The 144,124-nt window shown below is 45.5% G+C and overlaps 2 protein-coding genes across 3 annotated transcripts; one reads left to right on the top strand and one right to left on the bottom strand.

The window, feature by feature from the left end:
- Positions 1-23,831: 23,831 nt before the first annotated feature.
- TIMM21 (translocase of inner mitochondrial membrane 21) lies at positions 23,832-29,741 on the bottom strand. Its single transcript, XM_046025406.1, has 6 exons — positions 29,185-29,741; positions 26,616-26,678; positions 26,418-26,515; positions 24,521-24,594; positions 24,331-24,436; positions 23,832-24,249 (listed from the first exon to the last, which is right to left on the bottom strand). The coding sequence occupies exons 1-6, from the start codon at positions 29,480-29,482 to the stop codon at positions 24,157-24,159; spliced, it is 732 nt and encodes a 243-aa protein (XP_045881362.1). The 5' UTR covers positions 29,483-29,741; the 3' UTR covers positions 23,832-24,156.
- Positions 29,742-30,044: 303 nt separating this feature from the next.
- Positions 30,045-74,926, top strand: FBXO15 (F-box protein 15). 2 transcript variants are annotated; one of them, XM_046025404.1, is made up of 10 exons: positions 30,045-30,547; positions 37,405-37,512; positions 40,041-40,145; positions 42,633-42,875; positions 43,431-43,640; positions 47,007-47,133; positions 48,617-48,699; positions 49,478-49,620; positions 68,682-68,806; positions 74,579-74,926. In XM_046025404.1, exons 1-10 carry the CDS (start codon positions 30,420-30,422, stop codon positions 74,843-74,845), a joined length of 1,539 nt encoding a protein of 512 aa, XP_045881360.1. In that variant the 5' UTR covers positions 30,045-30,419; the 3' UTR covers positions 74,846-74,926. The 2 variants fall into 2 exon arrangements, with proteins under 2 accessions (XP_045881360.1, XP_045881359.1); XM_046025403.1 differs by having other exon boundaries at positions 43,416-43,640.
- The last annotated feature ends 69,198 nt before the right edge of the window (positions 74,927-144,124 follow it).

The following is a 144,124-nucleotide window of genomic DNA, read 5'->3' as shown; positions in this document are numbered from 1 at the left end:
GATAGTAGTTTTTCTCTGACTACTTTTGCTTAGCATAATACCCTCTAGTTCCATCCACATCATTGAAAATGGCAAGATTTCATTCTTTCTGATGGCTGAGTAAAATTCCATTGTGTATACAGACCACGTCTTCTTTATCCATTCATCAATTAGTGGACATCTGGGCTCTTTCCGTAGTTTTAAGCCACATTTTTTAAGAGTTTCTAGTCCTTGCAGTTGAACATAATCCTCAATGATAAAATATCCCCATGATAAATATTGTATTTGTTTCCCAGGTCTACCATAATAAATCACCACAAACTTGGTGGCTTAAGACAATAGATATTTGTTCTCTCACAGTTCTGGAGGCAAGAAGTCTGAGGCCGAGGCATTGGCAGGCCATACTTCTTCCGCTGAAGGCTCGGGCGGAGAATCCTTCCTTGCCTCACCCAGCTCCTGGTCGTGCTAGGCTTTCCTTGGTGTTCCTTGGTCTGTGGCTCCTTAACTCTGATCCCTGGCTCCATGTTTACGTGGCCATCTCTCTCACGGGGTCAGAAGTCCTCTTTCCTTCCTGCAAGGACACCAGTCACATTTGGTTTAGTGCCCACCCTAATCCAGTATGACCTCGTCTTCGTTCATTATATCTGCAAAAACCTTATTTCCAAATCAGATCACATGCTGAGGTTCTGGGTGGACACGAATTTTTGGAGGACACTCACTGCAAATACCACATCAAACTTTTTGACGGTTGCCTACGAGGCAGGATAGAAGACCGTAGACCCTACATACCCTCTATTTCCAACATTCAGTGGAAACATAATTAGAGAAGAAAATTGGCAAACTGCATTCATCTCACCAAAGTCCACTTCACCCACCCTGGGACTGGGTGACCATGTTGTTAGAGCTCCTGCAGACCCGTACTCAGCTCTAGCTGTGAGCGCGAATCACACAGGGATGGGCTCAGGAAGCAGTGAGAATCTCTCCCGAAACCGGGGCCACAGGGATCAGGAGGATGGATGATCTGAATGGGGCTGTGGGAGTGCAGCTTGGAGGGAGAGGGGAAGAGCTGCTCTTTTTCCATCTGTAAATGAGGAGAGTGGTGGCTCTGGGACTCATGGCAGACGTCTTCCAGGCTGGAGAAGATCAGACGTGGGATCAGTTTGGGAGGTCAAGGGGAGAGACTAGAAAACACTGGGTCTCTATTGATCCTGGACTCTTGGACTCCAACCCACCTGCCCCCCGATCTACCCCTGGGCTTTTCTGTTGTGTGAGCCAAGAATTTCCCTTTAGTAAGCCAGTTTGATTCAGACTTTAAGTTACTTACAATAAAAAGTGTCCCAGCAGACATGGTGCCCAAGCAAAGTTGGGGGGATGTTATGGTCCCCAAACTGGGACTCTGGTCTATGACAGACTAGATTTCCCACTCTGAGGACGATGACCTCCCTAACACAAATGTAATCATGCATTTCCTCTGCTCTCAAGTCCTCCATTTCCCAGAGGACAAAATCCAGACCTTACCCTGGGAGGTGAGGGCATCCACCAGCTGTCTTCAGTGCAAGCCCTGCCAGGCGGGCTCCCCCCTCCTCTCTAGATCCCACCTCACTGAGTTCCTCCCTATTCTCTGAACCTCTGGGACGGTCCATGGAAGAAGGGAGTGTCCCTGGAATAGGGCTTTCATTCTAGTCACACAGGACATTGTCACTTCCTGTGTTCTGTTCCTAATCTGCTCCCCTGAGGCTTCCTGCCCTGTTGGATTGTGAGGTGTTTCCAGAAAAATGATATTCTTTTTTTTTAAAAGATTTTATTTATTTATTTAACAGAGAGATGAAAAATGATATTCTTGAGAAAGGTCTCCCTCTTCCTCTCTTCTATTCTTCGCGTGTGTAGTCTACTCTCTGTGTGTGGTTTGTGCCCCACGTTCGTCTGAGTTGGGGGGGGGGTCACAGACTTTGCTCTGTTTGTCCCATTGGAAATGGCTTCCAGGTCACACACCCGCTGACAATCTCCCTCCCTGGGCAGGAGCCCCACAGCTCAGACCCGTATCCCTTCCCATACAGGAAATGCAGATACTACAAAAGCCCCAGAAAGATCCACTTAAGGAATTATTTCTTAATGTTGAAGAACACTATTATTTCTTCTTACTTTTTAAAAAAATCTTCTAAAAATAATTGATTTTAGGTCGGTAGCTTTCAACTGTGGGAGGAGGCAGTGGGTGTAGGAAGAGATTCTCAGTCATCTGATGGCAGAAGAGAGGCGACTCCTCGTCTGGTGTTAAGGGGGCGGGCTGGAGGGGGGTCAGCAGGGCTGAAGGACCAGGCTTTGGAGGAGGTAGCCGTTGGCTGGTGGGGTCAAGTAGAGAGGATAGAACTGTGAACAGCCTCGCCTTTGGGGGAGAAATCGAAGCTAAGACTACCAATGTGGCCTTGTGGGAACAGCAAAAGGCTGGCAAACCCCTGATGGGAACAGAAGACACCCACGGTGAACTGTTCAGACAAAGGTCTCTTGTGCAGCTGGTGAGCCAAAGGAAGGAGCCTCATGTGTACTTACGTGGGACCATGACCAGTAGTGGTCAAGAGAAACAAGTAAGGGGCAAAACAGTGGGTACAGCCAAGACAGAGATGTGTGCTTGCATTTACAGAGAGCAGCTCCCCGAGGCTGGAGAGGAAATGTGGGACGGGCTGTTGGGCGGCAGAGTGGTGAGCCGAAGAGGCCTTTCCTGATTCCGAACAGCCTCCTCCAGCAACCTTGAACGACAGTGCCCTCTGCCTTTCTCTGTGCCCTCCCTCAGCCCCAAGCCCAATGTGGGGGTCCTTGCTCTCAACCCCCCATCTATCCTTTTAGATTCTACCCAGACAGCAGGAGATTCAAAGATGCTGAAAAATTAGAAGCTTTTTAAATGCCACTATCTGCTTTATTCATTTTCATTGCATACGTATTTGGCATAAAATGCCATGCTCGTTGTGGATACGTAATATTCACTTAATGAACAGCTGTTGCCTTTTCTTTTCCTATCGCCATGTGTTAAGATTTTTTTCTTTTTTTTGAAGAGCTAAAGAAAATAAAGACTTCAGTTTATTTCATCTGCCTGTTAAAAGCTAAATCAACAGTTGTTTACACACTTAGAAATCTGTGGTGGCCACAGCCTGCTCCATTCTGTGGCCCCCGGGCCCTTGTGTTAGCCCCCGGCCACCCCCAAGCCACAAAGCATGTCTGTGAGGGTGAGAAAAAAAACCTGCCAATCAAAAAAAGTTCAATTTGGAATACTACATTTTCTCAACGGTAACAATTGAAAACATGAAATCATTCTATGCCAGTGATAGAAATCAAATTGTTGAACCTAATTAAAAGTTGAAAAAATTTATCAACATAATTAGGAACTCAAAATCAGTAGGATAGAATAATTAACCTGATGTATTTTTGTCTGTTTTTTTCTTTTCCAACATTTCATGAAAGGTGTACATCACAGTGGACAAGAAAGTAGTCGATAGTCAATTCAATCTGATACGTGCTTTTCCTGACTCTTTGTTTATTATCCCCCAATGCATATTCAATAGCATTTTTTCATTTCTTCTCTAATGGTTTTCATTTTTTGATCCTGAGTTGTATCTTCTGATACCTGGCAAGTATCTTATCTTAGGAATTGTGACAATATAAAAATAGGCAACATGCTTCTAAATTTTAGCAATGCTCAATTATCATCTTGATGAAATTTCCATGACAATAAATAAACAATTACCATACTTAGCACATTATTATGTATCTAATTTGTATATAATCCTTGCCTTGTGGGTTGTCCTAGCAGACAGGGATGTGACTGTGTAGTAATGTGGGTCACCGGAAAATAAGAGAAAACTGAAGTTGGCATCTAAGTGATGCCATTCTGGTAAATACTATAGGAGGTATGATGTACATCTATCACTCCATCTATATCAACAGGAAGTGATTTTTAATCTTAAAATGTACCCTAACCAGTGTATCAGCTAGAATAGAAGCAGCTCTTGTTTATAAATATATATATATAATGTGCCTGGGTGGCTCAGTGGGTTAAGCCTCTGCCTTTGGCTCAGTTCATGGTCTCAGGGTCCTGGGATCTGGTCCTGTATCAGGCTCTCTGCTTAGTGGGGAGCCTGCGTCCCCCCGCCACCCGCCTGCCTCTCTGCCTACTTGTGATCTCTCTCTCTCTGTCCAATAAATAAATAAAATCTTAAAAAAAATCTTTTGATGATCAATGTAGTTCTCTTCTGTAAAACGAAGCAGAATGTATACACACATATATATAGAACTATATACATATATATAACATTAGAATAAGATTATTTCCGTCATCAGAAAGCCATCAGAACACATTAGTTTGTGTTACAGCAAGACATTTTACTGCCTTCTTCCACACAATAGTTAGAAATATAAAATATGCCCATTTTGGATTAACAAAATTGTAATAGAGATGTAAGAAATTTCAAATAATGAAGGTGTCCACAATGGGCATGGTGGCCGCTGGTGTGGTGGGCTTGTGGAGCTCACAGTGGGACTCCTGTATCCCCCAGGCAGCCACCCCAAGCTATGGGCACTGAGTTCCCCCAACCAGGACCTGTGCACGGTCTGCACCTGCATCTCCCATCTCAAATGCCCTCTTTGCACCCACCCCACATGGCCCCACTATCCATTTGTCCTCAGCTTATGTAACCGCACATTTAGGCTGATCTCTAACTGCCTCGATGCAAGCAGTGTTTATACAGTGGTGATGGCCGTTTTCCGGAATCTCTCCCCCCCCCCCCAGAATGTGCACTTTCCTCCTGGACAGACATGGATTTCTTCTCATCTCTCTATTCCCAGGGCTATGCCCAAAGCATGGCAACTCAATGCAGAATGATTGAAAGAAGGAGATTTTGTCTTCATCCTCACTAGAAAAGTCTTCACTTTCTTATTGATGATGATGCTTATTATTGGCATTTTCACCATTTGTTTTGCATATTGGTGTTTTGCCTCTTAGCCTTCTCTGATTCTGAGGTGTTTTCCACAGATTTGTTAGAATAAAAACTATAGATTTTTTTTTGAAGTCACTTGTACAAGATGAATCAAATAATGAGACATTTTTACTATGTGCCCTGTGGATTTACTTAAAAAAAAAAAAAGTAAAGCCATTCATAGTGTATGAGAAAGAGTATGGGATATGGGGAGCCAGAGTTTTCCCTACCAGCTGACACTTGGAGCCTCCTCCGTAAGATAGAGCCATCCATAATGTTGCGTCATGGGTCACTGTGGGGATAAAGATGCTCTAAATTACTGTGGAAATGCTAGTTGTTGGTATTTGTGTCGCTCCTACCCATCACGATGATGAGTTAAATAACACTGAATGATTACTTAGTAATTGTTGCCACATTAAACATTCAGTGATCTTGGAAGAAGTGTTGTTTCCCTCAGTTTCACATGATTGATGATTCACTCTTTGTGGCATGTGTGTGTGTTTGTTTTGTGTGTGTGTGTGTGTGTGTGTGTGAGTTTGTTTTGTGTGTGTGTGAGAGAGAGAGAGAGAGAGAAAGGAAATTCTTTCCTTTGTGTGTGTAAGCTAAAATTCTTGCTGGGGTGACTTGCTGGCGGGAACTTTCCTAGCAGGCGGGATCTAACAGGGAATGCACTTTTTAAAACAAAGACTTAAAAGTTTGGAGAATGACTTTTATATTTTTATTTTTGTAAGTACAAAGAAGGTGGTCAGAGTGTTGGAGTTGTGGTGCGGTGCATGAGAAGACAGCATGGTGGGAAGGAGAGGAACGTGTGCGGGTGTAGTGATTTGAGTGTAGCTGGGTCTGGGACAGGACAATGTGGAAAGTGGACGTGAGGGGAGGAGATAGAGACTCTTAGGAGTAGGAGATAATGTCAACATTCGATGTTGAGAGGCAATTGGAACCACAGCATATTTCTGAGCAGAGTAATGACATACTCAGAAGGACAATATGCAAGATATATAATATATATATTATAATATATATATTATATATACATACACACTGGCTTGTGCTGTAAGTTCTATGGTCCTTTTTTTTAAGATTTTATTTATTTGTTTGACAGAGAGAGGTGGGGGAACACATGCAGGGGGAGTAGAAGTGGGAGAAGCAGGCTCCCCACTGAGCAGAGAGCCTGACACGGGGCTCCATCCCAGGATCCCGGGATCATGACCCGAGCTGAAGGCAGACGCCCAACGACTGAGCCAGCCAGGTGCCCCAGGAACAGGTATCTTATTAAGGATTTTGATATGTATAACCAGATTTTCTTTCTTGAAGTGTGTCAGTTGTGATTCTCTCTTGCAGAGAACTAGTGAATCTGTTTTGTCATATACCTCTGACAGCCTTGAGTGAATCCTTTAAAAAAAATCAAAATAATCCTAGAAAGGCAGAAGAGAAGAAATATAGGAATGAAAAACAGAGAAGACCAAAAAAAAAAAAAAAGGTCGGAGTGGATATATTAATATGAAAAAGTAAATTTCAGGGATGCCTGGATGGCTTGGTTGGTGAAGCGTCGTCCTTTGGCTTAGGTCATGATCCTGGGGTCCTGGGATCGAGTCCCACATGGGGCTCCCTGCTTGTCGGGGAGAATGCTTCTCCCTCTCCCTCTGCCTGCCGCTCCCCCTGCTTGTGGCCTCTCCTTCTCTCTCCCTGACAAATAAATAAATAAATAAAATCTTTAAAAAAGAAAAAGAAAAAGTAAATTTCAAAGCAAAATGCATTCCTAGAAATAAATAAGGGTACCCCATAGTGATAAAAGGGTCAGCTTGACAGGAAGATACACGAGTCAAAAATACATATGCTCCGTAACAGAGCTTCAAAGTCCATGAGGGGAGAATTGACAGCGTTCACAGAAGAAGTAGGCAAGTCCGTAGTCTAATCTGAGGTTTTAACACTTCTCCGTCTAACAGTGGATGGAGCCATGAGACACACATCCAGCGAAGACGTGCACAGGAGATCTGAGCTCTCAGCACGGGCCTTGTCGTTTACGCCAGCTGTCGGAGCTGCAAGGACCTCCCACAATGGCTGTCCTGGGACTTTCCGCAAGGTCCTTCCTCCCTCTGTGCCTCGGTTTTCTTGATTGCAAAGAGAGGATGATAACGGCACCTACGTCACTTATTTTTGATGTATTCCAGGAGAATGAGATAGTCTACCGGAAGAAAGTTAACCCACGCCTGGCATATATGAAGTGTTTGAGAGATGCCAGTTATTTTGTTTTATTTTTAGACAGATTTTACCTATCTGTCAACCTATGCATTTATCAGAGAGAGAGCACAGCAGAGGAAAGGGGAGCAGCAGGCAGAGGGAGCTGGAGAAGCAGGGAGCTCAGCAGGGAGCCCGATGCGGGGCTCGATCCCAGCACCCTGGGATCAGGACCTGAGCCGAAGACAGCTGCTTAACCACCTGAGCCAGTCAAGCATCCAGATAGATGCCAGTAATTACTGACCCCATTGGGTTCCTGGCCAAAATTAGGGGATTTGTTTTGTTACCATTACCTGGAAATCAATCTGCTGTGGAAACTGTCCCGGTCAGTGGGTCACTCGAGTTTCCCCTAAACTGTTCCTGCGCCTTCCACTTCAGCTTCCCTCCCCAAGCGAAGCCCACAGGCGTTGAAAGCTTTCAAAGAGGCCCTCAGTGCTCCACACACACCTCAAAACTTCCAACTTGCCTACATTTAATGTGTCACATAGGAAGGCGCACATTTTTACCTTTCCCACATTACCCTGTTCTCACGGGCCTGAAACGTCCCCTATGCAACAGTGCTCCAGACCCTTCTAGAATGTTCTGAGGCACTTAGCAGAAGCACCAGCTCCATCTGGGATGACGTAGCTAATGGACAGGGTCAGACCTGCATTCTCCACCTTCTTGCACTCTTAGGCCTTTAAAAATTAGTGTTACACCTCTGTCTGGTTATTAATAATATCCCATCGTATAGAAATCATCTCTAAGTGTAGTCCAGGGTCTTGCTTTTTCCAAGGAGCTAAGCTGGGACGTTTGGTAAACAGAAGAGTCCTCCTGTGTTGCACACCACCCTCCCTAACTGGCAACTTGTATTTCTTCAGAGAAGAACAGCCAATAAAAGAAGTCAATAACATAAAGCAAATCGTCCCTTTCAAGTCCGCCAGCTGTCACACCTTGAGAAGAGCGATTTCCTCTTCTTCTAAGAATCAAGTTCTCATTTATTTATGGGCATGTGTTAAAGTGTAATGAGGCAAGCTGAAAAAGATCTTCTAAAATACTCCTCGTGAAATACAACACATTATTTTTACCAAGGACATTAAAGACATTTCTTCTCATTAAAACATGTGAGCAGTAAGACGGGCTACACTGGTTTTGTAGAAACCAAAGGAAAGAGTCTTGCTCCATACATTTCTGTGAAACAGATAATACCTTATGAGTCGGTCTCATGGAGTTGGGGGTGGGGGTTCAAGCTGTTTTCAAAAATCCTTAAGCCTCCTTTGGTGAAGGGACTATGGAAATTAGAAAGGGTCAATTCTACGAAAAGCTCCCCACACGCTGGCTTGTGCTGCAAGTTCTATTGGCTGTGTCCCATACGTGGTTTCAGATTTTAATTCTACAAACACAAATACAACGGGCTTCCTGAATGGAACTGTCGACACACCGACTACAGGAGGGGGGTTCACGAGCAGTATGGGGCTTATTACAGGGAGGGAGGTTTTTATGAATATAGTTCTGGAGAGAGTTTTAAAAATTAGAATAGATGGTCTTTGAAGAAATAAAATAGAAATCAATAATTTTTACATTTAAAATGTTTAATTAAACTAAACTAATTTAATTTCAATTTTAATTGATTAAAATGGAATGAAATTTAAAATAATTTAATTTAAAATTATGACCTGAGGGGCACCTGGGTGGCTCAGTCAGTGAAGTGTCCAACTCTTGGTTTTGGATTGGGTCATAACCTCACGGTCATGAGATCAAGCCCCACATTGGGCTTCATGCTTGGTGTGGAGTCTGCTTGAGATTCTCTCTCTCCCTTTGCCCCTATTCCCCTATAAATCAAATAAAATTACGACTTGAGAGGAATATTTTCTCCAGCTTCATCATAAAAGGTGGCCCAGTAAGGACAGTAGGATCATCATTTCTGCTCACCCAATGTCATGTGCACACCCACTGCCCAGATTATAACCTCTAATATTATTTAATATTATTCCCCCACAACCACTGTTCCTGGAAATATGTTTTCATGTATGGGGTCTCTGTGGAATCCAGACAAATGTAGCACAAAGGGCTTTTTGCTAACCTAGCCACAACAATGTGAACATCGAAAAGAAAATGACAGCCTTAAATTTCAATCAAATACAATTTGAAGTCTTGTGGATTTATAATGATGCTCAGAAAGGAAAAGTCAACATGAAATGCACCAAAAACTCCTGTGAATGTAACAGGGCAGGCTTGGTTTCTAGTGGTCTTAAAAAGCGGGGGAATGTTTGTGTGTGTCTGCATGAATGTGTGTGGTTTTTCCTCTGGTCCGTGTGTATTTGTCGCATACGGGCGTTTTCTTGTTTTGGAGCATGGCCTCGGTGAATGAATCAGAGAAGTTCTAAACAAAGCTTACTACGGATGCTGAGATGCCTTGACATTTCAATGAGGATTGCGAGATTGTGATTGGGTCAGAGGGACCTGAAGAAAGGAAGGGGCAGGTTTCAGTGGGACGGCTGCCGGCGATCCCCAGCAGGACAGCGGTGAGCGGGCAGGTGGTGGTATTTTAGACGGACTAGTCTTCCTCCCTGTCCTGTCCTGCAGGCGAGGGCTTCACCATGTCTCCACATGCATCCCTGCTTGGTGGCCCTGTGGAACGATGATATCAGCGTGCCCAGTGCAGTTACACATCTTTGGGGCACAGAGGGGAGATTTATCTAAAATTTAGAGGAGTAACTGGTGGCCTTAAACAGGAATGCCAGTTCTGATTCTTTATCTCAAGAGCATAGAGACGCTCGCTCCCCACGGGGACTGTCTCCCTCTGCTGGGTTTCGCGCTCCCACTCTGCCTTCTGAAGTTTCAGTCTTTATTACTCGGCACCGTCTGCTCCCAGAAGCCGAAGTGCATTTGTGTACACATGAGTGTGTTCCTCAAGTGAGGAGAGCAGACAGCAGGCTGTAAATATTTCATACTTTCCAGGATCATTTTCCTTCAGAATATTAAGAATTCACACCAGCATTTGATAACGGGTTATCTGAAGGACGGTCTGCTTCCTCAAACACTTGTCTTGGAGAAGGATAGGAAGAAGCTTGACTAAAGGCAGAGCTGTGACTGCAGGGTGCTACAGCCTCGAGCCGTTCTCGTAGAATTGCCACCTCTTCACAGAACTTGCAACCGGTGACTCTTCTTCTTTCATATATTTTGAAACACTCTCCAATTTACAGAAAAGTAGCACGTAAGTACAGTTGCAGAGAACTCTTCTTCTTCTTTTTATTTTTTTAACATTTTCTAAGAATACGCAGCTGTCCAGATGTCACCTTATTTCCAAATTGTTTATGTATACTCTCCTACTTTTTTTTTAAAGATTTTATTTTATTTATTTGACAGATAGAGATCACAAGTAGGGAGAGAGGCAGGCAGAGAGAGAAAGAGGAGGAAGCAGGCTCCCTGCCAAGCAGAGAGCCCGATGCAGGGCTCGATCCCAGGACCTTGGAATCATGACCTGAGCGAAAGGCAGAGGCTTTAACCCACTGAGCCACCCAGGCACCCCGTGTATACTCTCCTACTTTTATGGGCTGAATTGTGTCCCCTCAGAATTCATGTATTGAAGTCTCAAGCCCCAGAACCTCAGAAGGTGACCTTATTTGAAGAGAGGGTCCTTGGAAAGGTAATGACGTTAAAATGAGGTCACGTGGGTGGGCCTTAATCCAATGTCCTGACCTCGTCCTGCACCCTGAGTGGGAGTGTGAGATCGGGACCCTGTCCCCTACTCCTCGTGCTCCTGGATGGGACCTCCTGTCCTCTCACTCGTGCGGGCAATCCCAGGCTGGGAAAACAGGACTTAAATCACAATCAAATGTGAGAGTCATGAGAGAAGAGAATGATGGCAAGAAGAAATGTTACATGCCGAGTGCTGTGTGTGCGGACGTTTCATAGCAGAAAAAAAATCATTCCTCCCATTCAGGCGGTAAGTTTTGAGATGTACTTGAACCCTATGACAAGGCTTTAAAGTGGACATACTAAAAACAGCTTTAGTACTTCTCCAAGTCGTGCTCATTATAATCTCAAACAAGGACTTTGAAAGGCATATTAAAAACGCTTCCGAGCTAAGGGCTTATTTCCTTTCTGCTATGTAAATTATTTTGACCAAAAGACAGAATCTAATTAAGCTAAAGCCTTTATGCACATTAAACTAGTCAATCTTCCTTCTCATTCTGCAAATATGCTCAAATCCGAAGGCTGGTCTCCCATGAATTGTAACGCGCTGTTGGTTTCTCTGAATACAACTTCATAATGTTGCAATTTCCATAAAGAGAAATTTATAAAACCTGGGGTGTTTCTAAAGTCCACGGCAGGTAAGCAGGAACATCACACGTGGGATTTCTCTCCGGCGATCATGTCACGGGGTCTTCATGGTAACATCTGTAAAAGGCCTTAAGGTGGACAAAGGCCCCAATTGTTTTTTTTTTTTTTTAACTGAAGATTCCACTGCGGTTTAGCCCTGAGCAGATGGGGGAGGCTGGCCGTCATCTGCTGTTGAATCGCTTAGGATGTTTCCCAGCAAGGCTCCCTCCGTGGGCCCCGACCTCCTATGGCGCAGTGACTGCGGGTCGTATCAGGTCTTCAGAACGGAAAAGAGGCCGCTCTATTCAAGTCGAGTTTTTTTGGTAACCTGTGAGTTACACAGTTCAGTGTACACTGTCACTTTGGGGACACTTGGCTCTGAGTGGGTTTTCCAGCGCCTGGAGCACAGGGAGGCTCAGCGGCCGGAGAGGGTTCTGGTGCCTCTCCTGTCCCGAGCCCGCTATTCCCCTCCCGGCACCCCGGGAGCCCCATGGCAGCTGCGTTCATGGAAACATGATTCGCTGGCACCAGGTATGGAGCAATAATTCACCTCCGCGGCAGGGAAACGTCCTGAAACCAAGTCACTTGCACGCGGGGTTTTATTTAATTAGCGCAGATGCGGTGTGAGCAGACGGGAGCGGAACCCCGGGCAGTCGGGCAGTGTGGCCGTGGAGGGAGCAGGACCCGCAGGGCAGGATCCTGGAGAAGGAGCTGCGGAGCTGTGACCCTGGGCCGCCTCTCTCAGTGATGTGCGACCCGCGATGGGGTGTCTGTGCAGTCTGGGCGGAAGCCCTTGTCCCCAGTAAGGAGACAGCCCATTAGAGAGACGAAACCAACCTCGAAACCCAGAGAACAAAGAGCTTGCTAAGGCAGTGAGAGCCGGTGGCCGATGCGCCCTTGACCTGTTGTTTCTAATCCAAGCATATTATGGAGGGAATCCATTAAAAATGACAGATTCTTGGGCCCTGTAGTGGATTAAATGGTGGCCCTTCAAAAAAGATGTCTGTGTTCAAATATCTGGACCACGTGATTGTGCCTTTATTTGGGAAGACTCTTCTGCAGGTACAATTATCGATCTTGCGATGGGCCCCTCCTGGCTCTGAATCCCGAGACGGTGTACGTCTGAGACAGGAGAAGGGGGCAGACGCACAGAGAGGGCACCATGTGACCGGGGAGGCAGACACTGGACAGACATAGCTGGAAATCATGGATGCGGACCACCGCCAGCAGCAGAAGGAGACAAGGTAGGGGTTCCCGTCTGGGGGCTGTGGGGGGTGCTGTGGCCCTGGTCTGGCCTGGGTCTCACATTGCTGGGCTGCATTTCTGTAGCCGCAAGCCAGGTTGTGGTCATTTGTGACAGCAGCCGCTGGAGACCCTACGGCTGCACCCAGGCCCCCTGGAAGCCATTCCATTTCGGAAAGCTCTAAAACTACGGATGATCCGATGATTTTGAGAAATAGTGTTGGGGTGATTGGTCTGGCTCAGAGGTTTTTGACACGTTTTACACCGAATCCCCAGAGCGCCTGAAATCAGGGATGTCCCGGGCTTACCCCAGACGCTGTACCACATGGCCTGCTATCCGGGCCGGTACAGGTGTGCGTGTCCTTGAGGTGCAGCTGCAGGTTCCTGCGGGAAATTTGACCCCAACTCCGCAGAAGACCTCAGCTTCCCGACCTGGGAAACAGCCCAGTCCTGGGTCTTCCAGCTCAGGCCACTCTGCTCACCCGCTCTTTCCTGCCCTCTCTCCCTCTGCTTACCCCTTTAAACTGAGGTATCATTTACAGACAGAATGTGCGGTTGGTAAGAATTCTTGAGTCTTACCATTGCATATATCTGTGCAATCATTACCCCAGAATGTTCTGAAGCCCGCTCCGGTGGGTCCTCCCAGCCCGCAGAAGCCAGCAGTGCTAGGATCTCTCTCAGAGCGGTGAATTGTGTTTGTTCCCCTCCTGCAAAGTGACTTCTTTGCCCTGCCTGTTTTAAATGGTTCTCATTACTTGTTTCCATCGTTTTAAGCCCAACAGACCCGCGTGTAGTTTTTTTCTTTTTTTTTTTTTAAAGATTTTATTTATCTTTAGAGAGAGAAAGAGTGGGAGGAGGAGGGAGAGGGGGAATCTCAAGCAGACTCTGTCCTGAGTACGAAACCCAAGTCGGGGCTCCATCCCATGACCCGAGGTCATGACCTGAGTTGAAATCAAGAGCCCCGCTCGACCCATTGAGGTGGCCCCCACATGTAGTTTTCTTGGTCTTTTCTCTCTCACTGAGCCGCTTGGATTTACAGACTGTTGCTTTTCACTAAATTCGGAATTGATTTTCGCTACTGTGTCTTCAAGTATTTTTATTCCTTCCCCTGCTCAGTCTCTCCTCTCCTTCTGGGTCTCTAATTTTCCATCTTTAAAGAATCGTCTCTATGCGGACGAGTCCTAGAGCTGTGTCTCCATCCTGATCCGTCTTCTGAGGTCTGAATTTGTGGCTGAATGCTGGACGTCTGTGTATCAGCAGCATTTCAGATTCTGAAGCTGAATGTATAGTTTTACTCCCCAAACATTTTATCCCTTGTGTTACAACATTTATATCCATTTTGACACCACCCACCTCCTCAAATGTAAGGTTAGACATTTCAAGGTAGCGCTTTCCAGACTGTGTTCCTTGTGACTCTTCCTTGAGGCATAAACACGTATGTATTCTGTTCTTGTGGGCTGCTGTGTGTGCATCTGTTGGGGGAGGTTCTATCCTTGAATAAATCTGTCAGTCTTCATTCTAACTTTCCTTTAGGTGCTGACCATTGTAAATGGCCACATAAACGTCCTTAGAAGTCCTGCAGTTAAAAGTCTTTTTAACTTTGTTTTAAAGTTAAAATGTCATTCAGCGTTTTTCAAAATCTGACCAACTATTTTTTAAAAATAAAGTAGAAAATCTAGGGACGCCTGTGTGGCTCAGTTGGGTAAGCCGCTGCCTTTGGCTCAGGTCATGATCCCAGCGTCCTGGGATCGAGTCCCACATCGGGCTCCTTGCTTGGCAGGGAGCCTGCTTCTCCCTCTGTCTTTGCCTCCACTCTGTCTGCCTGTGCTCCACTCTCTCTCTGACAAATAAATAAGCAAAATCTTTAAAAAAAAGTAGAAAATCTAATAAAATCCATAGAGTGAATTTTGAGAAATGTCACCATAAGACCATCTTTGGCTAATCTCTCTGCTATGGATGTTCCAGTCCTCATAAATTCTACTTCCTAGTATCTCCCAGATCTGTTTCTGCCTCAGTATCCCCATTTCTATCACCTCTCATGACTGTCACATAGTCTCTGAGCAAGGGTCTCCTCCCTTTTAATGTCTTGCTTCTTTAATCCAGTCTTCACTTGGCTGCCAGAATCATCTTAATACAAGTCTCTTTCTTAAAAACTTTCAATGGCTTCCTTTCCTTGGAGAAGGAAATCCAGTGTCCTCAGCCAAGGAGCAAATGCTTTTCCCCATCAGCAGCCTTCCCACCTTTTGTCCAAGCCGCATCCCCAGGCTGTTGGGCTGAGTGGGGGTTTGGAGGGAAAGCAAGTGGGGTGCCAGGTTTCTGGGTAGGTGTGAGCTGGGTGGGACAGCGGCAGTGGGGGTTGTGCCTGGGAGAGCAGCCTTGATGACACAAAGCGGAGGAACGAAAGGACATATATCCTGAGACTAAAACCAGCACCAAATGCAGAGAAAACAGGAGGATGAGGGCCGCAACAGGACAGGGTAGGAAGGAGGGAGGGCCTGGGCGGAGAAGTGGCCCCCGGAAGAGCTGAGACAAGGCGCCGACTGAGACGAGCTGGGCTTTGCTGAGAGCTCCTTATGCAGAAGGCAGACATTCCTGCCCCTGCCCTCAACTGCTTCCCTTCACCCATGGCGTAGAGCCCTGTCACTTCATTTCTTCCCCCGGCTTCAGCCGATGGAAACAACGAGAAGACTTCCCCAGCCCCACCCCTGAAGTGTTTGATGGTACAGCCGCGTGGCTTCTCTTAGGAAAAGTAGACTGAGTCCCTGGTCCTACTTAGCTGAATAGGAAATAAACATTAAGGAACTGGTCTGGGAATTAGATGGGGTCCTGTGTTAGCGTTAGAGGATGGATGGGATGCTCGGGATCTGGGCTTGTTTCTAATCCTGTATGTCCTGCCACTGGAAAGATGCATTCTCAACTCTCTGGTACCAGTGAGACCCACAAAACTGATCTTGCCTGATTTAAATTAACAAGAAGGAACATAAATGTTTGTCAAGAGGGTCTGTGGCTAGACATGTCTTTATTATAGTCTGTCAAAGAGAGAATCGGGAGAAGACGAAGAGGCGAAGGAGTGGGAGGAGGTGGGAGACGAGAGAAGAGAGGAGTCGGGGCTGGTGATGGAGAGAAGGGGACACGACAGAGGAGAAAACGAGGGCCCGGGGGCTTGATGGATTTTAAACGAGAGCCATCGCATTCCCCTATTTCCTTGAGGCCCGAGTCACCCAGATAATGAGGTATTTGGCTCCTGTGTAAAGATTCTTCAGAGCTCCGAACGCACCGGAATCCCCACTCTCTTGTGACACGCAAGTCTGCAGGTGCGCTCCGTCTAGGAGGAATCCCACAGCCCACCGGAGAAGCGCCCTCAGGGTTGCAACCACGAGATCCAAATCAAGAACACTTCAAAGACGGATGCAATCAAGCCAAGCACTGCACTTGCTCCTGGGGTCAGATGCCCCCACTGCTATTCCCGGGGCCTGAGCCTGGAGAGCCGGAGCCTCGGGGAGGCACAGTTAACCAGAGACTTCTGCACAGGTCCTTAGCAAACGCGCTGGCATTTCTCAATTAAATAAATTAACAATAGAGCAAGTCAGTATTAATAACACAAATAATGAGGCAATTGCATTTGGTAAGGACAGAAATGAACATTTTTACAATGCTTGAAATGAAAAATCATGAGCCCATCACGACCTGTATATTAGGTGGAACTACTGAAGTGACATACATTATTTTTACGTATTTATGTCCGTTTTGTGCGTCTGTAGGCTAAACACAAATTCCTGCCCATGACTGTGACATTGAGCTTAATTACTTGTCGTTTTTATCTCAACTCTTGCTAAGGAAAATTAAGAGCACTTACTGGCAACCCGTCAGAACAGCAGCCTGCCACTTCCAGGAAAAGCGGCTGATTTTCGTCATCTGTGCCAAAGACCAGGGGTCCTGTTTGGTTCATCAAGAAATCAATATATTCCTTCAGAGTCTCCTCTACAGACAGAAAGCCGTACAATTCCTCAGCATGTACTTGTTGCTAGCGTTTACTTATCTCCAAAACAATACTGGCAATTGTGGTTAAATAAATGAACATTCCCACTGCTGCCTTCTTGTGTGGCGGGAACAGTAAGTGAACAGGAACAATGAGTTCTCATAAATGAGACCCCTCTTGGGACTAGAGCGTCATTATTGACAAAACTCATTAGGATCCTTCTCTTCCCTCACGCTGCCGCCCCTCCCACGACGCGATGTCACGGATCCTGCCAAGTCACCGTCCCTGTGCAGCCAGCGCAGGCTGGAGATCCAGGGCAAGGAATGAAGTCTGGGTTCTCTATTTGATGAATCTGACCTTTTCGGATTTACTTTTTTTACCTTTTTTTTTTTAAAAAGGATTTTATTTATTTATTTGAGCGAGAGAGAGTGCGTAAGTGGGAGGGAGGGGAGAGGGAGAGACTCCCAAGCAGACTCCCAGCTGAGTGTGGAGTCCGACGGGGGCTCGATCCCACCCCCCTGAGATGACAACCTGAGCTGAGACCAAGAGTCGGACGCTGAACCAGCTGCGCCACCCAGGCGCCCCAACTTTTTTTACTTTTTAATCCCTCAGATCTCAAAGTAATCAGTGGAACTGATTCATGTTAAACATTATTTCATTTATTTGCATTTCTGTTAATTGTTTTTTTTTTAAGATTTTATTTATTTATTTGACAGAGAGAGATCACAAGTAGGTAGAGAGGCAGGCAGAGAGAGTGAGAGGGAAGCAGGCTCCCTGCCGAGCAGAGAGCCCGATGTGGGACTCGATCCCAGGACCCCGAGATCATGACCTGAGCCGAAGGCAGCGGCTTAAACCACTGAGCCACCCAGGCGCCCCTCTGTTAATTGTTTTTGATAAAAGCTCTTCACAGATTCTGGGAATAAAGGGAGAGGACAGGAAAAGGAGGAGAAGGAGAGGCATTTTATAATTTATCAGAGCTCTTAATATTATGAATATAAGCCAGAGAAGTGCTGACTAATATTTTTCTAGGTTGGGGGGATCTGGAAATGGGATGTTGGTGGAAAAGGAGACACAGTGCTTCAGAAAGGCATCGGGGTATCTGGGAAATTTGGGGAGAACCTTCCCTACAAGCTACACATAAATGACGGCTCATAGCATCAGTGCCTCACAGTGAAAAGTGGGGTCCGCAGGTGGGGTCTGCAGGTGGGGTCAGGATGCCACTCTGGACAGTCGATGGATACTTGCAGAATATTCACCACATCTGACAAATACAAATGGTTTTTCAGAGCTGCTTCTGCAGGAGTTTTCAAGTGAACAGTCACAGCATTTGCACGGCAGACCAAGAAATGTTTTACCATGAAAATATTCTTTCCTAAAAGAATGCAGCTCTCTCGGGTCAAATCAGTAGATATGAATGCAGCTACTTGCTGTGATTCTAGTAACTATATGATCAGAAAGTTTCTTTCTTTCTGCATGTTTGTTCTGTAGTGTTGTGAAGGAAGGTGTCTTGCTGGTCGTTCCACGTCCAGTTTTCTGCCATACGTAGATACGCACCCTGAAGGGCGACGTGTTTTCCTCCTGCCAACCCAGCTCCTGGGCATATCGACCTTCGAGAGGCATCAGGTTGACATTATTGTGGTTGTTACTGTGTTTTATTGATGCCGGGGTGTTGGGGGCTGCACCCACAGATTTTTCGGTTTTCTCTTGCTTAGAATGGGCTTACCAGGAATTCTGCAACTTTTCAGTTGTCTTCTGAATAACGTGTTGCTTTAGAACATGTTCCTTCGTTCGTTCGTTCTTCCTTCCAAGACTTTTATCAGAGAGAGAGAGAGAGAGAGAGCACGCATGAACAGGGGTGGGGCAGAGGGAGAAGCAGGCTCCCCCCTGAGCAGGGAGCCTGATCCAGGCCTTGATCCTGGGACTTCCGGATCATAACCTGAGCTGAAAGCCAATGCTTAGCCCACTGAGCCACCCAGGTGCCCCCGAAATATGGGTATTTCCACAGCTGGGATTTAACAGTTTTTGAGAACCTCCCATTTCCAAATAGCCCAAGAACCGGAGGCCCAAAAACGGCAGCGATGCCTTCTCTGACTGCAGTCGAAAGGCAAGATGAGAGACACGTTGGTAGCTGCAAAATGGTTGAAACACCATCCAGGGAGGGCACGGGTCACATGGAGCACTGGGCGTGGTGCATAAACAATGAATCTTGGAACACTGAAAAAATAAAATAAAATTAAGATGCTAAAAAAAAAGACCCCTACGGAAACCGCCAGCAGTCTGGCCGCTGTCTGCGTGGAGAGCTGAGGAAGCTGATGGGCAGCGGTAAGGCCGCACGAGTCATGCTTGAACACCCGGGGTGCGAATCCCCAGTGTCAAGGTCACACAAGCAGATGGCTCTGGCTGACGCTTTCGTTTGCCTCCAGAATGGTGGGTTCCAAAGATACGTCCATGTTCTAATCCCCAGAGCCTGGGAGCGTCCTGTAAGACAAAGTTGTGATTAAGTTAGGGGTCTTGAGGCAGTGGGTTATTCGGTTCAGTCTTGAACAGGCGGCGCTGAGGACTGTCCCGGGCCGGGTTCCCTCCGGAGGGAGCACCGCCAGCCCCGGGCCTCATGCGTCTGCTCTGGAGGTTTTGTCGTGATGTCTAGCACGCGGGGACCCCATGCTGCCTGGCTACAAGGAGAGCACATGGGGCAGGAAGGGAAGCTTATTTCCTTAAGCAGTTCTCCCTCAACCTGTCACCAGTTCCGTTTTCGGGCATTTGTCTCTCTGTCGCCTGTGTATGGGGCGAGGGCTGGGAGGTGAACCATCATGGGAACTCCTGGAGGTTGGAGGTAGCAGCCTCTCCGCCTTGCTCCACACATGTGGGCCCAGGAGGTGTGGGAAGAGTGAGTGCCTGAGCGAGGAGTGCTGTCTCCGGCTCCCGGGACTAATGAGGCCCCACACCCCCCCAGTTCCAGGGGAGCCCCGGGTCCCCTGGCTGTGAGGCCCGCATGAAAGACCGCGGGCAGGAGGTGCTTTCCCCTCAACGAGCTCATGGCCTGAGGCTGTGGGGGTGGGGGAGCCTTTTCTGCTCTGTAAAGGCATTGCTGTAAAATATGCCTTGTGGCCCCCGTTTTTGTGTGGAATCGTATGGAATTCTGTAGATGGCCTCTGCAAATGCCCCCGAGGGAAGGACACAGCTCACCCAGTAAGGGTGTAGCTTCCGTGACTGCTTCGGTAAGGAAGGAGTGTGCTCATGAGCCACGTGAAGATTGTGGGTCTCGAGAGTATTTACTAGTAAACACACGTCTTAAAACCACCGGTCAGTGCAGCTCGAAGGTCAGGGTGTGAAGAAAGGAGCCTGTGGAGGGGGCGTTGGCACAGGACGGTTCCAACAGGCGGAGCGCAGAGACCACAGCCACTGGGGCAAGGAGCCGTGTGGGGAGTCGGGGGGACTCTGGCAGAGGGTTTAGAGGAGGGCAGGAACGAGGGGCGTGGCCTGATCTAGGAGGTGATCTGACATCCCAGCTGACAGCCGCGAGGAGCACCTACCACGGCAAGGGGGCTGGCGATGGGGGTAGGAAATGGATTAGAAACTAAGGAGAAAGGGGAGCCTGGGCAGCTCCGTCAGTTGAGCATCTGAATCTTGATTTCGGCTCAGGTCGTGATGTCTGGGTCCTGGGACTGAGCCCCGTTTCAGGCTCCCTGCTCACTGTGGAACCTGCTTGAGATTCTCCCCCTTTCCCACTGTGCTTCCCTGTGCTCACACGCGCGTGCACGCTCTCTCTCAAATAAATAAAAATAAGGAGGAAGAACAGATAAGTAGCCAAACTTGTAACATCAGATACAATTAAGGATCCAGAGAGGACAACAGTGAAAGAAACAACTGTAAGAGTATCATAGTGGGGAAGAACAGAAGAGTGGGCTTCCGTGTATCTGCTAGTGCCCGGAGTCTGGGGAGACTCCGGGATGCAGAGTAATGCATCCTGGGAAGTCGAATTGAAGGCTACGACGAGGCTGAAGGAACTACTTAGGCCTGGAACCCAAGCCTGGTAGGGGAAGGGGGCTCATGTTTCCAGCCTGAAATGTTTGACTGGCATGTATCAAAGTCACCCATACGTGGGGGGTGGGCCCAAGCTTCGCGGCCCCCATATCGTAGGCAGTTTTCAGAGTCTCCTGTAAGAAAGGGAATACCCAGCATAGTGCTGGGCTCTGGGGTCTGTGGCAGTGTGCGACCCTGCACTTGATTAAGCTTCGTTGTCCTCAGTGTGAATTTGCCCGTGTGGGGTGGCAGGTGAACGGTCCCATCTCCCAGTGCCCGACTTGAGCTCCTGTCCATGAGCAACCCTGCCAGGCTCTCCTGTCCTGAGGCACCGTCTGCCAGACACGGGCTGATCTTCCCTTGCACGTCCTTCTGGGGTTCTCCACACAGAGATGCGTCTCCAAGCGGTAGGCTATTGACTTTTGAGTGTTTCTGGACTTCATAGAAATGATGTCAGCATGCACGTTATCATTTTGCAACTTGCCTTGTTTTGCTCAGAACGTGAGAGTCGTGCGTGGTGGGGTATGAAGCTGCTTTGGCTCCCTTTCCTCCTCACCGTCTGCATACGGGGTGTCCCCGCCTTGCATGGCGTCCTGACCTGTGCTCACGAGGCACGGCCGGCTCCTCTCCCTCCACTTCTTCACTGATGTCCAAATGTTTACTGATCTGGTAGCTGGAAACCCGTGACTCTCGTGGGATGTTCTTGATTTGAAGGAGGCTGAAGGTACTCCCCAAAGTTCATTGGTTTCCCGTGTCCCCTCTGCACTGCTAACAGTTTTGGGACGGCGCCCACTTTCGTACTGAGGTTGCTGCTGCTTGCTCACCGGTCGTCTGGGGGTTCTTTGTAAGCAATACTTTCTTTGCTTTATGTGCTCTTGAGTGTTCTCATTAGTGGCTTACTTTTTTTTTTCCTTCTGATTATGCTCTTTTTATTTTTTTTAAGATTTTGTTTATTTATTTTAGAGATACAGTGCAAGTTGGGGGAGGCAGAGGGAGACGGACAAGCAGACTCTGCTAAGTGCAGAACCTGACGTGGGGCTTGATCTGGGGACCCTGAGATCATGACCTGAGCCAAAATCAGGAGTCGGATGCTCAACCGACTGACTCACCCGGTGCTCCTCTGGTTAAGTTCTGAATCTTCAGATCAATCTTTTCATTCATGGTTTCTAATCTCATCTTACAAAGTCCTTCCAACGAATGTCACAGATAATGTAAATTGTAGGGTGTGAATCTGCGTGGAAGGGAGGCTTGTGATGTGGCAGGCATCCCACCCGGGTACTGGATGTCCCCGCGGAAGCCCATCCTTTCTGGCGTGTCACCAGCTTCCACATGGTGTCGGTGTCCAGGGCCGTGGCTGCACGAAGGCCTCCATGCCCTGCTCACTGCCCCTTCTCCAGGAGCTGTCCTGTGGGCAGGCAAGCCCCCCCCCCCAAAATCTGCAGGAGAAACAAGCCTGCTCTCCCGCAGCCTCACACTATCAGGAGTGGCTGACTCGTCCCCTCCGTCCCTCTGTCCCTGTGACTGCAGGTCACATGTCTGTGCCAACTGCCATTTGACATATGTTCTGGGGCTGGTCTCACCCTGGCCACTACTCCCTGGTCAATCTCCTCTCTTGTCCTTCGGAGGCTATCCCACACCTCATTCCCCTTGCCAAGTCCCAAGCCCACTCAGCTTTTCTCAGCCGATGACGTTCTCAGGCTAACAGCCGGGGAGGCCTCCAAACTCATCATCTGCACAGACCTCTGCTTCCCTCCAGTTGGCTGAATCCAGTCCCCTGGGACTCTGCTCTAGCCTTTCCCTTTTCTCCCTGCATTTCAGTGTCTCATCCTTTGCCCCCTTCTTTTGTGCATGTCCCCAAATTTCTTACATCTTTGACTACCCAAGAAAAAGAAAAGACAAAACAAGTTCAAAATTCGAAGTGGAAACACATGAATCCTTTCCTCCGTTTCTGTTAACGTGATAGAGGATGGGGGGATTGCAAAGTGGTGTGCCCTCCCCACCCTGCCTCGGCACTCACCGCATCAACCCCAGCTGCTTCCTCCCTGCAGCTCTCCGAGCTCCTTCTCTAGGCCAGATAGTGTTCAGAGCTCCAGACCCGACCCTCCTGTTGCTTCTAGACCAGCCACCTGGCTGGCTCAGCTGCCCCTTATGCGGATGCACCACTTCCCATTTTTGCTCTCTTCCCGAATTCTTACTGTGGTCACTCCAGGCGGACCTGAGAGCTATTCTACACCCGTTTGGCTGCAGAATCCTGTCCTCCTAGCCCCCAACCATGTCTCCACGGTAGAACCTTCTCCAGCCTCATTGTCTAACTGTCCTAATACCCTCTGTGCTGGCCTCCTCCCTGGCTCTCGTTCTTCACGCGGCTACCAGTTCTTTCTAGAGACCCGGGGGCTTCCACTCCTGCTCGTTTCTGATGTTCTCCATCGCTACCGGAGAAAAGCCTCAACCCTGCCGTCACCTGACGTGCCAGCCCCCTGCACCCCATTCCCCACAGAGAAGGGCATTTCTAGATCTGCTCCGGGTGCACGGACGCTTTCCAGTCATGTGACTACACTCTTGTGAGGGTCACTTCTCTCCAGCTCGCCCGTAAATGCTTGCGGTAAAGCAGAGCTGCCATCTCCCAGAAAGGCATTCTAACATCGCTGCCACCAGGCTCGGTGGTCTCCACGCCCCTCTGGCCGTTGGGAGAGGTGCCCATTCTAAAGGGTGTGGGGACACTCCACGATGCCACCTGTGCTCGGATGCTTGCATCTGTTCTCCCTGTCGTCCTAACTAGCCGGGACAGAGAGGTCTTATGCACACCTGAGGGCCCAGACCCTCCCCCCCACCCCCCGACCAGCAGGTATGGGCTCCTCCCACTGCACGCAAAGTCCCCACTCACTGAGGAGGAAGGACGAGATACCCATGGTGACCACAGCCTTGCCACAGGCATTGTGGAGTTTGCTTATATGCCCTTGCCCGTGAACTTCCTGCAGTCCTCCAATGTTCTCACGTGTTCAAGTCGGATTCCGAAGTCTATGGAAGCAAGCTGCTTCTGACTTTTTGTTAGTTTTGACTCTATTTCACAGATTTTATAGTTATACCACATAAAAGTAGAGTACTCTCAACTCTTTTATTTACACAGCGTAAAGTTTTTAATAAGTTTTCTTATCTTGAAAGAGGATATTAAGTAGAGCAGAAATACTGTCCAGGATCGAGTCAGAGACAGCAGAGACTACGTTCTATTTCGCGATTTTGCCCTCTACCAGAACCTCCAGGCAGCTTGTCTAAATGGGACGACGACCCACCTCCTTGCGCTTCTCTGTGATACACTCTGCCGTGTCTTATCCCGCAGACGCGGGGGCAGTGCGCGAGAGCAGAGCTGGGGTCCGCCCCCCGCCCCCTCCAACCAGAAGCCGTGCTTGCCGGGGTCCTGCAACCGCCTCAGGATCGATTGTCTTCGATGATGATAGTTCTGGGGAAGGGCTCAAGTTCAACAAATATGTACCGAAATTCATACTCGCCACTTTCTGGGTTCTGAAAAACAAACACATTTCCAGGTGTGACTTTTGTCGCCAGGGCTCACGCCCCGCCCCCTCCGAGCCCTCGGCCGCACACCTCCTTCACTTCCAGATGCACCGTTCCTTGCTTCCCAGGCTCCGAGCCCTGGATGTAGAACTTCACCCGCATGTGTTTCAGCCCGTCCTTTACGTATTCAATGAAACTGTCGAGAACCGAAGAGCACAGCTTGGATTCCCGTCTTTTAGAAACGACCCCAAGCTGCCGGGACGCACGGGGAGCGCAGTACCTGACGTGCTGCCTCCGCCCGCGGCGGGTCACCTCCCCGTAGCCCTTCACCGGCTCCCCGAAGACACTGATGACCTGTGGGACACACACAGCACGGGGCGCGCTAAGGCCTCCGCCTTTCAGGCTTCCCAGGGAAATATTTTCTGAGAAACCAAGTGATTTTTTAAGGAAACAAATCATTAAGCCTGGACCCTCTCCCGATAACAAGTCCAACAATGGAGAAACTGCCCCAAGTATGTTTTTCCCGTAGACACTGAAGTCGGTGAGACTGTGGTGTGACCCACGGCTTCGCGGCAGGCGTTCCTACTTCCCACAGAAACCGGGCACAATGGGGTGGGCAAGTGTTTAAACACACATCAGAACATTTTTTGTGAAATGATTCTCATGGGGTCTAATGCTCAAAGCTGCAAGAAGAAGACAATTCTCTGAGTCACTAAAGATGGTCAAAGAAAACGAGTGCAGGTTTCCCCAGCTCTCCGAAAGTTTGCTTTACTGCTTCTCTTCAAAGAACCTACACCAGTCCATGTATTTGCTAACTGAACAAAACCCAAAGGCTTCTTGCTTTCCGGAACTGGTGGCTGTGCCTCACTTCACGCCCCTGGCTCAGGAGCACTTCCACGGGAGCGCACCTCCTTCAGATGCCGGGGGAGCCTCCAATGACCAGACAACAAGCCAGATCTAGAAGCGTGAAACCATGATTCCTAACGGGAAAACTGACAGTGATGTGGAAATGTAGCTCTTCTTGAATTTAAAGGGCAAATACTTTGGAGCCTTTCCAAAAACGTAACTGGAACCTTCCTTAGTCCCTGCTCAGTTGCCCCTTACTCAGAGGTGTGTCTCTCTGCCTCCTCCTCCGTGGTTCCCAGACACCCAGAGTCTGATGATAAGAATCAACAGACAAAAAGAGCGAGAGGCCAGAGTCCGTCGCCAGGGGTCTCCTCCCGGACAGGACTAGAAAACGGGTGGAGTGAGTCGGGCCGGGGCAGGCACCTACCGCTTCATACGTCTCCCGTCCCAGGGTGATGCGACCTGTTTGTGAGAAACCTCGGTTTGTGAGAAGGTGCCGAGGGTTTTTGGTGCTATCTGCGGTTTTCCTCCAAGGTATACAGACTAAGATTTCAATGAGTCACATTTGTCCCTGCTGAAGCTTTCCAGCCAGAGAGCAGGAGCTCTGGCGAACGATGGCTGTGCTGGCTTTGTCTGTGGGAGAAAAGCCGCACGGGAAGTCCTCCTTCTGGCACAACCCCTAAGAGCATGTGGGCGACTTTTCCGGACGCCGGCCTGCCCCTGGGGAATGCTCTGGGCCCGCTGCGCTGAGGAGCATAAGCTTTGGAGTCACACAGACTTGGGCTCGGGTCCTGGCTGTCCCGCTTACAGCGCAGCAATCTCGGTCGAGTTAGCTCATCTCAGGAGCGTCAGCCTCCCCTTCTGCCAGTGGGACAGTTGTAGTATTTAACACCAACGGCTTCCGTGAGAGCCAAGAATGACGAGGCACTGAGTGTGGTGCCTGGTGCATAATGTGCCTTCAGTGAGTGTCAGTAATTACTGCTATGATCACAGGGTCATGAATTAGGTTTTTCACAGTCCTAGGAACTTACCATAGGAGTTTAATATTCTGGCAAGGTCTAAGGGTTTAATATCTATGACAAGTGACCGTCTGTAGTATCAGGATGAAAACACTGCTACACAGACTTCTGGGTGGTCCTAAAGCACTTCCAGTACAGAACACAGAGCTAATACCATAATGACAATCCAACCGTGTGACTCGTGTGACTTTATCACCATATGAACACCACTAGTCCCAGAAGCAGTGTGTGTGTGTTCTGCTCCCCGCCCCCACCCCGGCCCTGGGATTTTTCCTGATCTTGAGTGCGTGTGACTCCACCTGGAAGACTAACCTCAGGGTGTGATCTGCACTTTTCTAAGGCTTTCCCGTAGACCTTATTAGGACTCCATGGAGAAAAAAGTTCTTTGAAAACTGCGTAAAACAAGCCACCTGCAAATCACAGAAAAAGAAGATCAAGCAAAGCAAGAATGAGACAAATGTGAAGTCACAAAGGGTTTAGGGGGTAGTTATTGTACTTGCTGTGATCAACCTGTGATACTGATCCCACAGAGCACCACTATCAAGTAGGTGAAGTCTCTTCCGGCTTCTTTCACTGTGGAGACAGAGCACGGCAGAGTCAGACGTGGGCCCAACAGGAGCAGTGCGTGCGGCTTCAGCATTTCTAGTGGGGGCATGTGCATCAGGGACCCATGGCGGGGTCTGCATGTGCTCTAGGACGGCTGCTCCCAAGCCTCCCTGTGAATCAGAACCACCTGGAGAAAGTTTTCAAAAGAACCTCAGCAGAGTTCTGGGCCAGGGAATCGTATTTTATTTGATATTATCATTTTAATACTCTTTACTTTTGAAGATGAAGAACAACAAGCGATCCAGGCCCCAGCGGGAAAACATGCTACAGACTGGGCAGCGCTGGACACATTCTACTGCTCCCAGATCAAGTGTTTGCTTTATTAGCTGCGGTCCACGGGCTGGAAACAGGACTCGACTCTGACAGTCACTTCCCACGCCGCCCACACAGCACTAATAGAACGAACTTAGAGCACGAAGAGTCTGCAGAGACACAGCGTCTCTACTGAGAAGGAGCAGCAGCAATGGTGTGGGAACAGGGCACAGACAACAGCCTACGTGTACGGTCTCGCTTAGGGTTCGTGAGCTCTCCTACTTGTTATCACCTTGTTTTAAGGGACCCGGACCTTCTGGATTTGGACTGTCCCATACAGTAACCATACACCACGCATGGCTATTTGAGTTTAATTTTACAATTAAGTTAACTTAAAATTAAATAAACACTCAGCTCCTCAATCACACCAGCAACACTTCAAGTGCCGAACAGCTGCATGTGGCCAGTGGCTACCATACGGAGACCACATACAGGTAGAACATTTCCATCCCTGCGCTAAGTTTTATTTGGACAATGCTGCTGTGGACATTCTGCAAAACAACACATCTGTCCTTTCTATTCATGCCATATTAGTCAGCGCCCAGAGTAACAAGGAGCATGTGTGTCAGGAAGCTTGATGGACACATGCACTCTAAGTGTGTGTGTGTGTGTGTGTGTGTGTGTGTGTGTGAATGAGCCCAGAACACAGATCCAGGGCTCACCAACCACATAAATACAACTTTTAGGAGTACACTGCATGGGGCATGCTAAGACACCCCACTTCAAATGAAAGAAACTACTGCATCCCATACGACGATGTGTGGTAGGTCCCTCTGGACTCTGTGGGCAACATACCCCACATTTGGGAACACTGCTCCCACTCGTTCACTGAGTCATCAGGAAGGCTGTCGCCTTTGAATGGGGGTACAGATGGGGACAGGACTCTGCAGCAGGACCCATCTGCAGTGTAAGCAGTAGTGTTGCGGGCACCAGATGACTTGACACATGCTGGTGGACAGTTTGTGCCTCTGCCCTCTGCATATAGGCTGTTCGTTCGTGCTGAACTTTCAATCATCCCTCCCAACCCTGTTCAGGCTATCATGGACGAATGATTATGTACATGTTCGACATGTTCAGCAGATTATAAAACCATTGATAGGATACAGTTTTGTTTTGGTTAATGTAAAAAACTATATGTATCGAAATGACATATTCGCAATAGTCATCTTTGCACGGTATAATCACGATGTCTCAACCGTTTGCTTCCTTTTTACTTATTTTTTTTTACAGATTATTTGTGAAATGAAATAATAAACATTAAATTCATTAGCTCATCTGTGAAAACTCTGACTTTTCCTGACAGAATTACATTTTGTCTTTCCAATTATCTATGTTCTTTCTACTGCTGCCCATGTCACCCAGGGTCAATGTTGTTTTGAACATCTTTAATTCTGTAGTGTGAAGAGTCTATCTCAACATCTGGGCTCAGAAGTGATTCAAGGGCAGTGCTGAGTTGACCTGCCTGAGCTGATCCCTACAGATTATGCCTCATAATCCATATTCATTCCACCCAATTACTCCGCATCTATCTTACACTCCTTGGTACTCTCTTTGTAGCGCAGTTACTGTTTTCACTCTTTCACACTCTGTATCTACTTTTGTCTTCATTAAGTGCTCATCCATTTGTGTACAGGCATTCCCTGGCACATCCATTAGCATCTGTTCAAGTGTCAAGCATAGAGAAAACGGAAGCTCAAGAAATACTCGTGAGTGGTTGGTTGTTCTAAAGAGTACTGACATGGCTATTAGGAAATTAAGATTAGGAAAATGTGGTTTTAACTTTCAGTTGTATGAAACTGGGAAAGTGTGCCTCATATATAAGTTTTACTGTCCCTCTGATGGGGTGAACAGGAAACTCAACGCGATGAGATGACATCTGTGAAATCTACTAACTTACTATAAACTTCTAAATAATGGTTAAGTTTTACACGCTCCACACTAAAACTAACCGAAGTTGAGAAAATGTTTCTAGACCTAATTCAACAAAGTTATGTGAAAACCAACTTTGAAATCTAAGTCGGTGAAGAAAACTGCAGGTCTATATTCTCAAATTCTGAACCGTGTTGCACGGTCCTACCTTCCCATTTGTGTGACTTCTTTTTCTATTTTTAGCACTGGCAGCTCCCGCCACGTTGGCCGAAAGACTCATCACTCCCGTTACCTTTCTGTGACGTGGAGACGACGGTTTCCCCTCTCTGACTGTGCACAGACACCTGTTTGCTGCCGTCGTCCCCCACCCTCTGGGCACTCCGCCCCTGCGTCCAGAGGGTCTTCTGGGCGACTCCAAGGAGACACTTCGGTTGCACCGTTCTCTTTCGCTCTTGCAGAGCCCAGCTCAAGCTGGGCGCAGTCTTCAAGCAAGCTTTGTTAAGCACGAAGTGTGGCGGGAACAGCCGCTTCCCCGACGACCTGAGCATCCTCTCCGCACACTGTGCAGCTCGTAAGAAAGTACAAATCATGACCGCAGGAAAGTGCTCCGCCTTGGGAAGGTGCCAACTACGACCAGCAAAGCTTCACTACCCAATACACACGCAGCCGGGGTGTACTCAGAGCCACACATTCACACCGGTGATTCTGCACGGCGTGTTCCGCAAAAACGTTAGCTCACGAAAGAGGCTCGCCCACCTCCTCTTCTCTTCCGAGCTCTTTTTACTCGAATTAAAGTGCTTTAATTACCTTCCGTACTGACATTCACACACTACCCGCCATGCCTCTGCAAAGTAACCTGGGAAGCCGCGAGGAGTCCTGGGAATAGTAGTTTCAGGCCTTCACTCTTCACAGAGCTACCGCCGCAGGAAAGGTATCAGGACTACAGCTCCCACAGTGCAAGGCGGCCAGAACGCGCTTGGCCCCTCCGCCACCTTCCAGGTTCCCTACGCTTGCGCCGCCGTATTTGGCGCCGCGGGGGCGGCGGGGGACGGAGTGATCCCGCAACTGACGAAAATCGAATTAGCGATTACAAGCTGGGTGTTCTTGTGACCTTCTGGGACGGCTTTAAACTGGGAAATCCTGGGTCTGATTGCGGCTTTGCTGTCCCTCATGGGCAAATAATGTAGCCTTTGCGTTTCAGTTTCGCCCCAGGAAACTGGTCAGGAAGGAACACAAACTTCCCCAGAGCCAGCACGTAGGGAGGGGCGAAGCCGTCGCAGTGCCCAACGCCAGTGGCCAAAACTCAGAGGCCCGCTTGCCGCGCGGCGTCCTCAGCATCAGGCCGTGGGACGTGCGAAGAAGCACGGCTCCCGAAGTTTCTAGAACAGCTCCTGGGGCCGAAGGAGAGGTGGTGTCCCCCTTCGTCCCTCCCCTACGTACACGCGCCGGCGTCGAGTGGGCGTGGCGCCGGGCGGCGCGCTCCTCCCTCCGGCCGCCGCTCCGCCTCGGGCGCTCCGCCGGGTCTCCATGGCGACGGGACGCGGCCGGCTCCTGCAGCTGCACTGGCGCGGCCTCCAGGCGCTGCGTTTGCCGCCTGGCGGCGTCGGCGCGGCCCCGGGGCCCGACGGGGAGGCCGCCGGGCCCGCCGGGTTCAGGTGACTGTCCCGGGACCGCGGGTCGGGTCACTACCCCGCCACCCTTCCCCCTACTTTCCTTCGTCGGCCCCGGCCCCGCGCGGCGTGTTGCTCGCGGCTCTTCGTGGGGGCGGGAGCGGTCCGAAGCCGCGGGCTGAAATTTCCTCAGCCTGGAGACTTGCAGTTTCCGCCAGTCCTGGTCCTAGCAGACGGGCTTCCCCGGAACAGCCTCCCTCTTCCCCTTCGTTCAGTTCTCGGCCCTGTGGGGGCCTGGGAGCCTCGGCGCAGCTCCTCGCGCCCCGCCGCGCGGATGCGCTGCACCTGTGGGCCAGTGCAGTCACCGGAGGGGCGGGGAGGGCGCCCGGGCAGAGAGCGTCCTGCAAGCCGCTTGCTCCTTCTGCGGCTGGAAATCACTTTTCGTTCTTCTCCTGAGTTTGTAAGTTAGGGAGGCGGACTCTGCCCAGGAGAAGGTACCACGTTTCGCTCCCGCCCGTGACCGCTGGATGGTGGGGGGGGGGGGGGGTCGGCGAGCGCGCTTTCCCAGGGCAGTCCCTCGCTTCCAACCTTCAGGAGGCCTGCTCTGCGCTTTCCTTCCTTCCCTCGTCTTCTGGAGAGAGAGAGTTGGGGAGGGCAGAGGGAGGGGAGAGGGAGAGGGAGAGAGTCTTCAGCAGGCTGCACCCGCCCAGGGCAGAGTCCCGCCGCGGAGCTCAAGCTCGCAGTCGGAGAGCGTGATAACAGTTCAGTAACTTAAATTACTTCTTGTTTTCCTGAATCTTCAGGATCTGGTCCCATGTTCGCCCTAGAATCCATTACCCTCTCACCCTGCTTTCAGAAGTGGTGCTCTGCCTCTTAGTGCTGTGGTGATAGTTGGTTCTGGAGAATAGTGCTAGGCATACCACAGGCCTCGTGACAACTACAACGGGGACAGTGCCTCCAGAACTTCTGTAGGAGAGAAACAGTGGCATTTAACTTGGAACCTTGAATTAGTCTTTATAGAGAGAGCTCTATCAGCAGAGAGCATTTTATGTGATGAATCTTCTGTTACTTTGTAAGTTGAGCGAACTACCTGGTGATGACTTAGAGTGCCTGGCAGGGGAGCCCGCATGTCAGCCTGTGATTTGGTAAGGTCTCCATTCTTTATGGGGAAGAACAATCAGTTGCCAAGAATGATTGCAGATGGTCTAAGTAAGTGGTGATTCTATTGTCTCACTGCAGAAAAATTAGACTTTAATAAGGAATCACTAGCTCCCTTTTTAATGAAAAAAATGTGAACATGTGTGAATGTCATAATCTGTCAGGAAAATAGCAGAAAGGATATCAGGTTGGCTTAATTTCTGCTTGGTCTAGTTTTTTTGGTTTATCAAATATCAAAAATCACTGTCAGAAGATAATTTTTTTCAAGAAGGCAAATTTTAAAATATTGAATTTATTCAAAGCTATCGGACAAAATCTATTACTTTAAAACAGTGGTTTTAAACCAAATATCATTTTACTAATTATGTCAGCTAAGTGGGTACTTAATTTTACAGACTCATAAATCTATGTGAGGGCATGCATGGAATCTACTAATTTGTTCATTGTGTGGCCCTTGACAATGTGCAATTGGCTTATTTTATGGGGAAATGGAGATGTACTTTCAATAATACCAAAAGCAATAGTGATAAGATATAATACGGTCGGAAGAGCTCTGGAGGGACAGTCGGGAGATGAGAGTCTCTGGGGCTCTTGTGCCTCTAGCTTGGGACCTTAAGTGAGTCGCTGTAAGTGCCTTGTTAGAACTGTAGTTCTAACTGATTTGTGAAATAGGGATTCATGAGATCTCTTTTAATTATGGAAAAGTTAAACAGTAACAGATAGGCTGTACTTCTCAAACATGTAGGCGCCAGTGGGCAGGAAATGCACAGGGCGTCCTCCTGACATGTAAAATGAATGCAGTGGCTGTGGGGAAATATGTTAAGTAATTTAACTTTTAAGTAATATAATACATTTGTATAATAAGACAACCACAGGTAAGTATCCAGTACAATGCAACATTTGCATTAATTTTTAAGATCAAGTACGAGATTTTTTCCCTAAGATTTTATTTTTTTATTTGACAGACAGAGATCACAAGTAGGCAGACAGGCAGGCAGAGAGAGGGAGCAGGAAGCAGGCTCCCCGCTGAACAGAGAGCCCGATGCAGGGCTTTCCCAGGACCCTGGGCTCATGACCTGAGCCGAAGGCAGAAGCTTAACCCACTGAGCCACTGAGGTGCACCTCAAGTAGGAGATTTCAAAGGACTTTTGAGCTTTCTGCAGCTGTGTCCCCAGATTTCAGGACCGGTGGTAATCCAGAATGGTGCGAGTGCCTTTGGAACCACTGCTCCTGTCTAAAGGATTGTGCTATCACACTGTGAGTCCAAACTTTCTTGTGTATGGGATTCTCAGTTTTGAAATTAAAACCACTAAAGTCCCACAGTTTATTGCATATTCAACATATTAATAAATATTAGAAAATATGTGGAATTCTGTCCCTTCAATTCTCCAGCCCCCATTTAAAAACCACCACCACCCAAAAACCTTGTAACCTTGTAATCCTGCGAATCAGGCATATCACTGGTTAATACCTTGTCTTTCCTTCCAGACCTTTTTCCTTTGTGTGTGTTTACTTTTTCTCTTAAGAGACAAATTCAAAAATATGATTATGTAGTGTATCCTGATATAACCTGCTTTTTTCAACTGATATTTATTAATGTAGAAGGTATTTATTGACTGTCTCTGTACGCCAGGCATGTTGTGGGTGAAGAATGAGGAGTGAACAAAACTTACGCAAAAGACCTGTGGGTATGGAGCTTGCAATTCCAGTGATGTGAACGAAGTAATGGTGATATGTGCTAAGGAAAAAAAGAAGGAGGGGGCCTAAAGTGTGTGCGTGTGCGTGTACTCGTGTGTGTGTGTGTAGTATGGGTTGGAGTTTGAGAGGGAACAGCCAAAGGAGTTGTCAGTGAGATGGTGGTATTTGCACGCATACCTGAAGGAGATGAGGGACCCACCATGCCGACATCTGGAAGATGTCATGAGCTTGTGTCTAGCGCAGACACTTCCGCTGTATTGAAATGTCCATTTCAGTTGGCTGAGTGCTGCTCACTGTATGGAGCCAGGCTGCTTCATCAGTCCCTGTCCTGTCTCTGGAAGTTCGTCAGTGTAGACAGATCTGAAATGGACTTTCTCGAGTCACATATTTGGGCTTATTTTCTTGCTTTGGGATATATTTTGTACAAGTGAAATTCCTGGCTTAAAAGAATACATGTGCCTTTTAAGGCTCTGGACAAACACTACCAGCTTTGGCTTCCATATTGTTTATGCCAGTTTACGCTCCCAGCAGTGAAGGGGTGTTCTTTATTTGGTCTTCGCCAGTTTGCTAGATTGAAACGGATCGATAGAGCATATTAATTTACTTTTCTTCGACTCCCTTGGAAAAGACTTAGGGTGTAATAGATTTTATTTTTTTGACACTTTTTGATTGCAGAAATATGTATGGCAAAAAGCTTTTATTTATCAATTTACTAATGCTTTTTTTTTTTAAAGATTTTATTTATTTGTCAGGGAGAGAGCACAAGCAGAGGGAATAGCAGGCAGAGGGAGAAGCAGACTCCCTGCTGAACAGGGGGGCTGAGGCAGGGCTCATTTCAGGACTCTGAGATCATGACTTAAGCCGAAGGCAGACGCTTAACCAACTGAGCCACCCAGACATCCCAATTTACTAATGCTTTTAAACAAATTTATATTTGAGGACTCCAGCAGTATTCATTTAAGTTAAGGAAGCTTTCCTCAGTCTTTGCATACAGCATATAGATACAGACCTCCAGGCTTCTTGGCATGACCGTTCATACTGTCAGGGCTCTAAGGGTCACTGGCTGGGAAGTCCCGACAGATAGTATTATTTGATGGAGAAGTAATAGAAATGCCTTTTACTTAAAGCTTGTGTGTTAGAATCCTCTGTGAACTAAAGGTATTTGATCTTGGAATATGTAATACAGATTGGCACAGAATTTACAAGAAGCTGACCACTTAAAATAAGGAGTGCTTTTTTTTTTTAAATTTATTTGGCAGAGAGAGATCAGAAGTAGACAGAGAGGCAGGCAGGGAGAGAGAGGAGGAAGCAGACTCCCTGCTGAGCAGAGAGCCCGATGCGGGACTCGATCCCAGGACCCTGAGATCATGACCTGAGCCGAAGGCAGAGGCTTAACCCACTGAGCCACCCAGGTGCCCCATAAGGAGTGCTTTTAAATCACTTAAAAATGTGTATGTTTAAAAATTGTGTATTGTGTTGAATGGTGTCCCTCCAATTCATGCTCACCCAGAACCCTAGGATGTGATTTTATTTGGAAATGGGGCCTTTGCAGGTGTAATTGGTTAAGATCAGGTCACACTGGGTTAGGATGTGACTGGCGTCCTGATAAGAATAGCTGGAGACGCCAGGGGAAGATGTTTGGGTGAAGATGGAGGTTAGAGCTGGTCATCTTAGTGGCCCTGAGCTGAGGAACACCAAGGATTGTCACCAACCACCAGAAGCTGGAAGAGGCAGGGGAGGATTCTTCCCTAGAGACTTTGTGGAGGGAGCATGGCCCTCCCAACACCTTGACTTTGGACTTTTGACGTCTTGGACTGAGACAATAAATTTCCGTAGTTTTAAGCCAGCTAGTTTGAGTTAGTTTGTTAAGGCCGCCCTAGGACACTAACACAATTAGGAAATTGTATTTTACTTCCTATTATTGTGTTAGAGCCAGGTCAGTGGAGTTGAAGCTTTTCTTTTGTGGAAAGCTTTGCTTAAGTAGTACTTTCAACAGGACCTAGTACACAGGTGGAAATCTCTGAATAAAGGGGGAAGGCATGGCAGAGCTTTCCAAAGGAGGGCCTCTGCCACCTGCTCTCCTTCCCTTCCTGTTCTGCTGGGCACAGACTGGGTACTACTGGCGCTGCCTAGCTTCTTTGCATTCCCAAGAACTCACTGGCACATTGAGTGTCTTTTGTAGAAGCTGGCATGGAGAGACCCGGGGAGCCAGTGTTTTTTACCTAGGTGAATTTGTTACTTTCCGGGATCTGGAGAGATTCATCATGTCCCTCCTGTCCCAGGTGGAGGGGCCAGTGTGCAGACGCTAGCTCGTGTTTATTCAGGGCTGAGCACAACCAGCACGATGGCTGACGTGAAACAGACAAACCTAGAAAGGGAGGACAGACTCATTCTCTGGCTGCTCAGAAGCCCGTGGGGAATCATCAGGCATCTGAGTGCTTGCGGGTGTGCACGTGGTGGCGTGCCCGTTTCCACGTGGGTTTCAGGCTGTGCTGGGTTGAAGGCTATATGGTCTCTGTGCCTGTGAGGGGTGGGCCATGCTTGGGATCTCGGGCCATCCTCTGTTCGGATACATCTCTGGGGCTTTGGTTCTTCCACTTCCAGAGAGATTACTGCCCTTCCTTCCAACATCTCGTGGCCCTCATTTTGCCTCCAGTTATTGCCCATATCCTTTCTGATTGTTAGTCCAAATATAGCCAGGGAATTGGGTTGGTAGGAAAAACGGGGGCGGGTGTTAAACTCTTGGTGAACGAAGTATGTACTCGGAGCACGGGCACGTTGGTGAACTGGGCATGTGGAACCTGTCCCCTAGGTTTTAGTCACACGCTGGGTGGGAGGCGAGTCGGTAATTGACGTATTTGTGTTTGTGCGTGTGGTCAAGAAGCGGCTTCCAAAGCTTTCCAAGATAACCAGCGTCCCCACCAGTAGCTCTGTCTGGTGGCTGCTGCCTGGAAACTGAAGGCTGCGGGCCCCGTGCCTTCCTGGGTTTCTGGCCGGGTTTCAGATCCCTGCAGAGCCACGGTGGAGCAGAGCTGGTTCGGAGGGCTGTTTTTAATAAAAATGTATTTCAGGAACCTCTGAAAAGAACTAACTGCATAAAATAGTATACTATACCTTATTTCATTGAATCTTAAAAGCCGTTGATTGTAAGATTTACTATTTTTTTGTACCACCAAAATAAAAAATAGATGGCCAGTTAGAGTATATTCCATTGAATGTGAGATACTTAAAATGTGAAAAAAATTGGAGCAGAGGGGGCGCCTGGGTGGCTCAGTGGGTTAAGCCTCTGCCTTCAGCTCAGGTCATGATCCCAGGGTCCTGGGATCGAGCCCCGCATCGGGCTCTCTGCTCAGCGGGGAGCCTGCTTCACTCTCTCTCTCTCTGCCTGCTTGTGATCTCTGTCTGTCAAATAAATAAATAAAATTAAAAAAAAATTGGAGCAGAGTACTTGATGTTTCCGTGGCTATGATCACCAGAGCTAGGGTTGGAGCATTACCATTCCTCAAAGACCCGGAAAGCTGCAGATTATGTGGGCAGTTCTGGTTCACAAATCTGAGGTTTTTCTTACTGGACTGAGGCTGTTCTTCGTTAGGTTCCTGCTATTGCACTGTTGAAGCTGACCAGTTGATAACATTTTATTTTTTCCTTTTGTTCCGTTAAATGAGTTTTACAGCACCTCTTTGACATGTTGACAGGCTATACAAGCAAATATTTAATCTTCTTGTTTAGTACACTTGATCTTAGCCAAAAGTCCAGACGTGATTAATTTTTTGTTTAAAACACATCAGAGTGAGTCCAGGTTTCAGGCTTACTTACTAGACACATGGAATGTTTTCTAGTCCCTCTCCAGTCCCACCCCACTCCCCACTTCCTTCTTTCTTTCCTTCCTTCTTTCTTTCTTTCCTTCCTTCCTCCTTTCCTTTCCCTTTCCTGAGATGAACTTTTACAGTGAGTCATTCTTGGAGTTTATGAACCTTTATGGTTTTGTAGAGGGGACTGGACAGGTCATCTGTCATTCTAATTTGATTTTTCCATCTTACCTTCAGAAAGGGGCCAGGCGCCAGGAGTGCAGGAAGGGCTGTCCTGAAGCAGTGTGCCTGGCGGGGAAGGCGCTGTGATCAGCCCCCCAAAGACCAGCCGGTGTCTCTGGAGAGGTAAGTCCTCATAGATGGCGCTCTTCTGGGGCTCTGGGGTGGAGTTCTTAGAGAAGGTGCCAATGCTGTACATACCAAGCTGCTGTTCGGAGCTGAGAATAGAATTGCGTAGGAAGAAAGTACAACATGGAGAGTTTGCTGTGAGTCATCAGCCTGTCACCACTGTCATTATTAGACTAGGTTTATGAAGTGAACTTCTAAAAGTGACAAGTAAATTTTCCTTTTTAAAAGATGTTCTTCAAAATTGTTCATGTTCTAGTTGATCAAAATGCTTGAAACCGTGGAAAGGAGATTAAAGTGTGTTCTTCTAAAAGCTCCAGGGGCCTCTGGGTCTGTTAGCTTTCGAGCTTTGCAAGCCCATTTTGCTCTGACAAGGTTCTGCAGGATTTTTTTTTTTTTTTTTTTGAACTAATTATTTGAACTTGATGCTGAGATGCCTGTGAATTTGGGCTGTACTGAGGCTTCTGGAGCACTAACTCTCTGCTAAGCATTGTGTGGCACCCTGAACACGTGTGGTCACTGCAGACATTTCCAGTGGGGAGAGTAGGGCTCACATAGTCTGCGTAGCGCAAAATCCAGATTCAAACGTAAGTTGCCTGATCTCAAGTTTTGGGCTTTGATACTGTAACTCAGTTACCAGAGTACATACTTTCAGGTGTTTTTAAAAAGAAATGAGAACTAATAATTAAGAACAGCAATTTAAGCTTTAAACACTATACTCTGAGAACACTGTCATACAATAATCTGATAGAACGAATATTCATTTGGTTTATCTGTTTGTCAAATATCCGAGGACCTTCTCTGTACTAGATACTGTACTCTGACACTTTGTGAGTTTCTAGGATTGTCCTGCCTCTCACTTTCCTGTCTCCTTCCCCATCCTCCCCCGCCTCCATCCTCTGCAGTATGAAACAATTAGAATCCCACACAGAGTGACCCAGTATGGTGTGGATAGTGATTCTTCCAGCTTTGAGGATACCTCATGAACAATAGTTAAGAATGTCTTTGATCTCTACTGTTCTAACTGTAAAGTGGGGGTTTTCTGCTTTTGCTAGAAGTACAGGGAGAGCCCTCCTCCCTTCTTTATCTTAGTCTGCTGGGTAGGAAGGTGAACCTCTCTAATGGCCTTTGAATGGGATTTTAGTCTAATTAAATAATTCTTCCTGGATAAGATTTTTCAGATACTTTTCTGAAATGTTTTCTTTAAGCCCAGCTCTACATTTTTTTTAGATTACATTTGCTTATAAAATAATAACTATGAGTTTTTGTGAAGCAGTTGAATCAAAATATGAAAACCGTGTGCAATGGGTAATCCAAATGGTCACAAAGTGTATTTTCTTGCAACTTTGCCATCTCTGCGTTAGTAACATTTTGCCGCTTAAAGTGTCTAATTTATTGCCTCTGAATGTAAGGAATTTCATTTGGCAGAAGGGATTTAATTAATCCCTAAGCAAAACTGCTTGTTTAACGAATCAGGGAGTCTCTGGTTGAATATCCCCAAAGCGTCTGAGTGGGGGTAGCTCAGCCTGGTGACGCAGACCAGGCAAGTCTCGCATTCATCATCTTTCTCCGAGGATCCATTTCATTCTTTCTCACTATTGTCGGAATCTTAGGATTGATTATTTCCCTGTGAAACATTTGATATCCTGACATTATAATTTAAAAAAGCAAAGTCATTGAAATCATAAGTGGAGATAGGGGCAAGGCATTTTAAATTGGCCAAAGGGTTTTACTGCCCCAGTTCTCTGTCCCCAGGCCCCCCGCCCCTTGCCCCACAGTCTTCTGTGGCTTGCTTTCTTCCAGCCTCAGGTCCAAAGGTGCCCGTTCCTGACTTCCTAACATTGGTAAGGCTTTCTGGACATGCTCAGGTTCTGATAGTTGTTTTGTAAAAGTGTAAGATTGTAGAAATACACAGGGTATTGAGAATTCAGCTCAATGTCATTTATTTAGGCAATAAATGAGAAAGGAAAAGAGAGTTCAGAAAATCTTATGGGGCTTGGAGTTTCCTTAAAGGTGCTGGAGGAAGGTTTCAAGTGTGAGGATGTGTTGGAAGGGGGTGCATGAGGGGTGGTACGGGTTAGGTGGAAGATCAGTGGATATTCCTATTCCAGTTCCTCCTCCTCCTCCTCTTCTCTTTTCTGAGGAGGAAGATTCTGTGTTATTTTTTAATGAATAGCTAAGAATCCATTCTTTTTCTCTTACTTCATTTTATCTCATTGAAGAATGATGGGTACTTTCATGAAGGAGACAGGGAAATCCTGCCTGTGGATTCACAGTGTGTGAATATGGGTAACGTGCCAAGGCAGTTAGCTTGCCGTGACCTTGGGTCTCTTGGATTCTTTTAGGTCATGAGGATTGTGGTAGCAGGACATTTCACTTGAGAAACCAGTGGAAGATAAGGGTGCAGTTTGCCTCTCATAGAGGAGCGGTGCTGGTCACTCTCTGTTTGGTGGTGAACAGCCAGTTGTTTTCTGGGTAACTTTTAGCTCAAATGCTTGTCTGCCTCTCTGATTTTTCCCCTCTCCCAGGATGCCCTCAGAAATCTTGCTGAAGATCTTTTCCTACTTGGATGCTGTGACCCTGCTGTGTGCTGGATGTGTGAATAGGCGCTTTTATCATCTGGCCAATGACAAGTAAGGAGAAAACCAAATCTCTCTGTCCTCTTTTGATGGTGTTTTGATAGAAGTCATGAAAACTAGTAAGACTGTTTTAACCAATTTTTTTAAACTTAAAAGAATTAATTTTGAAAGTGTTTCTAGACACAGATGTAGTATGTCTAATGCTTTAAGTGGTCAAATGGATATTCCCAGTGATTTGCATTTATACACTTAAAAAAAAAAAGGAGTATCTTTGCATGAACTGAAAAAGATCAGACTTGTTACTGGTGTGCTCTTGTCTCCTGTACAGAAGACTGTATCTTCAGTGTCAGTGTGTGTCAGTATGTCAGTGTGAGTCAATATGCACAAGTGGGTTCAGTGTGGGTTCAAGGAAATGAGCCTGTTCTTGACAATAACTCTAGAACGGATGCCAAGCAATTTTTGTGTCTCTTTCTTAATGACTCCTAATAAGAGGTGAAGACATTCACTAAAGCAAAGTGCAGTAAGGCATTTTCATGAAAGAGGTCAATTAAATATCCCAAACTAGCTTTTTCGGGGCGTTCTTACATTGTTAAAGGATAGAGTTCCGATTGCTCAATAAGCCGATAAATTATAAATAGCTTTGTTTCTCTAAACATCACTTCTTCCCACTGACCTTCACAGGCCCAGATGGTGTAGGCACTGGGCCTTCCAGTGGATTTGGGGCCATAGCTCTAGTGATGTTCCTTGCATACTTTTCTTATTAATTATATGCCCGTCCCACTTTCTTGGGAGTTGTCCCTTAAAAATATAAGCTTCTGATGCAATTACCTGTGTGTTTGTTTTCTTGTTATAAGAAATATCTTAATTGCATACATTGAATTTTATTTTTTTTATTTTTTTAAAGATTTTATTTGTTTACTTTAAAGAGCTAACGTGTGCACAAACATGAGCAGGGGAGTGGGGGACAAGGAGAGAATCTCAGGCAGACTGTATCCTGAAGGTGGAGCCTAACAAGCGGTTCAATCCCACACCAAGACCATGACTGGAGCCGAAATAGCGAGTCAGGCGCTCCTGCCACTCCTCCTGCTTGTGCTCTCTCTCTCTTTCAAGTAAATAAATAAAATCTTAAAAAAAAAAAAAAGAATCAGGTGCTCAACCGACTGAGCCACCTAGGCACCCCCGCATATGTTGAATTTTATTTTTAAGTCATTGTCTGATCTTATGGTCCGACTTCAAAAGGCACGTTAACACTGTTCATTAGAACAATAAGTTGACCCCATTTTGTCAACAACTTGTTTGAAGTTTGTGTGACTGTAGTCAGAATAGCTAACGACGCTCTTGTCCTCAAATCCACCGTAGCCTTCCAGCAGGATGGGATCAAGAAAAGGGTGTGTCTGGGTTTTAAGTACTTGGTGAAGCGTCTTACACTTGACGTTTGTATTTTATAAATAATCACGTGGAACAATCCACACAGGATTTTACTTCTCTGAAGAGTTCTTTTTCGGCTTCACTACGGTAAGCGCGGTCGGCTGACGTGCGCGGAAGCGGGTCTTCCTGCGGATGGCACAGGTGGCAGGTGTGGCGGTGCCCCAGACTGCGTGGGGCTCGGGCGCGCGCTCGCGGGTCGGAGCCGGCGCGCTCGCGGGTCGGAGCCGGCGCGCGCACGGGAGCAGAGTCCGCTCTGCTGCGTGCGGTGCCGGTGTTCGTGGTGGAATGACGAGGAAGGTCAGTCCGCAGAAACGGGAACAAGCTTCTCTGTCAAGGGAGTTTGTAAAACTGCCTGCTCCAGGGCCTTTGGCGAAACCGTGTCAGATTTACCTAGACGGACCTCAGTCCTCCTCGTTTTGCAGCTCTTAGCTCAGCGGGCAAAGGCCAGATGTTTCGGAACCGAGACGGTACACACCCGAGGGCAGGGAGCCTGCTTCCCCCTCTCTCTCTGCCTGCCTCTCTGCCTACCTGTGATCTCTCTCTGTCAAATAAAAAAAAATACTGTGATTTTTTTATTTCGCTCGTTATGCAGCAAATTTTTTCACTTTCTTCTCTTTGTGCAAGCATAATGTGTTCCTTGTGGAAAAATTAAAACATAGAAATCAAAAATAACATACAGTTCCATTGCTGCTGACATTTCTCTGTGTGTATGTATATATGGTTCTTTTCTGATCTTTTAAAAAGGTACATACTTAAAAGTACACAATAGGAATCACCGGTTGTATTTCTTGTTATCTCTCTGCAATCTGTTATTCCATTATTGGTGTAGAAAGGCGGCGGTTTGGAGGATGCCAAAGACCATGAGATCACTCATTTCAACTTGACCCTGGGAAACAAGCTTTTCCTTTTAGTGTGTGTTTCTGGGTGGGTGAATCTGAAACACTTACCTCAAACTGCAGTTCACTGTAACACACGAGTGACTGTAAATGTTCGGTTTGATTTATTCGTGGACTTGGACTGTTTAAAAACGATCGTGCATCTCTGGGGTAATCTGTTGCTACTGCAGGGGCATGTCAGTGTCTCTCCGTTAATGTAGCTCCTCTTCTCCCCCAGTTTTATTTGGTTTAGAATCCATACAACTGCATTTTCACCTAAAAGATGTAACTGGAAAGTTAACTCAGCAGAGGAGACCGTTGTATCTATGAACTCACTGTCGGTTGAGGATAAAGAAGCTGGATATTGGAAGAAAGAATATATTACAAAGCAAAGAGCATCTGTAACAGCCGCGCTCGCTCAGGTTCTCCAGCCTGTCAACCCGTACACAGGTCTTCCTGTCAAAACCAAAGAGGCCCTCAGGTACAAGCACCCTCTTGAGCCGTGCGCGGCAGTTACTCGAGGGCCCCATTTAACATTTATGTGCCCGTCCCTGTGGAAAGGATGACATAAGCCCAGAGGATCCTGTGTGTGAGGACATACGTGCCGCTTAGCCTGTAAGGGACTTTTGATAGATTCATATGTTCCTGTGCACCTGTTAGCCGTATAGTATTTCCCAATTCCGTATACATGGCCCGAAGTTTTTATGCGAAGCAGAAATAACCTAGGAATCTGCTGTAGTCAAGCAGGAGCACCCAGAGCACCCTTCCTTCTGGGCAGAACTCGTGTATTGCCGGTTCTGAGAACATGGGAGGCTTTCCGTGACTGTTTGATGAGTGAGGAGAAAAGCTCTGTAGAGAGAACCATTGATGAACTGAACATTTATGTTGGGTGCTTTTGGAGAACTTCAGCTTTGGCTTTTCAGGAATTAGATACTTTAGAGATAACATGTGTAGTCGACTTTAGTGGTTTTTTTGTTGTTGTTTTGTTTTTTTCCTCCTGCAACGAGGCAGTCATTTTTAGCTTTTCTTTCTCCAGAATATCTGGTTTATGTTGGGTAATTATATTGAAAGCAAAAAATGGACAAGAGTACGTCATGGAGCACACTGACCTGTCCGTCCACGATTCATCAGTGACGATCGTGTGGTACAGCAAAAACTGGCCGCAGCTAGCCAGGCTGTCAGCCCTAGATTTGTGTGGTGTGACACCAGTTTTTATGAACCGGTCTAAAACCCCCTCCAGAAATGGGTAAGTACTAATTCAACAGAACCTTTGGGTGAGAACATCTAAGGTGTAAATACTTGTAAGTTAAAAATACCATCAGCGTATTTTAATTTGATTTCATCTTAAAGACTTCTCGTGCATTCCAGATCACTGTAGAATAGTTATAGTGAAAGCCTTATGGATTTTTAACATTTATGATTAGATCTAAATTTAGTGTCCTCATATGTTAGTTGTCTGTAATAGAGAATAGTATTCTAGTTAGCAAAATTCCTAGATGACTGATGGCTAACCTTTTGAGTCCTTAGTTTTAACCATTTTAACACAAAGATATACAAAGCTATTATATCTGTTTTTAGTAAATGGTACAGTAATCATAGTTTAAACATTAGGTCCTAAGGTAATGATTCTTACTTTTATGTGCCTTTCTGTTGGACTGACTGGATGTGTGACCTTGGGCAAGTGGCTTAGCCTCTCTGTGCCTCAGCTTTCCCATGTGTGGAAGGGGTTGGTGATGATGGCGAGGAGTGCTGAGCGTGTGGGGCTGTTGTGAAGAGGACCAGAAGGTCTCACTGTCAAGTGCATTAGTCAGATCCGTGAGTGTCACCCTGCTGATGTGCACCAAGTCCTCACTTAGGGCTCTGTGCTGCGTCCACATGCATTCCAAGTCCCTCCTGCTCACTCTGCTGGTCATTAGTCCCTTTCTCCCAAAAGCCAGATCCTGCGTTCTCTACTGTCCTGACCTCTGAGCGCGAGTGCAGCTACATAGAAGGCACGGCGCACATAGAGGTACACAGGTCATAGCTGCCTTCTCCAGGGCTGGTTTCCTGCCCTCGACTGCCTCCTTTGCTGCCCGGCACCCTTTGACGTTGCCATGGCATTTACCAGGTGTTGTTCCTGCCAGCCTGCGTGCTGGGGTTCCACCCCAGGTTTCTCTCACATGTCACGTGTGTCCTTGGGATGGAAGGTTTTATCGTGGTGCGACAGCATTCTTTCATGGCTTCCTTGGACCCAGACACATTTTTACAACTTTGTAAACCTTGTTTTAGCTTCAGCTCTCTGGTGCTGATTCTTCGGGGATGCTTCAGGGTTAGGTTTCTCCTTGTGCTGGGAATGTGAGTGCTGGGCTTCTCAGTGGTGATAAAGCTGGTCTTACTGTATTCTGAAAATAAACTTAATGCTACTAAGAATAACACATGAATGATTTTCCCTGATTATATTACTGAAGATATTTCGGAAGCATGTTCACTTTTATAATTGGTACCTGTATTTGGATAAATCTCTGACATTTCGTATAGTATCATGATAGACACCAGATTTTTCTAAGATTGTGTTTAGTTTCATGCACTAGGAAGTGGTGTTTGGAGAATCAGCCCACTGTCTCTGTACTGATACGGACAATATGTTACTTGGCATATCACGAAATATTATTTATAATATTAGGACAACATTATTAACATCAATTAAGATGGTCATGGAAGACGAAGTGGATAGGCTTGAACTGTAAAGCTGAGTTAAAGCTATTTTGCTCCTAAAAACTGCCATATGAGTCAGGAATCCTAGATACCGTGCAGTGGGAGAAGTACTAGAATTCATCGGGAAAATTGATTTAGTGTAATTTCTTTCCATTAAAACTCAGTGGACTTCAGAAAGTGATAAGCTGTGGGGAACAGATATTGTTTTTTAGGAATCTGTTTTGCGGGGCTCTTTGTTGCAAGTGGGAGAGTGAATGCTTTTATCATGCAGAAATTCTCACATGCATCTGTGTGACAGCAAAGGAGAAACTTGGTGATTGTTATTTGAGTCTTTTTTGTTTCCTCCCCGAGAAGATTTTCAAGAATAGTGAAAGCCTTATTTATGTACTTTGCAATTTGAATTTTCCTGTAATTGATACCTTTCTAGTCTGACTCATTAAATTTTCCCCTCTGCAAGTGTTCTCCATGCTGTGATTTATGCTATATGTCTCCAAGATATTAGCCTTCGTTTCTCCTCTCTGTGTGGCCTGTGAGGCCAAGGCACATAGGAACTTAGCCCGTTCTCTCTGGAGTCTGTTTAAACTGCTGTGCAGCTGTGGTATGACTAGTCTCCTTTTGGGCCCACTGAAGAGTGTGAGAGAAGGGTTTTCATGCCCTGCTCGGCCTCATCTGTCCACACTGATAACCGTAGAGGCAGTGACTACCATTTCTGAGCACCTTGGGGTTGGATCTAAGGTTTTCTTGACTCCAGACTTAGGTTCCTAACACTGTGTTTGGCTTTCTCCCTGTGTATTCTTCCTAACTGGGGTATGTTTTTAGGTCACACATCACACGCACGCTCGCCGACCACCACTCCCTAACCTCTGTGGTTTTCAGCCCAAAGAGTCCTTTGAAGATTGAGGGAGAGACCAGGGTAGTCTGGAAGCTGCCTATTTGGTTCTGATGCTTAAAGCCTCCCCCTCTCACGCTCCCACTTGGAACAGTGCCACCTCGGAACTCCTTAGTTTTCTGATTCTTTTACTAAGTGAGCATTTGAATACCTTCCTCCTGCCAGCTGGTGTCTTAGGTGCTGGAGGCCACATGGCCCCAGCTCCGTAGGGACTTGCCTCTAGTGGTAAGCTGTGTTAATTGGCCACTGAGAGCTCACCTGCCTTATAATTTCTATATATTTCTGTATCTATATAATTTCTATATATCTATATGTTTTATATAGATATATCTATATTTACCATTGTAGCACTTTAGAAGGTTTCATTCTGTTGTTTTTACCTCTTATGATGAATAGCAGAGTTGTGTTTCCCTGTACATCTGAGTTGTTACTTCCTCTTAGACATTAATTCAATACGCAGCTCACAGCGGATCTCCTTCATGACAGCACTCAGGAGATTTTGGTTCAAATTCGTTTTCTAATATTAAAATGTTCACCCTCTCTGAGTTATCCTTGATAAAACTTTAAAAGGTATGTATATCTGCTTTCAGACAGCACCCTGAGACCCTCTCCTTTTTGGTCATTTAAAATATTTCATCTTTGCTTATGCATTATGTCCCTTGATTAGGAGTACGTATGGGAATCTACTTTTGATGATAGCATCGTGCTGGGCTCTGAGGATAAGAGGAGAGAAGATGGTTCTTTCTCACCCTCATGACTCTTCTACTTCTGACTGAGCTGTTGAGTTGATAGTAAGAGCTAGGAGGGGGGAAGGAAACCAGTTGGGTGAGAAACTTGGGTGTGTCCATTTTCCTTTTATTTGTAGGAGTTGTATATGTCCCCTGACCCTCCCCACACTGTTCATTAACAAGGTACACATTATTAGCATGCTCTTCTAAAGTCTTCTTAGGTACACTAGATAGAATTGATGATATTCCAGATGTGAAAACTCATTTCTCTCTTTCCTTTCTTTGGCATGGATGTGCAAAGACCTCGGTGGCATTCTTTAATTGCACAATACAATCTAAGTAACTTAACTGAATCCACCATGATTGGCTGGGACAGCCTGATTCGGATCTTCTGTCTACACCCAGGCCTCTTGGTGGGGCTTTGGAAGGTAAGGTTCGAGTCCCTGCCTGCACCGTGCCATCTCCATCCCTGCCCCATGTTGACTCACCATTATGCATGACACCAAATGTGAGGTCCCTCCAATTCTCCAGTAACCATGGTCTGTTTTACACTCCAGCAACATCCTTTTCCTAACTAAATGTACCCCTGGTCAATGGAGGCCCCTCTGCTGTTCTGCTGTCAGCAATGATAAGTGACCTATTCCTGTCTGCATGGTTTTGTTCATGTTCTCCCTCCCGTGTCATGGGAGTCTCCCCCTTCCTCCTCCCCAGCAGTTCCTGTTCCTTCCTCCTTTCACATCCTGTGTCTGCCGGAGGGTCTCTTACTGTGTGTTTACCCAGTCTCCACATGTGTTTCTGATCCGGTATGTGTGGCCTTACATGTAATCTGCCTTTCAGGAGACAGTGTCTAAAGAGTTCTCCTCTCCCACTAGATGAGGTTTCTTTTTTCCTGGGGTGAGACTGTTGACTGGCTCCCTCCTTTGGGGTTACTTTCTGGGCAGTCACTTCGGTGACGAGCACAACAGTGTGATGTTTCCTGTGAGCCACATGTGGATGGAGATCTGTGGCCTCGGTTTGTGGGGGCTTTAAGATGGAAATTCACAAACGAGAACAGCAGTCCACAAGTCTGAGCGAGGCTCGACAGAACCAAGATCTACAGCATCGACCTCTTGTCATACTTTTGTCTTTCTCAACCTGCTGGGGCCATCAGTTTTCCTATCCCTCCCTCGCTCTCTGTGTGAGGGTGACTTGTAGCCCACACAGCATTTGGCTTGTTGGGCACCTCCTTGACTTGAATTCATCTGTCTGTGTTGGCCCACGTAGTTATGAGGACCCTGGTTGGGCCGATCATCCTCTGGGTGGCTACCGGGGGGGTGGTGCCTCAGATCGACCATTCTGGGTTATCTCCACCAGTCAGTGTCAGCTGTGAATTTGGGCAGGAATGGATGTCTGTTCCTCTACAGTCACATTTTCTACTACTCAACCTGGTGGCTGAATCTGTTCATTCCCCCTGGCTTTGCCAAGTCAAGCATGTACTCAAGAGAGGAACCTGTGCCACTAATGTTAAGCATTTGTGGAATTAATCCTGTATATGTGAAGGTCTTACCAGTATTGTCCTTATCTTGGGAGAGTTTGAAAGAACCTGGAACTAACCATGTGTATTTTCACGATGCACATGTAACAGAGTATTTTGATATTTCACAAGTGCTGGTGATGTGACTGACATCACAGGATGTTAATCCTTTTGGTACCGCACGCTCTGTGTATTTGGGTGAATCTTGGTCCTGCTGTCAGTATGCCATGTAAATGTTACTGGATGGTAATAATGTATTAGCAGGAATAATCCTTTAGGACTGTGGTGATCTTGCAGTGGTAAGAAACTGCATCTATCCGTAAGATGAGTGTGCTGCGACCTTGTGAAAGATGAAAATATTTCAGTTGAAAATGTATTCTTTCTAATTAACTTTTCAGAGGGAGGAAGAACTGGCTTTTGTAATGGCAAATCTTCATTTCCATCACCTTGTGGAGAAGAGCACGTTAGGCTCAGCCACTGTGTATGTATTTATATGTGGGTGTGTTAAATTTTTGTGTAGTCAGTGTAAAGGATTAGAAGTTGATACCATCTTAATATCCTGAGAATATCCTGAGAAGCTACAAGATCTTCTGTTTTCAGTCAGTAGACACAAGCCAACAGGTGTAATCACTAAGCTGTTGCGAAAATAATTGGATTATTCATGAGCTCACATTTGCTTTGTTTGTTCTGGGTTCAGGATTACGTCCCCAGGAGAACAGTGCTATGGAGCAGATGGAGTGCCTTTAGCTTGTTATGCAGGGTAGTGTGTCATTTCCACAAGATGCCAGTGCCTCAAGATGCTTCCCGTTCTTTGCACTAAAGTGCGTTTTCATATCTCGCAAGGCACGCAGACATCTGGCCAAGTCGGGTCTGCAGATGCGTTTTGCTCGGTCCACACAGTGTGTGTCTTTCGATGAATTTGAAGGTCTTCAGTTGGGGAATATGCTTTTCATCTCACGACTGCTCTCATACTCAATTTTTTAAAAAAAATTATCTGAAAAGCTCCCGGATACTTTTGGGAAGCGTGGGGGATACTATGGAACTCATTCCTTTGCCCGTTTTTATAGAAGTTGGTGAAGGGAACACAAGGCGGTTCTTTCAAGTTCCTGGTGTGGAAGATTATTGGGAACCCTGTAGACGATTGATAGGAGCTGGTGTTTGGATGGATGCTAATTTTGTTTTTTAAAGAGTATTTTCAGCTTAAACATTTTATCTCTGGTGTTGACAAACTTGTGTGTATGTTTTGTTTTGCTTTTTAGCCCCTACGAGCTACCTCCTCATACCCCTCTTTTGGATGACCACCCCGAGTACGGCCTGCATGGCTACCAGCTCCATGTGGATATGCACAGCGGCAGAATTTTCTACCTGTGTGGCACATTTCGCAATCTCTTTGCCAAGAAAGGTGAAACTAATCGATTTTTTGTTTCAGCATGAAATTGAAAGGTTGGAGACAACAGGGGACCAGTTTTTATGTCTGAGTTAAGAATCGTCTTTTCGCTGATCATCTGTTGGCACTCTGTCTTCCCATACCCATGCCTCATCCTAGGACTTATGAAATCCCGTGGCTCGATCTAGTCCCTTTAGTCGTGGGCTCCGTCTCCTTCATTACCATCTCTCTGCCTTTTGGAATATTCTCTACTCATCTTTTCTGCTGATACTTTCCTTACTGTGTAGCCCTGCCGTGCCTCCCCCACCCACCCCAAACTTCTTCCCTTCTTTCTTGAAGGAATTTGAGAAAGTATAGCATCTCCAGGATAAGAAAAAAGAGAAACCACCCTTCTGTATGCACTGCATCCGTATTTGTCATGCGCACCAAAGCCAAGACAAAGACTGCAGAAGGCTGAGAGGGAGGAGACCTCAGTTGAGTGAAACGGAAGAGGAATGTAGAATGCCCCCTGTCCTGCTTTGTCTTGTTGTTTCCTCCTTTTTTTTCTTAAAGATTTTATTTATTTTACTTGAGAGAGAGAGGGAAAGAGCACAAGCACAGAGCAGCAGCAGGAGAGGGAGAAGCAGGTTCCCCGCTAAGCAGGGAACCCAAAACCAAACTCAAGCTCAAGACCCTGGAATATGACCTGTGCTGAAGACAGATGCTTACCTGACTGAGCCACCCAGGTGCCCCTCACGTTAAACATCTTTGGAAACAGTATTTTGTAGGGGAAGTTTTAGACTTCATTTCTGAATATCCTGCTTCCCAGAATTCTTTCATTTAATAGATTTGATATCCATTACTAATCCTTGCCTGAATCAATTTATTTTAGACTTTAGAAAATGGTGATTTTCTAATTTTTGGTGATTTTTCTTACTAATGGTGATTTTCTAATACTTCTACATTTATTAGCTGAGATTTTCTAAAGGAATTCCCCACACCAACTGGTGAGCTCCTGTAGTGGCAGGGTTAATGAGCTTTCTCTTTGGCCACCAATGCGCAGATTAAGGAATTGATGTTATCATCACTCCATGTGGTGGGAATTATTTTGAGTGCACTCTTTCTCTTCTTTGCTGTTTAGTGTCATTGTGGACTCTTGGTTTTTTATTTAGTCAATAATGTATCGACAACTACAGACATCATTCTTTTTTTTTTTTTTAAAGATTTTATTTATTTCTTTGACAGAGAGAGATCACAAGTAGGCAGAGAGGCAGACAGAGAGAGAGGAGGAAGCAGGCTCCCTGCTGAGCAAAGAGCCCGATGTGGGACTCGATCCCAGGACCCTGAGATCATAACCTGAGCTGAAGGCAGCGGCTTAAACCACTGAGCCACCCAGGCGCCCACACCATTCTTTTTGAAGCTAAAATTGTCCTTAGTTTGGTCACTGTGTCTACTTCAAGCCAGTTCCTATACCCTTTTCATACACCCCCATTAGTCTTTAAGTCTTTGTTTTTTAACTCAGGATTTCTAGGTGTTTCTGTGCCTGTTGGCATTTTTATTAGAATTATGTCAAATGTGTATATTGACCTAAGGTGGATCGACATCTTTGTTGTTGAATTTTCCTCCCCAAGAATGTGGTTTGTTTTTCATTGTGTTCAAGAATGCTTACCTGTCTTTTAGGGTGTTTCAGAATTTTCTTCATACTAGTCTTACACATTTCTTGTTAAGATCTTTAGTATTTCATCTTTGTTACTTCTTTTAAATTGTACCTTCCATTTGTAATGTTTTTTATGGCTTTGGTCTCAGGTCACTTCACAGAGCAAGTTAGGAAGTATTCCTGCTTACTTCTGGGATTTTTTGGAGGCTTTTACATGGAATTGGTAGTAGGTCTCCTTAAATGGTTGGTCACCTGGGCAGCCATCGGGCCTGGAGCTTTCTTTGTGGGAAGGTTTTTTGTTTTTTTTTTTTTAAAGATTTTTTATTTATTTATTTGATAGAGAGAGATCACAAGTAGATAGAGAGGCAGGCAGAGAGAGAGAGAGGGAAGCAGGCTCCCTGCCGAGCAGAGAGCCCGATGCGGGACTCGATCCCAGGACCCCGAGATCATGACCTGAGCCGAAGGCAGCGGCTTAACCCACTGAGCCACCCAGGCGCCCCTGTGGGAAGGTTTTTAATTACAGCTTCAATTTCTTCTATAGATAGAGGGCTACTTAAGTTATCTTTCTTCCTGCATGAGTCTTGGTATTTTGTGTTTTTTAAGACATTTGTCTAAATATTAATTATGTTATGATCCATGGGTTAAGGGTTTTTTTGGCTTGTTCCTTCTAGTACAAATTTCTCTGTGAATGTTCACCAAATGATGGGCACCTATATCCATTATTTTACTGGAGACTGCAAAAATGATGTTTCCCTAGTTCAGTCATTCCCTTTGTGCCCATTATCTAGTATCCTTCTGTAAAGAAGAATTTTCTCTTATCAACTATTTGGTTACCTGAAATATGATTAGTATGGGAAGGGCAGGGCACGTGCTTGAGCCCTTCTTTTTATTTACAGAATAGTGATAAATGTCTTCAAAGATGACTTCGAGGGTTTTTTTTGGGTGGGGCATTATTTTGAACTCATAGATTAAAAAATGTAGTTTATGTATTTTCAGTCATTATTCCTTTTATAGTTATTGTGATGCGCAAATTGTCATCTTCTTTTGTGGTCTTTTGATATGACACGGGTCATCTTTGGTAGCTTGCTTGTACTCTAACATGACCAGATACCTCAGGCTCATCTTGTCTGTTTCTTGTGCACATTCGGAATTATCCGTTTTCCCGAGGAGCTCTGGTTCCCTTTAGTTCCACTACACAATGGCATTTAGAAACTATAACTTGGATCCTGGAGATGCATGTTGCTCTTGGGTTTTCATTCCCTTTAGCGTTTTCAGAAGGCAGTGCTAAGAAGTTTGTAATTTTTATAGTGGGAAGAAATAAATCATGCATTCATGTAAATGAAAGATTCTAAGGTTTTTAGTTAACTTATCTTTGACTCTATACTTGTATCTCTTTCTCATGCTGCAAGTCTTTGTCCCAAACAACATCAAAATATGTAATAATTTAAAATGGCAATATTGATATTGTTACTAATAATGAACCCACTGAATGTTCTTTTAATTAAGATTTTCCTGCTGCTCTTCATGGGCTTATGATGCACCACGCCAGAGAGTGAAACCGCCCACAGTAATCCTCTGTGTGCTTAAGCTGCCACTTACCATACACCCGGAGTGATCTGCTTCAGTTGATTGTTTTATTTTTCGGGATTGCTTTCCTTCTATGTTTACATTAAAATTTTTTCATTCCACATTTACATGGTTTATCAAGGAAGCTTGGGGAGGTTTACTTCTACCCTTGCCCTTCATCCCTGCTCTCTCCCTTCCTCCAGAGGTGACCCTGTATATTGATACTGGCCTTTGGCTTATTCTGTAGATGCTCTTTTCTGAATATACACTGCTACACGTCCTCCTGTTTCTGTTTCTCCCAGCTTTTCTAAAGGGGCACGCTGTACTCCTTTTTAAAAGTTCCTTGCTCCTTTCCAGTTGGTAATAGATTCTGGAGATTACTCTTTAGAATGACATGGAGATTTTTCTCATTCTCTCTTTTGAAACCAGCGTTAGGTAGGCAGTTTGTTAATGGTTTCTGTCTGTGGTTTCCACGATTACAGAGAGCTGTATAGTAAATAAATGACCTTTTCCATACGTCCTTTTATATTTCGCCAGTTTGTCTTTGGAATACTTTCTGAGGATTGCTAGGTCAAGGGGCAAATACACATATAATTTTGAAAGAGACTGTCAAATTCCCTTTTATGTGGGGGGATTTCTAACTTAATAAGGATGTGAAGTCAATAAAATGTTTTATTACTGGGAGTGTTTGTTCTAGGTTTGTATTATGTGTTCATACAAGGCAGTTAAGGAACTTTCTATTCCTAGAGTACTTGGATTTAAAAAAAAAATATTGGGAATGGTTGGTAAATGTCAACTATGTCTTTGGGCAGTACTGATGCTCATACGATTCCGTCTCTGTGATGCTATTCATGTAGCCAATTTCCTCAGTCTGTCTTCTAGTGGGAAACATCCTGGAGCTTCTGACAGAAGCCTCTCATGTCATGTGTCTGCTTATTTTTAAGCTACTGTTGGTATTTAGTGTTTTTCCATTTATACTCAGATTATTTATAGTTTCATTTTTTAAAATCTGCTTCTGATCTGGTTATAATCAGGTTTTTTACTTTTCATTGAATCAGGTTTTAGTATTTATATGATTTCCTAGAATGTCATCTGTTTTCTTTAGGTTTATTTTGATCTCTTTCTAGCTTTTTGAGTTGGCTGCTTTATTGTTTAATTCTCAGGGTTTCTTGTTTTCCTTCAGTTCTCTTTCTGCTGTGCGGAGGATTTTGGAGTCTCTGGTTCAGGAAGGAACTGAAGGTGATCTAGAGAATGAGCCCTCTTGGACCTGAGTGTGCTCTGCAGCTTCTCCTCAGGGCCTTGCCCTGGGAACAACCCTCCCAGTTTTACGAAGGTGTGAAAATTCTGCCTTTCTTCTCAGTACTTCAACTTTTTTAACTTTATTCTGTTACTGAAATAGAGAAGAAAATCTCCTCCCTCTTTCTGGTATATACTGTTGAGGGGGCTATTAACTTGCAGTGGTCTATCTGCAGGGTACGAACGCGTTTGCCCTCTGGATCCTGTTAGTGGAGAACTTGTTCTCTCGGAGGGCATCCTCAAGTGCCCTCTCACTTCCAGACTTTCTTTTCTAGCACCATCTACGCTCTCCTTGAGAGCCTGTGCTGTGTCTTCCTGTCCTCTTAGGTCAGATCTGTCTTAGGGCTGAGTGTGTAGAACTTCAGGAGAGTTCTAAACGAATACAGCATTACCTCGATTAAGCCTTGTGTGCATTCCTTATACCTGAGCTGTGCCTTTAATGAGGAAGACCACAGTACAGGGACAGGGAAGACTTGTGGGCACTCATTATAGGTTCTTGCTGAATGTTTTATATTAATTATTCAACTTAATCTTCCTAGCAAGCTGGTGAGTTGTGTACTATCTTCTCTCCCCTGTTATTGGTGAGAGGCTGCAGCTGGGGGTGTAGGTCAGTTCTCTAATGTTAGAGCACTGTCCGCACCCACACAGGCTGGTCTCCAGAGCGTGGGTCTTCAACACTGGGCTGTGCTGTCTTCCGTGGATTTGTACTTTCAGTGACGTGCTTCTCGAATACGTGTTCTTGTGTGTGTGACTTGGTTTGTCTTTTCAAAGTGTTGGCGTCCTAAGGGCGGTCAGGACGGGTCCTTCTCTGCGGCTTGTGGGGGCAGCCCGGAGCCACTGTTTTGTTGATGCTGGGGGCCCGCTGGGTAGGCCGGCTGATTGGACCCCGAGACTGGGGAAGTTGGAGGACAGGAAGCTGAGATGGGGGTAACTCACTTTTCATCCCTTTTCACAACTAGAAAACAGATTTCCACCTTGAGAAGCCTGCCCAAGTGAGAGGCCTTTGTTTCCTCTGCATGTGCATCTGCGATCAGGAATCAGCAGAGGGCGCAGCTGCCATCGGTGTCTTCTCTCATTGGAGGAGCGTACAAGCTGGAATGTCCTCTGCAGGTTCTGAGGAACTCTCTGGTGGCACCACGTGGTCTGTTTAGGAATTCTGGTCCTGTCATTGCAGTTGGGGACGACAGCACTTTGCCCTGCGTTTTAAGAACACTTTCTCGCCCTGTCAAGGACAAAAGGTTTTATCATCGTGTCCCTAACGTTGAGGTGGCTCTGTCCACTGTCTGTCATCAGTGAGACGTGAGGAGCCCGGCCTGATTGTAACGAGGCCATCTGCAGGCAGCGGAGGAAGCAAAGGGGGCAAGGTAGGATTTGTTTATCTGATTCATTCGTCAACAAGCAGTTAGTGAACCCACCTGTGCCGGCCACAGGGCATAGATGTGGCGGACACGGAGCCTGCTGAGCCAGGTGACAGGCACGTGTGGGGCAAGCGGGATTCCTGGGGGGTCCTCTGGAAGGGCAGACCAGGTGACCAGCGCAGTGTTCAGATAGGGTAACGGTGGGGGTCCAGACTACTTAGCAGGAGACCCCGGGGCATGGAAAGGGCACAGCTTTAATTAAATATGATGTAACTTCTAAACGGAGCCTGAATTTGGTGATTGTGTAGGGTCATTTCCAGCATTCCACCTTTAAATAAGAATTCTGAGGACATACCAGTTTAGTCCACAAATTCACTGCAGTTGTATTAAAAAATCCCCGTGGGAATTTATGATGCAACTTGCAAAGTTGAGTCTACATCCGTTTAGACATACTCATGTGCATTTAGAATGGCTGACAGAATTTTTGTTTTAAAATTTTAATTGTGAGATAATATATTCTTTCCTACATATGATGTGTGTACAGACTACGGAAAAACAAACAAACAATAAAACCCATGTAACCACCACACCGTTTAGGAAATGAACCATTACTAGTAACTTGGAAGCCACCTGGGTGTCCCTTCCAGCTGGTTCTGTATAAGGTGTTCACCACCATTCAGTGTGTTGTTCCCTTGCTTTTCTCTGTCTTAAAATTAAACTTCTTCGTATTGTGCACTGACACAGAGAAATGCATCAAACAGACTATCGTAAAGCAAACACTCATGCGATCGCCATCCAGGTCCTGATTAAACTTTGAAAATGCACGGAGGGGACTGGCCGGACTGCATGTTAAACCCACTGACCAAGAGTGTGCGGTGTCACGGGAAAGGGGGGGAGCTGTACACATCTTTTGTGCCTCCAGAGTCTTTTATCAGATTATTCTCCCAAATGCGGGGCGCACCGCACAGCAGTTACTAGCTGTTTCAATGAGTTGTACCACGATACACCTGTGTGTGAGCATGCCTCCCTCTGTTAGAGGACGCGCGTGTGTTCCTCTAGCATGGTAGTGTAGACGCATCGTGTAGACTCATTTGGCTAAAATGGGCTGAGAGGCTTTTCAGAATCGTCTCCGCAGGGAATACACATAGTCCAAAGGCTCGTACCATGTGTATATTGAAGTGAAGTATCGGAGTGAGTTCTGGCCAGTTGAGATGCTCGGCCTCTCTGTCACAGTGTTTTCTCTGAACCAGATTGCCTTTTGTTCTCTTTTCTTAACTCCGTCTCATGGACTTTGCTACAAGGTCCTTTAGATTTCTTCTTTTCCTTTTTACCACACATGTTACTGTTACAAGCAAAGCGGCAGACCCTGGCTAGTTCTTGGTGCCTGGAGTGGGACTGCTGACACAGAGAAGAGGTCAGGTCCGAGCTGGTTCAGTGGGAGATACTCAGGATGAGCAGGACCTCACCTCCGTGGGCTCCCAAGCAAGGGCCCTGCATGCCGCAGGGCCTGTCCTCATCCACCTGAAGCCACTGCTAATGCCCTCGGCATTGGATTCCCGCGCTGGCCTGGTGCGCTGAGTTCCCAGGCCGGTGACCGCCCAGCCCTGCTGGACTCTTCAGCTGCCTTCGCCCTTTCCGATCAGAGCGGGCTCCATTCCGGAGTGCTCAGGAGTAGCCTAGGACCTGATTTTATAAGATATTGCTCAAGCTTCCAGACATTATTTTCCCTCAGTCAGACACTGTACTGAGGGCAGGAGTTCCTCCCTCTCAGCACTACCTCCTTGCGAAAGAAAGGATCTGTGTCCTTCCTTCCTTCCCGAAAGTTTTCACTCCCTCCCCTTGGAATTTTGTCGGAAACTGGGAAGTTTTCTCTTTGTATTTTTATGTATTCTGTCACCTTGACAAGTCATGAATGGATTCAGAGGTTTCTTAAAATGATCCATATTATCTCTCTTCAAAGAAAAATTGATGATCCCTCTACCTGCCCATACTTGCTACCTGCTTCTTTGTGTATGGTCCCTAAAATAAAGCTAAAAGGATGTTTAGGAGAAGAAATATTTTATCACCTACAGTGGATTTACGAGAGGCAACGGGTAGGAGAGAGAAACAGTGAAGGAAATAATGAAAGGGGTTTGTGAATGAAACCGTGAGTTAAGCTTGTAGAAGTGTATAAAGTTTCTTTGTCTGCTTGCTATCTTTTGTTCTTTCAGAAACGTGGGTGGACAGCTGGCATTGGTACCCCAGGGCCATCCCCGGGTTCAGTGATTCACTAGGAGAACTCACAGGACTTAGGATGTAGTCGTATTGATGGCTAAGGTTTACTATGGTGAAAGGGTACAGAGCAAATCGGCAAAGGGGAGAAGGTATGTGGGGCCTGCAGAAGGAAGCCCTGTGTGGGCTAGTCGCCTGGGAGGGTGCTTATTTTCTCCCGGAATGAGTGTGAAAACATGCGTGAAAGGTTGTCTGCCTGAGAAGCTTGTTTAAAGACTCAGAGCCCGGGGTCCTTATTGGGGGCTGGTCCCGGAGGCCCCCTCTGCCTGGCCCTGTTGCAGGCCCTAGAGGTCAGGATGCACGGCATAAACCACGTGGCTATTCTGACGACGATGTGAGGAGCCGCTGCTACGGGTTAGGAAGGACGAGGTGGAGAGACGGGTGGACTCTAAGTGCTGGGACAGGCGCAGGCCGGCCCCGCCAGCAGGCAGTCCCCGGGCTGCTGTGTTGACTCCGGTCCGCACAACTGTCCGTGCGCACTTCCGTGGGAGTGTGGCTCAGCCTCTGGAAGGAGCAGGCAGGAAATACTGCAGCTGCGTTTTGAAGTGTAAATAGAGCTTGAAGAAAGGCCTGATCAGCAATGCGAAGTATGAAGGAAAGTATATTTTTTGATCTTTGTATCAAGCTAATTATTACCAATTTTCAGTACCTGAAGGAAAAGGGTTTTGCCCAGGACAGCATGTTGTAGCCTTTTTATCAGGGTTGGGAGGGAGCATGATAGAAAAGAAGCAAAGGGAAAGGATTTTTAAAGTATGCTGCTTCTGTCATTTGACTTTTCCAGTTGTTAGAAAAACGCATTTAAAAACGAATGCTTTTTTATTATAGGATTTAAAAATTCTGAATATATAGAAGTTTATAAAGAAGCAAATAAAAATCACCCAGGACAACTCTTGTTTATATTTTGGCCCATTTTCAAACACGCAGCTAATTTTCTATCTGTGGACCACCTTCCGTGAACAGTGACACACTCTGCCTTTTCCCCCCCTTACCGCTGTGGGCATTTTCCCATGTCACTAAATCGTTTTAGTAAATTTGATCTTGAAAAGTCGTATGACCTCCCATTGTTTGGATTTATCATGATGTATTAGCCCATTTTCCTAATGGGCCTTTCGGTCTCGGCTTTTCATGGTTGTAGTGCTATTGTGATGAACGTTATTTTGAAAAATATTGGCTGATTTGGGAGGTGAAAGTGACATCTGGTTGTTTTACACCTGCACGTGTCTCTGAATGTTAGTCTATTTACAGACGCCGTTGACTACAGTCGAGGTGGACGGTTGTAGCGGCCGCTGGGTAGGCTGCGGGCAGGCATCGTCACAGGAGGCCCCTCGCTGCTGCCACTGACAGGCACGTGGCCGTGGCCAGCTGTCAGCGTCCTTGCTTGCAAAGTGTGGCCCCATCTGAGCCTGCCTTCCAAGGACTCTCAGGGTCAGGCAGGTACTAGGGGCGCCGCCAGGATGCTTGGCCTGGGCTGCTGCCCTAAGGTCTATTTTTACATTTCCCTTCTAATTGAATTTCCATGTGCTTATTTGATTGGTTCTGTTATTTCTACGATTTGTAGGAGTTGTGTTTATTGAAAATATTTTCTCTACTTTGTCTTTGCTTTTTAAAAAAATTTAATTTTTTTTCAGTGTGCCAAAATTCATTGTTTATGCACCACACCCAGTGCTCCATGCAGTACGTGCCCTCCTTAATACCTACCACCAGGCTCACCAAACCTCCCACCCCCCTCCTCTCCAAAACCCTCAGTTTGTTTCTCAGAGTCCACAGTCTCTTATGGTTTGTCTTCCCCTCCGATTTCCTCCAACTCACTTCTCCTCTGTCTTTTGTCTTTTAATTTAGTGTATATCATTTTTGGATCTCGTGTGTGTAAACCCACACTTCCTTTTGATTAACATAAAATGTACAAAGCCTATGGATTCCCAAGCCCTTCCCTCTTAGGACTTTTTCTGTTGCAAATAAGCATCCCTCCTTCTTATGTGCCTACCAGGCAAGAAGATATTTTGAGCTTTACTTGTGGGTTTTTTTTTTTTTTCAGTTTATTTACTTATTTATTTAAGTCATCCGTACGCTCACTGTGGGACTTGAACTCACAACCCCGAGATGAAGAGTCACACTTATCCTACTGAGCCCACCTGTACCCTCTCATGTTTTTGTTATGAAATTATGTGACCTCCTCCAATGTGAAATTTCTTACTGATGAATCATCTACGTTTTCTCTATTTTCATCCAGATATTCTTTTGATGTGTTTAATAACCACTCAGCCAGATTTTAAAATATCTCATTTGGATTTTGACCAGATTTGCATTAAATGTGTATGTCAATTTGGAAGGCAGGCAGTGATCTCTTTCCTTTGAGGGTTTCAGACTCTCTCTCGCCTTTATTTAAGTCTCTGTCGCTGGCCTCTGGAGAAGCATTCTCTGTGTGGACCCTCCACTCGCTGAGGCTTCATTTTTGTGTTGCCGTCATGAGTGCTCGCTTCGGCAGCACATATACTAAAATTGTGTTGCCGTCATGGGTGAATTCTTTCAGCTCATGTTTCATGATCTCTTAGATTCAGGCAATGTCCTACAGAGTTTCTGCAACACACTCTTCATTAAAATGCTGATTAAATAATGCATGTTCAATACTTAAGTCTGTAAGACACACTAGAATATGTTGGGAGAAAAAGAAGGAATCGGTTTCAGAAACTTCCTTTTCCTCCTGAAAAATGGGGTTTCAGTTGTTCAGCAGTAGAACCTGATAAGCCCAGATAACCTGTCTTTAAAGAAATTCTGCTTATAAAGTTTTAATAGTTTGTTCTGGATGTTTTTCCTATGTAGCCTGTTACCTCATTTTTACTATTGTGATTCCAAGAATAAATGACTTGTTTTGTTCCCTCTGTGGATACTAATTACTTTCTATGTTTCCAGGTCAGATTATTCTCTCTAAGCATTTATCATAACAGGAAGACATTAGAAATAGTACACTCCTGTCTGGGTGGTGATTACCTATGAAAATTAGAACAGATAATTCTTTACAGCATCTTCATTGGTGGGGGTTAGTACATTTTCCCTATTTTGTCCATCTGGTGAACCATTATGAAAAATCAGCATTACACGTTACTGCTCACAGAACAGGAGAACACACATCGCCATACCTTTTATGCCAGAGCTCATCAGGAGCTGAAGTACTCTGTCTGGAGGTGAGGCAGGCCACGTGATTTGTGGGGCCCAGTACAAAATGAAACTGCAGGCCTCCTTGTTAGAAATGGAAGGGTTTCCAAATGGCGGCCGAAGAGCCCAGGCCGTGTCCAAGTCAGGCCCAGTGAGGAGAGGCCTCTGTGGGGGTCCCTCTCGTCTTCTCCTGCTGTTCTGCACTCTGACTTCTGTGTGACATTCACCCTCACATTTTGAGTTTTTTCTTTCTCTCTGGCCATTTGAATTTTAAAAAAGAATTTAAAAGGAAGGCTATGAGGTCTTTATTTTGTTTGTTTTCACTTTCAGGGATATTGTTTAAATAGTAAACATTGTGATTTTTCATGGATATTTATTAAGGCAATAGTGAAAAATGGAATCTCTTAAAACAAGCAGTTTGAGGGAGTTACCACTAATATGAAACATAAGAAATGGGTTTTCTAATTTTTCCTTGTGTGAATTTAGTTATTATTAGAACTGTACACCGTCAGGATGTTGAACTTAGTAAAGCCACTTCTTAGGTCACAAAGATGTTACCATCCATGAATTCTGTGTCTTCAACAGACCTCTTTGGGTTGTTTCTTCTTCTATCTTCTTTCTTCTTTCCCTTTCTGCCATGATTTTCAGGGCACACAGCTGGGGTTCCGTGTTTGGTGTCAGTCACCGGAGAGCCCCTTTTCTTATTGCCCTGTGGCTTCCCTGCATTGGATAACTAAAACACTGCTCCCCGTGACTCTGCTTTCCTCACTTGAATGCACCCTGTCCCCTTGGGGGAAATCACCAATGCGTGACCGTTGGTGCTATCAGACTCCGACTTACCCCTTGTTGCGACCCAGAAGTCTTAATCAGCTCGCGTCAAGTCCCCTTTATGTGTCATGTAAGGGCTGTTTAGGTATGATCAGAGCCCTCTTCCTGCTCTGTTCCTTGTTCTTGGGCTTACTACCTGCTGTGCTAAGAAACGTTGTCACCTCTGTGCTTCCTGATCTTCCTCTCTCATCTGCTGTCACATTGTCACTATAATACAGTCTCTTTGTGTTCTTGGGTTCTTTTCTGTTTCAGAGAAAAAGATGTCCCACTTCTTTCCAGAAAGTATATCCCAGTTTCTGTTCCTAAATATATCTGCCCCGACCTCCTCTGGGACCTGTATGGAGCCGTTTGTGTCTCAGCATCATCTCAAATATGTTTTCCCATCATCATCTTATTTTTTCCACTTATATTCATTTTTCTGATTCAAAAATTATTTTTAAAAGGAAAACGCCACTTCTGTACAGATGAAAACAATTGGTTGAAAACTATGGAAAACCTAACCTAAAACTGGCTTAGCAAGAGGGTTTCATGTTGTTGAAAAATCCAGGAGGAGGTTTTATTTCAAACAGTTTGATGCGAGGGCTTATTGCCTGTCAGTGGGACTGGATATGTCTAGACAGCCTGTCTGTCCCTCCTCGTCTCTCCCATTCTGATTCTCCCTGCTTCACTGTATTCTGAGTTACACTTCCTCCTTTCACAGCAGCTCTGGCTAGCTCTAGATCTCGTCCTAGTGTGAGGTTCCCGTTTCCAGCACCCCCTCCTTGGTTCTAGTTGGCTTAGGAACTTGTCCCTGACTCAGACATGTGCCAGGTGAATGGGAAGCTCCGTATCTGAGCCTGGCAGCTTCCATCTGAAATATGGGGACTGGCCTGGGGGTGTGTCTCTGAGGAATGTAAGAACAGGCTTGGTGAGAAAGGCAGAACAGATGTTGGAGAGCCCCAAACAAATATCCATACACCTTTTCCCTAAACATCTTTGGAAAGACTAGCCTAGAGAAAGTAACGTGTACTCAAATCAACTGGATTGATGCAAAATTGGTCCACAGGCATGGAAGATAGGAGTGGGTCTTGTGAAAAATACCTGAAAAAGTCTAAATTTTTACATCAATGGAAAAAGTCATTTTGAAACATTATTCAATTAAGGAGCAGTGAGTTTTTAAAGGTCTAAGTACACACTTCATCCTGTTGAAAATCGAGTATTGTCACCAGCACCGGGAGCAAGGCCAGCAGCAAGTGTCGCCTGTTAGGGTTCTCGCTAGTATGAGAGAAGTAGAGACTCAGAGACTTAGGAGATTTTACTGATGTTGTCAGCTCATCAGCTATGGACTCGGGAGCGAAATTGTCCTACGGATTTGAGAGTTCTCCTCTTCTAGTCTCTTTCCATCACAGCTCCAATTCATTTCACTCTTGCTGTCCACACAGCAAGTGAAACTAGGGGAGAAAGTTCTGATCCTCATCACACTCGGAGACCTCCTCTCTTGTCATAGTCCATGATCTGTGTCTGTATTTAACTACTTAAATTTCATGTGTATCAGGGGTTTGGAAAACAAGAGAGGTATCTGAAAAAAATTAGCTGAGAAAAAGAGAGAAGCTATATGTTTGCCTTGAAGAGATTGATGATAGATACCCAGCAAGGAAAGGGGGAAATACTCAAGATTTTCTCACCTGAAGAGCAAGTGCCTATTCTATCGATCATTTGAGTCTGATGACTTTTCTGTTTTGTTATTAATTATTCCTTTGTAATGTTGGTGTCTCTGCAACTTTCAATTGTTAATACTTCATGAGAAATATTTTTGAGTTTGTCTTCTTCCTCTTTACCCAAGATTTACACACCCGCCTGGGAGTTGCTTCCTGATGTCCAGTCCATGAATTCCCATTGGTCTCTCAGATGGCACGCTAGGGCACCACCTTCCTGAGTGCCCAGGCTTGTGTTCAGTGAGCCCGTGTTGCCTTTCCTGCCTCAGGCAGTACTGTTCTTCTCTAACCCCCTTCCCTTTTCTCCTGGTTTGCCTTAGGAAAATCATTCTGTCAAGCCAATCAGTCCATCTCTCCTCCCAGCATTCTTTACTTCCTGCCTTTTCTGTGTTCTATTTATGGGGCAAAAATGAATTCTAATCATGGCTGAGAAATGAGAAATGTTATTAGCAGTGCCATTAATCATGCCATAGAAGACATGACCTTTATTCCCAAAGACAGTAGGTTATTTTAGGAAACATCTAACATGCAGAAACTATCTGGTATAATTAAATGTTCAGGTGGATGTGCAGCAGGGCTTAGAAAAGGAAGAGATTAGTGTAGGATGAAGGGTGCTATGAGCCATGGAGGGGAATGTTGAGGTTTTGAGGGACTAAACTCCCTAAGGGAAGAGGAAGAAGATGTGAGGACACAGACTTGGGCATTCCCAGAGTTACCGGTTGGATAGGCAAAGAGCTCCTCGTTGTCAAAAGCAGAAGGGGGCCTTCAGAGGAAGTTTGATAGAGCTGCTGACAGCTCACCTTTATTGAGTGCTACTTTTTTGGTAGCTTTTTATTTTGATGTAATTTCCAACCTAGAAAAAATGATAAGAATAGTACAAGAACTCCCACATACATTTTTCTGATTTTTTTTCCCCACCATAGATAGTTTCGCCTTTTCTAGGACTTTATATCAGTGTGATCCTGCAAGATGTACTCTTCTGTGTCCAGATTCTTTCTTTCAGCAAAATGCCTTGAGTTTCATTTATACTGTTGCAAGTCTTGATGTCATTCCCATTTATTGAGGAGTAATACTCCATTGAGTGAATATGCCACAATTTGCTTACCTGTCTTCCTGTGGACGGACGGGGAATATGGGTTGTTTCCTACTTAGGGCTATCCTGAATAAAGCTGTTACAGAATTTTTGTGAAAGTCTTTTTTTGTGGAGATAAGTTTTTTATTTCTCTGGATGAAGTACCTAGTACTGGAATCCTGGGGATAGGGTTTTGGGGAAGGTTAATGTATTAAAAGTTGTCAGACATTTTATTATATACAAGAACATTTTATGTATAAGAAATTGCCAAAATATTTTTTTAGAGTGTTTGTACCATTTTATATTGCCGGCAGTGTTGTGTGAGTGTTCTGGTTGCTCCATATCCCAGCCAACATTTTTTTTTTTTTTTTCCCAGCCAACATTTGATGTTATTAGTCTTTTAAATCTTAGTTGTTCCAGAGTGTGGGAGAGAGATTGATCATCCTGGCTTTCATTTGTTCCTCTCTAATGGCCAGTAGTGGTGAGCACTTTTCTATGTACCTCTTGGCCATTTTCCTATCTTCTTTTTGAAGTGTCTACTAATCCTTTCACCTTTCTAAAGATAACGACTTGTCTATTCTTGAATCATAGGAGTTCTTTATGTATTCTGAATACCAATCCTTTGGCAGATAAATGTTCTACAAATATCTTTTTCCGGCCTGTGGCTGGCTTATTCATTTTCTTAATGGTATCTCTAAAAACATTTTTTTATTGAGACATAATCGGCATATTACATTACTTTCTGGTTTATGGTATAATGACTGGATGTTTATACATCATGAAATGATCATTGCAATAAGTCTAGTTACCATCTGTCACCGTACAGAAAATTTTGGCAACTTTCAAGTATGCTCTACGAATATTTGACTGTAGTCTTCATGCTGTACATTACATCCCTGTGGCTTATGTATTATGTAACTGGAAGTTTGTACCTCTTGACGTGCTTCACCCATTTTATTCACTCCTGGCCTCTAGCAACCACCATTGTGTTCTCTGAATTTATGAGTTTTATTTTTTCATTTGTTTTGTTTCTCAGATTCCATATATAAATGAAATCATAGGGTTTTGTCTTTCTGTGTCTGGCTTAGCTCATTTAGCATAACGTCCTTTAGATCCATCCGTGTTTCTGCAAATGAAGGATTTCGTTCTTTTTGGTGGCCAATAATATTCCAGTGTGTGTGTGCGTGTGTTACATATTTTTTGATATGATTTTTTGTATGTATATTGTATGTATATTACATATTGTTTTCCATTCCATTTCCATTCCATCACTGATGGGTACTCAGGTTGTTTTCATGCCTTGGCTATTGTAAATAATGCTTCAGTGAACATGGCGAGGCAAAGGGTTTTTTTTGACCTAGTGATTATATTTCCTTTGGACAGATACCCAGAAGTGGAGTTGCTGGATCATTTGGTAGTTTTTTAAAAACATTTTTGAGGAACATCTGTACTGTTTTCCAGAGTGGGACGTGTAAATCAGTGCAGCTACTTACCACCAGCAGTGCACTTGGGTTCCCTTTTCTCCACATCCTCACCAATGCTTGTTATTTCTCGTTTTTGTTGTTGTCATTGTTGTTCTGATTGTTTTTCATAACATTCTGACAGGTGTGAGGAGACATCTCTGGGTGGTTTTGGTGTGCATTCCCCGAGGAAGAGTGATGTCAAGCATCTTTTCATGTGTCTGTTGGTCATCTGGATGCCTTCTCTGCGAAAAAATCTATTTAGATTCTCTGTCCCTTTTTTAATTGGATTTTCTTCTGATACTGAGTTTTATGAGTTCTTTGTATATTTGGCATAGCAACCTCTATTGGCCATGTTATTTGCAAATGTTTTCTCCCATTCGGTAGGTTATCTCTTCACTTTATTGATGGTTTCCTTTGTGGTGTCGAAGCCTTTTAGGTTGCTGCAGTTCCATTTATTTACTTTTGCTTTTGTTGACTTTGCTTTTGGAGTCAGATCCAAAAATGTGTTGCCAAGACCTATAGCAAGGAGCTTATGTTTTTTTTCTAGGAGTTTTATGGTTTCCAGTGGTGAGTGTTAGCTCACGTGAAGGAACCCATGCCACTTCTGACCTAGTTATAGGAGGGCTGGGGAGGGCAGATGAGTAAGCCTGGGACTCACAGACACAGGAAGTGCCACAGAATTGGGGAGCTGGAAGCGATTCCCCAGCGTGTATTGTCTGCTAGTTTATAGATCTTTCTCTATTGGCAGTAATACGAAAACAAAACTGCGTGAGAATTTAAATCTACATTATAAATCTCATTATTTAAGCAAATCGGAGATTATGTTTCCCCTTTTGTTGTATATGTTTTAATCTCCTATAAGATCCGTCTTATAATAGACACATAATGTTTGAATCATGTCTCTGCCACTTAGTGGTATGACCTTGGATGATGTACTGTTCATCTCTCTGTGTGTCCTTGTCTCACCTGTGAATTCAGAAAACTGTAATACCTAATTAATAGTAGGATTGTAAGATATTTTAAAGTCGTTCTTTTAAGGTACTATATATAAAGGGCTTGACCCAGTGGTTGGCGTACAGTACTCACAAATATTGCCCATCTTATATATAAACATTTTCCCACGTACATTCAATGCGCAGATTGTTTAAATGCAGGGTGAGCTTAACCTTTTTCTCTGATAGATACAAGCACTTACAGAGTGTGCGGAGAGAACTCTGACCTTTCAAGACCCTGCAAATGTTAAAGTTGTTCTGAAGTGGGAGAATATTTGGTAATAAAATAACAGCAGTCCTTGCTTCCACAGAGATTTCGTGTTCATTAGCTGAGACAATTGCCAGTGAGATGTTATTGGCTGTTGTACTTTGGGGTCCATTTTCTACAGTGTCCTGAGGACAAGCCACATGGAAGATGAACTCGCGGCTTCCTGCCTGGCTGCTGGTGCACATGCCAGCGGTCGGAGGTCTCTCTTGGTTTTGCACATGGCTGTGCAGTAAGACAGAGCAGAGCCGCATCTGGTCCACTCAGAATGTCATTACCGCGTCTCCTCTGAGGCTTGGCTTTTCACAGATCTCCTCCCTGCTTCGGTCCAGCCCTGCCGAGGGGACAGGGAGCTGTTGCCGGGAAGGGTCAGTGTCATTTGGCGTTTGCTCCATGCTGGGCGAGAGGAGGAGAGAAGCTGCACGGTTCTTGCTAATTACTCAGCAGGGAGGAGATGCCATGGGGAGCTGCCTCTGTCCTGGGGACAGACAGGCTCCTGGTGCACTTTGGCAGGGCTGGGAAGCTCGACTCCAACGGGCTCTCCTGCTCAGAGCCATTACCGTTTCGTGGGAGAGGCTGCTGGCAGAGCGGCACTGAGGCTTGGCTTCAGGGACGACACTGCCGAATTCCTGGGTAGGGCTTTGGCTCCCAAGGCCACTTAGCTTTGGCTTTATTTTGTTCCCTGGAATAACTCACCTAAGGTCAAAGAATATTTGTTCTTCCCCATCCTTCCATCTGCTTTGCCCCATGACTCACTTTGCTGAGTAGGAGTGAAGGAGCGGTTACGTTGTCCCGCGTGCTGGTCACTTTTCAGGGCACGCTAGGAGAGTGTGCGGAGACGAGCATCAGGCCTTGGAAAGCGGAACCTGCATACCTGGGTCATGATGGTCCCTTGCTGGTGGCCAGGTGGCTCTTAGTCAACATTTAACTCATCAGAGGAGGGGCAGGGCCTCTGTCCTCAAGCTGTTGGCAGTAAGTGCAAGGATTTTTACTTACCAATAAGCACGTGAAAGATGTTGGCTCCCTTTGTGTGCATTGGGCTTTGCATCTCTTCCTACTGCCCTGCTCTCAAGGTCCTCAGTCCTGTGGACATCGCCCTCCTTGCTCCCCCACATTTCAGGTCTGGGCCGCTCTGGCATCAGCTTTCCGAGAAGCTCCAGTTCCCGTGTACTGTTGTCCTGCTGTCAGCTTAATCAAATCAGGAGAACCTCCGCCTCCTTAGCGATCTCTCATCAGTGACGGGTGAGATCCAGGTTCACCCCAGGCGGCTCTCCCCACCGCACCTTGAGGCGGGCCGCACCTTTCCAGGGTCCACACTCGTGTCTCTGTCTCTGCAGCGCGGGCATGCTGCCGCCTTCAAGCCAGATGCCTGCATCCAGGACGTGGCTAGATGAGGCATTCTTTATGAAGCAGCAAGCCTCAAGAGTCTTGACTTGTCCTGCATGGGTATGTTGTAATTTACAAAATCTTACATCTTTTCAGGATCCATTGAAAATGGATATGTGAAGCTTGTTGTTATAAGGTTTAAAAATAACACAGAACACCTACCTCTTGTTGGAAAAGTTGGCCTCTCTTGGAGAACTGATGTTTTCGATGGCTGTATAAAGGTAATTTGTTTTATTTTCTTAATGTAACCTGGCTTCTGTGTAATAAAAAAATGTCTGTCGATGTATATCTATGATAGTGCTTTTTAAGTCCTGGTTTTATTATTGTAATGTCTGAAGATACGTGCACATTCTCTTCGCTTTTGACAGCCGGTTATCTGTTCAACCAGTGTTTCTTCAGTGCCGCCTGTCTTTTGTGGAGTGTGGCGGAGCAGGAGCCGTGGGTAGTATGCCGTGACATTTCGGTATCCCTGCCATCCCTTGAAGCCCCTCTGTCTGTCTGTCTGTCTTGTGGAGAGAAAGTGGACCTCTAGATCGGACCACGCAAGTAGCATTTACTCACCATCTTAACTGCTCTTACACCAAGTTATAAGTCAGGATACAGAGACTTCCTTGAATACCCTTCCTTGAACAGTTACAGCAATTTGTGCCTCACCAAAAATTAGCCACAAGGATGGGAGAGTTTATTTAGTGGTTGCGAGACGTCAGGGAAGGAGGGAAGAAAAGGGGGCGGAGGAGGGTGAGAGCACTTGAGATGGAGTTTATTTCTTCTGTGATCTCGTGCCCGTGGCTGCCCCTGCTTCTCGTTGTTCTCCATCTTCGTTTTACGGGATGAATCGGACTGGTGTATCCCTGGTGAGCCAGTGGCATCTGCCTTCAGTAACATGCCTCTGTACGAGTGTGGACGCCTTGTCAGGACAATTACTGATGGTCACGAGAGCATGTTATCATTGAGTGTTAAAAACAGCTAATTATCATTAATATCTCTTGGGCCACTTGATATTTGATACAGTGAACTGCTTTATTCTCTTTATTGTAAAGAAATATTTAAACTTCGGTACAGAGTATTTTTATCATATACCAAAGAATATTGTTTCATGTCTTTAAGAACACAGACCTGGCTTTTTTAATGGGTCTTATAAAAATATGTACTGGGATAAAATATTAAAATTGGAGTAGACCTTGAGATCCAAGAAAGGCAGAATGCAGATAGACAGAAGACTTGACATGTCTGTGTGGTTATAAAACTGCTGTAATTTGTTCTGTGTTTTCTGGAATTTGGAGCAGGATGAGAGCAGAGGGAGGGAGGTGGGGTAATTCTGCAAAGAAACAAAGCTCTTTCCCAGCTCTCGTTGTCACACACAGTCTCTCGTGGGACTTTATGTAGGGCAGACTAAGCTGTGGAACGGACCATCCTAAATAGCATTTTAGCTGCCGATGCGGGGACAGATTTTTTACAACAACCAGAGGCCAAAGGTGTAGCTTCAAAATGAGCTCCAGGCTGGGATTCTGTAGGTCACTAGACTGACATGACTGAGGAGTTGCATGTTTCCAGCAAAATGGCTGTATCTGAAAATGAGCTTTCGAGTCCTTGAGGTCAGCCATGGACTGCATGTCCCCGCACACTGTCCCCCCGCAGTTCCTTCTCCCAGCTGGGCTCCGGGGGGAGGTGGAGCCGGGCTCCACGGCTGTGCCCTCTCCCGTGCGCCGGCTCCGGCTGGGTGAGGACCATTTGTACTTTCCTGTTCCTAATTTGGGCTTTGGTATTAGGACTGAGGTGTCCTCAGAGTTCCTGAAGGAGAAAAGTTGAAGTAAGTGATGTCCTTCCTGTCCCTTGTGTTCGCCACGCAGATCGGGAATTTCCCTCAGGCGTCTGAGCAGTGTAACTAGTGAAACTATAAAACATGTTTTAAGAAATTGCTCTCAAGACGTCAAAAACATTTTATGAACAAGGGTGAACTATAAAAAGGTTTCTTAGACACATGTAACTATTCAACACCAGAAAGCGAAGTGGCTTGTGGTGAAAATTGTGGGAACAGCCGCCTGGCCTGTCGCCCGGCATGCCATCGGGGCGCAGGTCAGTGAGGACGTGTCCCCCAAGCCAGTGACTTTGCGCCCGGGACGGATAGTAATGATCGTGGTGATGGCAGAGGGAGGAGCTGCCTGTGGCGCCGTGTTGTTGAATGCGCGTGTGGTCACTGTGGGCTCTCCGGGGGCCTCCTGGTTTACCGTGCCCAGAGCAGTCTTCTCCGTCGGAGGAGCACGGGGGTGTGAGGGCCGCCAGCCCACCCTCGCTGCCCGGAGGCCGTTCAGACCAAACGTGTCTGTCGCCTGAGTGACTACAGTCCAACGTCAGCAACTCATTATTTTATGTGGGCGATTCCTCAGCGGTCAACATTTAAAACCATCACATCTTTGCTGATGAGTTTTCTTTTTGTTTTTTAAAGTGAGATTGTGACCTCAGAGGCCCTGCCGTGGCTGCTGTTAGTCCCGAGTCCACACAGACCTACTGCCCTCTGACTGGTCGCCGTGGGGTTACGATCGCGGTGTGGATGGCCGGGGCGGTCGGCCTGCTGCGGACTCCGAGAGAAGTCCATGTCGTGCGAACCACACACTCTCGTGCCTTCTCTCCGTTCCTAGCGGAAGTGCTGAGGGATGGAGTTTCCTTTGGGAAGGCTCTTCTCACACCCGTCCCTGGTACTTCATCCTTTCATGCCTTGGCACTTTTGGTGTTATTTTAATGTCACTTTTAGATCTGTATGGTGCTTGACATCCGTTGTGAGTCAAGCTAGGTATTTTATTTTTTATTTTTTTTAATATTTTATTTATTTATTTGACAGAGAGATCACAAGTAGGCAGAGAGGCACGCAGAGAGAGAGGGAGAGAGGGAAGCAGGCTCCCTGCTGAGCAGAGAGCCCGATGTGGGACTCGATCCCAGGACCCCGAGATCATGACCTGAGCCAAAGGCAGCGGCTTAACCCACTGAGCCACCCAGGCGCCCCAAGCTAGGTATTTTAGTACAACTGTGCTTGTGCTTTGTGCGAGAACAGTGAAGCCCGCCGATGGGCCTGTCCTGGGTTCAGGGTGTGATGGTGGCTGTGTCCCCACCCCAGCCCCCAGGAAAGATGCCCGGCGGGTTTGCTGGCAGTGCTGGGTGCTTGAAGGAGTCGGCACCTGGGCAGAACCCGCACCCCACGTGCATGAGGAGGTGGCCTCTGTGCTCTGTGAAGCTGAAGCGGGGCTTGGGGTCCCAGGGACTGGGGAGGGGCGGAAGAGCCCGGTGGCGGCCGCCCGTCCACCTTGCACTTCCCCAGTGTGACCCCAGTGTGACCTCAGTGTGACCCGGCTCCCCGCTCCAAGAGGAGTGGCCCGGAGGAGGGAGGGGTAGCAGGAGGCAGGTGGGGAGGCAGGCTTGGGGGCTCACGAAGGGCCTCACATCCCAGGGTAGAGAATTTGGAGTTGAGTCTGTGTCCTGGGAGGCAGTTGAAGGGTTTTGGGCTGCCGTGTGCCGGGTTCCGTGGGGGAAGAACGGGTTGGAGAATGTGCGGCCTTTGGAACCGGGTGGGTGTGGGGAGCGCACCTCGCTGGCGGCCTAGGGGCTGGGAGCAGACAGAGGAAGCCGTTTCCTGGAGGGCGCAGGGCTCGTGAGCAGCGTCCTTCTCTAAGAGTTCTTAAACCTGTTGGCTGTTGCTCTGTGATTTCCTCTTTCACCTTCCTCTGAAATGTTGGGGCAGCCTGGGGTGTCCCCTTCTCCTCCATGGTCCCTTCCTTGCTCACGGTTCTAGCCGCTGGATTTCGACGAGGTTCTGAGGAACAGACCTGAGAGCCTGCTAAGCCAGCGGCTCGGACGACGAAGGGCAGTGGGTCAGCGGGACCGCCCAACCCGGGATTTATCTTGGGCGCTGATGTGGCTGCAGAGCCTCCTTCATCAAACGGCCATGATGATGGCTGTTTATTCTAGAAGGGCTCAGCAACTTCAGCACACACGGACACACTGTAGCTCTCAGGGTTGGCTGTGGCTTCCCGGTTCTCAGCTCCAGCGAGCCCTTCTCCGTGGTCTGTGGACGGTGGTCCCTGTTCTGCCAGAAGCAGACGGGGTGGTGGGCAGACGTGCGCTGTTCCGGGACCTGGAAGGGCATCCGGAGCAACGTCTAACGTTGGGTACCTCCTGCTGTCTCGCCGGGCGGCCCCCGCCTCATGTGCACATGGGCTTTTGGCTCTGGGCTGCACTCTCTGCCGTCGGGGACTGGGGATGGTTCCTGTGGGCTGGTTCTTCACTCAGGTCTCCTCCAGAGGCAGGAACCGTTTCTCATCACTCACTTAATAGACCTGCTCTCTTTCTCTCTCTCGCTCTCTTTTTTTTTTAAACTTTTGGAATGATTGTGTTCCTTTAGTTTCTCTCCGAGAAACACTTTTTTTTGAATCGGGACTCTTTGGCCTGATCGTACTCAGGTCCATATGGGCAGCGCTGCGGCCACATTGAACCATGTGTAGATCTCTGAAAGCAGTGTTTCTGCTGACATCTATAATATCTTTGTGTATCTCTCTATGTAGATAATATCTGTGTGTCTATAGTTAGGTTGATATCAATGTTCATTTTATATGGATATCTAAGAGTAAGCATTTAAATTGCAATTAATAAAACACTAACACAGGGCCCAAGTCATGGCAAATCACGAGCCATTTCTAAAACGGGAAGTGTTAGAGGATTTTAGCCTTGATACTGCTCCATAGTTTCTTGAGAAAAATAATTAATTTTGAGGGTATAATAAAACAGTATATGTAAACTGCCTGGATTGGTGGCTAGTAAGTAGAACGTGTTAAAAAATAGAGCTAACGTTGCATACTCATGTTCCTTTCACAGCAGCATTAGTCACAAGAGCCAAAAGGTGGTAGGAACCCGGTGTCCGCCTGCAGCTGAACGGAGAAACACAGTGTGGTGTGCACGTGCTGTGCACTGCTGTCCCGCCTTCCGAAGGAAGGAAATCCTGGCACATGCTACAACACGGACGAGCTTTGAGGGCACTATGGTGCACGAAATAAGCTAGATGCAAAAGGTCCGATACTGTAGGATTCCACTTACCTGAAGTACCGAGAGCGCCCAGTTCGCAGAAACACTGAGTAGAATGGTGGTTCCCGGGGGCTGCGGGGAGGGACGGCTGGGACGTTACCATTTCATGGGTCCAGAGTGTCCGGCTTGCGAGACGGAAAGAGCTCGGGAGGCAGACGGTGCTGAGGCTGCATAGCGGTGTCACTTAACGCCGGGAAGCTGTCTGCCTAAAAATGTTACGAAGGTGAAGATTTGTTGCACGTGTTTTACCACAATTAAGAAATAAGTGTAAAACCGTAGCTCATTGATAATAATCATCGTCAGCATCTCCCCCAACTCAAGACCCCGTGGAGCAGTGACTTCGCGGCGTGGTAGGTGCGGCAGGTCTGTAAGGGACATGTTTCTTCTCTCCAGACCCTGCTCTTCTGCAGCGATGGGAGAGAGAGAGTGGGAGGTTAGCGCCCCTTCTGCCTTGCCCTCACCTCCGGGCACCAGATTCTGCTCAGTGTGGCTTACGAATACTGCCTCTGGCAGCTGAGGGCTTGGCTTACTGTCTCTTTGCAGGCGTGTAACGGTCACCTGTGCCGTTCTGAGCGGCCTCCGCCCTGTCTCATTGCTCTTTTGTTTACTGGAGACGCATTTATTGGCACCAGCGGCTGCTTGCGGTGGCGGAGGTGATGGGCAGCCTCCCTGCCGCCCTCATGACCCCGCCGTCCCCTAGCGCCCCTGGTTCCTCGTCCCTCCAGCGCTTCCCGATCGCCCATGGTCCTGGTGTGGCCCCGCCTGCTTCTGTAATTCTCTTTTCTGTCCTCCGCGCCGTTTCCCTTCACCCTTCCTGATAAGGCTTCATTTACACATTCGTGCATGTGTTCGTTAGACCTGGAAATCAGGTCCAGTTGGCCATTTCGTCCTTACATTCATGAGTATTTGTGTTTATTTTGTAGAGTTGTTCTATAATGGACGTAACCCTTTTGGATGAATATGGGAAACCCTTTTGGTGTTTCAGTTCCCCCGTTTGCATGAGACCTTCTGGGCCCTCTGATGGGCCTAACTTCCTGGGACAGACTTACTATGTTGACTACGTGGACTCGGGAGGAAAAGTGCACGTGGAGCTGGTGTGGATCAAGGAGACGGAAGAATACTTCATCGTCAGCCTGGTCCTTTACCTGAGGACAGCAAAAATAAACCAGTGGTTTGGGACAGCGTACTAAGTGTTGGCAGGAGGTGGCGAATTCCTGTTGCTGTTTGTTTTGGAGTGCTCACCCGTTGTGTTCTTGGTGTTGGAAGTTGAAATAAAGCAGTCGTCTGTTTGATGCCTTCCTCTTTCACATTAGAAATTATGATTCCTGGGTCATTTAAAAAGTAATGTTTAGAGAATTAAGTTAAATTTTTAAAACAAGAAAATAGCATGTATTCGTATAAAATAAGGGAAAAGATATTCTCTTCTGCCCTTACAATTTAAAAGACAAGGAATTCTGCTTAAGCATGGGATCATGTGATCACTGTGTGTGTGTGTGCACGTGATGACTCTGTACAGGCGTGTATGTGTGCACACGTGTCTGTGTGCGTGTGTGCGTGATTACTATGCACATGTGTATGTGTGTCATATGTCTGTGTATATGTGTGTGTGTGTGTGTGTGTGCATGTTGTAGAGATAGAGGATTTTTTCTTTATTGGCGAGAACCCAAGATGAAAAAGTGCACTTAAATATGAACTTCACGGTGTCCATTAAAATGAGAAAGTGCTGTGTTCACGGCATTCCACAGCCACATTAGTATTTAGTGAAACTAAAGTGAAGTCGACAAGTGCCTATCTCCCAAGGTAAGATGTATCTGAAATCATCAGAAGAAACTGTTATTGCTTAAAAGAACAAAGTGCGATACAACTGCAGTGAGCACCCCCAGCCGGATGTTAGTGGAGACCCGGGACGGCTGAGTTAGAGGGGAGCACAGCCTCTGTGCAAGTGTTTTAGGACAACTGACAGGTACTTGGCTTTCAAATAATGGGGACCACGCATCTGAGCATGCGTGCTTTTGTTTTAGGGATTTGGTTCTAAATTTGTTTTAAATTGTAACAGATTATTTTTTGATTACGTTTTTATCTCCTACTTAAGGTTACCCTCCTAAGTGATTTCTGAAATGCCGTGTTGCTCCAGGGCGGGGTGGGCGTCTTGTCGGTGTGTGTCCCCTCTCCCTGTTTCCCATCTCATCCTAAGCTATCAGATCAGCTCCGCCCTTGAGGGGTGTGTGTGTATGAGCTGCTTGAAGACAACAAGAAAAGATCTGGGACAGATATCAGGTTCTTTGCTGAAGAAATGGGACAGTACAAAGGACTCCTGCCCTGATGCCGTCCCTGCCGTCCTGACCTCTGGGGCCTGGGCTGGAGCCCTGGGAAGGGAGAAATCTGAAATCTGGGTCAGAGCGGAGAACAGGGGCCATATTATCTCGTGGTACCACCAGAGGGGTGCAGAGCACCCGCCCCACCTGAGTGAGCGTTGGGGGATGGAGAGGCAGTGGCTGGAGTCATGGAGAGGACCAGACATCAGGGGAGGCCGTGGTGAAAACCACGCATCACCTGCAGGTCAGAATTGGAAAATGACCACGGACCAGTGGGTGGTGATGCCTGGAACACACTGAGTTAAACTGTGGAGGGTGTAGACATCCCGGAAATGTCTAGCAAGGCAGAAATTGGAAGCAAGGCAGAGCCAGGGACAGAGTACGGTTCTTTTTGCCCCCAGGGGAACGCTATCTGGATGGAATGGGCAGCCAGGTACTTCCGTGACGGTGGAGAGACTCGGGGGGCATCTTGTTAGAACTCTTGTCTATACGGAATTGAGTATGTGTGTAAGGTCTGCCGACCAGACTGCTAGGCCCGTGAGCAGGACTCTGCTGCCTTGTTTACTTCTCTCTCTCCAGCATCTAACAGGATGCCAGTCTCATAATACTCACGATTGGTTGAATCCACAGAAATTATAAGGACTATACCCCCAGCTATGGGAGCATGAAGGAGGCAGGCATAAATTCTGACTTGACGAGTCTGGGAGACCTACATGTCTGAGTTACCTCTGGGCGGTGTTGGGGGAAGGGGGAGCGCGGCCAAAGAAGGACATTCATGGAGCCATGACTTTTGTGTCTTATCAGAGCACCCTGTGTGCACCCCACATCACCAAATGGTGCCAGAAGACCCGGTCCTGCCCTCACCTGCCCTTCCGTGGGTCTGAGAGAACGCTCAGCCGTTTAAAGCTATTTCTTCTCAAATTTGCCCCTGTATTTCTCAATAATATTCTTCTGTGGCTGTTTCTGGATTTGTCAGTTTTAGACATCTATTGACTGAAGGTAGATAAAAGATAGCTTTCCTATTCCAGCCACCTCCTCTCTTACAGCATATCAAATAGAGCAATTTTATATAATTTGTTATGGTTTGTTAATTACAGCTCTGAAACCGTTCCCTGCTGAGTCACAGAGAGTAATAGGGCACTTCTTTCTTTTACAACTTTTTATTTTTCTCGGATGAGTAATTGTCTCCCTTTTTTCTTGCATGACTTTAGTGAGCCTTAAATTTCCAAGAAGTTCAATCTTTCATATGTTGGTCAATATTTTCAGTATTTTTCCTAAATCAATCATATCAAATAATGTACAAATTCTGTCTTTTCCCCAAGCTATTTCATTTATAGCGTTCTGCCTCTGTTTGCTTTAAACTTCTTTTTAGCCCTGCTGGACAGCTCTCATCCTGGGAGGTTCCTGTGGGAATCTTATTTTATGGAGTCTTGTCTTCCTCTTTCTTGATTTATATCTTTTTTGGGGGGGGGCACACATTCTAAGAAAGTGATGTGGGAGACACATTTTGGATCCGTGAATTCCTGAAAACGTCTGATGGACAGTTTAATTGGGTACACACTGTAGGATGGCAAAGGTTTTCTCTTAGAATGTGAAGACACTTTTAACATGTGCGCATATCCTAGCCTTGCTGTAGATGGAGATCCTGCCTTTTTGATTGTTTTTGATTCCTTTGTATGTGACCACCTGTTCTCTTTCTCTTCTATCTCTGGAAGCTTCCAGAATTTACTCTTCTTGCTTGGTATTTCAAAATTTCAAGATAACATGTCTTGGAGTAAATCTTTTTCATTCCTTATGGGTCATTTAAAGAATTTTTGTACTTCAATTCTGGATTTAAAAAAAAAAAGTGTTTTTGGTGCTTGGGTGGCTCAGTTGGTTAAGTGACTGCCTTCGGCTCAGGCCATGATCCTGGAGTCCCAGGATCAAGTCTTACATCGGGCTCCCTGTTTGGTGGGGAGTCTGCTTCTCCCTCTGACCTCTCCCCTGTCCTGCTCTCTCTCTCTCTCTCATTCTCTCATTTCACAGAGAGATAGAGAACACAAGTAGGCAGAGCAGCAGACGGAGAAGGAGAAGCAGGCTCTCTGCGAAGCAGAGAGCCTTATGTGGGACTCCATCCCAGGACCCTGGGATCATGACCTGAGCCGAAGGCAGCCGCTTATCTGACTGAGCCACCAGGTGCCCCCTTCAAAGTAGTTTCTTATAGGAAAGAATCATCAATGGATGCAAAAATTTGTGGGTGAAAATATGATGAGGAACAACATGGGGACATGGTCTTTGAGTGTGTTGCCGGAAAGTACTTGCTGTTACAGAGGACAGAGTAGTGTGTTCACAGTGGAGGGACCTGGGGAGACAGTCCATCCTCCCGCTGCTCCCCTCTGGCCAGATGTCTCCTCCACACCTTGGCACACCGTGATTGCATGCTCTGCCACAAGGAGACCCTTCTCATCCTGCCCATCCTCACCCACACCTCATGCTTCGGTGCCCCCCGCCCCCCGCTTTGGCACGTGCGGCCTCCTCACCCCACGTGGGCACGGAAACCTCATGGTGCCACCATGTTATGAGATTTCAAGAGTCTTTTGCTGCTGGGTGCAGCATAGCGAGGCTCGGAGAGGTGAAAGGCAGCTCCCTGTGAGACTGGGCCGTGGGGGGCCTTGTTCCTGGGGACGGTGATGGCACGCTGGAACTGGAGGGGCGTCTTACGAACAGAAAGCCCAGCAGGGAGAGCTCATGTTTGAAAGCTCCTGGTGGGTTTGCAGATTTGGAGAATCCTCTGGACGGGGGTTGTCCTGGTTGTCTACTGCCTGCACCTGGGCCGGGGCAGGTGCAGAGAGGTGCCAGAGCGTGAGAGCCCCTCTGCTAAGGAGGTTGGTGGTCTGTGGACTTAGTCTCCCAGGAAGGGGACTCACCTGCCTCTAGCCTCAAGGCTGGCTCGGGACAGCGTTAAAAGCCCAACCCCAGCCCAAACCAACCATTTGACAGCCACGTCTCTGCATGGGTGTCCTCACCACCCTCCCTCACTGGGCTGCTTCAAGTGAGGAGCCCTCCTCACCCTGTTCTGAGTGTGTGGACCCCCCATCCGCCCACTGCAGGTGCCTGCCTCGTTGGACCCAACTTATGGCTGTTGGAATCAACAGTGGGGGAAGGGCAGATGTTTTTCAAGGGTTATGATATATTGGTGTGTGTCATAAATGCTCATACATTATGCCCAAGTTAAATAATAAAAATTTAAGGGGGCTAGACATCTTTGTGTTGCATGTAGTGATATTAAGTTGTCAACACGTAAGATAAAAGTCTTTACTCGTAATACTCCTTCGTCTGAGAGGAAGTCTTTTGACTGTAAAGCAGGAGGAGTTATGCTGGATGTCTTCAATACAATGAGGGTGGAGTTAATGCAACAAAAGTAACAGGTGCAAACTCTTAATTATGCGGTTGACAAAGGAAACAAGTGTGAGCTATGCGCAGAAAAGCATACCTACCACTAGTGTAGAATAAAAGGGATATATTTATATTTCAACTGTACTCCAGATGCAAAATCTCGCCTGTTCAAAATCAGACCAAAGATCTGACCGGCCTTCCTGAAGGTCATTTTTGTATGTGACCTGACTCTTGTCTCATTGTCATTAACCTCTGATGAGTCCAAACGGTAACTCGTAGAAAGAAAATGCACCCATGAGAAAGTCATTCTGCAAAAGGTTTCCTAATGCCCATAGCGTGAAGAATGCACCTTTAAAGAACTGGAAGTGAAGGTGTGGATGCTACACACCAGGGGACCTTTCGTATGTGGAATATCACATCAGCTTCAGCGTAGGAGGTCTTCGTAGTCTCCTGCAGCTTCACGGAGTAACATCTGGATTTCCCTTGAGGTTCCACTGGATAAGACATGGACTACAGAAGCCCCCGAGGCTGAAAGCCACCTGCACTGAGCGCTGATCGGTAGGCTTAAGCACAGGGAAAGAAAGGTGGACAGCGGGAGGCGCCTCTCCCGTGTTCAAGGCTGTGAGGTTGGCCAGGCTGCAGGCGAGGTCGGGAAGGAAAGGGCTGGTCTGGGCACAGCTATAAACAGCGACGGGCCCTGCCTTCAGCAGAACAGGAGAAACAAGGGGAATCAGGCAAGAACTCAGGCTCGCATACCCATCATTTCAGGTGTACATAAAATTATGTTTTGTTCCTGAAATGCACGGGGATGAGCGTGTGGTCGGAGAAAAGCAGAACAGTCGGATTTACCTTTGGAGTGTCAGATTTTAGAGTCTTTATTTTTTATTTATTTAATTATTTTTTTAAAGATCTTATGTATTTACTTGACAGAGAGAGAGCACAAGTAGACAGAGAAGCAGGCAGAGAGAGAGGGGAAAGCAGGCTCCCCGCCAAGCAGAGAGCCCGACGCGGGACTCGATCCCAGGACCCCAAGACCACAACCCGAGCCGAAGGCAGCGGTCCAACCCACTGAGCCACCCAGGCGCCCCAGATTTTAGAGTCTTACCAAACTGTTCAACCCCAGCCTGGACAGCTGGCCTTAGTTAACCCTCTGATTCACCTTTTGGCCTCTTAGGGGTTATACACTGAACTCTGGGAATTGCCCTGAAGACAAACGTTTGTTAACTGGTTGACATATAATCATATGATTGAGTCACAGTAAAATGGGTATAAAAAGTACATTCGTTTTTATGTGTCTAATTCAGAAAAGTACCCATATTCTTGACATGAAACACCTATGCTCTCTTACTGACTTGCTGTTTGCTGGGGAGGAAGTGAGAAATTCACCATGAAATAATAACTTTCATTTTTATAAACTGAGAGCTTATTGTGTGCCAGGCACTGTGTAACAAGCTTTACTTCTATCTTTAAAATCCTTAAATACCTGGGATGCTTGGTGGCTCATTGGTTAAGCATCTGACTCTTAATCTCAGCTCAGGTCTTGATTTTAGGATCATGAGTTCAAGCCCTACACTGGGCCCCCCACTGGGCATGGAGGCTACTTAAAAAAATATCTTTAATGGCTAAAATTAACAAGTCAGGAAATGACAGATGCTGGCAATACGGAGAAAGGGGAGCCTTCCTACACTGTTGGTGGGAATGCAGGCTGGTGCGACTACTCTGGAAAACAGCATGGAGGTTCCTCAAAAAGTTGAAAATAGAGCTACCCTATGACCCAGCAATTGCACTACTGGGTATTTACCCTAAAGATACAAACGTAGTGATCTGAAGGGGCACGTGCACCCAAATGTTTATAGCAGTAATGTCCACAATAGCCAAACTATGGAAAGAACCTAGATGTCCATCAACAGAAGAATGGATCAAGCAGATGTGGTATATATACACAATGGAATACTATGCAGCCATCAAAAGAAATGAGATCTTGCCATTTGCGATGACGTGGATGGAACTAGAGGGTATCATGCTTAGTGAAATAAGTCAATCGAAGAAAGACAACTATCATATGATCTCCCTGATATGAGGAAGTTGAGATGCAACATGGGGGGTTAGGGGGATAGGAGAAGAATAAATGAAACAAGATGGGATCAGGAGGGAGACAAACTATAAGAGACTCTTACTGTCACAAAACAAACTGAGGGTGACCGGATTGAGGGGGGTCGGGAGAGGGTGGTTGGGTTATGGACATTGGGGAGGGTATATGATATGCTGAGTGCTGTGAATTGTGTAAACTTGGCGATTCACAGACCTGTACCCCTGGGGCTAATAATACATTGTATATTTAGAAAAAAATAAAAAAAAAAAAAACTAAAAAAAATCTTTAAAACCCCTGTGGGGTATGTAGTGTGCTAACAACATTGTACCATGAGGCGCTGTGGTTCAGGGGGATTAAATGCCTAGAGGCGCACATCTGGTAACAGAACTAGGATTCACCTGTTGCTGCAAACATGCATATTCTGGGGCACTTACTTTGGGAAAAGCAAAATAAGGCTTCTGGGAGACAGTAAAGTGTTCTACAACTCAATAGCAAAAATAACTTGATTTTTAAAATGGGCCAAAGACTTGATAGGCATATGGCCAACAGGTATATGAAAAGGTGATCAGTATCACCGGTCCCTAGGGAAATGCGCATCAAAATCCCAGTGAGGGATCGTCTCACACCTGGAAGGACAGCTGAAATCAAAAGCCAAAAGATAGCGAGTGTTGGTGAAGCTGCGGAGAATCGGGAACCCTCGTGCCCTGTTGGCAGGGATATAAAATGGTGCAGCCACTGGGAAAACAGGCTGGAAGGTCCTCAAAAAGAATTGAAAATAGAACTACCATATGATCCAGAGCGATCATAACCCCACTTCTGGGTGAATATGCAACAGCACTGAAATCAAGACTTTGAAGAGGTTTCTGCACCCCCATGTTTGTTACAATGGTGAAGATAGGGACACAATCCATCCATAGACAGGTGAATGGATAGAGAAAATGTGGTGTGTACATAACGTGGAAGGTTTTTAAGACTGAAAACAAAGAAATCCTGCTATACGTGGATGAATGCTGGAGACATTGGGTTAAGTGAAGGAAGGCGGTCCTAAGAGGACAAATACTGATGCGTCCACTTACATGAAGTGTCTGAAATAGTCAAGCTCAGAAGAGAAGGGAGAGCAGCAGCCGCCAGGGACTGGGCAAGGGGCGTGGGGGAGGTGTTCGGTGGCATAAAATTCCAGTTATATGAGATGAATAAACCCGAGAGATCTGTACAACACGGTGTCTGCACTTTACAGTTGTTGGGACGGCAGGTCTCATGTTAAGGGTTCTCACCACAATTTTAAAAAAGTCAACATGGGTAGAATTTCCATGTGGCAGCATCTCTGATGGGCACTCAATTCAGGCACCGTTCTTTTTTTTTAAGATTTATTTTTGTTTATTTTAGTAGTAGGGGGAGGGGAGGGTTGGAGGGAGAGAGAATCCTTAAGCAGACTCCCCGATGAGCATGGAGCCTGATGCGGGGCGTGACCCCAGGACCCTGTGATCCTGACCTGAGCTGAAATCTAGAATTGGCCGCTTAACCCACTGAGCCACCCGTGTGCCCCAGACACCATTCTTGTGTTCTTCCAGAAACAGGAACTTCTGTTATTAGGAAACACACGCCCTCTCTTGATAGCTTTTTTTTTTTTTTTTTTTAAGATTTCTTCATTTGAGAGAGAGAGCACGAGCGGGAGGGGCAGAGGGAGAGGAGAGAGAGTCTCAAGCAGACTCTCCGCTGACCCCTGAGCCAAAACCAAGAGTCTGACACTTAGCTGACTGGGCCACCCGGGGTCCCCCCACCCCATTTTAATAAACTCTCGCTGAGTATTCCTCTCCGTGAGGTGCCAACACCTGTGACTAAGTAACTGCCAAGAAAAATGTGGCTCCGGGGTGACGAGGTGTGTAGTGTGCGTCTGATCCCACCCGGCTCCACCTCTGCTGTTTTTAAAGGGAAACTGAGGCAAGTCCTAAAACATCCGCTGAAGGGGAGTGCGCTCTGTTACATCTGCTCAGGGGATTTTAGTCAGTCACGGTGGCCGTCCCTGTGAGGAGCAGAAGTCGTGTCAGGCCGTGTGCGTCCGGGTGGGGCAGGAGGTGTGGACTCCGCCGTTCCAGCTGCGTGGTGTTTCGGTTGCGGAGATTCTCAGGAAAAGTTAGCCTTGGTGCAAACTTAAGCCCAAAAGAAGACTGATGGTCGCCGAAACCTCACATAAAAACAGATCTGGAAGAAGTAATGAGCGCTTAAGAAAATGCTTAGTGGCAAAATGTTAATTTGTAAAATTTGATAGGGACCAAAAAAAAAAAAAAAAACCAAAACCAAAAACAACAAACCAGTGAGTCAGATTAGTGTTGTGAACCGGCCGTGGAGAGGGTTTGGCGCTATGGAGAGGAAACAGTGCGCACAGTCCCCTTACGCGGTCTAGAGATCCCAGCAAAGCGCGGTGTAGGTTTAATGGCCTTTATTGTTGCTGTAATTCTGAGAAAAATGTTTTTATTGATAAATAAATATTGATAAATTGATAAACATCCTCTGGGCCAAAATGGTGGGGTTAAAAACATTCCGTATTATTTAAAATGTCAAGTACTTCTTAGCCTCAGTGTGTTTTAAGCTCACGAAAAACTATATATATTTTTTATAACAGGGACTAGATGGGAAAATGGACAAATATATGCAATTTGATTTGATGAAGTCATGGAATTATGAGTACATTTTATGTGTAATTCTATTAATGTTGCTGTAATATAATAAAAATCTGAAATCTGGTTTGCGGCTGCATGAACTTGGTTAGATTCTGAGGCAACTAAGCTCTGGAGCCTGCAATAGAAGTTATTTGATCTTTTATTCACATCTGGCCGACACCTCAGTAGTCCTCCGTTGCCCCTGGTTCTCGTGCTTTTTCAGTACATACTGATTTCTCGCCTTTGACTGGGGCATCAGAAATGGCAGTTGTCATGGAATGAGATACTAAGTGGTGTCTCTTACAGATTTACAAACCCTGACCGCCCGTTTTCCCAGAACACGATACTTTCTTTCTGTAATAAGATTCTGTTGACCACTGTTCCACAGCGAAATTGCTGATTTGCCCTATTACTCGTTCTGCTTAAGTGGCATGAGTGGTCATGCAAGAGAGAGCTGTTTCGGAAGCGGCCCTCTGAAATGGCTAAGTGATGTGTCTATTTACTACGCGCTCTGTGTGCAGCGAAAATAGGCCCGCGTGATGCCCGGCCATAAATTGTAGGCTCTTCTCTCTTTCACAAGGAGATAATTATGGTACATTTATAACTATTTTTTACAGAGATCCTCAAAGCTCTCCACAGGAAAAAGTCCCCAGATGGCAAAACTTTGTTTTGGTGGGAGGGGGCAGGGGAGCAAAATGGAAAACCTTCCACACGGTACGAGGAAATGGTTAGGAGTGTCATTCCGGAGACAGAGAGCATAATGTAATCTCATGGATTTATGTTACCATTCACATTTATTCTTCAAGGGTATTATTAAATTAGGAAGTATAGCCATGCATTTTAATCACTATGATTTATGCTAAAAACCTAATAGCAACAGAGAGCATTACTTCTGTGTATGGTGTCCTCCCCGCCCATCTGTAATGCTGAGCTCTGGGAGGAAAGTGTTCTCTTCATATTCTGTATGGGCTTGGAATTCGGGTGGAATACTGAGAATTGCCTTCGGTTCTTCAAACCGTGTTGGACTCCGAAAGCAGTGAGATCATCGTGTAGCCGACGGATGTAAACTCTGTGTTTCCGACTCACTGTGAGCCCTGGGTGTTTAGATGCGTCAGTCTTCCTTGATCTCTGGCAAATACGTCCCATTTAAGTTCTGGCTCCTGCTTCACAGCACTCATTCTAAACCACAGTTAGGAAACCTGTTTCCCCTCAACGATGACCAGTGCTTTGAACAGGTATTGTGCACCTGTTCAGCGCGGGGCCCGAATCTGGGTGCTGTGGTTACCAAGATGACATGATCAATCTTATCTGACATTACCCTCTAGCTGTGTTATCTCTGGGCTGAGAACTAAACGGCAGGTTTCCCGCCTCTTCTGGGACTTTGGTCCCCTGGGAATTGCAGTCTTAGATGGCAGCGTTTCATCTGACAGCGGTCCTTGGAAAATCGCCATACAAGGGAGGTGTGTCTCGGGTCTGCGGTCAGTTGTCTTACCCGCCAGCTGGAACACTAACTTAGGTGCTGCCGTGAAGGGATTTTGTAGAGATGGTTCACACCTACAGTCATTTGACTCCGAGTAAGGGAGGTTGCCTTCCATTATCTCTTTGGGCCTCATCTGTCACCGAAGAGTAAAAACTGAGGCTTCCCAGAGGAGAAGGAATTTGGTCTCAACACTCACATCCATGGACCCTGTCCAACTTGCCCATGTGCGGGCCAGCCCTCACGAAGGAGGGAGCCATTTCTTAAAGTTAATCACAGACAGGCCTACGGCCAGTTGGTTCTGTTTCTCTGGGGACCCTGACTGGCACATTGTCCCTGCCACATGCTGGGTGGGTCTTCTCCTTTATCTGTCATCCTTCCTCTTGCTGCTCGAGGCCTACTTTGTGTTTCCTGTGCTTGTCAACCCCACCGCAGCCCCCCACTCAGACGTACAGCCTCCCAAGGGCCCGACCTGGGCTCTGGAGCTGCCCTTCTTGTTCAGAATCACATTGCCCACCCAGGAGGGCCTCAAGAGGGGATTGGCGGATTAGATGAAAGTGAGGGTTCACACAGTGTAGCTCACATCCGAATCAGGGGAAACTTGTGAAAACTCTGATTTCTGGGCCTCACCCCCAGAGTTTCTGATTCACAACACCTGGAGTAGGGGGCATGAATCTGCATTTCTTTTTTTTTTTTAATTTTTATTTATTTCTTATTTTTTTTTATAAACATATAATGTATTTTTATCCCCAGGGGTACAGGTCTGTGAATCACCAGGTTTACACACTTCACAGCACTCACCATAGCACATACCCTCCCCTGAATCTGCATTTCTACTGGGCTCCCAGATGAGACCAAGGCTGCTTCTCCCAAGACCCCACTTGGAGAACCTCTGGCTAGTGTCCTGGCAGCCCCACATAGCTGACCATGTCACTAGAGGATCAGGAACCAAAGCAGAGGACAGGAGACTCTTTCATTCAAGGATAGAGTGAGGGGGGTGGAGAGGGTGAAGGGCAGGAAGACTGGGGCTGAGAGAGCAAGGGGGGGGACCTGGCCTGGCGAAGGCAGTCCGAAGAAGGCCTAAGAAAAGAGAAGTAGAGGCTGGAATAGATGACTTGCATTCTGGGACAAAGCCAGGGCATCTTTTTGTTCCTTATTCTAGCTCATCAGACTCTGTAAGTGCACATTGAATAGACATAAAACGTCCTTCTTGAAAGTCATGACCAGATGTCAGACTCCTATGTAATATTTGGTTAGGGCTGGGCGGCTTCTCCTTCTCCTATCTGCCCTGAATCCATCAGGTGACATTTGTACATTTCCTCCCGAGAAACTGTTGCTAGCAGAAGGAACCTCGGAGGTATTCATTTATTCATACATTCATTCATTCACAAAACACTCACTCAGTAGGCTCCTAGCACATCGTTCTGTGTATGCGGGGCATTGTCCTGTCCCTCCTTGTCTTCAAAACATGCACAGCCTGGGGCACCTGGGTGGCTCAGTGGGTTAAAGCCTCTGTCTTCCGCTCAGGTCATGATCCCAGGGTCCTGGGATCGAGCCCCGCATCGGGGTCTCTGCTCTGCAGGGAGCCTGCTTCCTCCTCTCTCTCTGCCTACCTCTCTGCCTAGTTGTGATTTCTTTCTGTCAAATAAATAATAATAAAAAAAATAAAACAAACAAACATGCACAGCCCAACCAGGGGATCTCTTGAGATCTCTAGTCTCAAAGGAGGGAGTCTGTTCCCTGGCTGAGCCAAAGAGTCTCCTGAGCCTTTCACAGTCTGATGGAGCAGCACTGGCTGCTCTAACGGGCCATCCCTGGTGGGGAATGTGCTGCCTCGTTGGGTGAGGAGGCTGCAAGCAAGTATTCCAGGTGCTTGATGTCAAGAGGTTAATGCTGTTCGCTCAGTCATCCCATAATGAATATACAGGGCTCTTTGAGTGGGCAGCTGAGAATCTGCATGCTCCAAAGGAGTGACTGAGTGATGGAAGTCAAAGCATCTTGTGTAGTCCAGGCACAATGCAATGTGACGGACACCATCCGTGTGTAGATTTGACGGGAGGTAGGTAGGTGGGGATTCAGTGACTTGCAATGACAAACACACAATGCAGCTCTTACTGCACATGCCCTCTCCCCAGTCTTTCCACCGGAAACATTAACAGTATTCATTTTCTGGGAAAATATTCCCTAAGAGTTCTGCATCATAAATCAAGGCCACCAGGAATTCAGCCTCAGGTAGATAGCTGCATTCTCACTGTCCCACTGGTGCAGTGTGGAGTATGACAAATCATGGAAATGAGAGGAGAAACTCCTTGTGGAGCTCATGGATGCCCTTAGAAGGTCCGGTAGAGGACAGGCTCCAATTCTGAGAAACACAGGCAAAACCACAGCTGTGACACAGTGAAGAGAGCTGCTTTTCTTTGGGCCCTTTCTCAGGTTATTAAATCCAGCACGACAAATATTTACTGAGTATATAGCAGGTACAAATTATGACCTGTCTCTACAACATTTACTCTACCACAGTCTGTAATAAAATCTGTCTGAGATTCAACAGTAATTGCCCTGTTTCCAACCTTCGATGTCTGTTTAACTTGAAGATATGCCTAAAATTTCAGAGCTCAAATGAAAGTTTCCGGACACCTGTCAGTGCGGAAATTGAAACTCCCTGTGAAGAAAAAATGGGTTCATAACTGTTTTCCACTTGCTGTCCTGGAATCTTGGAGAATTTTTCCGTATGAGAGGAAGTCAGTTGTGCCCGTCCGGGGATTGCAAATCCGGTATATATAGCCACCAGCTGCAGATGGCACTGAACGCTGTGGCGTGGTTCTCTCCCTCCTCCTCAGCAGCTCAACTGTGAGCGCATCTATGTGTGGATGAGGAAGGCAGGATGCAGCTGAAGCATTCAATTTTAGAAAGCTAGGAGCACTGAGATTGCGCCGAGGTTAGAGTGTTTACTGTAACCATCTGGGCATTGAAGGAGTGGATGTGTCCTGGTTCTCGTTTCATGGTTCACTTTCACGTGACCTCTAGGAGGTCATTTAGAAGGGAAGCTTGCTGACCGAGACGGCATGCTAAATAAAGCCCACAGAGAGGACATGTTGAATTGATGAAGCTTCCTTCTTCATTGAAGTTTGCCGAAGCGATTATAGGAACCAACTGATGTCATATTTCTCACGGTAGGCAGTCAACACGTGTCCCACCCCAGTGAGTTAGTTCATCGAAGTGAGGGCAGTTTTGTGTCTTCCTGACTTGACTCAAATAATTGAGCTGCTAATATCCATTAGAGAAGTGGTACTTTGTTTATGAGATTAAGCAAGTTATTTTTAGAGGCAAATGAATACTGGAAATTGTGCCCAGGTTTCTGCTCACAGCACATTTTATGGCTGTGTGTCTGGAGAAGTTAATAGCTTCAGTTTTGGGGATGTAGCTTTGCTGAAATTCCTCAGCCAGAGTCAGCCTCTGAGAGATACATGTGATTGGGATGGAAGTCACCTAAGAAATGTTGGGATAAGCCCTCTTTTAGCAAACTGTGAACTTTACAAATGATAATTGACTGCTCCTGTCATTTGCAGAACTACCTCTTAGCCAACCAGCTCTGCAGACCATGTGGTGTACGGAGGATGAGACTAGGGGTTGGGAGGGCCTGTCTGTCTCTGAGAAGTAAAAAAGAAATGGGTAGTTAAACGCTGACCTATAATGATGATCTTTTCACTTACTATGCTCTATAGCTTAAGATACAAGATAAAGGTAAATTGAGATCATGCGGTACTACCATTTAAAACAAAAGCTAAGAAGCAGCTAAGGGGCATGACAAATATGACGTCCAGTAATTGATAAATGACTCCTGCTTGAAAAGCTAATGAGATAATTTCCCTAATATGTTGCACTCCTACAATCTCTCAGAACTTTAGGGTTTGGTGAAAATAGCCTGGTCTACTTTCTTCCTGTAGAGAGAAGTGACCTTTCTGTGGATGTTGGCAAAAATTTCATTCCAGGAGCCAGTGGTCATGGAAACAATGAAACACCTGTTTTCAGGCGACCACGAGAGCAAGGATTTGGCATAAATGCACTTGCCTTCCCAAACTGGGGACAACACAGGGTTGGGGCTTCCTTGGGGCAAGGTGCCCATACAAAGGCAAATCTATTTGCTCTGATAATCCTCCCTATACAAGCATTGTTTTTATTTTAAAAGGTGCTGTGTGATATCCATTTTCCTGTCCTGATGTGCATGTTAGCAAGTCTGACTTGTGACATGCCAGACAGGTAATTAGGACACGAGGGTGAAGTTGCTGCCCCATCCAGTGCCAGAGGCCCAGAGGCCTTATTTTTCCCTCCCCAAATTGAAATAGGCTTCTTAGATTGTCATGGAGTACAAAAGCAATGCATGCTTCTTGTAAGAAGCTTACAAAGTACAAAATGAAGTACAAAGGGGAAAATAAAAATCACCTTCAAAGGATATAGATATAAACGATATTAACAATGAAAAAAAAGGATGAGAGGGCTGATGTGACAGAGATTGAAAATATGAGATTATGAACTAATTTATTCAATGGGAAACAAAGAAAACTAATGATTTTTTAGGAAAAGCACAACAAAAATTGATTTAATAAGAAATGAAACATGTGAATAAAATAAAATCATTAAAGAAATTCAATAATCAAAAACCCATATTAAAAAAACCCTTACTAAGTTTAAAGAATTTAAAACTGATTTTTCACTTTATGTTGACTAAGGACCAGATAATACCAACATTTTATCAACTGTTCTGGAGCATGTGAAAAGAGAGTGTTCTCCAATTTATTTTTTAAATAATTTAAAAATCTTTAAAAAATTTTAAATTATAGCACATATAGAAAAACTGCATGAAGAAAAAGTGTACATATTGATGAACTACTATGATTCAAAACCTTGCAATACCCTTCCCCCAGTACTGGCCTCGCCCCACAGGTCCCCAGGTGCCTTTCCAATGAAAACTCTCTCTCTTTTCTCTAAGGGCAACCACTATCCTGACTTGTAGGTTATCACATCCTTGTTTTATTTCTGTATTTTAACAATTTAAGTATGCATTCCTAAATGCCTTAATTTTCTCCATTAATTAACTTTGTATAACTGTTTTCGATAAAAGTCTGAGGTAGTGCAGGAAAGCTGGAAAAAGGGGAAAATGATTAGAAAGGGACACTCAAACTGTTATTTGCAGATGTTATGATTTTCTACATCAAAGCTCCAAACTAACCCATTGGAAGAGTATTAAAACTGGAGACTTCATCAAAGCTTCTGGATATAATATCCATGTGTAAAAATCAATTTCTTTTAAAAACCAATAATTAGAAAGTTTAACTAAATAATGTATTATTTATAATTGCCAAACAACAACAACAACAACAAATCCACCAAAACCAAAACAAACAACACTATGGCCCTTGGGAACAAATTCAACAAAGAATATATAAGATCTTTATGGAGAAAACATACAACATTCTCAAAAGACATTAAAGAAAACATAAATAAGTAGAGTTACCATTTTTGTAGATGGAAAGACTTACTGTAAAAATGTCAGTTCCCAATAAGTTACAAATGCAATCTAATTGCAACCTCATTGCTAAAATGTTTTACACTTAATAAGACAATTAAAAAGCCATATGAGAAAACTACAGGACTAAGAACTAAGAAGACAATTTTGATGAAGAAACTAACAGACATAATTTGAAGACTTATTTTGTAATTAAAACAGTATTAAATTAGCTCAAGGGTAGAGTATTGATTTACAAACACACAAAGTTGGGAACCCAGAAACAAAATCATGCATAATGGAAACAATTTATGGCAAGGTAGAATTGTGATTCAAATGCGAAATGATGGACTTTTCAATAAATGGTGCTAGGACCATTGGGTCAAATGCAAAAGATTAAAATTAGACTCCCTATTTGGGAGAATGGACCCAAATAAATAAAATCATGAATGAAAGAGGAAAGATCACAACCAACACCAAAGAAATACAAACGATTATGATAATATAATTATATGCCAACAAATTAGGCAATCTGGAAGAAACAGGTAAATTCCTAGAAACACGTAAACTACCAAAACCAAAACAGAAAGAAACAGAAAACCTGAACAGACCAATAACTAGCAAAGAAATTGAATCAATAGTCAAAAATCTCCCAACAAACAGGAGTCCAGGTCCAGATAGCTTCCCAGGGGAATTCTACCAAACATTTAAAGACTTAATGCCTATTCTTCTGAAACTGTTCCAAAAAATAGAACTGGAAGGAAAACTTCCAAACTCATTCTATGAGGCCAGCATTACCTTGATCCCAAAACCAAAAAACCCCACTCAAAAGGAGAATTACAGACCAATATCCCTGATGAATATGAATGCAAAAATTCTCACCAAGATACTAATATGATCCAACAGTACATTAAAAGGATTATTCACCATGACCAAATGGGAATTACTCCTGGGCTGGAAGTGTGGTTCGACATCTGTAAATCAATGTGATACACTACATAAAGGACAAGAACCGTTTGATCTTTACAATAGACCCAGAAAAAGCATTTGATAAAGTACAGCATCCTTCCTTGAGAAAAACTCTTCACAGTGTAGGGATAGAGGGAACCTACCTCAATATCATAAAAGCTGTAAACAAAAAGCCTACAGCAAATATCATCCTCGATGGGGAAAAATTGAGCTTTTCCCCTCTAAGGTCAGGAAAAAGACAGGGAGGTCCATTCTTAACACTGTTGTTCAACATAGTCCTGGAAGTCCTAGCTTCAGTAATGAGATGACAAAAAGAAATAAAAGGCATCCAAATTAGCAAAGAAGAAGTCAAACTTTCATTCTTTGCAGATGACATGATACTGTATGTAGAAAAACTGGAAGACTCCACCAAAGGTTGCTAGAACTGGTACCGGAATTCAGCAAAGTTGCAGTATATAAAATCAATGCACGGAAGTCAGTTGCATTTCCATACACTAACAATGAGGCAGCAGAAAGGGAAATCAAGGGATTGATCCCATTCATAAATGCAGCAAAAACCACAGGATACCTAGGTATAAACCTAACCAAAGAGGTAAAATTTCTGTGCTCTGAAAACTATAGAACACTTATGAAAGAAATTGAGAAAGACACAAAGAAATGGAAAAACATTCCATTCTCATGGTTTGCAAAAGCAAATATTGTTAAAATGTCTATACTACCCAAAGCAATCTACACATTCAATGCAATCCCTATCAAAGTAACACTGGCATTTTTCACAGAGCTGGAACAAACAATTCTAAGACTTTTGTGGAAACAGAAAAGACCCAAATGGTCAAAGTAAAGCTGAAAAAGAAAACCAAAGCTGGAGGCATCATAGTTCTGGACTTCAAGCTGTATTACAAAGCTGTAATCATCCAGAGAGTATGGTACTGGCGCAAAAGCAGACATAGATCAGTGGAACAGTATAGAGAACCCAGAAATGGGCCCTCAACTCCGTGGCCAACTAATTTTTGACAAAGCAGGAAAGAATATCTAATGGAAAAAAGACAGTCTTTTCAACAAATGGTGCTGGGAAAATTGGACAGTTACATGCAGAAAAGTGAAACTGGGCCATTTTCTTTCTTTCTTTTTTTTTTTTTTAATATTTAATCATTTGACAGAGCACAAGCAGGGGAAAAGACAGGCAGAGAGGGAAGGAAAAACAGGCTCCCCACCAAGCAAAGACCACAATGTGGGACTTGAAACTGGACCATTTTCTTACATCATCCACAAAAATAAATTCAAAATGGATGAAAGACCTTAATGTGAGACAGGTATCTATCAAAATTCTAAAGGAGAACATAGGCAGCAACCCCTTTTGACCTTGGCTGCAGCAACTTTTCACTAGACATGTCTCCTGAGACAAAGAAAACAAAAGTAAAAATAAACTATTGGGACTTCATCAGGAAAAGAAGCTTTTGCACAGCAAAGGAAATAGTTGACAAAACCAAAAGACAACCTACAGAATGGGGGAAGATATTTGCAAATGTCTTATCAGATAAAGGACTAATATCCAAAATCAATGAAGAACTTATCAAAGTCAACACCCAACAACCAAAAAGCCCAGTCAAGAAATGGGCAGAAGACATGAACAAACATCTCTCCAAAGAAGACATACAGATGGCCAACAGACACATGAAAAAAGACTCAACCTCCCTTGGCATCAGTGAAATACAAATCAAAACGACAATGAAATACACCTGGAACTACAATAAAATACCACCTGACACCATTCAGAATGGCTGAAATGAACAACTCAGGAAACAACAGATGTCAGTGAGGATGCAGAGAAAGGGGAGCCCTCCTACACTGTTGGTGGGAATGCAAAAATGATACAGCCACTCTGGAAAAGAATATGGAGGCTCCTCAAAAAGTTAAAACTAGAACTGCTTCCTGACCCAGCAATTGTACTACTAAGTATTTATCCAAAGGACACAAAAATAGTGATTTGAAGGGACGCATGCACTCCAGTGTTTATAGCAGCAATGTCCACAACAGCCAAACTATGGAAAGAGCCCAGATGCTCAACAACTGATGAATAGATGATAAATTCCATATATACAAAGGAATATTATTCAGCAATCAAAAAAAGTGAAATATTGGGTGCCTGAGTGGCTCAGTGGGTTAAGCCTCTGCCTTTGGCTCAGGTCATGATCTCAGGGTCCTGGGATTGTGTCCTGCATCGGCTCTCTGCTCAGCAGGGAGCCTGCTTCCCTCTCTCTCTCTCTCTCTGCCTACTTGTGGTCTCTGTCAAATAAATAAATAAAATCTTTTTTTAAAAAAAGAGTGAAATATTGCCATTTGCAGTAATGTGGATGGAACTAGAGGATATTAGGTTAAGCCAAATAAGTCAGAGAAGGACAGATACCATGATTTCAGTCATGTGTGGAATTTAAGAATCAAAACAGATGAACATGGGGAAAGGGAAGGAAAAATAAAATAGGATAAAAATGAGAGGGAGGCAAACCATAAGAGACTCAACTATAGGAAACAAACAGGGTCGCTGGAGGAGGGTGGGTGGGGGCATAGGGTAATTGGGTGATGGGCATTAAGGAGAGCACTGGATGTAATGAGCACTGGGTGTTGATGAATCACTAAATTCTACCTCTGAAACTAATAATACAGTATTTATGTTAATTAAGTCAAATTTAAGTAAAAAATAAAATAAAATAAAATTAGACTCCATACTTAACACCATACACAAAAATACATTCTAGGTAGACTAAAGACATAAAATTTCAAATTTGAAATGAACATATCCGAGAATATCTAACTTCAGCGTAGGGTGGGGTTTTAAATAAAAAGACCAAAAACAACACAAACCATGTAAGAAAATGTACATTAGATTGACTAGATGTAAAGAAAACTTCCTTTCAGAAACAAGTGAAAAGACAAACCATGGACTGAGAGATGCTTGTAAAACATATAACTGGTGCATGATTAATATCCAGAATGTATGAAAACTTCTTGAAAGCAATAAGCTGAAGACTCAAAACTCACTAGGAAATGACACAGGATATGAACAGACAAGTCTCAGGGCAGGAAGGATGGACGGGCACTAAACTTACGAACAGCAGTCCACCTCTCTAGTCACCAGAGAAGTTAAAATTAAAACCTGAGATCCCATTTCCCACTCTTCAACTGTAAAAAAATGTAAAGATCTGACAATTCCAAATTTTGGTCAGAATGTGGGTCCTAGAAACTCATTTGTCCTGCCGGTGGGGATAAAAATAGGTACAGTCACTTTGGGAAAAAATTTGTATTTTCCAATAAGGTGAAAATTGGTGTACTCAACAATCTATCACTATACACTATTTCTAAGTGTATATCAGTGGGAGATCTGTGCACATGTGTACAAGGAGAGATATATTGTGTTTTAACACTATTTTTTTGTGATAGCATGAAATTGGAAAAGTCCTGTTATGTTCAACAGCAAAAAATGAATTTTAAAGTTGTGAAATATTTAGAAAACATTAGTTTAAGTGAATGAGCCAGAAGTACATGCATAAATGTGGGTAAATCTCAAAAACATAATACTATCGTAGGATACAATCTGTATAAGGTTTAACACTTTCCAAACCAACTCCCACATATTTTACAAAATGCGCATTTATAGAAAATATATTTAAGACATGAAAAATATTCATGGGAATGGTAAACTTCAATTCAGGTGAATGGTTAGAGAGGGAGGTAAAGAAGGTGAAGGGACTAAGAGTACCTTAAAAAACTGTTGTGAAGCCACTACAGGCAAAATATTAAGAGACTAAGGGATATGTAAGGATATATTTGAAGTATTTTGTATGGAAGTTCAAGCCATCATCAGTATGCATCGTATCTCTATCTATACATACATCTACCCATCCACCCACCATCCACCTGTCCATCTGTATCTGTCTGTCCCATCTATCTACCTACCCATCATCTATCTATGTTACATTTTAAGATCTTTAGTGTTCCACAGTAAGGACATTGTATATTCATAGACTTGTATTAAAAAGTGATTTCCTGATTATAAGTTTATGTATACGAAGTTTGGTTTTATTTAAATTTTTAGAAATCTTTGTAATTAAATACACCTATAATCTCATTTACTGCATCAGTTAGCACTTCTCAGAAACACTGTGAAAGAACAAAAACTGGGTAGAGGTTGCTATCTCTGACTTGCATACAGTCTCTTCCTAACCCAGCCCTCTCATGCCAATCCTTCATGCCTGAAGGTCTGAACAAAGGATTGTGAGCCGAAATGAACCCTCAAATATACGGGCACATCTCGAAGATGTTGCTGTTTAGTTCCAGACCACCTTAATAAGTTGAGCATCATGATAAAATGAGTCAAATGAATTTTTTGGCTTTCCAGTGCATATAAAAGTTATGTTTACACTACAGTAGTGTGTAATAGCATTATGTCTAAAAAAAAAGTACCCACCTTAATTAAAAAAAAAACAGTTTATTGCTAAAAATTACCAGCCATCATCTGAGTTTTCAGCAGGTTGTAATGTAATGTTTTTTCTGGGGGAGGGTCTTGCCTCAGTGTTGATGGCTGCTGACTGACCAGGGTGGGGGTTAATGAAGGTTGGGTGACAGTGGCAATTTCTTAAAATAACAAGTAAGTTTGCTGCTTTAATCAGCTCTTCCTTTCACGAACAATTTCTCTGTAGCATGTGATGCTCTTCGATAGCATTTTACATGTGGTACTTCTTTCAGAACTGGAGTCAGTCCTCTCAAACCCTGCCACTGCCTTATCCACGAAGTTTAAGGGGGGTTCTGAATCCTTTGTTTTCATTTCAGCAGTCTTCACAGCATCTTCACCAGACGTAGATTCCATCTCAAGAAGTCATTTTTTTTGCTCATCCAAATGAAGAAATTCCTCACCCGTTCAAGTTTTATCATGAGTTGGCAGCAGTTCAGTCCCATCTTCAGGCTCTGCTTCTGATTCTAGTTCTCTTGCTGCTTCTACCACACCTGCAGCGACTTCCTCCACTCAAGTCTTGAACCCCTCAAGGTCATCCATGAGGGTTGAGATGAACTTCTTCCAAACTCCTATTGATGTAGATTTTTGACCTCTCCCCATGAATCACATTTTTTTTTTAAAGAGAGAGAGAGAAAGCATGAGACTTGGTGGGGGTGGGGAGGTGGGGGGAAGGGGCAGAGGGAGAGGGAGAGAGAGAATCTTAAGCAGGCTCCATGCTCAGCGAGTAGACTGACATGAGGCTTGATCTCATGATCCTAAGACCATGACCTGAGCTAAATCCAAGAGTCAGATGCTTAACCAACTGAGCCACCCAGGTGCCCCAATCACAAATGTTCTTAATGGCATCGAGACTGGTGAATCCTTTCCAGAAATTTTTTCCATTTACTTCAACCAGATCCACTAGAGGAATTACCGTTTTGGCAGCGGCAACCTTCTGAAATAAATTTCTTAAACAATAATTTGAAAGCCAAAATTGCTCCTTGATCAATGGGCTCCCAAATGGATGTTGTGTTAGCAGTCATGGAAACGATATCAATCTTGTATCTCCATCAGAGCCCTTAGGTAACCAGGTGCATTGTCCGTGAGCAGTAAAATTTTTGAAAGGAATTTTTTTTTTTTTTCTGAGCAGTTATCAACAGTGGGCTTAAAAATATGCAGTAAACCGTATTTTAAACAAATGTGCCATCATCCAGGCTTTGTTTTCCCTTTCACAGAGCATAGGCAGAGTTGATCTAGCGTAATTCTTGAGGGCCCTAGGATTTTTTGGACTGGTCAATGAACTTTGGCTTCAGGTTAAAGTCACGGCTGCTTTAATCCCTAACAAGTCAGCCTGTCCTTTGAAGTTTGAAGCCCAGCACTGACCTCTCCTCTTCAAGAAAAGCCCTAGGTGGCTTCTTCTAACAGAAGGCTGTTTCATTGACATTGAAAATCTGTGGTTTACTGTGGCCACCTTCTGTAATGATCTTAGCTGGATCTTCTGGAGAACTTGGGGCTTCACCTTGTACTTTTTTATGTTATGGAGACAGTTTTTTAAGCCTCAGGAACCAACCTCTGCTAGCTTCCAACTTTTCTTTAGTAGTTTCCTCACTTCTCAGCCTTCACAGAAATGAAGACAGTGAGAGCCTCTCTCTGGGTTAGGCTTTGGCTTAAGGGACTGTCGTGGCTGGTTTGATCTTCTATCAACTTCCTCCCTCTCTGCAATAAGGCTGTTTTGCTTTCTCATTCCTGTGTTCACTGGAGAAGCCCCTTTAATTTCCTTCAAGAACTTTGCCTTCGCATTCACACCTTGACTACTTTTGGTGCAAGAGGCCTTGTTTCAGCCTGTCTCAGCATCTGACATGCTTTCCTCACTAAGCTTACTCATTTCTAGCTTTGGTCTGAAGTGAGACATGTGTGACTCTTCCTTTCACCTGAACACTCAGCGGCCATTTTAGAATTATTGATTGTCCTAATTTCAATGTTATTGTGTCTTAGGGAATAGGGAGTCCTGAGCAGAGGGAGACAGACGGGGGAACACGGGGTTGACAGAGCAGTCAGAACGCACCCAAGATTCATTATGTCGTCCATCTTTGTGGGTGTGGTTCATGGTGGCCCCAGACAATTCCAATAGCGACACGAGAGGTCAGTGATCACAGAGCACCATTACCAAGGTAACACTGACAAACGCGTTTGGAATATTGTTAGAATTACCAAACTGTGACCCGGAGACGTGAACTGAGCAAATGTTGTTAGGAAGATGGCACTGATTGACTTGCTCGATGCAGGGCGGCCACAAACCTTCGGTTTCTAAAGAAAAGTGCATTATCTGCAAAGCGTAAGGAACTGAAGGGCAGTAAAATGAGGTATAACTATAAAACCTGAATGGAGGAAGTGTCTGTGATTTGAGTTTTAAGATACACATTTATCAGACCAAGAAGAGAACAATGTTGTTGTAAACATTCCCATCGGTTGCTTTGACATCTCTTCTTCGTACATTGGATTAGTGCGCACTATGCTAGTTATTAATCACTTTTTCCTTGCTTGGAAGAGAGCTACTCTCTGTAGCTTCAGAACCGATGCAAAGCAAGAAGCAGCCTCCGCTGTGAGCAGGGACCAGTGATGCACAGCCGAGTCCTTAGTTCTCACCCTTAGAGCTGTGCTCTCACGTTCAGATTTGACTGGGAGGAACTACAAAACCTCATTAAGACAATTATGGCCCTTGAGTCACCCTGGGGCTGATTGTGATTAGGTACCAGTTTGCAAAGTTGTTTTAGGTGATAGGCAAGTCACCTGGACTTGTTGTGAACCCTGCACCCTGGCTCACTTCCTGCTGCTGTCTTGTTGGAATGTACTCCAAGGTCATTAGCATCAACTCTGGACTTTCACAAAAGAGACCTGAGAATAGGACTGTGCCACCTTGCAGCAGAAAGATGGAAATTTAGGCAAAAAGATCAGAACACACCTAGAATAATAATATCTGCTACTAGCTTTCTAAAGCTCCCGAAGATTCTTTTCTTAGTCACCAGATATCCCCACTGCAAACACGGCACAAGCTGATACTGGAAGCGGGGGTGTTCGTTGCCCCTAGGGAGAGGTGTTCACCACATCTATTTCTGGGTACAGCTGGGAGGTTCAGTCCTCTTGGAAGAAGGGTGATGCTGACGAGTGGAAGCACAGAGGATGCTTCCTCCTAGAGCACTGATAAACCACAGTGCCTGGCACGCAATCAATACCCAATAAAATTGTAATTTACTTAATGAATAAATGAACGCAAATTAGTTATGAATCTGCCACCATTGTCTGACTTGGTTCAATGAGTAGCATGTTCGTGGTTTTTATTTCTGAACACACTGTGGCCTGTTTTACCAAGCTTGGCAAGTTCTTTACACTCTTCTACTTTATGTAGGTCAAGGAGATAATTGCTATTTAATATTTGAAAAGCAAATAGATGTCATGGGTAGTGAAGGACACCCTGGGACTTTGCATTTATAGCCTAGTATCCCGTGTCCCCATTTTATTCTTTGACTTGTCCTTTCGGTTCTGACCATGGTTTTGCTCGGTGTCCATCACAAGGCCCCAAAGAACCTGGAAAGAACAAATGCAATGATGTCTCTAATGGGCAGGTGCTTTGGAGAAGATAAAGACATTTCGTAAGTGAGAAGATTTGGCTTTATCATTTGGGTCATATATTTTACTAGTAGCCATGCAAAATGGAGACTCACCGTCATTTGCTTTTGGCTGCCAAGCTCTGCAAGATGGCCAGCGTGTGGAAGATCCCAGGCTTCTGCTGGGGCCAGGTGTGGAGGGGGTGGCAGCTGGAAGTGGGGACAGAAGAGGACCTGCGAAGGGGAAGATTACAACTAAGCGTCCAAACTGAGGAACTTCGGACCTCAAAGGAGACCATCTTCACCCGACCCCCCAGCCTTTGCATTTTACCTCTGTCTGTTGCATATATTGAAATAAGTCACTTTAAAAATCTGCATTTCATTGAGAAAGTGCGCTTAATAAACATGTAAAATGCGGAGGACAAAGTAGAAAGCAGGAATGCTGTGGAGTTCAATAAATCCAGGGTCAAATCATAACCTTGTCAGGTCCCTGGATGCGATCGGGACCCCATCCTTCGCTTCCTGCATCCCGGGTCCATCATCTACCGAATGGAGACAACCCCTGCTGCGCGCGCGTGAATCCCTGTCCCGCCCTCACGTGGGGAAGGCGCCTGTGGGAGGTCCTGCTCTCCAGCTGCTCCTCTGCTCTTCCGCAGGGACCCTAGGAGATCTGAATGGGTGTGAGGCCTAAAGTCGAGGTAAAGGGGGAACTAAGGCTTTTGTGACCTACTGACTACCCAGTGTTGGGCCGACGGCTTCCTGTTCAGATGCGCTGTGTGCGTTCCTGTGATGGAAGAGTGGAGGCGTGCGCTCTTAGTCTTCTACTTCGCTTTCTCGGTTATAGTAAAACGGAAGCCGATGGCGCTGTGTTCTTACTCTCTGCGCTGGACGTGTAGGTTCTGTCTCTGCTGTGTGATGTGGATGCGGCAGCTGGTCTGCCTGGGCCTGGTCAGGTGCAGGAGGAAGCGGGGACTCCTGGCGGCCCCCCAGGCTCCAGGCATGGTGGGGTGCTGCTGCATTTGTGCGACCACATCACACACCTGCCCGGGGCCTCCACGCTCTGTAAGGAGCACCTGCGAATTGTAGGAGACATTATTAGGACTGCTGTTTATGTGGGGGTGTTGAGAGGGGTCTACCTGTCACTGTTTGGAGCAAAGCTTCTCATTTCTTCTTGGGAGACAAGAAAGTGAAAATATGGAGACATCTACTGCGCTAATGAAGGAAAAGACAGTGATGACAAGGAGGAAGGAGAGCTCTGTGTGCAAGTGCGTGAGCACGTGTCCGTGCGTGCATGTGTGTGATAGAGAACACACTGATGCCTTTGCAGAACAGAAGGGGGTATAGAAGTAAGAGAAAGGCAACATGAAAAAACTGTGGTCTTCTCACCAAACATTTTCTCCCTAAGTTTTTAGAAAAGGGTTTTTTGTTTTTAATTAATTTTTTTCAAGATACCTGTTTATTTGAGGTCTTGGTACAGTGATCTAATAGAACAGAATGTAGGGAGAGGGTGGCTGGGCGATGGACATTGGGGAGGGCATGTGCTATGGGGAGTGCTGTGAAGTGTGTAAGCCTAATGATTCACAGACCCTACCCCTGGGGCTAATAATACATTATATCTTAATAAAAAAAATAAAAAATCACACAGAAAAAAAAATCGGACAGAATGGAGGAGAAATTGCGACAGAGATCAGATAAGTTTTAAAGTTGAGGGCTCTTTGTCACATTCGGGAGAAATCACCAGTAGTTCTCCAGGTTTGGTCAGGCTTGGTTTTCCTTGCGAGTGACCTTCGGGGCGGAGGCAGGTGGGCTGGCGGAAAGTCAAAGCATGGATTTTGGTGTCTCCGCTCGGCCTCCTCTTCACTGAATAACGTTGTGCATGTGATTTAATTCTCTGAGTCCCACTTTTGTCCGTTGTAAAATGTCATCTGTAGAATGACAGTAGATTCTTCCTTAAATGAGATGGGAAGCACCTGGCTCTTCATAAATGTCCGACTAATACAGTTGTTAGTTGTCTGTGTTACACGTATCACAATGAGTTGTGTCTCTGGATCACGACTTGGCTGTGCACCGCAGTGACACGGGCTGGAATGCAGATAGTGAGCAGAATTGGGAAAATCTGGATAACAGAGCCTTAGGAAGCTGAAAGGAACCTCATCCTAAAATTTGGAAACTGCTGGTGTAATACACATAAAATGCATGCTTTTCTCTTATTTTGCATGCTTCCTGGTTGAAATCAGTCGTCATTTAAAGATTTGTTTGCTTCGTTCATTTGGTATTTCCACCAATACTTAGTGCTTTCCATGCTCTGTGCTCAACCCCAGAGGCCTGGAAAAGAGAAGATAGAAATACCAAGATGAGCAAGGCAAAACCCTGGCCTCTGGCGGGGGGGTGTGGGGGGTGGTGGACGGGGATGTCTTCACGGAAGCACGTGGTCTGCGGGGGATCCCGGTGTGGCGGGAGAAGAGCTCCAGTCGAGAGACCATGACAAGGAGGGCTCCTGCCCCTACTGGCGGGGAGCTCTAGATGTGGAGACTTGCTGCGGAGGACAGAGACTGCGGGCTTTTAAGTGGTGGAAGGTTGTGGGGGAAAGTGATCAAGGCGGTCGGGCCATCTTCTCTTGCTAACCGGCATTTACTAGAAGGCAGGCTCCAGGCCTCCCCTGGAGACTGAGAGCAGGGCCTGTCTCCCTGGAGATCACAAAGAGCTGGTTCCCAGGTCTTTGAGAAAGGCGTTCCCGGACTGGCTGGGAGAAGAGAAACTTCTCCAAGGGTCAGATGAAGAACTTACAATGACAAGTTCTCTAAAGAAAATGCTCAAGGGAAAGGGAGGTCACGGGGTAGAGTCGGGAGGAAACTTGTCAGAATTTCACTGGGCGGAGGGGACTGTCCGTGGCCATGGGGAGGGAGGGGAAGGACACCCATGAGAGGAACCATAAGGCGCAAAGGTCCAGAGGAACCTGAAAGGCACAGGTTCTCTTCACTTTCTCCTCCACTGCTTCCTAAATGCGTGACCTGGGCCAAGTTACTGAAGCTCTGAAGTTCAACTTGCTAGTGTGTCAAATGGATATTGTTGGAAGGATGAAATAGAATCATGCATGCAAATGCTTGCGGGCACTCACTAAGTGATAATGTGAAGGTTTTTCACATTGTCGTGTGTAGATAAAACATGAACGGTTTGGCCTTCTTAGTCTCCAGGCGGGAGCTGGAAATCTCTGGGGCGGGTGCTGGAGGGTGGGGGTGTGTCTTCCGAAAAAACTCCACTCCCGCCATGCTACCGGAGAGATTTCAATAGGGTAGTGACAGGGTGACATTTAGAGACTTACAACGGGGGACATCCCTGAAGACATTACATACAGAAAGCAGGAATTGGGTTTGTTTTTTTTTTTTTTGCTTTTATTTTTGAGAATGAACATTTTTTTTTAAGTATTAAGAAATATGTTTGCATATTATGTCATATCAGTTAGTGAAAGGAAAACCCACACACACCCAGACAATCACCCGAGAACACATCTGTAGACTTCCACGCCGTCGTAGTCGTGTTTTTGTTTTCTGGAGTTGACGGTGCTTTGACGTGGTGGGGGCCTTGCCAGCTGTGGAGAGACCGCCCCTCCCGGGGCTCCTGGTTCCTACAGCATCCCACACCCCTGCCCCCTCTGACCTTGCACACTCCAGCCCAGCCAGTATTTCCTCTGCCCCCACCACTCCCAGGACCAGGGTCCAGACGACTGGAGACCAGTCCCTTGGCCAGACCCTGCCGACATTATTCAAACTACCCAATTCTAAACTCGCCGACCCTGCCTGGCCCAGTCCTTCCCAGGGAAAGCACGGTAAGCAGTCTGGTCTGGGCTCTGTCCTTCACTCCTGCCTCCTCACTGACTCTGGTGCTTCCCAAGCACCCCTGTGGGTGTGGGTGCCTCACCTGGGAGCTTAGAGTCCTAAAACTTCTTCCAGTGTCATTAAGCTGTCTGCGTCGTCCCTCAGTCGCCTGTGTGACCTGAAGCCCAGGAACAGCCATACACACACTGGATCCTTTGTCTGCTCTCGGTGCTCTTCTTCCCTTTCTTTTCCAGCAGGCGGGGGTCCCTGGGTGCTCACTCTGTTTGTCTCCGAAGCTCTCCCCGCCCCCAATGGGCTCACATTCACCGGGCACATGGCCCAGTGTCTCAGTCCACTGGGGCGGCTGTGACACAGAGCTGCAGATGTCGATGGTTCCGGTTCTGGGGACTGGAAGTCCGAGAGCAGGGTCCAGCCTGGTCCAGGGAGGGTCCCCAGCTGGTTCCGCTTCTCCTGTCCTCACCAGGGGAAGGCGCTAGAGAGCTGCATGGCATCTCTTCTGTAAGGATACTACTAATCCTATCAGGACGGCTCCATCCTCATGACCAGTCCCCTCCCAAAGGCCCCACCTCCTCATGCCATCACCTTTGGGGGTTGGGATTCCAACATCTGGACCCAGGACCCAGTTTCTGCCCTCCGTGGGTCCTGGGCCACACAAGGCTGCTGCTCCAGCTCTGGCTCTTCCTGGGCCAGCTCGCTTCCTGTGTGCTCGGAGCTCCTGCCCTGGTTCCTGCACAGCCAGCCAGCTCCACTGACGCTGTGAGCAAAAGGAAGTACCTCGAGATTCTGAAAAGAAACCTTAAAGTGAGTGAAGAGCCTTCTTAGACCCAGCATCCATGTGTCCCGATCCTCCCTTCCGGGGGTGGCCGCTTTGGAGGGGCTCTGGTCTCCGCCTTGCCTCCCCGGCTCCCCGTGGTGAGTGCCCCGTGCCTTCCCTGGGGAGCAGCTCCAAAGGCTCTGTCCCTGCTCCCAGAGTCTTTAGCCTCCAGAGAGAAGGGTTAGGTCCTGCCTGGTACCCTTCTAGGGTCAACTTCCTTTTCCCACCTCAGGATGACCAAGAGTTGGGACACCCATTTGTGTAGACTGCTCCCGTGACAGAAACAAGTCTGAGCAGTTTATTGTCACCCACAGAAGCAGCCTGCAATCTGAAGTAACCCAATATTTGGATCCTCAGTTGAAAAAAATCCGTTAAATGGGGGAATCATAAGGAAATGTTGGCATGCATCTTCTAAATATTTTAATTTAAAGCATAAGTATGTACTTTCATTTGCCAGTCTTTATAAAGACTTCTTTTTTTTTTTTAAGATTTATTTATTTTAGAGAGACAGAGGGAGTGCGGAGGGGAGGGGCAAAGGGAGAAGGAGAGAGAGTCTTAAACAGACTCTGCACTCATCGTGGAGCCCGACCCCGGGCTTGATCCCACGACCCCGAGATCACAGTCTGAGCCGAAACCAAGAGTCAGAAGCTTAACCGACTTCGCCACCCAGTTGCTTCTTGCCAGTCTTATGATATCGGGTCAGTCTGTTCTTTGAGTATCAGGTACATTTCTGTGTCATCTTTCTTGCAGAAACCACAGACATATTTCACCACTACGATTTAACTTGCTTAATGCGGATTGAAAACCTAAAGGTACTTGCAAAGGAATCTGCGTTGGGAATCTCTAAGAACAACACTACTTTTAGTTAGTTGCGGAGACTTAGATTCACCAAATACCTCAGATTGTGGCTGACTCGTTGCGGTCTCAACAGGGCCCTCTGCTTCGCATCTACTGAGCAGTCGCGGCGCCCACGTTACCCTGTGGTGAACTGTGCAGCGTTAACCTTCGATATCAGTGGTCACTCCTGTTGCTTCTGCCACACATACTCATGCGTGTTGATTAGCCTTAGGTATATGTATATCCTTGTCAGGTATATGATGATAGTTTAGTGTTGTTAATTCTACAAATCTCACTCACTTTCTTACCTTTTTTCTCTCTACTTTTTTTGGTCATCTGTTCCTACTGCTGAATATATACCTAGTTTGCTGCTTTTAACTAGATTGTCAATGATCCACAGTATGTGTTTTCCCACAAATTTCTTATTTATTCCTCTAGAGCTAGACAGCACATCAATTATGCTACATAACAAAACACCTGGAAGTTTGTGCCTTACAACAGCTGTTTTACTTGCTCATGATTCTGAGGGACAACAGTTAGAGGACTGAGCCATTTTCTGGTCTCACCAAAGGCTCTGCATGTGGCCACAGCCGTCTGTGGCTCACCTGGGGCTGGGTGGTGTAAGACAGCCTCCCAATTGTGCCAACCATCCACAGCACTACATGTTCCAGCAGGATTTCCAGGTCCTGATACCACTGTGAGGGCCCATCTGTGGGTGTCCTGCTGCCAGGAAGAGTCACCATGATTGTGTAACAGAGTCACTAGACTCAAAACCTTGAACTTCATGTAAAAGAAACTTGAAAACTACTTATTTTTTTAATTGTTGGAAATGGTTCACAATTATGCCTAGCACACGATTTTCTGAATTGTCACCAAACGGTCACCCTTGGTAAAAAGAAATTCCTCTCACTTTCTGAACTTCTGCGATGACTACGTATCCCCCAAGGCCATATGGAATGATGAGTGTATCCATATGAGACTTATTGTGAATATAACACTAGTGGTTCAAATAGAAACTATGACAAATTTGGGCTTCTTCCTTTTTTACTTGGTGGGCCATTGGTTTATTCACCAACCTCACCCCCTTGGCCAACAGTTATTGAATGCTGCTTTGTACTGGACTATAGGAAAAATGTAGTTGACTGAGACACTTTGTTCTCCTAAGGAAATAATAACCCAGATGGAAGAGGTGACATGCTCCTAAAGAATGATAACATGAGGGGCGCCTGGGTGGCTCAGTGGATTAAGCCACTGCCTTCGGCTCAGGTCATGATCTCAGGGTCCTGAGATCGAGCCCCACATCGGGCTCTCTGCTCTGCAGAGAGCCTGCTTCCTCCTCTCTCTCTGCCTGCCTCTCTGCCTACTTGTGATCTCTCTCTCTGTCAAATAAATAAAAATAAAAAAATCTTAAAAAAAAAAAAAAAAAGAATGATAACATGAGGCAGAGCCAAATCAGCACCAGACAGGAGTTTTGGACCAAGTGTGTAAGACTTGGGGGAACAAACATTTTCTTCCAGCTAGGAGAGAAGGAACTAATATTTATTAAGCAGGTACCCTGTGCCCTGACGCTTTCTCTGTGTAATGGGTGGATTCTGTGCACATGTGAAGATCAGAGGACTGGAAGAGGGGACTTCTCATGGGGGCAGAGTGAATGAAGGCAGGGGTGGCGGTGGAGCACAGCATGCCCGTGACCTGGGAAGTAGCAGGTACACCCATGGCTTAGCAAGATGGGAAGCTGGGGAAGGGTTGAGAACAGACCCCAGAGGCCTTGGGCACCAGTGAGTCATTTGTATATTACTTTGTAGGAAGTGGGAAAACACAGCTTTTTAAGCAAGAAAATGATGTGATCAAAATTCTGTGTTAAGAGAATTAACTGAATGAATCCGGAGTTTATTTACAGCTCCTTCCTGAGGTGGGAGAGACTGATAGTGAGTGAAGATAGTGCTGGAAAAACACAGAACTGGGGAGATCTCCTAGTGGTGAAGGTGGTGCCATCTAATATAGTCCCTGGCCCGGGATGACCCTGCTTGGTTTTCCTCTCTGTTTTCATCACTAGTGAGGTCATCTTGCTTATTTATGCATTTACTTGTTTAAAATTTGCCTCCACCTCCACTAGAATAGAAGCTCGGGGATCTGTCTGCATCATTTGTCCTCGGGACCAAGAATGTACCACACACACACAGTAGGCAATCCTTGATTGCATTTAGAGTTATTCACGGTTCATGGAAAACAGAGAGGTTAGAAACACTTGAGTCCTAGTTTGACTTGATTTTCTCTAGTAAGATTGGATTTGGGGACGACTATGGAGAAATATCTAATTTCTGTATGGAGTTGTGCCATTTTTGAGTACTCACACATTTTATTTATGCCTCCCAACAGTCACAAAAGCTGGTGTGAAAGGCAAACATTCTTTCACTCAACATTTATTGAGCACTTACTCTCTGCCTGTGTTGTACTATGTGTTGTGCAATGGAAGGTCTCAAAGTCTGATGAGAAAATCAATATATGCAGAAAATCGTAATATAATATGTCTATGTTAGTTAGGGTTCTCCAGAGAAACAGAACCAATGAGATGTACATATATATAGAAGGAGATTTATTACAAGGAATTGACTCACATGATTACAAAGGCTGAGATATCCCAAGATCTGCTGTCAGCAAACTGGAGAGCCACAAGAACTGATGATGTAGTTCTAGTCTGAGTTCAACAGGCTTGAGACTTAGAAATAGCTGATGTTTCAGTTTGAGTCTGAAGGCAGGAAAAAAAACAGTGTCTCAGTTTGAAGGCATGCAGGCAGGAGGCATTCTCCCTTCTTCCAGAAAGAGTCCATCTTTTTGTTCTTTTCAGAACTTCAACTGATTGGATGAGGCCCACCCACATGGAAGGCAATCTGATTTAAATGTGCATCTTTTCCAGAAATAGCCCCACAGACACACCCAGAATCATGTTTGACCAAGTGTATTTGTGCCTCATGGCTCAGTCTAGGTGACACATAAATTTAGCTGTCACAATGTCTGTTGTTGTTGTAGAGATATAAACCAGGTTCCATCCCAACGAATTCCTTCTTGGGCAATTAGAGAAGTTTTGTAAAGGAGGAAAAATAGAAATAGTTGACAGATACCACTATCATCTCTATATTTTAAAGGAGGAAAGATAGATTCAGGGAGATTAAAGAGTTTCCTACCATACACAGACAGGAAGTAATAAAGCCATACACAGACAGGAAGTAATAAAGCCAGGAGTTGAGCCCACATGTTCTGATTCCAATTTCATATTTTCACATTATGTAGAATAAGCAAGTTGGAGAAAGAATTATATTTTAAGATAGAGCAAGAAGATCCAACTTAAAAAATGATTTGTGACTCAGGTCTTAGTTCAAGAAGGGATTTACAAATGCCAGAGGGATTTGTGAAGGTCCTTTTAGAGTCATGGTAGGAGAGGTCTCTCGTCCCTGCCCCCAGTGCCCATCAGCCCCATCCTTGTGCTGCTTGTGGGATGGGCAGTGGTGGCCCTTGGCTTTGGTGCTTGGGTTTCTCAGGTGTCCTGGTTTGGAGGTAGATGAGGACCGATGGTAGTGATAGAGTCTTATAGCTCCCAGTTATACGCAAGAGGCCTTGGTGGTATTGGTAACTGTTTTCTGCCCTCTCTCCCCCAGAAGTTCGTTTCTCATGTACATCTGCTTTATGCTGTTTTGGTAGACTGGTTTCCCTGTGGGGTTTTAGCTCTTTTCTGCACATAACGTCAATAAGCAAGTGGCTTTTGAGTGCAAGATATTTGTGATATAGTCCCCACCTTTATGTGAGCTTATGTGGTCAATGCCTGGCAGGACCCACTCCAGACGGATGCTTCTTAACTTCCAATTCCAACTCTCCAGGTAAAAATAAAATCCTGCTGGCTCACCCTGGGCCAGGTGCCCACTCTGGCACAATGCTGGGTATCTCCTCGTGCCACCCCCTAACACAGAATGCAGGTGGTGTTTTAAAGAAGGGATGGGCTGTCCAGGCATCTCTGATGTGTTTTTACAAAAGTCCTACCTCTGACTTCCTCCTGGGACCCCAGGATGCTTATCACAGCAGTGGCTGATTGTGTGTATCTTGGCATTCATCATACTCCCCCTGGGAACACCACTCTTAGGACTCTTCTTTCTGGCCACTTACAGGGTCCTCAAGAAGCCACAGTGGCCAATATGATGTTAAGTGCATCCCGTTTACATAGTGCTGAACTATCGGAGAAAGTATGTAACCGCCTCTCCGCCTGGATCTGCAGTCAAATCACCGTCTCAGCTGCTCCTGCTGTGGACTTCAGCTGCTGTCTGAAAGAGTGTTAGTCATCTTAATAACATGAATCGATCATAAGCCCAGCCTGCTGGACAATATTGCAATCAAAACAGCAGAGGCTGAAATGTTGCAGCCGGAATGAGAACACAGGAACATAGCTTGACTCAGAAACACTGCAGCTGCGTCCAGCAGAGCTCCGATCAAAAGAGACTCACCAGCCACAGCTCAAATGTTTTGGCTGTGAAAAGTGCTTTCGTCACTAAAGGGATGTCAGCACTGTAATTTTGGGCCCCAATTATGAAGAGAATAACAGTAATTATGGACATTTTATGACCAGAAGCCTTCCAATCAAATGATACAGTTCAAGTTGTATCTTTTGAACCAGTTGAATTGTCTTCTGTATCAGTTCCTGAAGGATGCAATTGTTATTAATAAGACATTAACAGGATATCATCTCCTTCAACAGTAACTCCATCTCTCTGTGGAAATGAGTTGTTGGAACAATTAAGAGCTGTATGAGAGTGTACGATCTAGAAACGCTTCAGTGTTTTCTCCCATTGCTGGCATATTTGATGCTTTTGAAAAAATGTGCTTACGCCTTTTGTTCCTCCCCAGTCCGCTTTAAATTATATGGGAGTTAAAACTGCCCCTCTGTTCTTTTTGAGGATTTTTTTTTTTTTACAACACCTTGCTTTTTGGAATGACCGAGTGACTTCTAGACTTCTCTTTCTTATTGACCCAGTTGTAAGGTGTAGCAGGAAAGGACAGAAGGCCCCGGGGACTGCGTGCCAGGTGCTGGGGAGATGCGTTCCGACCGTGCAGTCTGTCCTCACAGCACCCCTGGAAGGGAGGTACCGCTCTCCCGACTTTTACAAATGAGGCAGTGAAGGTTGCAGGGCTGATAATGACAGAGTGTGTGTGACGCTCAGGTGATCTGACACAAAAGGCCAGCATCGGCCTTCTGGAACCTTCCTCTCCCTGTGTCCCCTACAGTTATAATTAGTCACTAAGCAATTGCAGTCTCGCTTAGGTCAGTATGTGCTCTCACGCCTGTATACAAAGTATGATGTGTGACAGACAGGACCGGCGACGTGGGCACTCTGCTCCCTCAATCCCAGACCCTCTCCTCTACAGAAAGACCTGACCTGAGCCGCGATCCTCTCCTGTAACGAAGCAGCCTCTAGACATCAGCGGCCAGGAGAGCCCTTCGGGGACCTTGCAGGACCGGGCGCAGCAGTGGGGCTGTGAGGCTGGGCTAGAACCCATGCCACACCAGTTAGGCAGAGCTCTCCCTCCTCGTGCTGATGCCGGGGGTTAGCCAGGGAAGGGTCTTCGGAAACGGTTCACTGGTGAGAACACAGAATAGGGGCTCCCATGCAGAAGCAGCTGCACTAGAGTTGCCTGTGGGACTGGAATCCACCTTCTGTCCCCTTCCGGCTCACCTTGCAGGTGGCAGAGACAGGCCCCGAACAGCAGCCTCTGGGGCTGGGGCCGGAGCACTCAGTGTCACAGGACTTGGGAAGAGTCCCAGGGTGGGATGTCTTCCCGGGAGACAGGTAGCGGGGGCTTTAAGCATTTGTGCAAACACCTGTGGGCAGGCGAGTCACAGCTGTGCATGTGTGAGCGCGCGTGTTCCAAAGAAGCTTCCACTCAGTGTCCTTTGCGTGTGAGAACCAGCGTCCCCTCTATGCTGGACTTTTCCGCTGAAATTGCCCTTATCCCCCCAACAAAACCTGCCTCTTCCAGCACTGGTTGGGGCATCCGTCCTGTGACCAGGGGGCAGGCAGACCTGCTCTCATACCTGGCGACCCCCAGCCTCAAGGGGAGACTAACGTCAGCCTGCAAGGACTCCGGTCCTCGAGGTTCCAGATGATGCTGGCGGAAGCCTCTGGGGGTGGCTTGTTCCCTACCAGCGGGAGATGGTAAAGCCCTGCCTTCCTGTGCTGCCCCGGGGAAGGGAGGAGGAGGGAAGGACATGCTGCAAACTCTGGACCCCATGGGAGACCGAGTGCCTTGTGGCCTGCAGCACCCTGACGGGGTCTGTGGGTCTGCGTGGGGGCCAGGGAGCACCGTGGAGGGGCGAGGAGCCCTCCTCCCCTCTTCCCCGGGAGCAGGTCTGCAGCGGCTCTGCTGGAGCAGCTGCTGGTCTCCTCCACCCCCCGACCTGTGCTCATTCTTTCAGCTCTTAGGACTCATCTGAAGGCCAAGGGACTTCCATTCTTTGAATTCCCGAAATGCAGTGGGCTGGGTGAGAGCCCCCTCTCCTGTACCACGCTGTGTTCCCGCTCTTTCTCCCTCCTGAGGAAAGTGGAAGAGAGCCTGGAAGGGACAAGCTCACAGGAAGTGGCGGTGTCCACCCCGGTTGTCCAGGGAAAGGATGACCTGGTGGACTGCCTTGCCCGCGGGGCCGCTGGGCTTCCAAAGTGGGCACCGGGGCCTCACATTGGCTTACAACACATGGTTTCCTAGGCAGGCAATGAGAGCAGGTTTTAAATCCTTGTCCATTTAAATCTCCTGTGTTACAATCAGTTGTTTTGTGATGGAGAAGGACTTAACCTCTGTGGTTTAGGTGGCTGGGGGGTGGGAGGGGACAGGCTGGCTGGGCCCCCCGCCCATGTGTCCAGCATCCAGCAGGAGACGCTCGCTGCACCAGCAAGAGCGCGGCTGGGGGTAGACTGAAGCCAGGGGTGGGGTTCCTCTTCAGCCCACCAGCAGGTCCTTCAGCTCCCCTGACAGCTCCAAGGAGGATCTCTGGCTTCTTGGCATCGAGGACTGTTGACAGGCTGGGTCTCTAGGCATATTCCTTTCTGGAAGACCACAAGGGGGAGGAGGGGCCCCCAGGGAGGGATGGGCTGGAGGGCGGCCAGGCCAGCGGAGCTCCCCCACTCCACAGGCTCTGAGCAGGGACGGGCGTGACCAGATGGGCAGGTTTCACTCCTTCCTCAGTGTTGAGGTGACTGAAGGAGAGAATGGAAGGGGAGAACCAAGCTGGCAGGCTGTGCCATGCTCCAGACTGGGAGGGGACAGTAGATTTGGGAGATAGTTGGAAGTGGAGTAGACAGAGTTTTAAAATTTGGCTTCTGCTTCCTTGTTTCTTTCGACCGCTCCTTCCTGTAAGAGTGTGCTCGTCTTCCTCTCTGCCCTTCCCTCCTGCACGTGCTGTTCCATCTAGTCCGGCTCTCCCCCCCTCTCCATTCCTGCCTCCTTGGACACCTATCCCCACCACGCCCCCACTGACCTCTGTTCATATTCTGCCCTGTCACATTCTGCCATTTTTTTTATTAAAATTTTTTTTAAAGATTTTATTCATTTATTTGACAGAGAGAGAGATCACAAGTAGGCAGAGAGGCAGGCAGAAAGAGAGGAGGAAACAGGCTCCCTGCAGAGCAGAGAGCCCAATGCAGGGCCCCATCCCAGGACCCTGAGATCATGACCTGAGCCGAAGGCAGCGGTTTAATCCACTGAGCCACCCAGGCGCCCACATTCTGCCATTTTATATGATGATAATGACTTCCGTTTAAATGTCACTGGAGTCTTCGGTCTTCCCACTGGAACGGGAGTGAGTGGCAGAGTCTTATCCGGTGTTTGACCTTCAAGGTCTTGCTGGGGTCCTGGCTGGAGGCCCATGTGCGGCCGTGACCGTAGGCTCAAGTGTGGAGGAGTAGAGCTGGGTGGTCAGGGGACTCTGGGGCTCCCGGCACCAGGGCACGTCGAGTGAGCAGCAGGCTCAGGAAGAAAGACCACGGCTGTGGATCCGATGTGTCATGTGGGCAGTGCTGCCTGGGGGACATGGGGTGGCAATGTTCATGGAGAGGCTGCTAGATGGTTCCGGCACGCAGGAGATCTGGGACTAGAGATCCAGATCTGGGAGCTCTCTGGCATCAGTGTGGGCTTGGAATGCACTGAGGACACTAAGAGAATATTCCCAGGGAGAGGATGTTTCTGGAACTACGGCAAGCGTCTTAGCCTATTTAACTGAGTTTCCCCGTGTGTCAGCTGACGATGCTACTGCTCGCCTCTAGCTCTTGCGACCGGTAGACACCTGTAAAAGCTGACGTCCGCCGGGAGCTCAGCCCAGTTATGAGCACACAGTATGCACGCAATGAGTGGAGGGGACCCATGGGACCCGTGGCGATGTCTAATGGACGGGGGAGGGTGTCTGAGAAGAAACAGAAAGGTAGGAGTGAGACTAGCAAAACCTCAGTTGCTTTTCTTTTTAATAATAATGTGAAAATGCGGCATAACCCTGAAGTTGTAGTTGTGGCATTCTCAACGTTAAGTCAAATTTAAGTATTTAGATTTTTTTCATTTTTTATTCTCTATTGTATTTCAAACAAGTGAAGATAAGAAAATTTTCAATGACATAATTTTGAAAAGTTCTGTGTAGCGTGTTAAGTTATAAAGGATGTTTACTCAGATCTGCTTTTTATTTAATTATATTTGCTTATCTTTAGTGCCAAGAGTAATGTTTCACATCGAACTTTCCACTTATGACTGCTGATGGCTGGTAGTATTTTATTCAATTAAAAATCAGCTTGAGGGGGCACCTGGGTGGCTCAGTGGGTTAAGCCTCTGCCTTCCACTCAGGTCATGATCCCAGGGTCCTGGGACTGAGCCCCGCATCAGGCTCTCTGCTCGGCAGGGAGCCTGCTTCCCTCTCTTTCTCTGCCTGCCTCTCTGCCTACTTGTGATCTCTGTCAAATAAATAAATAAAATCTTAAAAAATAATCAACTTAAGAACTTCTCAAACTCAACACACACAAAACAGATAATCATATCAAAAAATGGGCAGAAGATATGAACAGACACTTCTCCAATGAAGACATACAAATGGCTATCAGACACATGAAAAAATGTTCATCATCACTAGCCATCAGGGAGATTCAAATTAAAACAACATTGAGATACCACCTAACACCAGTTAGAATGGCCAAAATTAGCAAGACAGGAAACAACGTGTGTTGGAGAGGATGTGGAGAAAGGGGAGCCCTCTTACACTGTTGGTGGGAATGCAAGTTAGTGCAGCCACTTTGGAGAACAGTGTGGAGATTCCTGAAGAAATTAAAAATAGAGCTTCCCTATGACCCTGCAATTGCACTGCTGGGTATTTACCCCAAAGATACAGATGTAGTGAAAAGAAGGGCCATTTGTACCCCAATGTTTATTGCAGCAATGGCTACGGTCGCCAAACTGTGGAAAGAACCAAGATGCCCTTCAACGGATGAATGGATAAGGAAGATGTGGTCCATATACACAATGGAGTATTATGCCTCCATCAGAAAGGACGAATACCCAACTTTTGTAGCAACATGGACGGGACTGGAAGAAATTATGCTGAGCGAAATAAGTCAAGCAGAGAGAGTCAAGTATCATATGGTCTCACTTATTTGTGGAGCATAACAAATAACATGGAGGACATGGGGAGATGGAGAGGAGAGGGAGTTGAGGGAAACTGGAAGGGGAGATGAACCATGAGAGACTATGGACTCTGAAAAACAACCAGAGGGTTATGAAGGGGCGGCAGGGGGGTGGGGGGGGTGTGGGAGGTTGAGGAACCAGGTGGTGGGTAATAGGGAGGGCACGTACTGCATGGAGCACTGGGTGTGATGCCAAAACAATGAACACTGTTATGCTGTAAATAAACAAATAAAAATAAATATTAAAAAAAAATAATAATCAACTTGTGTAGAAGAGGAGTTTGAGAATTAATTCCTACTGCTGAAAGTTTATAGTAGAAAATAATGGTTTTAGAAGCTTTATCAGGTTGAAATGTATTTTCTCAGTTAATGGCTTGCCCAAGAAGTGATTTTCAGTTTTCTCTAAAGATAGGTAACAAGTGTAAGTGAGAGGTACAAATGCTCTGAAAACGTCCTCCTCCATCTGCGTGATTTTAAATCACTGGGTTGTGAAATTCTTCCGTCAGAAAAATTGATTAGACTTGTTAGGTCCTACTACAAAATTATTCCTGTCATTCATGTATTAAAAATATTCTTTCCATCATGCACTTTCCCTGGTAGCCTTGTCCGTTTACCCTTGCATGTCGGACATTGTGTTTGACATTATCACGCAGTTGGGGCAGCTGAGCGCGCTGGGCTGGGCACCTCACACTCCCGAAGAAAGGTCTGACCCTCTATTAATGAAAGAAAATTAACGCAACGAGAGACCGACCACGTTTCAAATACCACATGGGAAGTGAGTAATAAACAGAGTGCCTAGTGGTGTGCGATTGTGGGCACAGACGTGACCATCCTCTTTCACAGCCGGGACCAGTGGAATTGGGATGAGTTTTGTTCAAGACAGTTTGACCAGAAGCACAGGAAACACGGAATCCGTGGAGGCCCTAACTCTACATCCGGAACCGTCCAGTGACAGTGAGAGATTTGGGCACGGACTTGTGTTCAGGCCGCGCGCTCTGGGTGTTGTGTCCATTCGGGACAACGGAGAAGCCGGCTGCTTGCTCAGCAGTACGGGATCATCACACAAACCGCAGAGCCATGCGAGGAGACGCTGGGTAGCCAGTGAAACCCACATCCCAGAGGAAGGTGACTGCTCGTGAAGATGGAAAGTGTGTCTGAGGGACAAAGGCAGAATACGGAATAGGTCTGGGATATGCATAGAAATATAGCTTCCTGCATACAGAGATGATCTCTCAGGATGAAATCCTAGTTATTTTTGGTTGTAAAACAGCAAGAATCTGTTATTTCTCATGACTCTGTAGCTTGACGAGGCTTCGCTGGTGGTTGGGTAGGGATTCCTGTGCTCCTGGGTTCCCCTCACTGTGCTCTGTTTCTCTGGAGGTCGGGCTAGGCTGGGAGGTCCGGGAAGTCTTCGCTCCCAGGTCTGGTTCTCAGTTTCCCTCCAGTGTAGCCGATCCATGCGGCTAGCTACGGCTTCCCACAGCAAGGAGGTCTGGGGTAGTGGGGCTTTTCCCATGGCAGCCGGCTTCTCCTCAGAGATGAGGCAGAAACCACCAGATCTTCAAAGCCTCCACTGAAAGCCGACGTTACCTTACCTCTGCCCTTTCCATTGGTCAAGAGGAATCTCGAGGCCAACTTTGAGAGGAGGGTGGAGCATGGGCGCTTTTGGGGAGAAAAGGAATGATTGCAGCCATCTTTGGGTAACAAAGGCAGCAGAGACTCGGAGTTTAAAAGCAGTTTTCTGGAGGTGGTGTGATTATTGTACATTTATAGATGTATAATATAGATTATTATGTAATAATCTATAATAATATAGATAATATAAAATATAGGTTATTATAAATATAATCTATAATAATATAGATTATTACACATCTATATATATCTATACTTTTTCTCTCCTTCATACTTACACTGAATTTTTACTTTGTCATCAAAAACAAAAAACAAAAATGCTTACTACACCAAATTATAGGTGCATGGATAAGGCATTATAATAGGGTTTGAATCACAACCTTGTTATGTACTTTATTTGGGCCAGTTATTTATGTTTGCGAAGTCACCATTACTTAACATGCTAACTGGGGATCTTAATATGACCTTATGGTATTTACCCAAAGGATACAAAAATACAGATTTGAAGGGATGCATGTATCCCAATGTTTACAGCAGCATTATCAACAATAGCCAAACTATGGAAAGAGCCTAAATGTTCATTGAGGATGAATGGATAAAGATCTAGGGTGTGAGAGTATGTGTGTGTGTGTGTGTGTGTGTGTGTGTGTTTTATGCGGCCATCAAAAAATGAAACCTTACCATTTGCAATGACATGGACGGAACTAGACAGTATTATGCTAAGTGAAATAAGTCAGTCAGAAAAAGATAATTGTCATATGATCTCACTCATATGTGGAACTTAAGAATAAAACAGATGAACTTATGGGAAGGGGGGGAAGAGAGAGAGGGAAACAAACCACAAGAGACTCATGAGAACAAACTGAGGGTTGACGGAGGGTGGTGGTTGGGGGATGGGATAAACGGGTGAAGGGCATTAAGGAGGGCACTTATGATGAGCATGGGTGTTGTATGTAAGTGATGAGTCCCTGAATTCTACTCCTGAAGCCAACATTGTACTGTGTGTTAACTAGCTAGAATTTAAATAAAAATTTGAAAGGAAAAAGAAGAGACGTTATGAGAAGTAAAATGAAGTCTATATAGTGACCAGTAGGTGCCCACCTAGAAAGTGCCCAGTAAATGATATTTCCTTTTCTTCTCTGTGTGAATCTTAGTTTTGATATGCAACTGGCATGGCATCACCATGTTCATATTTTTTTTCTGAGCTTTGTGATTTTCACATTGTTTTATTCCTATCAGTAATACAAACTCAGATTTCTTTGCTCAAATGGAAGAAAAATTCTTTGCTCATGTAGTATTTCTTGACTGGAAAGGAATCCTAGAATGTCCAGTTTCCATCATTAATTGCAATTTATTCAGGTCTGCAGACCGGTCCAGAGAAGCAAGGTGTTCTCTTACATGCGATAACTGCGAAATGTTGGGCAGCCCAGCACACAGTGGGAATTTTGTATGGGTGTCCTGCGAAGGGAGCCCAGTTCCGGGATGCTGAAGATCCAGGATTCTTCTTCTTCTTTTTTTTTCTTAATTTTATTTATTTATTTATTTGAGGGAGAGCGAGAAGGAGTGAGAGAACATGAGTTGGGGGAGAGGCAGGGGCAAGGGAGAAGCAGACTCTCCACGAGCAGGGAGACAGATGCTGGCCTCAGATCCTAGAACTCCAGGATCATGACCTGAGCCAAAGGCAGGCGCCCAACCAACTGAGCCACACAGATGCCCCCGGATCCTTTCTTTTGTTTTATAGCTAAATAGGTGTGGTTTTAAGAATGCCATTTTCCGTTTTATCTTTGAAATATTTAAGATGGGAGAGATTGGATGAAGGTGATTTCTAAAGCTTCTTTCAGCTTTAAAATATTGATTCTACCAGTTTAAGCTCATGTCAGGAAGACTAGATGAGGTGTATACCAGCTCTGCTTCTTCTGATCAAGAGCTGAAGGCTAATGCTTGTCAAGGGAACTGGCATCATTTAATGGATGGGGTAGCAATGGGGCGTTGGACACTCAGTCTTTATTTTAAATATTACCACTGACCTGTAGGTCGATGCTTGGGAAATTAAATTCTGTCGGTGTGCTTTCTTCCCTTATGGATCTGAGAGCAATCTTCCTTCTTACCTCAAGAGGTTGTTATGAGATGAATGTACCCAAAGAATGACAGTTCCCAAAAATATGATGAGATTTCTAATGGCCAGGAGATGATATTTTACCATGAATGAGGACTCCCCTGGACAAGAACCAAAAATTACATCCATAAAGGTGAATCAATGCTCACTACACGGACCTAGAAAGACCAGAACAGTGCTAGTTTCCACAGGGTCTCTGGCTCTTGTATGCATCTTTTCACTGAGATCACTCCGAACTTCTACATGGAAACAAACATTTTGGGGGGTCTCTGGGATGGAACAATGTTGGAAAGGCTGCTAACAAGTTCTCTCCTTGGGAACTACTCTCATGTCATAAACTGACAACTTTTGAGGCATAAGATATTAACGTCAAATCATAGTTTATGGTTTTTTACAAGTTGAACAATCAGTTAATGCAAGATATAAATAATGATGCTGGTAATAGTAAATGGAAATCAGTCAGTGACCCCATCTACCTACCTCTGCAATGGGATACAATTTCATGCCCAGCAGACAGGTAAAAATGAATGATGATATCCAGTTCTGGTACGTTGGAGGAGCAGAAGAATTCCTTTCCACACTAGTGATAGGTGTGTAAATTGGTGTATACAGTTTCCAAACAAACTGTGTGGAAGAAACATGCATCTGTTGATCCAGCAATTCTAGATCTGGGCATCCTAGAGAAACCTTCTGCTTGCACAGAGAGGCATGTATCAGTATGTCTACAGCAGCATCACTCAACCCTGGAGAACCCTGGAAACACTTCACCAGCAACCAACTGGACAAATAAATTCTGGTATGTTCAGACAGCAGTGAAATGAACTATAGGTACACATCTCAACAGGAAGGAATCTCACAGAATTATAGTATTAGTTTGCTAAGCTCACCCCATCAAAGTACTGTTGGCTGGGCAGCTTACACTACAGAATTTTATTGTCTCACAGTTCTGGAGGCCAGATGTCCAAAATCAAGGTTCTGGTGGATGGTTCCTTCTGAGGCAGTGAAGGAAGGACCTGTCCCAAGCCCCTCTCCTTAGCTTGTGGACAGCCATGTTCTCCCTCTGACTCTTCCCATTGTCTTTCCTCCACATATGTCCCTGTGTCCAAATTTACCTTTTCCATAAAGACATTAGTCATATTGGATTAGGGTTCATTTTAACATCCTCATTTTAACTTGCTTACCTCTGTGAAGACACTGTCTCCAAAAAAGGTCGCATTTTTAGGGACTGAGGGTTAGGGTTTCAACTGCTGAATTTTTACCTCTTATTTCAACCCATAATAATTCATTCTGTATATTTTATAATCAGGTTATGAATTTTTATTTGTACTTATTTAATCAAAATATGTGTGTACACCTATCCATCATGCTAAGGAGGACATCCATGGCTTTCGAAAGACACTTAGCAAGGTCTATGACCTTCAAAAAGTTCAGAAACTCCTGCAAATTGAAAGCGGAACTTCTACTACTATTACTTTTACTGCTACCAGCAACATGACGACCACCACGACCGTCACAGTGCTGCTCTCACTGCTGAAAGTAGAACCAGGGTGGGTTGTTAAATGTTAGGAAGCTCGTAAGAAAAGCAGGCAGAATCTTTTTTGTAGGGCACTGAACAAGTAGAAAGCTCATCTTTGAAATGGTTTATATGTATCACCACGGGAAGTTATTTGAATAAATCATCTCATCACCTTCCTGTCTTTAAGAAGGATTAGAGTCAGAGCATCTCAGAAATATAGTCGTCCAGTTTCCATGAGAAATCTCCTCATAGGTCTTCATTTATCACCTCACGTTGTTTCCCAAGTGTGCGCTTTTGAACGCAGGAGGTGTTTAAGATGATCCCAGGGTGAGCTCGTGGTTCACACCTTCCTACCAAATCCTTGCCCTCAGGGGCCTGTCGTAGGGGCCATTCCTTGCAGCTGTGGCAAGGGAGCAGCAATCCGGGAGAGTAATCTCGCCATGTGCCACTGTGCTTGCTCTGGGGCTGAGCTTTCACAGGTGGGAAGGGCCCTACTCGGTGCAGCCTCTGCCTGTCAGCAGTACCAAGCTGAGGGCTCTTTACTTTGGGACCTTATAAAAAAGGCAACAAAGGTTTGCTGAGAATGACTAAGCTCATATCCTAAAGGAGGAGCCATCTAACTTTATTATGTATTAACTTAATATATGAAGCAAGCACTCTAGGGATCCTCACGGTGCTCTGATGTAGATGGGGTATCCCTGTCCTCATTGCCATAAACTGGGGCTGAAGTCAATACCGTGGAGTGGGGGTGGGTCACCGAATGTGCAGCTCTGGAGGGCATGGTGTGGGGGCCCTGGGAAAGGAGGAAAAGCCACAGAGCTTCCAAGGCCCATGGGTCGGAGCTGAATGTTCCCAAGGCCCATATATGGCATTACATGGAAGTGTGTGTCATGTGTCTCTTATGGACGTAGCTACATGAAGTGCGCTTAGCAGTTACAAGTTGTTTTAATTGTCGGCACAAAGTCCTCTGGAAGATTCTAGGCCCTTTATTTCATATGTATCAAATGGAAGTGAACTCGATTCCATTAATTAGGACCAAGAACCTACATTTGAAGCTGTGCTGGTAGCCACACGAGGAGAACTCAATCTCGTGGGGGAGAGCTTGGTCAAGATGTCGGGGATCCGAGTGGAGAGCCCACAGAGGCAGCACCAGTACCCTTGCTCAGCGTCCTCTGCCCTTGGTCACAGAGGATGGTGTCGGCCCACACAGATATCGGGGAGTGTGAAGAAACTGGGAGGGAATAAAGGGAGAGCCCAGGAGGAAGGGGTGTAGCCCCGCTTCCCTAGTTTGCTTTACATTTAATCATCTCTCAGCTTTATCTATGCAGATGGCTCTTTAAATTCTTGTTAAATTCATGGAAAGTTCCAGTGCCCTTGTTAAATTCATGGAAAGTCGCTAGTTTTTAAATCATGCGCTTTCTCACGCAATGTAGTTAACGAATAAATGCACTTGCTTTGTGGGTGCAGAAGTTGTATTTCAGGCAAGAAAGTTCCTTCTCAGCTATGGAGGAGAAGAAAAATTTAAGAAGTTTTGTTGAAAAAATGAAGGAATTGTATTCTTTGTTTGAAGCCAAAGGAGAAAACTGAATGTTTTAAACATATGCAATACTGAAAAGCACTGTATTTTAAATTAGGTCGGTATGATTTGTCACTAATCTGGAGTAGACTAAATTCTGAGCGGCTCCCTGCTGCTGACTGCGTTTAGTTCAGGATTTACTACCTTTTATTATCCTCGGAGAGTAGGAAGTCTGGATAAATTACCTATAGACCCTAGCCCTCTGACTTCTAGCTGTTTTGCTTCCTTACAATTGCTGATAGAAGAAAGACAAACACATTAGTTGGACGTCTTACATTGCTTGGAAGGTGTGTTTCGTTCACCGAATGCAGGTACAGCGGGCGTTGATCTCACGGTGCTGCTTCCCCGTGAACTTGAGTGGGTTCCATGTTTGTACTTGTCAAGCCTGGCAACTTGGGCGTCACAGAGGAGGTGGTCATTACATGTTCCTGACCAGCTGACTACCTGACTTACTTAAAGAAAAGTCAATCGGTTGGTGGCTTTGGTTAAATAGACTTTTAGAGGCGGCGTAACTGGGGCTTTATGTAAACAAGGATAATGATTCATGGAGTGAGTCTCGGTGCGGGGACAGCTTCTGCTGGCAGAAGGGAAATGTTTTTACAGGGTGTTTTGAGGAAGGCCAGGAAGACAAGCCCATGCCTGAACTCCTGTGGTTCTTTCTATGACTTGAGAATCCTTTCTTAGTATTAATACAAATGCATCTAAGTGGTAAACAGCTTTGCATTGCCAGTAGGAACACCTTTATGTGAATTAGTTGTCAAATCCTTTCTTTCTTTCTTTTTTTAAATTTTCCGTTTCTGGAAATGGAAATACCATTATTCTGGTGGGAACACAACATGGGATCTGCCTTCTTAACAGATTTTTAATACAGTATTGTTGACTATAGGCACTGTGGTGGTTAGCGGGTTCCTAGGCTCTTCCATCAGTCTAACTGAAACTTCGGGCCTGTTGACTGGGACTCCCCAGTCCCCACTGCCCCCGGCCCCTGGCCACTCCCAATCTACTCTCTGACTCTGCTTTAGATACTCATATAAGTGGAATCATGTTTCATCAAAAGTTAAGACTGGAACTGCCATAGATCCAGTAGGTCCACACCTGGGTATTCCTCCCAAGGAACGGAAATCAGGACACTGAGATGTTAGCACTCCTGTGTTCACTGTAGCACTAGTCACAAGCTAAGATATGGGAATAACCTAAAGATCACGGCGGATGAGTGGGTAGAGAGAATGTTGTGTGCATGTACAGTGGGGTACTACTCAGCTTGAAGACCCTCGGTTTATGACCAGCACCCAGGCTGATGAGCCCTGGGCACCCAGTCTAGAGGAGTGCACCCCCAGCCCTGTGACACTCTAAGGACCCCTCGCCTTGCTGAGCCGGTTGTGAGCTGGTGTGCTCACGTGTTTTATTTTCTTCCATCTTTATCATCTACCTCTGTCCACTGGAACCCCACGGGAACTGTGTGTCTAGTTGTTGTCTGGGTCTCCAGTGCCCAGCACAGGGCTGACCCCATGGACACAAAATCCACATTGTCCAAAGGATTCATCATTCCATTAGCTGAGCCGCAGAGCCTCTCAGGGTAAGGGAGGGACCTGCTTGATTTGCCCGGATGAGATAGGACTGGGAGGCAGGACATTCTGGCCAGGGTGCCTTGACCTTGGCCTTGAGTGTGACAGTGATTTCCCCTGCAAAGGCAGCCCCCAGAAGATGGTCGCTCCTCTACCTTCCCACCGACTCCTCTGTGGCTGCCTCAGCTGAGTTCCTGTCTTCGCCCTAGAGAAATGATGCCTGCCTTGGCCCATTTCTTCTAATGGAAACTCCTTAATAGCCCTGAGTTTCGTGAGTAACCGTCTCCACGGGACCTCTCCCTAAGAAATGAAACCGAGTGCTTGAAAGAGGGAGCTGTGTTGCTTGTTGGCCCTGCAGTGAGACGGAAGCTGTGGAGGGGAAGAGCCACAAGCTTGAGCGGGAAACCTTCTGGAGATGAAATCCTTACACCCTTGGTCTGAACGTAATGCCCACCAATCGAGATGAAAACCCATGACATGAGGAAAATTTGCAGTGAATCTTTTTTTTTTTTTTTACTATTAAAACAATGGTTTCAGCTTTCTGTTTCCGTAAAAGTGTCCAGATGAGAAGAGAGACTTAAAAAAGTATATTCGCACTTACCATGTTTGAACTGTCCTGCCCCCTACAACTGTTGGTGCAGATTTTCCATGGATAAGGAAATCTCTGTGATTTTGTTTTTCTATTATTTTTTAATTTTTTACAAAGATTTTATTTTTAATGTCTACATGCGACGTGGGGCTTGAACTCCCAACCTCGAGATCTAGAGTCGCACGTGCCACCGACTGCACCAGGGAGGCGCCCCATCCAGGATGTTAGTCTCCGTGAAAAGTAGCATTTGGGGTGTCGCTCCTTGGGGCAGCGAGACAATACACTCGTGGGAGTTAACGCTCATGGCCCCGGCACAGAGTTCGTGAGACCTCGTCAGCACGGGCAGCCGAACCACGGCTTTGCTTTATCCCACGCGCCTGCGAGCTCGGTGTTGGAACCCAGACCGTGTTTCTAGGTTAGCACGCTCTGAGGCCAGAATTTATTGTTGACCTTGCGGACACTGCTGACCTCCCAGCAGCCCAGTGGTGGCTCTGCAGTTATCGCCCCCACGTGAGCAGACAGCCGCACGCTGGGGTTCACTGTCACAGCGCGTGCTCTTCGGAGCTTCCTGGAGCGGGTGGGAGGCAAGAGCCAGGAATATTTATGCAGCTTCTTGATTGATTCTTTTACATTTGTTCTCAAGTGACAATTCTAGCGATCTGCTGAGACAGGCACATATCTATTTAAGGGAACACCTTATTTTAGAAATGTTATTTTTTTTTTTTTCCTAAAAGGGTAAGAAACTTTAGAGACTTTATTTTATTTATTTATTTATTTTTTGTTCCTAGAGAACTTTGTCGACTTGGTGACAGGTTGGCAGAGAGGAAAGTTTCAGTGAGCACGGTAAGCGTCATTGGGCTGGGTTTGGAAGGGCTCTGGGAATCGTTCGCACCAGCTCTGGAGGAAGAGGTGCGCAGGGAAGTGGGGTGACTGGGCAGTGGCAGAAGATGAGGCAGTATTTCCTGACCCCAGGGCTGCTCTGATTCTCCCTCCTTCGTTTTCTAAATCATAGACTCATCATTCCCTACCACCGTTCTGCACTGCGCCCTCCTTCAGAGACTTTTAATGTTGGTTAAACCTGGGCTACGGGTTCTGGAACCGGGTCTGAGCACTTCTAGGGTCTCCAGGAATTTGCTTCATGTACCGTGGAGGCATTAATATTGTGCGAAATACACGGGTCATCAGACAAGCTCTTGCCAGGTCTAGGGTATAGTATTGCTTAGGGTCTCTCAGAGGAAGCTGTGACCCGAAGTAACTTAAGGATCCCTAAAGTAGACAGAAGTAGATGAGCTCTGGTGTTTTTATTCATTCCTTCAAGTAGCTTTTTTATTAATACTGACCACGCGTCTGGCTCTGTGCTGTTTAACTGGTTCCCGTTAGTTCTGGTATAAGAGTTGTGTCGCCTTGAGCTTCTCTCTATTATTGAGTTTCTCTCTGTTATTGAGTTTCTCTCTATTATTGTGTTTCTCTCTATTACTCCCACTTGTAGTCCGTCTACTGGAGGCGGAACACTTTATTTCATCTCACTGAAACACCTTTAGGAACAGGTACTGTTGCAAACCTCCTGGTCTTCTGGGTATGCACCCAGATGGAAAGTGCTAGAAAAGCCAGGAGGAAGGGGCCATGCAACCCCTGGCACCTTCAGTCATCGGACACGTGGTTGGCTCACCATCAGTCCCTCTCCTAATCTTCCGCAGACGTTACCCAGTGCGTCACGGTGAATGGGAACCAAAGCACACAGGAGCCTTGTGATGGTGGGCTTAGGTCTTTGTCTCAGGAAAGGACACTGAAGTCAGAGCCTTGTCCTGGAGGCCTGGCTGATCATGTCACATGTGCATATGGCTTCTGAATGGTTGGTATTTACAAGATATTAGGTAATTTTGCAGCTACCAGATCTGTAGTTCCTTTTAGATCCTTCTGGCCTGAATTCAGACGGATGAATCAGAGTTATGCGGCGTTTGGTCTTGGCATCAGTTTCTTTGCCATCTCAAAAATCCATTTAAAAGTTTTTTTTTAATCTAAATTTCTCTAGAAATTAAATCTATAGGAGTATATTTGAGGTTATAAGGGAGCATATAAAAGACAAAGTACTTCTGTTCCTAAGAGCCCTAAATATTTATTAAGGACCTACTATGTATTGGGGTCACACTGGTGAAGAAGACAAACTTTCTGCCCTGACTCTACTTTTAGAGGGGAAGATGGATAGAAAAAATGTAAAAAATACATAAATAAGGTAATAACAATAGTAATAAAATAATATAACATACTTTTAGATAATGGTAAGTAGAAATCAGTCAGAGTTCTTCGTAGCAGACAGCACAAACTGGTCAGCTGAAATCAAAAAGACATTTTGAAAGTGTGTCAGGCTGCTCCTGGAATCCACCAGAAGGCTTGTAAGGAGTAAGGAGAGGCAAGGTACCGCCAAGGCCCTGAAATGGGAACACGGGCCTCCCCTCTCACCCGTCCACACCGCACTGCGAGGCTGGAAGCTGCTGCTCGATTCTCAAATCCCCCCTCAACCTCTGGCCCTTCAGCTGTGGGCAGTCCCTCACAGGTCAGGGTCCCAGGTGGACTGAGGTCATGGGTGAATGCTCCAGCTCCTGGTGGACGGGAGAGAGAACCTCTCCCTTTCCACACCTTCAACTTTGCAATAAACAGGCACCTTGTGATCTCTCCACAGTAGGAAGGGGTACTTGGAGATGTCAGGTAATGGCTTAGACAGTAACTGGGGGAGGTTGCTGGGGGCCCTCCTGAGTGTGTAACATTTGAGCTGAGATCCCTGTGATGAGAGGAGGCAGCAAGTTGGTCCAGGAGGGAACATTCTAGCCAGAATGTCCAGAGACAGAAAGGAGCCCAGCAGAGAAACAGACAGAGGGAAGCAGGGGAGAGCTGGCGGGAAGAGGAGGGCGGGAAGGGTAAGGTCAGGGCTTGCAATGTCTCCTTGTGCAGGACCTTGCAGATCCCAGCAAGAGGTTTAGCTTTTACTCTTTTTTTGTGGTGGAAACCATCGCAGGTTGAGATGCTACTCTGTTTATGAGGGAAACAGTAACCAAAGGATGCTGTGAACCACGTAGTGGCTTGTACGTTGACCACGCCGTTGCAGCTGTCCCGGTGAACAATGAGGCAGCTTGGAGCAGGTGGAAATAGTGCAGAGGGAAAGACGTCAGCTTGTGGGAGAAGCAGACATGGCAGGGGTTGGAGGTGGCCTAAGGTGACAATCAGTCGTTGAGTTTTAGCTGCGCTGAATTTAAAACAATTCTTACCTTCTCAAGGGGAAATGTTAAGGATCTGGATCTCAGGTAAGAAGACTGGCAATTCCAGTTTGCGAGTCCTAGCTGAGTAAATGGTGCTTAAAGCCACAGACCAGGACATCACCGAGAAGAGCGTGTAGATGGAGAAGAGGGATGAGGGAAGTGCACCAGGAGAGGAGGGTCTCCGGGGGTCCAAGAAGGAGGTGCTGGCAGGTGGGGTTGGCAGGTGAGTGTGCAGTCGTGCAAGCCTGGAGAAGTACGTTTGTGCTGGGCAGTTGCAGCACCACTTTTCAAATCAGGAATTTGGTTTGGTTTACATTATTTCAAACAGGCATTGTGGAAACAGTCTGCAGTTTTTGTCTGACAAAGTTATTTTCCTTCAGTGAACTTTATTTATTTATATTTATATTACATTTGGGTCCACAAAAGGATTTGAGGCAATTTGGTATAAAGAGATATTAGAGGAGAACCATTAAAATATAAAATGAAACTGATGTAGAAAGCAGAGGAAGGTAAATACTGCCTGTGCTAATGTTCCACATTGCGGCTTACCGTGACTATTACACTTAACTCAATCTCCCAGCAGCCACCATCAAAAGGAACAGGTTGGGTTATATAACTCTCTTCAGATGTTAGGAAGAATGCCTAAATTTAAGGCAGACAAATTATTTCCAAATGTTGCTAAAAGTAAGTTGGTTTTGAGTCTTCTCATACATAGTGGTAAAACATGTGCCCATCATTATTTTATTCTCACCCAAGCTCTGTGAGGTAGATTTCACGCTCATTTCCATTTCATCGCTGAGGCTGGGAGAGCATAGGCCAGCAAGATCACAGAGCTGAGCAGTGGTGGAGCTGGGTTTTGAACTTAGTTCGGTCGGTGCCGGCATTTGCGTGCTTAGCCACCAGGCCATCTGGCTACCGTATGTGGACGAGTGTCTTCTACGGCCGCGCTGCTGTCCTGCCACCGTGACGCTCCATCACCATGCTATACCACCGTCTTCAGGACCGACTGCTCTCCTTGAACCTTTTTTTTTTTTTAAAGATTTTATTTATTTATTTGACAGACAGAGATCACAAGTATGCAGAGAGGCAGACAGAGAAGCAGGCAGAGGACGGCGGGGGCTGGGAGCAGGCTCCCTGCTGAGCAGAGAGCCTGATGCGGGGTTCGATCCCAGGACCCTGAGATCATGACCTGAGCCGAAGGCAGAGGCTTAACCCACTGAGTCACCCAGGTGCTCCTCTCCCTGAACCTTTACTTTCAGTTGCCAGCTGGATGTCTTCAATTAAATGATTATCTCAAATTGAACTTCTCCCAAACTTGTACCCTTTAGTTCTTCAGATCTGTTCTTGTATTCTTGGGTCATGGTCCCATGTACTGGAAAGTCATCATTGCTTCCTTTCATCAATAAAGGTGCACGAGGAAGGTGAATTACTAGGTGAAATCACCACACTTCCTCACTACACAATGAATCGGTGTTTGCTTGTTGAACAAATACAATGACTACACACTTGGTTGTATGTAATTGTAGCCTAGTACGAGGCATGGAGAGAATAAGTGGAAAACGAGGCTGGAAGCGATGGGTGGGTTCGACGGTGAAGGTGCCTGGTGGTACACTTCCACCCGCTTCCCCACTCCCTTTACCCACCACTACTTACCTTTCCGATCTCAGTGTAGACATTCCTGTCCCTGGAGTGACAGTTTTCTCACTTCCTCTTGGAAGCCCCTCTGACTACCTCAGACCCATCCCTGCCTTGTTGGGCTTGGAGTCTCTCCTGTGTTCCCTTCGCACTCAGTGCTTCCCTACCACAGTGCTCGTCGCTCAGTCATGCCAGCGCATGTCTTTTTCTTGTCTTCCTAAATGAGAGCAAATGCTCCTTGAGGAAGGATGTCTGGTGGTTAATGCTGTCAACGGGCGTGTCAGCTGGCATTGTCCCATCACACCCTCCTCCTGTAGTCTGGACTTCCTCAGCATGGCGGCTTGGTTCCGAGGGCAGGAGCCCTGGCGGAGCAGGGAGAGTGATCACAGGAGCTGTTTTGCCCTTTGTGACCTTGCCTTGGAAGGCATGGTGTGCCACTTCGCTGTGCTCTAGTAGCGGAGACAGTGACTAAATTCTTCCCAGTTCACGGGGAGGGGACATAGACCCCACCTCTTGACGTGGCTGGGACAAGGTCACAGGTCATACCTTAAGAAGAGAGCAGGAAATGGGACACATTTTTGTGGTTCCTTTGAAGGCACAAGCTGTCCCCCCAGCAGAGGTTCAACAGGGTGTGACTGCAGTAGACAGGTGCAGGCGAACTTGCGGTGCTCTCGGGACAGCGAACACGAGGGTAGACTCGAGCGTTAAGTGGGAGGACAGGAACTAGGGCCACACACAAGGGTCCTTGGAGGAGTTTGGCAGGAAAGAGGAGAGAGATGGGACCACGTGCCAATTATAGAATGTTTTTACATAGGTGTATTTCATAATTTTTTTAGTGTGTCCACTGGGTTACCCGTTGCTGGTATGGTTTTGGTCAATGGATATTCCTGAGACCATTAAAAAAGTAAAAATTCTGGGCTTTTAAGAATTCCTATCTTTTTTTTTTTTTTAAAGATTTTATTTATTTATTTGACAGAGAGAGACACGGCAGGAGAGGGAACACAAGCAGGGGGAGTGGGAGAGGGAGAAGCAGGCTTCCCGTGGAGCAGAAAGCCCAATGCAGGACTTGATCCCAGGACCCTGGGATCATAACCTGAGCCGAAGGCAGACATGTGACGACTGAGCCATCCAGGCGCACCAGGAATTCCTATTACTACTAAATGCTTCCCCCAGATTCGATAAATTGGTGAAATTTTGTGATGTGAAGTTTCTTTTTAGGTTATCTGCTGGCTGTCTTTGACAGCAGGAACCAAAAAGAGCTAAACCTCTTAAGCCCAACTGCTGACTGGTTTTGTGTTTCGTCGAGCTGGCTGGTTACTCAGAGAATAACAATAAACTGCTCTGGAGCAAGGCAGATCAGACTGCTGTGGGATTTATAACGTATCTTTCATGTCAAGTGTTAGAGGGTGGAGGAGGGTCCATAATGTGTCCTCCGGGCTGAGAAGACACTTTCACACAGAAAAACAGAGCCAAGCCATTGCGTACCATTTACACCGTTGTGTCCAGGGCAACTTACCAGCAGGGGCAATGGGGCTGGCAGAGGAGATGATTATCCAGACCACTATACACCTGGCCCTATTCTCTGCCCCTTTCGGGCCTTAATCCCCAGCTTTTCTCGATCGAGGGGCACGGGGAGGTCACAGCGTCGTCATCTAGGGTAGTGCCATCTGTGCGCCAGAGGGGAGCACAAGACGGAAGGCGGAAGATGGAGTGTCTTGCCAGCACTGGTTCACCAAGTTAGCGGGATTCATAAACACCCTTGAGCAAATGTTTACTTTGTGGCTAATTTAAGGCAGTGTGCTGAGGTTTTTACCCACCCAGGAGACTTTGTGGATAGTTTTGTATCTTAAAAGTGACCACACTGGGGTGGCTGGGTGGCTCAGTCAGTTACTCAGGTCATGATCTCCAGGTCCTGGGATCAAGCCCCTTGGCTCCCTGCTCAGCAGGAAATCTGCTTCCTTCTCTCCCTCTCCCTCTGCCCCTCCTCCCTTCTCCCTACTCCCTCTCTCTCAAATAAATAAATAAAAATCTTTTTTTTTTTAAGTGACCACATTTCCTACCTAAGTTGGTGCTCTTTGACATGGCAAGTGAGGGGCTGAAGGAGGTTGCTTTTTCTGACAATCTAAGGGCCCAATCCTTGCCCCATACCCCGCTGTCAGCCACTCTTTGACCGTAAGGTGTTCCCTGGGGACACTCTCTGGGCCTGTGTGTTGCCCATTCCTTTCCTGTCCTTCTCACTTGGCCAAATAAACTCCTGCAAGACACGGTCCCAGTGTTGCTTCCCGTTTGCAGGGCTGATGTTTCTTCCTCTGCACTCTCACTGGAGCTGTGGGAGTTTTTGCATGTTTGCTGTGATCTCTGGGCTCATTTGCTGTTACTATTAGACTGTGAAGTCATTAGGATGGAATCCTACTTTATTTGTCTTTGTTTCTCCACTGCCTAGCATGGTGCCTGGCATGGACCAGTAGGTATTCAACACATCTTGTTGTACACATAAAGACCATATTAATTATGTTCAAAACATTTGGTGCATTAAATTGTAATTTTGGATAATTGGTAATCGGAGGTTGATAACCAATTCTCGGCATTCAGAATATTTTATTTTATGACATGCAAAATGTAAGATGGAATAAGTCGATTTTTTCTTCAAAAGTTGTCAACACTTACTCAGTTCATGTCCTTAACATTCAGAAGGGCATTACTTACTTTTGGGCGTGTGTGTGTGTTCAGTACTGAGAAACTATTTTATTTCAATTCCTCTTTTCACAAATGTATATCTTAGATGCATGCAGGAAAAAACATGGACTCTGTCACCGTGAAAATGGTTGGCCATGACCATGCAAGGTCAGGTAACCAGAAGAGATGGAAGAATTAAAATAAGAGGGAATATTTATGAACCATTAACTCATCAACCTGAATCTTGCTATGTTAATGATATACTAATTAAGACTGCTTTTCTAATAATCCCGTATTTTATATGGCAGTGAACTGTGCATATATAATACAGCCAGTTGGAATGCTGAGAGCGTGAAATGTGTTCATGTGCATCCCTACAACAGTCAACTGGTATGGGGCAACCACAGCACACACAGAAGAAGACAACCTCTACCTGAAGTGAAAAACTTCAGGGCTGCTGGTCTTTCCTGCCTTATTTTTATTATTTTAGATTATTGATGCAGCGCAAGTAAATAGGCCTTTATTGCAGAGGATTTTCAGATGTCTAGAAATAAGGCAAACTCATTTATTTTAGCTTTAATGGAATAAACCTTGACAGGGAGCCATACTGTCATAAAGTTCTTCAGTATGACCAATAAGATACATTGCTTTTTGTGGTGTCTTTCTGGATTTCTATTAAACCATGGTGACAGGTGGAATATTGTACCCAGCATGTCTGCTATCCAGATGAAGGAGAGGGTTAGCACAAAGTGCATAATAAGAAAAAAGACAATTTTTAATTTCTTTTTCAAATAACTTTTCAGTAACCTTGACACAGATTATCACAGGATGTTTTATGCTGAGCATAAGGAACTCTTTTTGGTAGTCAGGAATCTTCTTCATTTTTGTCTCAGAGAAAAAATAATCTTGAGGAGATCTTGGGCTGAGAGATTTAGATTGAAAAGAAATTTATCTCAATTTCCAAGAGGACTGAATCACTTGGAAATACTTTACAGTCGGTAGGATTGGGGACACAAACAATCCTGGGAAGATGGCCGAGAAAAAGGGGTAGATAATAAAGGCCAGAAAAAAATCTGTTTCAGAAACAACCAGAACATTTCAAAGAGCAATACACTTTCTTCTTGTTTTATTTTTTTGTTTTAATTTAAAAAAAATTGGAACGATCTTAAATTTATAAAGAAGTTGGAAATATAGCACAAAGACCTGTTTTCCTGACCTGCTGGAGAATCAGTTGCCACCCTGATGCCCCATGACTCCTGGATATTTCAGGTGTATTTCCTACATACACAGTCGTCACCATCGGAAATGATACCGATATTATCGCTGTGTTATCGCTGTTCCATTCACTTGTCACCAGTCGTCCCAGCAATGCTCTTTGTGGGAAAACGGTCCCATCCAGAATCACATGTTGCCTGTCTGTCCCGTGTCCTTAGGCGCCCTCAGACTGGAATTGTCCTTCAGACTCTCTTTGCTTTTTATGCCCTTGACACTTTTGAAGGTCACAGGGCAGTAATTTGGGCGAGTACTTCTCAATTTGGGATTGCCTGCCGTTTTGTCGTAACGGGATTCAGGTTCTCTGTCCTCGACTGGGATGGCCCTGGAAGGCTGCTGTGTTCTCAGCACATCCTCTGAGTCAGCATACGATCTGCAGTGCCCCGTTTCTGATGGTGCTCACTCGGATCACTTGGTGAAGGGGGGATCTGCCAAGCTTCTCCCTGGAAAAACGACTCTTCTCCTCTTTGATTTGTTACATTATTTAAATAATCCCTTCTCATCAAACTTCAACGTATTCGTGTATTTTACTGCTCGGTATGGAATCACGATTTCCCATTTATTCAGCAAGTTCTAGTTCGTAACTGGCATCTATTTTGATTCCCGCATTGTCCCGGATCTGGCCAGAGGGAGCCCTTTCATCGCCCTCGCCGGCCCCGCTGTTCTTCCGTCATCCTTCTCTGACCACGTCCTTTCTTTCTGGCACAGCAGGATGTTCCAGCAGACCTTGCACTTTTCCTGCTCTGGCCGTGGCAGCCACTGTTTCTGCATCTAGTGCTCGTTCTCCTTAGGGGAGGATGGTGTGTTTAGGAACCAAGAGCCATAAGGTGTGTTTGTTGCTTTCGGGGCAGAACCCTTCCCAAGCCCTCTTCATGGGCAGAGGTAGGGATGTGTGCATGTGAACACACACACACACACACACACACACACACACAGCTTTGTATTATAAATTGTTGTGTAAGGGCTCATCTATCTATTCTGTTTATCTACCTACCTTCCAGTTGCACGGACGCCTCCAGCCTGAATCTAACCCTGGTTTCCTCATTTTTGTATGCGTGAATCTCTTCTCTGGTGATGAGCAGCTTGTCTTCATCCTCATAAATATTCTCACTGCTCTGGGCAGTGTCCCTGTGTGTGACCATTCTCTATCACCGCCTCCCTGCCCAGGCTCCCACCCTGCAAGCTGGCCTCCGTCCTCTGCGGCCACCCTGCCCGTCCATGGGGCCCAAACACCCCGTGCTCCACCCCAATCCAGCCCTCCATCCCTCTCAGGCTCCGTACCCCACTCTGAGCCTCTAGAGTGTCCCTCCTCCTCGCCCCTTCCCCCCGTGGGGCTGTGAGCCTCCCTTGGCCTCATCTAATGGCTTCCTGGTGGCATCGTTGAGGAAGAGAAGGGGTAAATCAAGAAGTGGAATTTAACTATCGCAGGGGAGCCAATTGTTGCAGCTGGGAAGGGAAGAGCCGTCGTACAGGAGCTCAGAGGCACATTTGCAACCCTGCTTTGAACGTGGTACCCTCTCAGGGCGGCCCGCGACACCCGTGGGAAAGGAAGTCTGTACGGACGGCGAAGAGCCCCTGACTGCAAATGTGCCCGCGGCTCTGGAACCCGTGTGGGGCGTGTCCGTCCCAGAGACGCGGATGCCTGGAAGCTGTGAAGGCCAGAGGGGCTGCCCAGAGAGGGGTCAGCTGTATGGAAGGCGCACGTGACCCAACACAAATCCTAGCTTTGTGGCACAGATGGTCCACGGAAGAGAAAGGAAAGGGCGGGGGTGGAAGGGATTCGGCGACAAGACAGTGTCTTCCAGCGGACGGCTGGCTGACTGCAGAAACCCTTCCTTCCTTCAGGCCTTCACCACGTGCCGCCCAGCCCCCGGCTCTGGCCATGTCCCTGCAGTGGGTGTCTCTCCCACCCTGCGTCACCTCTGCGGCCCTTCACCCTGCGGACGTGCTGAGTGTTTGTCCTCTGCCTTCCCCCACTGGCCTGCCCGCTCTAGGAGGAGGGGAGTGTGCGTTGTTCACGACTTCAGCTCCCCCGTGCCCACAACGCCACCCCGAATGGAATCATTGTTAACAAAAGCTTCAGTGAGAAAATGAATGAAACATAACCAGGAAGATAACAATGGACACTGGTTGGAAACAACCTGAGAACAAGGGAGGTTTCAAAGAGGGTCACTGTAGAGCAGTCCTCAGCGACCTGGAGAACGCAATTACCAAGTGAATGAAAAGAAAAAGCGTAAAGGCATGTGTGTATAAGAACCAGAAAAAAGCAAGACTGATGTATTAAAATGAGAGTAACTTTAAGAAAATAAGTAAAATGAGAGTGACTTTTGATCTTGTTTCTAACAGTGGTGGGTGAAGTGGGACTGGAGAGACCAGAGCCTGACCAGACGGACCCTCCCCTGTGCCTATTGAGAGAGGCTGTTCCAAGCCCTGCAGACCTCGAACATTTGCAGACAAGCCCTGCAGCCCAAGATCCCACAGAGACCCCAACCGATTAGACATTTGAGAAGGAAGATGAATTAACAAAAGGCAAAGTCCATTATGTAAAGCAGGATTAGAAATGCATAATGATGAAATTTCAGGCTACAGAATTCCACGGAACAAAAAACAACCTCAGACAGTGCCCCCTCATGTAAGAGACGAAAAATGTAGCAATAGAGCATTACCTAGCCTACAAATATAAATACCACATGTCGATACTAAAAGAATGCTACCAAAATAATACTTAGGAAACTGTGTGACCTCAAATACTTGCATCTGTTAAAAATAAACACAAAGAGAAATAAGTCAGGTTAAAAAAAATAATAGCAGAATTTGCGTAACAAGAAATAAACAGAACTGATGAGCCAAATACATTTATTTTAAGAAATATTAATGAAATTGATAACACTTTATGAGACTAGATTATAAAATGGCAAATAAATAAAATTAGGAATAAAAAAGGATCATAATTGTTAATAAAAAGGGAGAGTGTTCTCATCAGTGGGCTAATTAATTTGATAAATAGATGACATCATAAGAAATAAAATGTTTTCAAATTGATAGGATAGAAAATGCAGAAATTCAGGAATTAGCAACACAAGTAAAATAAAAGTATAAAGTAAGTTTAAAAATACAAGCATAACAAGAATACAGACTTGATCAATTCACTGGAAAGCTTTTTGAAGTCAAATATTTAATTATGACTAAAGCCATCATTCAAAACGTTTTTAAAACATTGGTAATTGTTCGTGTCATTTTTTACTTAAGCAAACAGGAGTTGGGGAGGTCATAACCTTAAGAAATTCATTTTCCAAACAAGACCCCATTTCAAGCATTTACAACAGATGGGAATTAGTGGGATTCAGCTGTTACTTAAGGAACGAGAAGCTATGAGCGAGCCAGGAGATGGTAAGGCATCCCCGAAATTAGCAACAGCAGGACGAGGAGGAAATGGAGCCACAGGACCCATGGCTGAGCTCCGCAGAGCCAGGAGCCCCAAGGAGCACATGCAGGTCTCCGCTGCCACGGTGGGCGAGGGGGAGAAGGGAGCTGTTGGCCAGCAGCTCCCAGACTGGCACCTCTGGAGGACAGGCGCTTGCCTGCTGAGTACCCGGAGCTTCATGCTACATATATGTATGGTTCACTGTGCTGGGTTTCCTCTTCAGGGGCATGTTAAACTTCGTACAAGTCGACGATGTTGCACATTTAGTGACAGACCCTGCCCGGAAGCCCGCAGGTCGGGAGCTGGCATGGTGCCCATGACGCCAGGCTCCTGGGCACTTTGTCTCATACAGGAAGGGCATTGGCAGCCAGGCCAAGGAGCGTGAGAGACACAGCCTACCCCGCAGACTCCCGAACTGGGCCTTGTTGCTAAGGGCCTACCTGTATAGACTTTGATCCCTGCATGAAGAGATCTTGAACTGGATCCTGCCCTCGATATTGACCACAAGATCATGGTAACCGAAAAACCGTGGTCTTATATTCTTGCATGGAATTCCTTAGACCATGGTAGCTGGGGGGCAGGGATAACTCCCAACTTGAAATACCTCTCTGTCTTGTGTGCTGGAGCCTCTATAAAGAATAGATCTCTCTCTGCTTCAGTAATTCTAGATCACGGTGTGAAAGTCAGGTCCAGAAACCTGTTTGGTTTGTCCTATGGAGTCTCCTTGCCTCAAAATCTGACCCCAATGGAAAGAGGGGTTGCCCATAGAAGACAAACTACTGCCATCACATGGGGCTTTGTGAGGTGGGTGGCCTGGCCACCAGCTTATCGGGGAAAGGACATTCTCCCCAGTTCTGTTAGGGGCACCGGGACAATTGTAGAGTTTGGGGAGTACTGGAGGACAAGTGTTGGGCAGGCAGCATTCTCGCAGAAGATTCTGGAAGCAGTGCTTCTGGTGTGGGTCATCCTCATGTGGATTTTCTTAAACACACGAGTGAGGACCTCAGAGACTTGCTCTTTAGAATGCCAGGATATTTCCTGACAATTCCCAGAAATAAGTGAAAGACTTTGATGGAGGGAATTATATTGATGGGGACCAAGAGTTTGATAATTCTGGATATTAATGAAAATGTAACATTATTATGCTCATAACCTGAGGAGGTTTGGTGAAATTCAGATGTCTTATAATTCAGATGCTAAAACATGGTCATAAAAAGTACTTTCACCAAAGGAAAATTCTAGGCCAAATATACATCCAAACAGATACAACAATTCTCAATAGAATTATAGCATATATAATCCTCATCCAAAGGGAAATATGCTGGGATACCTGGGTGGCTCGGTCAGTTAAGCATCTGCTTTTGGCTCAAGTCATGATCCCAGAGTCCTGGGATCAAGTCCTGGGTCAGGCTTCCTGCTCAGCAGACTCAGGGAGTCTGTTTCTCCCTCTGCCCCTGCCCCTGCTCTCTCACTCTCAAATATATAAATAAAATCTTAAAAAAAAAGAAAGGAATATGTTATCACAAGTACATAGAGCTAATGTATCACATTAATACTAATACTTGCAAGATAATTCAATTTAACACCTACTGATACTTGTTGACATTTAACAAGTCAAGGAACACTGCCCACGTGTGAGAGAGCAGGATTCAAAGTCATCCAACATGTGTGAGAGACAAATTCATCTCTGTCTTCGTATGTAGTGATTGAGAGGTATGGGCTGTCAGGAAAGATCGATTATATTGATATAGACCACGTCCTGAGAAACTGAAAGTGTAAGAAAAAATATAACTAGACATTAAAGTGAATTATCATTTTTGCCTAATTACCCCAAGGCAGAAAGAAGAGTCAATGTGCATTAACACCTTTTTTCATGCTTTGTTGATTACACTCTTACTTGCCATGCGTGCATCATGATTGTCTACTCACAACTTTATACAAATTAAAGGAAATAATGTGTCCTTTTGCTGAAATGACATGTCCCACTGTCTGGCAGTGGATTAATAGCATCATTTCATAAGGAGAGAAAATTTATATAGCCATATTGTATATAGTATGTGATCTATAAATAATTGATGTACCATATTAATATAGACTCAGCCTCTCCATAAATTTGACATTAATAAATTCTCCTACTTATATGTCTAGCGGCCAGAATGAAAAAATGCAGTAAGGAGAATGAGAACAAAGCCGATTAATACCAATAAGGTCACTTATTTGAAGCTTATAAATGTTTTCTGTGTGCAGTTTTTAAATTTTAAATCAAAGTGTGGGCAAGTTAAAGGTCATTAACCAAACTTTCAAAATATAAAAATGTTACTGCAATTTTTATTAGAAGTATAATTTGAACATAATAAAATATACATATTTTAAAGTATACATTTGAGGAATTTTGAAACTACTCTATCAAAATATAAAATATTTTCAAAACCCCAGAAAATTCCCTCACGTTTCTTTCCAGGCAATTCCCTACCTGAAGCAACCACTTACATTTTTATCACAATAGCTCAGTTTGTGTAGCTGTAAACCGTTACATAAATGGAACAGAGAGGATGTACTCTTTTGTATATGGCTTTGCCTAACACTGTCAGATTCATCTGTCTTGTCTGTCTCAACAACATACTCTTTTTAAAAAAAATCAGTGAATGGGATGCCATTGTATGGAAATGCACTTTTTTTTATCCATTCACATGTTGATGGACATTTGGTTTGTTACGTTTGGGGCTATGATGAGTAAAACCACTATGAACATTCATGTGTGAGTCTTTTTTTGGACATATGTTTTTCCTTTTTTTAAAGTGGATGCCAAGAAATGAAATTGTTGAGACTGTATAGTAAGTGTATGTTTAACTTTATTCATTTATTTTAAAAGATCATATTCATTCATTCATTCATTCGAGAGAGAGAGAGCATGAGCAGGGAGAGGGGTAGAGGAAGGAGAGAATCTCAAGCAGACTCCCCACTAAGTGTGGAGCCTGACTTGGGGCTCAGTCCCACACCCTGAGATCATGGCCTGAGTCGAAACCAAGCGTCAGAGTCTTAACTGACTGAGCCGCTCAGCAGCCCCTGTGTTTAATTATAAGAAACTGCCAAACAGTTTTCCAGGGATGGAACCACTGCCCACTCCCACCTGCAGTGCATGGGAGCCGGGCTGCCCCACACCCTTGCCAGCAGGAGTAAATGGCAGCCTTTGAAATGGTAGTCATTGTAGAGTGCATCAGCCCGAGAGAGAGAAACGCCACTGCACTCTCAAGAGAATGGAAGTCCGAAGCGGGGCTCGGGGGGAGGCACTGCCATTTGCTAGTCATTTAACTCGTTAAGTTTTAAAAAATATTTTAGTGCCAGTATAGTGAGAGTACAGTGATACATTGGTTTCGGGCGTACAATAGAGCGATTCAGTGATCTTATACATTACTCTGGGCTCATCCTAAGTGAACTCTTAATCCTCCTCACCTGTTTCACCCGCCCTCCCACCCACCTCGCTCTGGTAACCAACAGTTTGTTCTCTGTAATTAAGAATCTGTTTTTCTGGTTTCTTTTTTCCCCTTTGTTAATTTGTTTTGTTTCTTAAATTCCACATGTAAGTATTTGTCTTTCTTTGACTGATTTACTTAGCATCATACCCTCTAGATCCACCCGTGTTGTTGCAAATGACAGGATTTCATTCTTTTTTTATAGCTGAATAAAATTTTAGTGTGTGTGTGAGATATGAATATGTATATATACATACACACCACGTCTTCTTATCCATTCATCAGTCGATCAGTTGATGGACAGTTGGGTTGCTTGCATACTTTGGCTATTTTAAATTATGCTCCCATAAACATAAGTGTGCACATATCTTTTCAAATTAGTGTTTTTATATTCTTTGGGTAAATACCCAGTAATGGAATTACTAGATCATATGGTAATTCTCCTTTTAATTTTTTTCCATACTCTTTTCCAAAGTGGCAGAACCAGTTTGCATTCTCACCAGCAGACCATGAGTATTCCTTTTTCTCCGTATCCTTATGAACATCGTTTCTTGTGTTTTTGATTTTACCATTCTGATAGGTATGAGGTGATATCTCCTTGTGGTTTTGATTTGCATTTCCCTGATGATGAGTGATGTTGAGCATCTTTTCATTGTCTGGTGGCCATCTGTAGGTCTCCTTTGAAGAAATGTCTGCTCATGTCTTCTGTCCATTTTTAAATTGGATTATTTTTTCACTTGGGTTCTTTTTTTCTTTTTGATGTTGAGTTTTATAAATTCTTTATATAATTTAATTACAAGCCCTTTTGTGGAAATGTCATTTGCAAATATTTTAACCCATTCCGTAGGTTGTCTTTTAGTTTTGTTGTCTGTTTCCTTTGCTGTGCATAAGCCTTTTATTTTAATGCACTCCCAATAGTTTATTTTTTGCTTTTGTTTCCTTTGCCTTAGGAGACATATCTACAAAGATGTTGCTACTATGATGTCAGAGAAATTACTGCCTTTGCTCTTTTCTAGAATTTTTATGGTTTCAGATCTCACATTTAGGTCTCTCATCCATTTTGGATTTATTTTTGTGTGTGGTGTAAGAAAATGGTCCAGTCTCATTCTTTCTCATGTAGCTGTCCAGTTTTCCCAACATCATTTGTTGAAGATACCATCTTTTTTCCTTTGCATATTCTTGCCTCCTTTGTTGAAGATCCATTGACCATATAATTGTGGGTTTATGTCTGAGCTTTTCTGTTCTGTTCTTTTGATCAATGTGTCTTTTTTTGGTACCATACTGTTTTGATTAATACAGTTTTGTAGTATATCTTGAAATACTTGTTTTCTAGTTTTCAGAGAACGAACAAGTCTTTTACCTCCTTGGTTAAGTTTATTCTTAGTTACTTTATTGTAAATGGATCTTAATTTATCTTTCTGCTGCTTTATTATTACTATACACTTATTATTAGTGTATAGGAATACGGCAAATTTCCATATGTTGATTTTGTATCTTGTGACCTTACTGATTTCTTTTATCAGTTCCAGTAGTCTTTTTTGGTGGCCTTTAGAGTTATAGTATCATGTCATCTGCAAACAATGAAAGTTTTACTTCTCCCTTACCAATTTGGATACGTTTTACTTCTTTTTCTTGTCTGATTTCTGTGGCTAGGACTTCCAGTACTATGTCAAATGAAAGTAATGAGTGTAGGTGTCCTTACGTTGTTCCTGATCTTTGGGGAAAAGCTGTTAGTTTTTCACCATGGAGTTTGATGTTAGTTGTGTATTTTTCATATATGGCCTTATGTTGAGGTACATTCCCTGGCAACCTACTTTGTTGAGGGTTTTTATTATGAATGGATGCTGTACTTTGTCAAATACTTTTTCTGCATCTATTAAAGTGATCATATAGTTTTTATACTTTCTCCTGTCGCTATAGTGTATCATGTCAATTGATTTGTGAATATTGGACCACTCTTGCATCCTAGGAATAAATCCCACTTGATTATGGTGAATGATCTTTTTAATGTATTGTTGGATTTGGTTTTCTAATATTTTGTTGAGAATTTTTGCATCTATGCTCATCAGAGACATTGGCATGTAGTTAACTTTTTTTTTTTTAAGTGCCTTTATCTGGTTTTAGTATCAGGGTAATGCTGGCTTCATCTGATGAATTTGGAAGCTTTCCTTCCTCTTCCATTTTTTTGGATAGTTTGAGAATAGGTATCAATTTTATTTCTTAAAGTTTTAATGTAAATTCAATTTAGTTAACATATAGTATATTATTAATTTCTGGGGTAGAATATAGTGATTCATCAGTAGCATATAACACCCAGTGCTCATTACATCAAGTGCCCTCCTTAATGCCCATCACCCAATTGCCCCATCCTCCCATTCACCTCCCCTTCAGCAACCCTGTTTGTTTGCTATAGTTAAAAGTCTCTCATGGTTTGCTTCATGGTTTGCCTCTCTCTCTGCTTTTATCTTATTTTATTTTTCCACCCCTTCCCCTATGTTCATCTGTTTTGTGTTTCTTAAATTCCACATATGATTGAAATCATATGGAATTTTCTTTCTCTGACTTATTTCACTTAGCATAATATCCTCTAGTTCCATCCATATAATTACAAATGGCAAGATTTCATTCTTTTTGATGGCTGAGTAATATTTCATTATGTATTATATATACATACATACATATGTGTATATACAAGATATATTTTATATATACATACATATTTATGTGTATATATGATATATATGATCTATCTATCTATCTATCTATATGTATATATACCACTCTTCTTTATTCATTCATCTGTTGATGAACATCTGGGCTCTTTCCTTTAAATATTTGTAAAATTCACCTGTGAAGATGCCTGATCTTGGGCTTTGGTTTGATGGGAATTTTTTTGATTCCTGACTTACATTTATTGCTGGTAATTAGACTGTCAAATTTTCTATATCTTCCTGATTCAGTTTTTGGATGTTATGTTTCTAGAAGTTTATCCATTTCTTCTAGGTTGTGCAGTTTGTTGGCATATGATTTTTCATAATGTTCCCTTATAATCTTTTGTATTTCTGTGTTGTGTTTGTTAGTTCTCCTCTATCATCTGATTTTGTCTATTTGGATCCTCTCTCTCTTTTAATGAATCTGGCTAAAAGCTTATCGATTTTGTTGATCTTTTCAAAGAACCAGCTTCTGGCTTCATTGATCTGTTCTATTTTTTTTTTAGTTTTTTTTTTAAGATTTTATTTATTTATTTGACAGATAAAGATCACAAGTAGGTGGAGAGGCAGACAGAGAGAGAGAGAGGAGGAAGCAGGCTCCCTGCTGAGCAGAGAGCCCAATGTGGGGCTCAATCCCAGGACCCTGAAATCATGACCTAAGACGAAGGCAGAGGCTTTTTACTCACTGAGCCACCCAGATTTCCCTGTTTTTTAGTTTTGATATCACTTATTTCTGTTCTAATCTATATTATTTCCTTCTTTCTGCTGGTTTTAGGTTTTGTTTGTTGTTATTTTTTATCTCCTTTATGTGTCAGATTAGGTTATTTGAGATTTTTCTTGCTTCTTGGAGGTAGGGAGTGTTGCTATGAAATTCCCTCTTAGCACAGCTTTTGTTGCATCCCGAAGATTTTGGACTTTGTGTCTATTTTTATTTGTCTCCATGATTTTTTCATTTCCTCTTTGATTTCTTGGTTGACTCATTCATTGTTTAGTAGCATTTTATTTAATCTCTATGTATTTATGTTCTTTCCAGACTTTTTTCCTGTGGTTGGTTTCTAGTTTTGTAGCATTGTGGGTGGAAAAGATGCATGGTATGACTTAAGCATTTTTTATGTTGAGACTTTGTAGCTTAATATGTGATCTATTCTGGAGAATGTTCCATATGCACTTGAGAAGAATGTGTATTCTGCTGTTTTAAGATGGAATGTTCTGAATATATCTGTGAGATCCATCTATTCCAATGTGTTATTAAAAGTCACTCTTTCCTATTTGGTTTTCTGTTTGGATGATCTATCCATTGAATTAAGTGAGGTATTAAAATCCCCTACTATTATTATATTACTATTGATTACTTCCT

This window comes from Meles meles, chromosome 12 (assembly GCF_922984935.1).
Source record: "Meles meles chromosome 12, mMelMel3.1 paternal haplotype, whole genome shotgun sequence".
NCBI lineage: Eukaryota > Metazoa > Chordata > Mammalia > Carnivora > Mustelidae > Meles > Meles meles.
Note: the sequence above shows the minus strand (reverse complement) of the source record. Positions and strands in the feature narration are given on the sequence as shown.

Bases quoted from the DNA above. Each gene is read 5' to 3' on its own strand.
- FBXO15 (XM_046025403.1), top strand. From the start codon at position 30,420: ATGGCGACGGGACGCGGCCGGCTCCTGCAGCTGCACTGGCGCGGCCTC. The intron at 48,700-49,477 runs GTATGTATTTAT...TTTGCTTTTTAG, and splicing joins ACGTTAGGCTCAGCCACTGT to CCCCTACGAGCTACCTCCTC. The intron at 49,621-68,681 runs GTGAAACTAATC...ACATCTTTTCAG, and splicing joins CAATCTCTTTGCCAAGAAAG to GATCCATTGAAAATGGATAT.
- TIMM21 (XM_046025406.1), bottom strand. From the start codon at position 29,482: ATGATTTGTACTTTCTTACGAGCTGCACAGTGTGCGGAGAGGATGCTC. The intron at 24,595-26,417 runs GTTAGTCTTCCA...TGTGTCCCACAG, and splicing joins AGTGCAGATCACACCCTGAG to GTCATCAGTGTCTTCGGGGA. The intron at 24,437-24,520 runs GTACTGCGCTCC...GGTTCTCGACAG, and splicing joins GGGCGGAGGCAGCACGTCAG to TTTCATTGAATACGTAAAGG.